This window comes from Oryx dammah, unplaced genomic scaffold, assembly GCF_014754425.2.
Source record: "Oryx dammah isolate SB20612 unplaced genomic scaffold, SCBI_Odam_1.1 HiC_scaffold_3, whole genome shotgun sequence".
NCBI classification, from domain to species: domain Eukaryota; kingdom Metazoa; phylum Chordata; class Mammalia; order Artiodactyla; family Bovidae; genus Oryx; species Oryx dammah.
In genome coordinates, this window is record NW_024070187.1 from 69538679 (window position 1) to 69682857 (window position 144179).

Below are 144179 nucleotides of genomic sequence, written 5' to 3' on the forward strand. Positions count from 1 at the left end.
CGTCCCTGGGATTCTCCAGGCAAGAACACTGGAGTGGGTTGCTATTTCCTTCTCCAATGCATGAGAGTGAAAAGTGAAAGTGAAGTCGCTCAGTCATATCGGACTGTTAGCGACCCCATGGACTGCAGCCTACCAGGCTCCTCCATCCATGGGATTTTCCAGGCAAGAGTACTGGAGTGGGGTACCATCGCCTTCTCCGAACACTTTTTATATAACATTGTAAATTAACTATCCTTCAATTAAAGAAAAAGCAAAGAATGAGGAAAAGTTCCCTAATCTGAGATCATTTAGTTGCAAATTTCAAGAATGGCAAGAAGATTAAATAATTCTATTCTCTCCCTCCCTCATCAATCAGGATACCTGATTTATATGTATTCTTTTTGTGTGTGTTTTAAATACTTTTTTCCTCCTGGTATTTACTTGATCATTTAATACTTTCAATCTTAAAGCAAGTTTTTCTTCCTTCCTTTTTCCTGCAACGTGACTTCTTTATCAGAGCCTAAGAAAAATGTCAAAGGTGAAAAGGTCATGGCATTTAGTGTGTGATTAAGACAAACTTGAATTACACAAATTTATGACAACAATAATAATTTCAGAAAAAGAAGCTAGATTTCTTGGAGCCCAAATAAAATTTGGTAAAATAAAAATTAAAGGAAAAAGCACCCTGTTAGATGTACATTTATTAGTAATTCCATCTTGACGACATTCAGTCCCTACTGTGTGTATCATGGTTTCGTCTTGTGCAAGGCCTTCAGTGAGACCCACAGCTGAATTACAGCACAGTTTCCTCAAAGAATGTATTATTTAGCGGAAAGGCTATGACAAGGTTACAAATAATTCTAATAAAAGGCAAGGAAAGATATATGACTTCAGAGATGCCTGAGCCATGTGCTGTGGAGATTTATGGAACACAAATGTGACTCTTAAGTTTAGAAATACTTCTGATTCTGGGAAGTAGCAAGGATTTAGATAACCGGCCCTATCGGGTTGATTTTTATTTATTTATTTTTTTTACAGAGACCCAGGAGGAGTACTTGCTGTTAAGTATAATAATCTTTTAGTGTCATTTTTTTAAGTATAAAAAGTATATATATAAGTATTAAGTATTAATTTCCAATATATATATTTAAATAGTAAAATTAAGCACTAAAATACATAAATATATATATATTTATATATACATATAAATGACTTCAGGATTTAAAAATTGACCCTCAACGCCCTAGAGGAAGAAATGGCAGTCCACTCCAGCGTTCTTGCTTGGGAAATCCCATGGACAGAGGAGACTGGCGGGCTATACTCTATGGGCCCATAAAGAGTCAGACTTGATTGAATGATTGAACATAGAGAGGCTCTCTCTGCCTACTCTGCCTGCTTGGCTTGTGGGATTTCAGTTCCTGCCCAGGGATTGAACCAACTGGCAGTGAAAGCATTGAGTCCTAATCAACTGGACCACAGGGAATTCCCTAGATTCTATTTTCATCTCCCCTTTTCAATTCCCTAGATTATATTTTAATCTCCCCTTTCCCACCAGCTGGATCTTTCAAATCTCCCTCTTCTGTTGTTCTCACCTCACCCTACAAACTGCTCAAGGCTTCCCAATCTCCCTGTGGTCCTTTGCCCCATCCCCTTCTTTTTCTATATCACTCAATTTCTTGAAAATGTATCTAGAAATAAATCTTTGGTTCCATCTCTTTACCCCTAATGTACCACTCAACCCACTGCAGCCTAAATTCTGGTGTCACAAACTCTGTGTGTATGTGTGTGTCTAGGTGTGTGTCTGAGTGCCAGAGTATGGATTTAGTTACCAATAACCTTGAGGTTAAGTAGGGAGGTGACTTATCACAGGAATTAAGTACCAGGGTTATGGAATCAGCCTGCCAAGGGTTCGAATCCTGGTGTAAATTTAATGTAAGTTACTTAACTTTCTTGAGCCTCAGTTTCCTCATCTATAAACTGGGGGGTACCAAGAGTACCTACCTGGTAGAGTTACTGTGAGGTTGAAATGGGTTAGTTTCTATCAACATAAAGAATTTGGAACTTGCTAGGTATTGCCATTTTCTATTATGATTACAAGGCAACCAATGCATTTCTATCTTATTTGAACTTCTTAAGAGATAGGCAACACCTGAACACGCCCATGCCCCTGAAATCTCCTTGAGCCATAGCTCTCTGTTTGCCTCTCTGACCCTTGCTTATCAGGATCCTTTGTGAGACCATTTTCCTGCTTATCCCTTAAATGTGGGCGTTTCCCTAGGTATGACATCAGCCCCGTTTTCCTCACGGGGGACACTCCATCGGGGTGACCTTATCCAAACCCTTGGCCGCCGCCACTTCCCTATGGCCAGGACCCTTGCTGAGCTCCAGGACTGCACGTCTACCTTACACAGCATCCATGAGCACCTCACACCCACCAGGCCCGACTCCACATCCTTCACGTTCCATTATAAGCCTGCTTTTGTGTCTTGCTGAAGGGAAGCACGTTGGAACTGACATCAGAAATCCGTCCCTCTTTCCACTCCCCTTTCACAGCACAGTTGGGGATCAAGGTCTAAGGTCAGCTCAGTATCTCTTTTTCACCCTTTCTCACCATTTTCACCTCCATTAACTTAATCCAGTTCACCACTCTTCTTATGGATCACCACATTAGGCTCCCAACTGTTTTATCAAGTTTTGGCTCCTTTTCATTTACCCTTCACTGAGTCTTCCCACTATCTTTCCAGAATGTAAATCTTAATCACATCTGGCCCCAGAGTCGTCCTGTAGTGACTCTTCATAGCTTCATTCTTCATCAGAGGATGAAGTTCATGGTTTTTGGCAGGAATGACTCTTATTTATCTCTGTGGTCTCCCATTCCTATGAGGCCCTGATTCCCTAGCTGTGCTGCACTACACACCCTTCCCTAGCTGTGCTGTGATGAACTGCATGCCTGCTTTCTCCCTCTCCCTCTTGGTCCTCCTCTCTTCTGCATGCCTCAGAATCTGCCAAGTCTTTGCGGAAGCTTCTTGAGGCCATTGTACAATATGATCAAGGGTCTCCTCTGCATTCAAACATCACCCTGTGCAGACTTCTGTTAGAGCACATATAATGATTTTATCTTTGACCCCCTGATGTGTCCCTCTTCTTTCTCTGCAAATCCCATGAGGACAGCATCTGTGTCTTGTCCAACACCATATTCCTAGCACCAAATAGAGCACACTTGGCACATAGTAGGTGTTCAACAAATACTGCATGAAAGCTTGTACTAAGAGCACACATCATCTTCTTTTGTCCTCACTAACTGTGAGCATTATCACTAAAACAGAGTCTACCAATAAAGGTCATATACTCATTTCTCCCACTGGATGGAATTTCAAATCATTACTGGAAAAATAGTGACTATCAAGGAGCAAACTTGAAAATGATTGTCCCCTCAATGTAGTAATTCCATCTATAGGAATCTATCCTAAATAAGTGATCAGAGGCAAGGACATTTTATTCACCAAGATCATCACCAAGTAATTTATGTTAGGAAAAACACTGGAAAAAAGAGAGGAATGATGAAACACCCAGAATTATGGTACATATATAGGGTAGACTGAACATTATGTTACCACTATATGGTATGTTTCCAAATAATTGATAATGATTTGGGACAATGCTTGTGTTATGATTAGTGAAAAAGCTAGATAGAAACCTACCAAATATTGTAAAATCTTAAATCATATAATCAAAAAAAAAAGTTAGAATAGACAGAGAAGAAAGATTCAAAAGAAACATAACAAAATGAACTCTTCAGTAATTATACCTTGGGTGATTGTTGTTTTGTTTTATTCATTATAATTTGGGGTATTTCCTAAATTTTCTACAATAAGCATCTTTACTTTTACAATCAGAAATATAAAAAATTTCAAATTACAGATTTGGGCTGTGTGAGGCTATAGTGAACCTTTCTGCTTCTCTTTGTGCAGCAACATTCCTCCTCAGTTTTGCTTTGAGAACACAGTCCTCCACATTCTGAAGCCTTGCGATGTGGATGAAGTGGGCCCCCAACCCTGGCTCCAGGGATAGGCATGTGACCCAGGCCTGGGCATGTGACCTAGGCCTGGCTGATTCTTATGTTCCATCTGTCTGGTTTCAGTGACTGGTTCTAGATGAGCATGTGACTCAAGCCAAGTCAGCACTTTTGTAGGAGATGTTCCTGAGGGCAGAAAAGCTCTGCTTGCATCCGCAATGAGCTGTAAGTCTAGACCTACATATGAAGTCAGGAAAGCCATACAGGGAAGCATTGCTAGACGATGGAGATGAAGAATGCATGTGTGTGTGCACATGCATGTACACACACACACATCTTCAAGTCCTGATGACTGAGCTCTTAGACCTAGGAAAGTCTGGAACATCATAATCCCTGGACTCTCCAGTTATCTGAGCTAATAGGTTTTATGTTTCTTTGTTTGCATAAGTCAGTTTGAGTTGAGTTTCTACAACTCGCAATCAAGAGCCCTCACTAATACAATTATGAAAACAATAAAAATATATAAAGTATAACTCATGAAAGGGTGCAAGGGCTATCACAAAATAGTACAGAACTGGTCCCACACATTATCACCTGAGATATAAAATATTTCCATTATTGTAAATGTTTCTACTGGACACAATCTAAAACACAGTGCATTCCACTGGCATTTCGCTCATAGCACCTTCTACATGCCTCCTTTTAGGCCAGAGCTAGCAGAGGATATTATGAAAAATAGTTAATAAACCTAAAGGCACCAGGACTGGTGGTTCTCTGCCATGCCTGGTATTAAACCTTTAATTGCTATATCTGGGGAGATTTGGGGTGTTCTTAAGGGGAATTGGGATGAGAAGGTGTTTAGGGAAGTAGTTTTTTGTTTTTCTCAATGAGTACAGAAAGATTTCAATATTCTCCCAACCAATATGGCCACCCTGGGTACATACAGGCTGAACATGGCCCCTGTTAACAGATATTATAGTTTCTTATTGGGGTATCTGTTTTCCCTCCTGGAATGAGAATCCTCTAGGCAGAGACTCCATCTTATTGGTTTTTGTAGCATATGTTTACCTAGATGCTCATAGGTGTTTTTGAATGGAGAACATGAATGATAGTCCAGCATTGTATAATTCTCTATTTTTTTTTTCTGGATAGAAGTTTCCTGCCTAGAATTAAATTGCAGTATGGTCTCTTTTCATCCAGTCTTCTGAAGACTTGTTATCCTCTCCAATATCAGTTGATTGTAGAAGAAAATTGTAAATTTTCTCTCTCAGGCATAATGCTGATATTTTAACACAGTGATTTTTCTCCCTACTATGAAATGATTTTAGAAATAAATCAAGATCCCAGAAACTTATTGCTCTGAGTGGTACCTTTTATCGCTGTCATTTTCAGAAAAAGATGTGGTCTGAGGGCCCTGGGTACAGTACCCTTTGAATTTCAGTCATCCCATAGCTGTGTGACTTGAACCTTTTGCTAGGACATTGGACTGTGGGTTCCCACACTTGACTCTAAGGATTGTGGCGGGGTGCCCACACCTAAAAACAATGGTCCTCCCAGTGCCTAGTTCCTCCTTGCTCTCCATAGACACTTAAGTGCTTACTGAATGAATATATTTAAAGAGAGGTGATCATATATCCATACTGATCGAGTAGTGATAATTTTTAAGTGATTAGCTAACTTTGAAAGTTACATTTCTTAAACCAGTTTAGGCCCTACCAATATGGAACGAGGGAGCTTTCAGTATGAAATAAGGGGAGGAGGAGAACTGGTTAATGATAAATTTTGGCTGCTACTTTAGAGAAGAGTCTAAATGCATCTAAATTATTCCACAGCTCTTTCTTATGGGTACTTCCCATTTATTTTCCATTCTGAAGAGAATGGAGAGGTGTCTTACTGATTTATTAGAATGCAGAGGGAAGACTCATCATACCTGGAGTCAATCTTATAATGGCTAGGTCTCCCCTCTTTTAACTGTGTGATCTTGGGCCACTTTTAGAACTGAAATAATAAATCTACCTACCTGACAAAGCTGTTATTGTGAGCATGAAATAACATTCAGCATAAGGAGGAACTATAAAACCCTACACAGATACTGTTGTTTCCTTGGGTAAAGCACTTCCTAGGCCGTGAAAAACTTGGCTTAAGAGGATCATTTTACTATTGTTCTGCTCTTGGTACAGGCTAGGGCAGCTAAGAGGAACACAAGAATCCCCACCCTTGTAACTACCTTCTGATAGAGAGGCACAGAAAGAGTACAAGGGGAAAAAAAATAGACGCTCAGAGGGCCTTTAGTACAAGAACTTTGGCGCAAATGGGTTTAAAAACTCGAGCTCGCAGAGTAAACTTCACAAGGCCCCTCCCTACCCCAAAGCCCCAGTATCCAGAAAGGTCTCGGCAGAGGCCAAGCCGACCAATAGAAACCAACTGTGCTCTTACAGGTTGAAGAGCAGGTGCAGAAACTGAGCATTAAAAATTACCTACGCCTGGGCTCAGCCTTCTACCGCAGCTCCTGGCGCCACGCTTGGTCCCCCTCGAACAACAGGAATACAGAAGAATGTCGGGGCCCAATTCCGCTCCCCCCAAATTCCTGTTCCCCGCACCCATCCACCACCAGCGGCGTCCAGCCTCCTCCCTCGGGAGCTTGCTCGAGGGGCGGTGGCGGACCTTTATTGTCTGGGGAGCATCTGCCAGGTGGCGGGCCGATCCCTTGATGTGCGCGTGGTGCCCAGCTTCACAAAGCGCCTGGCGGGCAACACCACTCTCGTCCGGGAACATCACCGGGGAGGAGAGGTGGAGAGATGTATGGGCTCTGGGGTCGTGAGCGCGGGGCGGGGGCCGACGTGCTCAACCACTCCCCGCGGGCTCAGTCCGCCGGGATCAGCACCTCGAAAGAACAGGGGTCAGACACCGCCGCCAGGGAGCCAGACCCAGACCCAGGCGAGGAGGGGCGCGCAGAAGGGGCGTGGCCGTCGCACAGGGGGAGGGCGCTGGGAGGAGCGGCCGCGGCTTGGCGCTCGCGGCTCTGGGGGCTCGGCTTTGCCGCGCTCCCAGCACTCGGGCTAGAGCCGGAACGTGGAACAGAGCTCCGGTCCCAGCGCAGCCACCGCGATGAGAGGCGCTCGCGGCGCCTGGGATTTCCTCTTCGTTCTGCTGCTCCTGCTCCTCGTCCAGACAGGTGGGAGGGCGCTGCGGGTACTCGGGCCGCGCCTCCCCCCTCCCCCCGGCGCAGCCCGTGCCCCGTTAGGGTCCGAATACGTTGGGGTGGCTGGGGAGAGGTGGCTGCCGGTGCGTTTCAGTTTCGGGAAGATTCGGGGCGGCCCCGGGACTCTACTGCGCCCTGCCCTGCTCACCTGCGTCGGGAGCCCTCCTCAGCCGGTGGGGGGGGGCGGTGGCGCTGAGCTGCGAGTCTTTCAGGAAGGCGGGCGGCGAGGGGCTTACGCTGAGGGCAGCGGGTTGTGTGTGAGTTTAGGGCTGCTTTTGTGAGGAGGGCGAGCTGAGCGGGGTCAGAGGCGGGCGGCGAGGGAGTTCTCACGGCTGAGGCGCGGCGGTTGCATCCTTTTGTTAAAAGTTGTGCGTGAGAACCGGCCCGCAGGTTCTCAGCCGCGCCGAGGGCGAAGTTGTAGGAGAGTCTTTTCTTTGCTCTGCAGCGGTTGCCTTCCAAACCGCGGCGCTCTTTGTGCCCCAGGGCCGGGGACGCACCCGCTGCCTCGTCTGTTCCAGGCGCCACGCTGGACCGGAGTCGAAGGCTGCGGCGTCCTCGGGTTCCCGGGTTATGCCTTTAGCAGAGGGGAGCGTGCGGCTCTGTGGCCGCGAACCTGGAGGTGCGGCTCCGGGGACAACTTGGGCAGGGGTGTGGAAAGCAGCCGCTAGGCTGCAGACTTTGCTTTTGTATATCCCGTGCCCGAGGCTCGCCGCGTGCCGTTTCTTTCCTGCAACGCGCCTCGGAGCGGCTGGTGGCTGCGTTTGCTGCCTGCTCCCGGGGGAGACAGGGATGGCGCGCCTAGACATTGCGGTCCCCGACCCCAACCGCCGCCCACGCCCGGCCTGAGCGCCCGGCCAGGTCGACGGGGCTCTGCCAGCCCCTTCGGTGTCTGTGACCTCTAATCGCAGGTCCCTGTTTTCTTTGGGAATATTGAGAATCGCAACACAGCCTCTCGCGTGATTTACTTAACGGCTGCCCGAGGTGGGGGGTGGGAGATGGAGTGGAACTTTCAGCAAATCTTACTTAAATCTTAAAGCTGTTGTGAAAATCGGTTATATCTGCGCGGGAACTTGGGTCTTCAGGTGGAGGAGGAGGATTTGTAGACTCCTGGAAGCCCTCAATCACATTCCTGCCCCCTCTTTTTTTCTGGGTGTCTCTGGTGCGCAAGCGAGTGCAAGTCGCCCAGCTAAGCCCCTGAAGCTCTACTATTTCCCACGTCATTTTTTTTTTTAAACCCATAAGGCTAACTTGATGATGTTAGGATAGAAAGTGAGTCTGAACTGGAATTCAAGGGCTCCAGAGGAAGCATCGCTATGAACTATTGTGGAACTGTCTCGTCAGTTTTCTGACTGCTGGTCAGTTTTCCCATAAAATCTTAAAGCATTGTGAGGGCTTTCCTGTGGGGGAAGAGAGGTAGGAAGGATCATGACGAGTGGCCGGGTTCCGGTGGCTTATTTGACTGCCTAAGCTTCAAATGAGATGTTTGGTCCCTTACATCTTGGTGTCTTGATATTTTAGTTTCATTTAAGATATGTGTACTGGACCTGAGGGGGAAACATTTTCCATTTTTTAGAAAATTAAATGAATAGCTTCCTTATTCCTCAGAATTAGCCTGCTCCATCCTAGAGAATTTTTTGGCAGAGGGGATTTTAAGGTCTGGCTCGCGGGGGGCAGTGTGGTATAGTGACAAAGACTCACGCTGCCTTTCTGGTTCTTTTCTCAGCTTTTATTGGCTGTCTGCCATTGTGCCAGTCCCTTAAACTCAGGGGAGCACAGGGTCCTCCACAGGGTAGTGAGGGGTCTGCACCGTGAAGGAGCCTTTGGGTCCCAAATTCTCCTTTCAGTGTCATGAGCATAGACTCTCTACTTCTGAGCTCTTTCCCTGAATCCTTCCTGCCTCCTTGAAATTCCACTGCCTCTCCTGGTCACAGAGACTCTTTGGTGGTACCCTACTCGCCTGCCTCTGGTTAAAGCAGCGAGGTGTGTGTTCTCTCACATGCTCGCCTAGTTTCCCTTTGAGGGCTAGGAGGTGCCCACTCTGCAGGATCCTCCATTTCCAGCACCATCCCCCCTCCCCCCCCCCCCCCCCCCCCCCCCCCGCAGTGTTGATAACTCCTGTACCCAGCAGGATGAACCTGCAAAGAATGGTGAATCATACCCTGCCCTCGTCCCTGCAGGTGTGAGGCTAGAGTCATTCTCAGCAGCTGGACACAGAACATTCTGGATTATTATCCTGCTGGAAATAACATGATGGTTTTATACAGGAAACCCAGATAATTCATTTAATGCCCTCTCTGGTCTCTCCCACCCATCCACACATTTTTTTTCCCTCAAGACTTTATAAATCACTCATGCTGTGTTATTGCAACACGTTTTTCTAGTGTGCCTTAAATTTCACATTAGTGCCAGGTCCTGTGTTGGGTTCCATTGCCTGAAATTTCCAGTCCCCTCCATAAGCCTTGGAGGTAGTCCTGTTACCATCCCTACCAAATCTGGAGAAACTGGCTGAGAATAAGCCAGGGTTCCCACAAAAATCAGTGGTCAAGCCTGAGATTGGCCCCATCTGCCCAGGTGTATATCCATTCACATGGTTTCTCAGTCAGTTATAAAGTGAGATTTATTTGAAACTATTATATATCATATGCTAGGCATTGTTGGAGGTTCTGGGAATATAGGCTGGTCAAGATTATTACCTTCCCAATGTTGGTGAAAAAAGACCTTGAATTGCCTGTCACAGGGTGTCTGAGTTAGAGTTCTCAACTTGAGGGAAGTTTCATCGAAGGGGGAGTCATTCAGTGATAGCTCCCCAGGGCTATGTATGATATGTATGTATGATAGCTCCCCTTTTGACGCTGGGTATGAGGGCACCCACTCCAGTATTCTTGCCTGGAGAGTCCCATGAACAGAGTAGCCTGGCGGGCTACAGTCCATGGGGTCGAGAAGAGTTGGACATGGCTGAAGGGACTTAGCACAGCATGAGGGTTTTAGGTGTGAACTGTCCTGTTCCAGTTAGAATCCCTCCAAAATGAAGATGCGCTGTCTCTAAAATGATGATGCAAGTTAGTTGAAATTTTTTTTCCATCCCCACTGTATTAAAAAAAAAAAAAAGTGGTCTTTGCGTTGTATACTTGTGGTGAACTTGTGAGAGAGAAAATCCCCAGTGGTGGATAACACCATTGGCCGTTTACCCTGGATGAGTACCATGAGTTATAATGCAGTTAGTTCACCACTCAAAACCTTTCTCTCTCCCAAACAAATGGTGTGCCAGATTATTCTGTGGGCTTCCCTTGGAGCACGTTTATGTACAGATGTTGTTGTGGTGATGGATTTTGCTGCTGTTGTTGACGGCCACTAAAAGTTGCCCTTAGGATTTTGACTCATTTCCTCAAGTCTCCCCAGCTGATTAAAGGATACCAGGAAATGAGCCATGGTGTCCTGAGCGGAGTTCTTGAAGCTGAACTGCAGTGCGGGAACCCCTCAAGGCAATGGTCAAGGCTGCAGCGGTATTTTCCAGAATGAATTTAGTTTAACAGCCAACAGGCTAGGGAAGTGCTAAATGTTGCTGTGTTCATGTTTGGTGTCTTTTTAAAAACAGGCACCAAAAGACATTTGAAGAAATCTTAAGCATGGAAAATTTCACACGTGGTCTCTGTAACTTGAATAGATATCTTCATGGCTGCAAATCCAGAGTGAAGAGGGCCTACAAGGGAGTTAAAGTTTGAATATAGAGCGAATTCAGTGTAAATCATTGTTGAAAGTAGAGAGGACTTATGAATAAGCCTGGCTTAGCAGCTCTGGTTTCTGACATTTTGGACCTGAGACAGCCCATCTTTTGACTTCAGACACTTAATTGTAAACTGATAGCCCTTACTTGGATGTGTTTTATTTGGCTCACATAATACTTTTTTAGAAAATACTGGGGAAGTATTTAAACTATGGAGAATTTGTATCAAAATCTAGATTTCTCAATTCTCTTGAAGAGTTGAAAATTGCCTCTTTACATGGGACCTAGACAATCCCTCTCTACTGCCAGTCAGGCTTTTAGGCGTTTAGCCTTGGGCACCAGTGAGCACAGGTGGGATATTGCAGGTACCTTGTGGAAGGAGCACAGGCCTAAGCAATGAAGACAGCCTTGTCTTAGTCTGCTGACTCCATGACTGACAGCTTTGTGACCTTGGAACGAATTGCTTACTCTTGCTGAGCTTCCTTCTTTCATCCTAGTTTTAGCTGTGTGACGTTGGGAAAATTACTTAATCTCTCTGTGTCAGTGAGTATGTAGCTACATATAAAGTTTTTAGCATGGTGCTGCCTGGCACACTCATGGTACAAACTCAATACATGTCAAGTTTAATACATAATTATCTATAAATTAGAAATTATTGATATCCCTAAAATGGGATTAATGCCTTCTCTAATATGATTACTTTAAAGATTAGAAACAAATTATTGTAAAAATACTTGGCGCAGGGTATGGGATGGGATAGCCACCTAACAAATGAAGAAACTTCATAAATGTGTAGAATTTGACTATTTCTCTTTATAATCCTTGCATGCAGATACCAACAGATGTTGACAACTTTTAAAATGAAATAAACTTTAATTTTTGTCTTGAATTTTATATAGCTTTTGACATAACAGTTGGGAATCACTAGTCTTAGAGATTGAACAGATCTTGGACTATTTTTTCCTCAGGAGGAAAAAAAAAACCCAGATTTCTCCAGTGAAAATATTTATCCCTCCTAATTTTTCCCATTCATCTTATGCTTTAGCCTTAGTGCTTACCTTTTAGTTATGAAATGATTTTGCTAGATATCTTTGGCTGTATACCTTTCTGACAGCTATGTTTTTAAGGCATTTGCGAACTTTAAAGTTTATGCGAAATTGCTATTCAGGGTGTATGGCATCCCAGTTAGAGCTTGGGCTCTGAAATTGACAAGCTGGATTTTTATTCAGTTCTACCTCTTGCCAGCTCTGTGGCCTGGGATGAGACCCTTCTCCTCGCTTAAGCTTCATTTCCTCACCTGTAAAATGGGAATGATGGCATAGGGCTACTAAAAGGAGAAAATTAGATTATGCAGAAAACACATTTTGCATAGCGTCCCTTACAGGGAAAGCATGGGAACTCCACCGTCAGGCTGATTTTAATGTTTCTTTTTCAGCTTTGTCTCTTAGGAAAGAAATTTAGAAATGGTTTAAACCCAAGTTATATAGAGGGGTTTGTCTTAGTATTAATCAAGACGAGATATTAATCAAGTCGGGTCCAACTCTTTGCGACCCCATGGTCTGTAGCCCACCAGGCTCCTCTGTCCATGGAATTCTCCAGAAATACTGGAATGGGGCAGGAATACTGGAGTGGGTTGCCATTCCTTTCTCCAAGGAATCTTCCGGACCCAGGGATCGAACCCGAGTCTCCTGCATTGCAGGCAAATTCTTTACCATCTGAGCCACCAGGGGAGCCTAGATCAAGATGAAGGTTATCCATTTATTGTTATTTTTTTACTTATATATATATATTTTTTTGACCTCATGGAGAGGTATGTGGGATCTTAATTCCCTGACCGGAGATGGAACCTGCACCCGCTACAGTGAAAGCATGGAGTCTTCACCACTGGACCACCAGGGAAGTCCTGAAGCTTATCCATTTAATGTCTGGTTTTTTTTTTTTTTTTTTTTTTTTAAGATTCAGTTAGTGTTGTGCATAGTTCCCTCCCTGGTTCTGTTTAACCTTATTCATAGCTGCTTTCTATAAAAGGGGGTGCAGCTTTCTGGATAAAAGTTTAGGAGGGGAAAGCTCTGTAGATGGCCATTTTCTCAATGTGAATAAGTATAACTCACAGAGGGTCCCTGAATCCTATGCCTTGTAAAGTGGCATTGAAAGAAAGCCTTGAGAGGGAGAGGCTCCTCCGTGACTGTAAGAGGTTCTTCTCTAGCCGTTGAAGGACCAAGCTGGGCTTGTCCGTTGCCCCCAGTACTGGACACACAGCAGTGCTGAGTCAGTACTAGTTTGAACTCTCGCCTGTTCTTCAGCACTTGTATAGAGCTTTGCTCAGTCAACGTTTCCGATTCAGTTTAGCAAAGGATGATCAATCCCTATGCTTTGGTCCTTGCAGGTACTGTACGTGTGGAATCCTGGACTGTGGAGGAATAAAGTGAGAGCAGAACCATCAATTCAAAGTAGAATTTGGTGTCTTGAGTGCAGAGAACCCAGGCAATATTTCAAAGGAGAGGAGTTTACATCTTGGTGGGCATGTGATAGGTCAGGGATCAGTAAAAGTGTCCACTTGGGAGATAATATTTGACATTAAGTTCTACACTTTAAAGGAGGGCAGAGTGTCTGTGGTTGAGGCTTGTATTGGAAAAAAAACTGCTGAAAGAGGGAGCAAGAGATTAAGATCTTATTTGAAGATACAATTCCTGTTAGGACTAGGGGGAAGGAATTGGAGGGAAGAGGCTGGAAAGGTGGACTTTGGTTAGCCTCAAGGATCGTTGGTGGGAGAGGGTCGTTTTAGTGTTCGGTTTGGTCCAGATTATGCAAATACCTTTGTAGTCAAGGCTACGGTAGACTTGACCCAGGAGTGGCCCTCCCAGCTTTGCTCACTAGTCCAGGGCTGTTTGCTCCACCATTTTGTCCTGATGCACACTCCCCAGCCAGCTCCAAAAACTTGGGCACCCCCTTGCTGTGGGCAGCTGAAACTAAGGAGTGTGAGTGTGTGTGTGTGTGTGTGTGTGTGTGTGTAAGTTTTAGTAAAATACACGTAAAGTTTACCATTGTAAACATTTTTTGGTGTACAGCTCAGTGGTATTATCTTCACATTGTTATTTAAGATAGAACACTGCCATCTTACAAAAACCTAGTGCTCTCAATCCATGAAACAGTCCGCCAGCCCCTGGCAACCATCATTCTACTTTCTGTCTGTACGATTGTGACACTTTATGGACCTCACATAGGAGAAATCATTCAGTATTTGTCTTTGTGACTGGCTTATTTCATTTAGCATACTGTCTTCAAGGTTCAGGGCTTCCTTCATAGCTCAGTCCAGTAAAGAATTTGCTTTGTTCGATTCCTGGGTTGGGAAGATCCCCTGCAGAAGGAAATGGCAACCCACTCCAGTGTTCTTGCCTGGAGAATCCCATGGACAGAGGGGCCTGGTGGGCTACAGTCCCTGGGGTTGCAGAGTCAGACACGACTTGGTGACTACACCACCACCTTGTGGTCGTGCATGTTGGAATTTCCTTCCTTTTAAAGGAAGACAGTACATGTACATGGACGTGTCTACCACAGTTTGTTTATCCATTCATCCATCAATGAACACTTGGCTTCCCCCTTTTGGCAATTGTGAAGAATGCTGTTATGAACATGGGTGTACAAATACCTAAGGGAGAGTTTCTGAGCCTCTGTTAGAGTGGAGTTAAGCCTTTGAGCGTTATATGTTAGTGGGGAGCTGGGCAGGGGTCCATCAGTCACACTCTTTAGATGATTAGATGGTCTTTGGATGAAGAACTGAGCGCTTGGGTGTTAGAGTGCATGCTCTGGAGAGAAAGAGAAACACTTTAGAAATAAGAGGAAGATAAAGGTGGCAGACTTGGTTCATTCACTTGGCCAATTTACAGGCATCTTGGATTTGCCAGTCACTGATGAGATAGGTGGGGGAACAGGAGTTGCTGTGGGTGTGGCAACAGAATTGGGGGTGCTATGGAATTAACAGAAATAAAGCTAAGAGGATGAGCCCTTTTGAAAGAGGGCATGTGATGCTATGTTTGTTCTTTGGTTTCTTACAGACTGCATTTTCTTGAAGGCCAATTTCACAGAAACTACGACAGATATAAATGAAATTCTTCTTAGGGTCAGGTCCAAGTGAAAAACAAAACTTAAGCTCCAAAGGTCAACAAAACATGGCTCTGTAATGTTACAGTAGGATTTGGGGATTAGAAAGAATTGTGTGTTGTGTACCAGTCATGTAATGAAAAGTAAATTTTCCTGAAAAGAAATTGATGACAGGAAGATAATTCTGCATTTATTCTCTGCATTAGACCATTTAAAAAGTATGTTTATTGGTTTTCTTAGAGAATAAAATGGATGTTTTAGGTATAGAAGAGGATATAGAGTTGATTAAAGCTTTGGGAAATAGGCCCTTTGAAAGCAACTTAAAGAAATTGGATTTATTAAGCCTGAAGAAGATAAGGTGAAGGGAGGTTTAGTGAATGACAGTCTTCAAATATTTGCAGAATATGAGTGAAGAATGGGACCAAATAAGACTAGTTTAAATTGCCCCAGAAGGGAAGTCAGGTGTGTGTGTGTGTGTGTGTGTGTGGGTGTGTGTGTGTGGAAAATCCGTTGATTGGAAAGGTTGGAAAGACTTTATTGTGTTACCAGAACTAGTTATAGGGTCTTGGCTGCAGGTATGACAAAAGCCAAGTAAGTAATTTTTGTCTTTAAATGGTTATGCCCTGCACCCCTCAGTTGGTATGATGACTTTTTAGGGGCCTACCTGAAATCTTTGCTAAATAAAATAACCAGCCCCTTCACTGCCGTGGCTGTGAAGGGTTTCTCATCAATTCTGAGTAGACTAACAGGATCTTCACAGTTTTTGCTTATGTTGAAGGTAGCTAATAAAGAACTTGGACCTAAAATTGGGTTATTGATTGATGTATTGGAGGTGGGGGTGGTGAAAATAACCACAGAATGAATTGTACAGCACTATAGCTTAAGCTGAGGGCCAGAATCAAAACAAGGAAGTTTGAGGTCTAAAGTAATCTATGATCAGCCGTAATTAGCCCTGACCTAAGAATGGCTGTGCTCTGTGATTGCCCCACCGACTGGTGATTCTGAGACACAGTCAGCCATGCTGCATACAGGCTGAGGTCTGCAAGGATGAAGGAGACCTTTCCCCTTGATTACTCAGGGATGGACTGTTTGCTCTGGGGCTGGCCCAGCATTCTCACTTCCCTTCGCATCTGCCCCTTCCCTTTGGTCATTTGGTGTTCATGGTTCAGTGGCAGTTGTTAAATCAGCCGACTGTCCAGCAGGGGAAGGTGGTATGGAACTGCAATTCAGCAGTCTCGTTGATTACATCATTACACCTGTCATGTCGTCATGCATGAAGATTTCTGAGATGTGATTTCCTGCCTTGAAGGAGCCGGGAATCTATGGAAACAGAAGTGCTAGGTAGATGCTAATGTAGTAAAATTTATAATAAGACTTTAACAGTTCGGGTCCAGAAGCTAAGACAGACACATATTTTATTGCATTGGGCTGAAGGAATAGGTTTCACTTTTCAGGTAGAATAGCTGATTGCAAGGAAGATTTGGAAGCCAAGTTAAACCTTGAAGAGTGGGGTGATTGGTCAGGGTGTGAACAACAGAAGCAGAGGGTGACAGCTGAAAGACTCCTGTAGAAAACAATCTCTGGAGACTAACAGAATACGAGATAGGATAAGTTGTAGGGCACCTGGGTTTTTCTTCAGTAATTGCAGTATTTCCTATAATGCCATATGTGATGAGATTTTTTATAAGTGTCATCTGGTCAAGTAGGTGCTTACTCAGAGAAGTAATTTTAGGAAGAGTGTAGATCTCACTTTTGCATGGTATTGCATATATTGTGGGCTTGCTAGGTGGCGCTAGTAGTAAAGAACCTGTCTGCCAATGCCGGAGAGTGAAGAGACTTGGGTTCAATCCTTGGGTTGGGAAGATTCCCTGCAGGAGGAAATGGCAACTCACTCCAGTATTCTTCTCTGGAGAATTCCATGGACAGAGGAGCCTGGAGTCGCAAAGAGTCAGACACGACTGAGCAACTAACACACACATATACACTATGCGCAGTGTACGCGCATGCGCGTGTGCACGTACACACGTGTACACACACACGTGTACACACACACACGTGTACACACACAGTATGCACAGTGCGCATCCAGAGTAGGTCCACGGATATGTACTTGGAGTTGCTTTTAAGTCCAGGGCTGATTACCCACCTCTACCTTCCTACCTACCCGCCCCCAGCCAAGATCACAGATTTTGTATGCTCAACATCTGATAGTAGCAAGAGATAATCTTTGAGTCTTAGCTTATTAACAAATTTTAAATATTTATTATAATGGTAACTCAAGTATGGAACATAAATTTGTGCATAAATATGCATAAATTCATTTGTTTAACAAACAAAAAAACCCAGCAGCAAGTAAAACCCTCAAGCCTTGAAAAGAATTCTGATCTGCTCTGGATTCCCTAGCCCTGCATTAGAAGGTAATTAAAAGGTAATGAGAGGTGCTGGTTACTGCCCTTTCCAAAGCACTGATCCTCGGGGAGGAGGTAGCTGTTTATGAGAGGTGGAAATCTATTATTTGAGATAAACATGTGAATGATGGTATTTTCCAGGGAATGCCTTGTACTTGACCTAATGGATTAAAAAATAATAGGGTAAATGAAAAGAGGAGAAATCCTTACTTTTTCCTTTGTATCTCTTAAACATTTGGTTTTACCCCAGGTGACTCAGATAATTTCAAAGGACGTTTTAAAATTCTTGAAAACAATCAGGGCTGCCAGTAAGTTAAATATAATGGCCTATGCAGATTTAGCAGAGGAATTGCTTTGCAGGGTTTGAACAAAGGAGGCGTTTACCAGGTTTGCTAATTGTTTGGTGTCTCTTTTTTATTGGAAGGGAAGTATTTATAGAAACAGATCAAATGTAGATTTGACTTCTGGGGAAAATATTAGTGATTTTGTGTGGCCTTTGGCTGTTTTTCTACTTGGCTAGGATATGTTTTAAAGAAAACAAGACTAAATAGTTTAAAAAATTGGGAATTATTCTACTTGGAAAGACTGGCTCCTTTTAAAGCGTGCTTTATAGTTTGTAAAATGTTAAAAATGTGTTTCCATCACGTTCTTCACAATGTAGATTTCTTTTTTAACGGCTGATGGAAGATTTTCATCTCAAGAAACAGCCTGGTAAAACCACACAGGCTTTAGGCTTTTCGTCATTAGTTAAATTAAACTAGGATCCTTTCTCTAAAAATACGTCATTAGAATCGCCACTTGAAAACAGTTAATTGGGAAGTTTAAGTGGTTTTGTTATTTTAGTATAGTATATATACTACAGGGAAATTGTAGGCAAGTTTCTAGCTCACTTTCATGAAAAAGAACCCTTCTTTCCAGTCTTTTAAAATAAACTAGCATATGTAGAAGATTTATGAATTTTTTAAGGAGATCTGAATGCGTAGCCTAATTTCCATTCCAGCATTTTCAAGGGATATTATTTTAAATGATCACTTTAGTTTCAGAATGAGTGCCTTCTAAGGAGATACAGGCCAGGATGCCGAAAGTGCTACAGTAGTGAGCAGCCTGCCGTTGGCAGGTGAGCACAATCCAGGCAGGTGAGCACAATCCAGGCAGGTGAGCACAATCCAGGCAGGTGCAGGTGGCTTCTCTCTCCATGTGGAAATCTTGGAGCAGCACCTCTGGGCATAAAGCTGTAGTGCTTAACGCTTACAGCTTCATTCTCTCCGTCCCTTCAGTGTCTTTTCAGTGGACCCTACATGTACCAGGAATTTGTAGATTTGTTTACAAATAATTATTGATATGCTGGAGGGGCACAGCCATGAACAGGCAAATATCCTTGTCCTTTTGGGGCTTATGTTCTAGTGAATTCTTTTCCTTTCATGAGCCCAGGTTTACAAAGAGCCCAGAAGAAAGAAAAGGTCTAGGGTCTCTCCTCGAGAAAGCAGCTTTATTTAGATTTATTTCAGTTTTGCATTAGGGTCAATTAAAGACGGAAGTAAAGAAAGGCAAGATTTCTCAGAGGGTTGGGGGTCACAGGGAAGGAGGGGCCAGAGGAGGCAAAATGGAGAGAGATGGGAGTGTGGGAAGGGAACCGGGTTGCGGCAGCTCAGGAGGAGCTTTGTGAGATGTTTGTCTCCTGAGCCCTGTCTGCCTCTGTGGTGCCCCACATACCAGTCTCCCAGCTTGTTATGGCTCTAGTCTCTGTAACTTCAGCCTCTAGCAGGTATGAGAGTGTATTGATGAAGGAGATACCAGAGTGGGTGACAGAAGTGTCCACAATGCCAGGGAATGTCTCACTTCTCAGGAGTCTGCAGAGCCTTGGATGTGCCAAAAGTCCGTCATCCGTCTGTAGGTTTGGAACCATTTTTTCCTCCGAATGGACCAGAATGGTTTTTCACAGCTGAGAGAGATGCTTCAGGGATGCAGGCTGAATGCTCTCCAGTCTGTCTCCAAGGACGGGAGGCTCTGTACCTCCTTTTCACCTTCTTTCATCTTTTTTTTTTTTTTTGTCAAAATTGACCATCTTCAGTTTCTAATGATACCTGTATTTAGCACTGTGAGTCTGACAAAGCGCCCAGGTCGTGGAGAAGCTAAAACACAATTCAGCCACTGTCTTGTCATGCTGGGCATGGTGTTTCCACTCCACTGTTAACTGCAGTAGCGTGGATGAGAGGACAGGATGACTTCTTTGCCTTTTAGCCTTAGGATGAACTTTCAGAGGTCCATGAAGTGATAAGCCCTCCAGTTTCAAATCAAGGACTCCCCCCAGTGAGAATGGATACTCTGGGTACACAGGACAGGAAAGCTCCTCCTCTGTCCGCTCTTGGGCACAGAGTAGGACTCGTGCTGCCTTTGGTGGCGGTAGTGTCCATGCTCAGGAAAGAATCCAAGATGAAGACTGGGGAACAGCGAGTGGTACCCCAGGAGTTGTGTGTGGCAGAGGCGGCCTCCCCGCTGACTACAGCTGTGGTTACTTAATGACGGCATTAAGGTGAGTACTCAGGTGCTTGGGACAGTGTCAGTTAACAATTCTGGTGAAACTAACCGCCTTAGGTATACAAGTGTGGGTGCTTAAGTAATTATGAAATCAGTTGCTTTAAAGCACTTCGTCTAGAGTTGACGGAAGACTAGTGTTTCTAAGCTGAGAATAGAAATAAAATAAAAATCCAGTGTCGTCATCATTCATTAGCACCTGTTGTTTTGGGTGAGAGCATCAGGGCCTAAATGTAATAGCCTTTAAGTCTGCTCTCAGTTGACTAGGGAAGGGTTGAAGAAAACAAGAGAGGGGCCTGTGACTTCTCAGTTATTTCCTGGGTTATTTGAAAACTTATTAGCAGCCATTTTATTTCAAGATGGACGAATTGGATCTCACAATAACTTTAAAAACTATATAAATATATACCTTTAAAATACACAGAAATGTAAGTGTGTATATATATGTGTGTGTGTGTTTGTATGTATGTGTTTGTGTGTGTATATATATATATATACTGGGGCTTCACAGGTAGTGCTAGTGGTAAAGAACCCACCTGCCAATATAGCAGATGTTAAGAGATGTGGGTTCTATCCCTGGGTCGGGAAAATCCCCTGGAGGGCATGGCAACCCACTGTAGAACTCTTGCCTGGAGAATTCTTCGGACAGAGGAGCCTGGTTGACTACATTCTGTAGGGTCACAAAGAGTCAGACTTGACTGAATTGACATAGCATGTACACAGGCATGTATATAATAATTATGGGACCATCTCACACATGGAGACAAATGGAACGAACCCTCATCTACCCATCATCCAGCTTCAGCAATTGGATCAGCACCAGTCTTTCTTCTTCATTTTGTCCTCCCATTTTGTTTTTCCTTTTTGGCCTTGCCATGTGTCTTGTGGGATCTTTAGTTCCCTGGCTAGGAATCGAACCCTGGTCCATGGTAGTGAAAGCCTGTGTCCTAACCACTGGACTGCCAGGGAGTCCATCCCACCTTGTCCTCCCATTATTTTAAAGCATATCTCAAGCATTGTAGAAATCCATTTGTGAATGTTTCCAGTATGTAGTTCTAAAATAGATTCCCTTCTCTGGCTGTGTCACAGCCTTCAAAGTCAGTAAAGTTCCACAATGTCATCGAGTATCCAGGATTTACATTTCCCTTATTGAAAATAAGTATGAAAACATAAGTGGTGAACATAGAAAGTTTTGCTAGAATCCCCACAAGAGCCACACGGCCTTTAAGTCATTTCTAATTTGTAGGCTGTATTCCCCAGTGTTTGTTGAAGAAACTGAGGGTTTGTCCCGTGCAATTTTCCACAGTCCAAATGCTGCTGCTGCTGCCTGCATTCCTGTGGTGCTGTTTAACATGTTCTGTTCCCTGAATTTCCTGTAAACTTGTCATATCGAGGTATGATCATACTCAAGTTTGATTTCTTTTTTAACAAGATAACATCAGTAGATGGTATGTTCCTCTATAATTTTATTTTCTTTCTCTGTTTTGGATATACTGTTGAGTACTTGCAAAGTTTTTGGCTTTTGTTCTAATGGTTGCCTTTACACTGACACCTTTATATAATAACTCTTGGTTCACTCTTTCTGGGCCCAGTTTCCTACTGGTTGCCTTCTGTGAGCAACGTTTAAATTAGTTATTGGTCTGTTCTTTCCCTTTTCTCTCCTAGCTTGGGATTTGAAGAGATACTTTTGTACTCCCAGTTACTATCTATAAGGCAATCAGCAAGCATATTCTGCTTTGCAGAGACTCCTCCATCCCCTAACTTTTCTGAAACTACACCAAAATTACTTTATCACAATGTATAGCAGTCACATATTCTGCTATCTCCTTTTTAAATCATCATTTAATCTTAGTTCTGCAAGTAAATGTATATTTAATGCTTGCCACTATGGCTTATGTCTTTTCTGACATTTTGGTTTTCCGTAGCTTGTTCTCTAAAGTACCTCAGAAAGCACTCATGGGAAGTAGTTCCTGAATTATGTTCACAGGAGCTTGTCTGTAGCCTTTGCTTTTTATACTTCAAAGCCAGGTTGTTTGATGTAAATCCTTGGCTCATCTTTTCTTTGCTCAAGGATCTTTAATATTTTACTGTATTGTCTTTTGCCATAAAGTGTTGTCAAAGTCTGCTGGCAATCTGATTTCCTTTCCCTCATATTTAGCTTGATATGTTTGTCTAGATACCCAAAGGACTGTTTTTTACCTTTATTCTTTGAAGTCTAGTAGTTCTGTAGTGTTAGATGCTCTGGGTTGACCCCCCCACCCCCTCACCCCCCGGGACATAATGTGCTATTTCCCTAGTAGCTCAGATGGTAAAGAATCCACTGACAATGCGGGGGACCTGGGCTCAGACTATAAATTTAAATTTGCTTACAGTGCGGCTTTTGCTCTTGGTTCTATTTTTCCTCTTGGCTTTTAGAGCTCCCATTGTGTGCATGTTAGATCTTCTTTGCCGATCTTTTATTTTGACCTTTTTCTCTCAAATCCTTTTAATATCTTCATAATTTGATAGAATTAAAACATTTTCCTCCTTCTCTTCTTCTTTTGAGGCATTATTCATTTTATTTGCTCTTGTGTTCTTTTTATTTACCCTTTATTTCTAAAATGATTTTTTTCTTTCATTTTCTTAGTTTTTTATCTCCATTTTTCAAATCTTTTCTCCAGTCAGCTCATTTTTTTTTTCTTTTTTATTTAATTGAAGTATAGTTGATTTACAATGTGTCAATTTCTGGTATACAACAAAGTGATTCAGGTACATATATATATATTCAATCAATCAGCTCATTTATGACTTTAAAATTCCGATTTAGTCTATTCTTTATAACTTTTTTATTTCTTTTAGCTCATTTTTGAAGTATTATAGTTTTCATATGTGTTTTTTTTGAAGTATTATAGTTTTCATATTTGTTTTTCTGGCATAATTTTATTGTCTATACTAGGGATGTGATTCTGTTCCTTACTCTTTCTTTAAATAAAACATTCTTTTCTGTGGTTCACTATGAGTTTTAGTTTTCCTATACTCTTAGTAGATAGAACCGTTATAGCTCTTCTTGCTTCACAGTTCTAAAGAACCCACTTACATTGTTTTTATGAAGTGGTTTAAAAAAATGGACTTGACTTTTCCACTTCTAAGAGCTTAACTTTTTGGTCTCTGTCCCCAGCTCTTACCTGACTGAATCTTTCCTTTGCCCCAATTTACTCACCTTGGATTCATCCTTAGCAGTTTCTCCACAGTGTGGAGCTTTCGCTTAGTTTGTTAGTTCATAGGGATTAGGCCTCCCCAACCCCCAGAGCATCCCCGCACATTAGAAATACATGGGACAGAATCCCTCTACACTTCCCAGGGAAGTTGGAACCTGCAGAGTACTCTGCCAGCTTCTGTGGGTGTTCCAGAATGGGGATTTGGAGCTTTCCAGTGAGCACCTAGTGGCTGTTCTTCAAGCTCCTGGTAGTCTGTCCCCACTTCCTTCATACACAGAGTTCCTGGGGATACCTTATCACCTGGGTTGTTGTAGATGCTGTCTATGGGTTTTTGGTTCTGCTCTATTTGTCCGTTTTTATGGTTAGGATGAATTGGGGAGATTCAATGAATTACGCTCCCACCACCATCTTGCCAGAATATCTATGGGCTTTTTAACATGAAATTGATAACCTTTGGGTCTGCTAGCAAAATAGCAAAGTCTTAAAACATTAAATCACTAATAATAGCTGCCTTATTTAAAAGTAATTTTCTTTCAAAATATAAGAATGTGTGATAGAAAAGTCAGTGCTTCTAACTATCTGCAAACTGGCCACTTTATGGGCTACTTAAGCCATATTCTAAACTTGGTGTTACAAAATGTAATGGTTGAAATTATCTGAGGACCAGGAAGTCATCTCTGGGCTGTTGTTTCTGAGGAAAAGGTGTAAAGAGCCACCCACTTTTGCCATTATTTGTTTGGGTTGATATTCCTTGAGTTCTAAAGGAGACAATTCTATTTTATAGTTTTAAAAGGGTTAAACCACATTTGCACTTTTAATGCCATCTAATAAAGATAAAATCATTACTTAATTAGGTGCATTTTTCTCTTTCAGCTTTTCTCCCCCCAGTGAAGAATTGGCATATCTCTAATTATAGTCATTTGAAAAAAATGCTGCCAAGATTTGACATAATATTAATTTAGATTTCCAAAAATACAAAATTTCCTTCCTCCAATTTGAGTTTCCTCCAGTTGGCCATTGATTTAAATTACATGCTAAAAGGTGACAATTTAGAATTGGCCCCCTTTTCCTCCTGTATTTAGGGACAACCATTATTCTAAAGCCATTGAAAGAAGTAAAACTTACTCAGTGGGCATAGTAGAAACTTTTTTTTTTAATTCTGGAAAATAGAACAAGATCATTTTCAGACATTTCCTTCTGGTTTTCTATGAAGAGATTGAGAAGAAATCATTTCAAAATGGAGCTGGTCTTTAAGAATCCTTTGCAAAGGGTAGCAGGCTTAATGTACTGCTCTAAGTGAATGTCACCCAAGAAAAATTAAGGGAAAAGTCAATACTCATTAAGCAGATTGACCAGCCAAGTGTTTTGGTACATGTTGCAACAAATTTGAATAAACTAATTTTGTCCATTAGTGTGCTTTTAGACCAATATGATTGTTTTGGTCTAATTATTTTTTATTTTGTGTATTCAAATGTAGAATGGCTGCAGAATTAATGATTGCAGCAATTATCTGATTAGCAATTTAGAAAATTGGTGAGTGGTATCTGACTACTCACCAAGCAGTGCCTGGCATTTCATAGGACTTTGTGCAGGAGCACATACAGTCTAAGGAGAGGCTTGGGCTGTTGTCTGTCTTTGACCCACTGCAGGTGGGAGCCCTGAGGTCGTCACTGGTTAGCCTGGGCTGTGGATGTGGGCTCTTGCATGCCATACACCAGATTGAGGTCTGGTGTGCTGCAGAAGTTGTATTTGCCACCCTGTGTCACTCTTCCGGAGTCCTGTAGCTGTGACTGGTGAATTCTGCAATATTTCCCACTTCTAAAGCTTGGGGATTCGAGAAATCTGTGCCCGAGTAGCTGCCAAAGCTTGTCAGGGGGACCCAGCACGAGGCCGATTTCTAGGTGTAAAAGCCAGGCAGATTTGCTCACTAAAGAAAATCTGTTTTTTTTGCAGGTTTGCTTTGAATTCCAAGATACAGATCCAGATTAATGCTGGTTAAAAAGGATTTTTTTTTGTTGCACTAATGCCATAGGTTTCTCCTGGTAACTGACTGCCTTGTCGGGGAGGGGATGGTTGGTTCTCCAAGTATGGTCCTAGACCCGCAGTAGCAGCAGCATTACCTGGGGCTTTTCAGGGGTGTGCAGACTCCCTTCCCACCCCAGACCCACCAAATTTGGAAACTCTGGGGATAGGGCCCAGTGATCCCTTTTACCATGCTCTCCAGCTGTATCTGGTGTAGGCTAAAGTTTTAAAACCACCAATCCTGAGTATAAAAATGACTGAGCTTTGTTACAGTGTTGGGCTGAGATAGTTTAAAAAAATTAAAGCTAATGTAGCCTCTTGAATATTAGAACAGTGTGCAATTCTCTGTTCTCTTTCCGTTGCACTGAAAAGATAGATAGGTGTTTCAGTTGCTCCAAATAGGAAAGCAGACAGTTGCAGTTCTGCGGGACAATGCCCCTGGTAGAGGCTGCAAAGAAGTCGTTCGTGGGAGTGGGGGAATGGTGATAGAAAGGCCCCTCTGGATTGTATTTTAAAGGAATAAATGTGATTGTGTTCCTCTCTGATTCAAACCTTTCAGAGACTTCTCAGTATTCTTGGAGTAAAGTCTGTCCATGTGGATCCCATCTGAGACTTCCAGTGGCTCCACTTGATCTCCACTTTGCACACAGTACCTGCCGTGTCTTCTGTTCTCAGGGCTTGCTTCACTCCTTGAAGCTGTCCTTGCTCCTTGGAGCTCCCTGCCCCTCTGCCCCTGCCAGGGGCACCAGTTCTCCTTGCTTCCTGGTGCCCTTCAGACCCCCGCTGTCATGTTTCTTTTCTGACCCCCCAGGGTAGGTCAGGTCAGGGCACCTTGGTGGTGCATGTCTCCCCACTCTGCACACTGTAATTGTGTGATTGGACAATTACTGGTTGACTGGTGCAGCTAAATATAAATTCTGTGAGGGAGAGAGAGAGAGACCCTGCCTTTTTCAGTGCTGCGCAAGGGTCCAGCCTATAGCAAATATTCAAGAAAAGTTTTTGGATGAATGAATGAAAGGTAGGGAGAAGTAGTCCCATTTTTATTCCTAGGACATGTGGGGTGATTAATGTATGCAATTTTGATGGTGTGTCACCTAGTAAGTTTTATTTATAAGACCAGTTGCCACCATCATCTAATCCTACTGCTAGAAGGGGGATTCCCTTGGACAGGGGAGCAGAATCTCATGATTTCTAGTTTGGAATCTGGCTTATGGGACGCCCAAGAGAGGTTCTTGAGTATTATGCATTCAGGAATGTGGGAAAAGGGGGAACTCCTCTGATCATGGAGATATTCATAATACACAGGCCAGTAGCCCGAGTGGTAAAGGTGGCGCCTGGGGGGGTTTCAGGGAAATGACTGTTGTCCTCTGTTCCCTCAGGGCTTCCGGGAAGACCTGCTCACTCTGCTCACAGAGTTGATATTGGGGCACCATCTTTCTCCCCGCCCACTTTCAGATCTGTTTGATAGAATTCACACACACTCCTTTGCCTCATTTTGGTCAATTTGTCTTGGCCTAGATAAAGCTAGGATTTTTCATTCCTATTATAGAAGGTGACAATATGCAAGTTACCTCCCAGAGGTGATAGCTTCAAAGTGGGAGCATTTTGCCTCAAATCAGAAACTAAGTAAGCCTTGGTAACAATCAGTGGAAGGGTTGGCAATAGCATCTATGGATATAATTTATTAAAAATACACATATTTAGAGGAGGGCTCATTTGTTTTTTGGGAGGTGCTGCACAGGGGATCTTAGTTCCCTGACCAGGGATTGAACTGGGGCACCCTATAGTGGAAGCAGAGAGTCTTAACCACTGTACAGCCAGGGAAGTAACTTAAATCCTCGTTAAAGATGGTGGTTTCAAGATCTAGAGTGGCTTGTTGGCACTCTTACTTTTGATATAGGAAGCTGATAATCTGCTCTCTGTATTTGCCAGGGCAATGGCACCCCTCTCCAGTACTCTTGCCTGGAAAATCCCATGGACGGAGAAGCCTGGTAGGCTGCAGTCCATGGGGTCGCTAAGAGTCAGACACCACTGAGCGACTTAACCCACTTCACTTTTGTGTTTATTTTACATCTGGGGCTCAGCATACTCTCATACCCAATGTAAACTCCTGATAGAAAGAGTGAAGTGGAATAAACACAGTAAGTTTTGGAACAAACACCATAAACACTATTTCTCATTTGCAACCATTTATTGACCATAAGGTAGGTATAGGATTTAGAGATAATGTCTAAATCCTGATGTAGCTCACTACTGATTTATAGATGTCGGAACTCTGAAGCTTGGAGAGGTCAGATACCTTCCACAAGTTTCACATCACTCAACTTGGAATCTCTAAAACCCATACCTTTTCCATTTTATTCCTGTGGCCTCCCCTGCTCATCTAAGCTCAGAAAAGCAGAGTCATCTCCAGTCTCTGAGTTGGATTCTGGACTTTAAAATACTGTTGAATAAAGTTACAGAAGTTGCAAGATGAATGCAGAGAATTTCAGGATACCCTTCACCTAGATTCACATATTAACATTTCGCCACATTTACTTTGTCCATGTATATACATATTAGTTTTTTTGACTCTTTTGAGAGTTAAGTTGCTAATACGCCTCCCTGAAAACTCATCTGAGTCTCAGCCTTGGGCTTATGAGAATATGGAGGCCACCCAGGCTGAGTTCCTTTTCTGGCCCCAATCCATATGGTTCTACCCCCTCCACCACCCCCCCACCCGCCCCAAGCAGGGAGCCTCAGCTCACTCTTGCCCTCAGCATCAGTCCCAGTCCTTTAACCTAAAACCCATGCAACTGCCTTTTTGAAAATGGGCTCTCTTCAGCAAATAACCAACAAACCCTCTTCTATGGCACCTAGTATAGGCAAATAAAAAGGGGTTCCTCATGTTTCCACTTACTTTGTGAAAAAGGGGGAGAATGGGGTTTCATTCTACCTTGTTCAGGGCTGCAGATAAACTATTTGACCCCTTCCCTTTGACTTCTGTTTTCAAGAGAGTTGGGGCTTCCCTTGTGGCTCAGCTAGTAAGGAATCTGCTGGAAGTGCGGGAGACCTGGGTTCGATCCCTGGGTTGGGAAGATCCCCTGGAGAAGGGAACAGCTCCCCACTCCAGTATTGTGGCCTGGAGAACTCCATGGACTCTATAGTCCATGGGGTCGCAAAGAACTGGACACAACCAATGCTGGTTACCTTTTCTCTGGCAAGTGCTTCAGATAAAATTCCTTTTTTTTTTAAAAAAATCAATAATCTTGTTTTTATTTCCTCTGTTTTAAACCAGCTATAAGATGACATTTTGAAAGTGGAAACAAAAGGAAAAAGTTCTGTCCTCCTAGTGTTTGGGATAGAGGGGAAGGTGCAATTTCCCTTGTCTGACAGGTCTGTTAAAAGCAGAATTCGGAGTATAATCACTAATTAAATGTATTGATTTACCCATTATGGTGAAAATTAGCTTAAACATCTATTTAAGCCATGTATTATTCCAAGCATTTTTCTGAGCTAGAAAAGCAGAGAGAGCGCTTTCAAAAATATAGATCACATTTGAAGACAGAGTTTAAAAAGCGCCTCAGGAAAACAACCCAAATGTCAGGATAAATGGAGAAACGAAAATGTAATGCAATACGCACAGTGAAATATTATTCAGCCTTAAAAAAGAAATTCTGACACACACTAACAACGTAGGTGAACCTTGGAGACCCTATGCTGAGTTACGTGAGACACAGAAGGACAAGTATTGTATGGGTCCACTTATGTGTGATCCCTAGAGACAGCAAGTAACACAGTGGTCACCAGGGGCTGGGGTGTGGGAGTGATGGTATAATGGAGAGTTATTCCTGAATGGGTGCAGACTTTGACTTTGGAATGATGGAGAAGCTCTGGAAATGGGTAATGGTGGTGGTCACATGATATTGTAGATATATTTACTGCCATTCCATTGTTTAATTAAAAATGGTTAAAGTGATAGATTTTATGTTCCATATATTTTGCCAACAAAAAAATGTTCTAAATACCCCCATTGGCATATATTTACGTTATATATAACAGTCCTTTGTTTATTGGTAACAGTTTGATGTCATTAGAATGAGATGCTGTAGAATTAAAACTAGAACTTCTAAGTGTCACATTTTTATTTTGTATAAGCTTTCATTTGCTTTTAATTCTGCCTCATTTCCCCATTTGATCCTGGGAATTGGCATTTTGAGGAATTGTCAGTTTCCTGGTTGGCGGACAAGGTGTGGTGATTAGATTAGAACTCTGCCCACACTCACTCTCAACCGCACATGTCCAGGACAGCGCTGGCGTGAAGTCAGTTTCTGACAGGTCCTTCTGCAGGTCCCTTCAAGGGTCTGGCTATTCTGCCCTCTGTGAAGCGTGCAGCCAGGGGGGTCTATTTAGAAGTGAGATGCCTGCATGTTAGTTTTCCGTGGCCCTGGGTAGGTCTGGGGTGAAGCTGGCCTTTGACTGGCATGGCTGACTTCCCATGCCTTTCTTGCCCTGTTCCTTTTCACTTTGCCATTAAAAGAAGCGACATCTGTCAAAGCTCTTCTCAGGTTGGAGATGATGAGCAAAGTTATTAATTGTGTCTGCTAAGATATTTAATATTTGTTCTTTAAGTCAAGGAAGTTAACATTGAAAGAAATTAAGAGCTTCCCCACCTCCACCCCCCAACCACAGACTTCACAGATGGTAAGGGTTTTGTTCTGGTGTTTATTGATTTGAGTCCTGCTGCTGCTTATCTGGTGCTTCTTTCTGTAATTGCTTTCCAGAACTCAAAACATGGAAATCTACATATTTACAACAAGAGCTGCACTAGGCTGTTGGGGAAAACCCGCTGGAAATGAGGAAGTTCCTCTTTTCTGCTGCACGGGTGGATCCTGATACATCGTGCTTGTCAAGTCCAGACCTTATCTGACTCCCCCAAGACACACTTCATAATGGCCTTGCAGATCTTTGTCTAAGATCAAAAGGGGAAGTTCTGCTTCCTCAAACATCAGGTTGTATTTTTCTTAGGATAAATGAGTAGGAAATATATTAAGTAGCCTTGTGAAAGCCTTTGCTGTGGAGGATGTGGGTGTATCTAGAAGAGATTTTGCAGGATAATAAGATGAGAAGGATCCTCCTTTCATTGTCCAATGAATGACACATGCTTACTGTTCATTTTGTAAAATGTAAGACCTAGGGACTGAATTCCATGTTTAGGCCCTTTTTCTGTGTTCAAACAGTAGTTTAAAAACAAAGTAGGCAATTAATTATATTACTTATATAATAAGAGAATCGTTGCTGTTCATTATTGCCACAAATAGTTGAGTACTTTTTATGTCTAGCTACTGGATTTTTTTAATACTTTTTTAATCATGACTCTTTTAAGGCCTAAGTATTTGATTAGGTACATTCGATGCCCTCTTTTTAGTTTTTCAGAAGAGGAAACAGAGGCCTGTGGACTTGCTCAAGATTTAGAACCTAGAATTTCTCTATGTCCCCCACCATTACATTTTTTCTTCACTTCCTTCACTAACTGCTTCAGAGGAAAAATATCCAATTACACATTTCATCTAAAACATACAGATAATAAATATCTTAGCAGATACCAGCCAATTAATAACTTTGCTTGTTGCCTCCAACCTGAGAAAAGCTTTGACAGGTGTTGTATCTTTAAAAGGCATTTATTGAAAGCTCGAATCCTTGATGCTGAGTCCTCTTAGTATATTTCCTTACAGGTGTGCAGAACATCTAACTAACATCTTGATCTTGGCTGTGCTTTTCAAACATCAAAAACAGCCCAAGGATGTCTTCTCTTGCCACCAGATGGCACACTTGTGAGTGGAGAGCCGATGGAAGGAAGGAGTTGAGGGTTCAAGCACAGGGAGGCTCCCAGTTGGGGACTTGGTGGATCTGAGTGGGGACATGCTTTATAGCAGAGCACCAGGCCTGCGTGATTTGGCCCAGGATCATAATAACAGCCAGAAAAGCAGAAAATGGCAGTACTGCAGGAAAGGTGTGATCAACACAGGTGATTTATTAGTTCTGGGTTAGTCCATGTGGTTAAGGCGGAAAATAGAGGGGCTGACTCTGGCCCCAGGAGGAAACCACTCTCGGGAGCAGAGGCAGGAAGAGCCCAAACCACAGGTGAATCCATCCAGGCTGAAAGCCTGCAGAAGGGTGAGCCAGTGAAGGGGGTGGTGGGGATACAATCCTGCCTCCTGGAGAAGGGCACCCCCGTTCACAACGGGACATCCCTTCCTAGCATGAATGAATCACTCTTGCTCAGACGTCCATCAGAATGTGGGACCCACGTGTGGTCCCATGGCTCCTTTGTGCATGAATATTTTTCTGAAAAGAACAGGTCCAAAGAAAGAGGGGCTTAAAAATAATAGTGTTTTTACTCTGCCTCATGCAGCTCGTGGCCACATTCATCAGCCCTTGCGGTCAGGCAGTAGCTCCCTTGGTGCTTCCATCAGGTCTGCCGAGGGACCTTCTCTGCTATCTCTCCTCTTTGTCTCTTCTTCCCATTCCCTCTTCCTTTGCTGTTCACCCTGGCTGCCTGCTCCTGTGGATATTCATCCTCCCACCTTTTCACATGGGCCTCCTCTACTCACTGACTTCAGGAGTCCTCCCCCCTCAACTCCCCCACTCATCCCTCCCCTCCTGACCCTCCTTCCCTTGCCGTGCTTTCAGGGCTCCTCTTCTCCCATATCCTATGACTGCAGTACCATCAGAGATTCTGCAGGAATTGGCGTGGTATAGGGCTGGGAGGTTGGGGTGCTGGTGTGCAGTCAGGGGTGCAAATGAGTGGTGTAAGTTCTATGACTCATCCCTCCTCCCTACTGTCAGTGATCAGCTCTGTATTGAAGACTGAGACTGGTTCTCTGACCATTCCTGCTCCCCTCCCCCCCACGCCCCCGCCGCTGCCATCAAAATCTAGCATCCTTCTAGGAGTCTCTCCTCACCATCTAGCTTGGAGTTTCCTGCTTCTTTCTTACCAATCAAGTCTTCGTCATCTCTACCCTACTCCAGCCACCTTGGGCCTTGTCACTTTCTTCTTGGCCCCTCTGTTCTTTGTAGTCTCCACTACCTTCGTGGATGACTTCGTGGACACCCCTCATACCACCCTCTGACCACCCACTGGGTGCTGATGAGTATGTCTCCGGCCCTGATCTCCCCCACCACCCGCTCTGGGTTTGCGGGACCTTCTAGCGACCGCCTGCTGGTCCACATATCTCTAAATCAATTTTATCCCCCTCTAGTCTTTTGGCACCCTTTCTTATAGGTGTAAGCCGCAAACTGGGGTGTCTTCTCTCCTTCCTCTTACTTCCTCACTGCTCAGATCCAGCGCATCCCAAGGCCCCATGTTCACCAGTAAGCCCATCTCTCCTGTCCATCCCCACACCTGGCTTATGCTCTCATTAGCTCCTGTCTGGATCTAGTCTCCTGACTGTTCTTGTCTCTAGTCCTGTTTTGTCAGTACTGTCCTCCCCTGCTGCCAGAGGGGTGCCCCCAAAACATGCACCAGTAGCTCCCCATCAGGGCAGGCTCACTTCCTTAACACGACAGAGACCCTCCTGGGTCTCTGGCCTTAACACAGCCTGATGCTGCAGGGATTCTGAGTAACACATGACTTCTAAGCATGCACCTTACTGGTTCTGTGACATTTGCTCTTGTGGTCCCTGACCTGATAGACCACCTTCTCTGTCTGCATGCAGCCTGGCCAGGTGACACACATTCTTTAATCTGAGCTCTAGGAATCCTTTCTGACCCCTCTTCTTACCATCCCCGCCCCCATCGCCCTTTTTGCCTATGCTTGCTTCATTGTACTGTTATTATCTGTGTGAGTCCAGCTTCCCCACTGGGCTGCTGTCCCCTGCTCTGTATTCCTGGTCCTTGGCCCCACCCAGGCAAAATAGTAGAAGCTCAATTACCACTGCATCCGTGAACACACGTTTCAGAAGTGCTGGCTTTGTTTCTGAGCCCTTTCTCTGTGCGATTAATGACTAACACTCCAGGTTTTCTTTCTCTGCCCTTTGGTTTCTTTCTTTCAATTAATTCATAATCTTTAGACCAACATTGAAAGACACTTGAGTTGCTTTAAAAAAAAAAAAAAAAGCTGTGCTGCAGGAAATCTTTGTTATTTTGTGATTTTTAAACTGACTTTCAAATGGCTGATCATTTTACAATGGTCTATTGCTATTACTTGAAACCGTAAACCGTCTCGAACATGGAAACAGATTTTGTGTAATCCCTAAATATCCTGGACCTAAAGTAGTGCCAAGACCTAGCATGCAGAGAGAAAATTTCTTTTATTTTCAAAAGCTAAGTACAAATTTGCATTGTACCAAGGAAATGTTTTTTCAGTCCCCAAACATGGGAATATTACAGTGAGAGACTTAAAGGATGGTGAGGAAGTTGTGTCAGTTACTTTTTATTCATCTCAAGTCTAAAACCAAGTAGATTTAGGCAGTGAGTTCTACTCAGTTGAGTCCTTTAAATCTCTATGTTACAAAATTAAAGATAACTCTGAACTTTTCTCCTACCCGTGCCCAACCCCTCCCCCACCCCCCACCCCCACCCCGCCACAATCCATCAGAAACAGGACAATTATAAATTGGAATTCACATGATCCATTTAGGACTGTTCTCAGATTTACCTGTGGAGGTGCTCTTCAAGGTTGGAGATACTCAGGATTTGGGTGATGTGTTTGGAAGTGTGTAGTTGGGATGTAGTTCAGTTTCTTTGAAAGCTCATGTTTTTTCCCCCCTGAAAAGATGCATTTGATTTTTTTGTTGTTGTTTTACGGTATGTATTGTAATATAAAACAAACGTTGACAGTAACTTGTCACTGAGTGAAATTGACCTTCAAGAAGACTGTTAAGCAATCTTCTAGCTGAGAAAAGCACTGCTCTGTAAGGTGACGTCCTAAATTACCTTCCCCAATCCTGCACCTGTATGTACTCATTCCTTCACTGTGTACTTACTGAGCACTTTGTGTATTCCTGGTACCCCGTGAGGCTTTGAGGCTAGAGATGGGTGCAAACCTTGCTTTGGATTCTGAGAGCTCGCAGTTTAGTGGGTGGCATGGGGTCCTCATAGGATGAACTTTTCCTCAAACACACATACAGACACATACAAACACACAAAGTCTTCCTGGCTCAGCTCTCACAGCGCCTCTCCGTGGAGCTTTTCATGTTCATTTTGGGCAGAATGACAGCTGCCTCCTTTTAGTCTTGGGACCTGTTTGTCATCTTTCAGTATTTTTGCTTCATTTGCATTGAATTTGTCTCCTTTGCAAGACTGAGTTCCCCACCAGCATCTAGTTCACTACCATGGTAATAATCCTGCGATAGATCCATGTTGACACCAGTGACTTCTTAATGGTTCTGGTGGCATGGCTTCACCATTGTGGGATGGGGACCATGCTGGGGTCCTCCATGGCAAGGCTTCCTTCAGTTTGCGTGAGGATCCAGAGTGGATTCACACTCTCCCTGCCACTGGGCAAGAGCATTTTTAATGACTTGTGTTCACTGAGCTCATACCTCCCTCCCCCAGCTCTATTCTATTTCCAGTATGATCCACTTGTTTTTAAAGCCTCATGGGTCTTGTGGGCAATTACTACAATCCTTCCATCTTGATTTTTATCCAGTTTGCTCCTGTGGGAATATAAAAGTATGTCAGAAACAGTAGGATATACAAATCATTAGCTCTTTTATTATGAATTGTGGTTGAATAGTATGTGAACCAAAGAGTAGCTGAATTGCAGTAGAGCTTTGCACTTAGCTTTTACTTCCCCAAAACTAGAATAGCCTCTCTACGTGGGTCTTCTTCAGTGCCATTATTTTGCCTGGTTCCTTTTATTTGTGTCCAAAGAGGAGAAGGTTTTGTAATGACTTCCTTACTTTGAACTTAAGCTGTAAATCTGGTTTTTGCAGCTTTAGATATTTGTGAAGGATATTTTAGATATTTGTGAAGGAGGACAGGTGAGACTTGTTTGAATAAACAGTTGACATGGTCCAGCCACTACTGTAGATGCCTGGGGAGCCTCCTGTGCTCAAGCAAGTCACCCCTACTTATGTGGGTCATTAAGAGCCTTCTCTAGAAGTCCAGTGTGGACTCTCAATGAGTCTTTGAATCCAGAGATTACAGAAAATAGCAGGTCTACCTCGAATGGGCTTATTTTGCTTAAGAAAAGAAAAATTGATAGCTTTGTTCTTTTTGATGGAGAAGCAAAACCTTTCCTGAGTTTGGGTTGACTGATGGGCATTCTCAGACCGTTCTGAGCTGCTGTCCTCCACACCCACAATATAGAGTCTGCAATTTTTAATTTTAGCTTGGAATGCAGAATCCCCCCGTGTTTGCAAATTGAAGGCCCTCTCTCACTCTTCTAGTGTTTCACCCACATTTAACTTGAAGTACTTGTGGGTGTTTTTTTTTTTTTTTCCAATTGAGCCACCCTTGTAAGAGTGTTGCTTAGTTATCAGAGAATCGACAGCTTTCCCCCCACAACATACTCATATTTCATCAACTTTCATAACATGTGCTTAGATATAAGAGACATGGGTTCGATCCCTGGGTTGGGAAGATTCCCTGGAGGAGGGCATGGCTACCCACTCTAGTATTAGGCAGAGGGACCTGGTGGGTTATAGTCCATAGGGTCACACAGAGTCGGATACTACTGAACGACTTATCACACACACAATTTATATATAATATACTGTCAAGTCCAAATTCTATAAACAGGTTTGAAAATAAAACCAAAGGACTCAGCTGGTGTGAGGAGAGAAGGAAAAATGGATGGAAGAAGAATCTGGTAGCCTTGAGTATTCAAGTCTCTTGGGCAGTAGTCAGTGTGATTTAAAACTCTGGGTTATTCAGCCCGGAGAGTTAAAAGAGCTTCTTCTATGAATGCCTACTTTGTATAAGGTAGTAGAAAGCTAGGAAGAAAAGGTAGTGTTCATGCCCTTAAGCACAGCTGTGTGGAACGAATAAAAATAATAACAGTGATTAATTTTTAGTGATGTGGATTTAAGATAAATTTGGGGGGCTCACAGAGGCTGCTACTGAAGGTCTGAGTGGTCAGATAAGAAAGAGCCAAGGAGGCTGAGAAAGTTTGAGGCTTCACCTGGACCTTGATTTTAAATTAGATCAATTTTAATTATTATTGATTTATTGATTTTAAATCTAAGAATTACTGATTTTAAGTTTCTAAAAAATTGTGGCAAAATATCCATAATATAAAAAGTACCATTTAGGAGTGTCTAATTCAGTGCTATTAAAGTGTGTTTACAATGATGTACCACTGCCGCCATGTCCTAAAGAAAATCATCCCAAACAGACACTCTGTAGCCATTAAAAGAGTAACTCTCCAATCCTTCTTCTCTTTAGCCCTTGGCAACCTCTCTCCTATTTTCTGTCTCTATGAATTTGCCTATTACTCGTACCTCATATATGAGGAATCATACAATATTTAACCATTTGTGTCTGGCTCATTTCACTTAGCATAATGTTTTCAAAGTTCATGTTACAGCATGTCAGAATTTCATTCCTTTTTAACTCCTGTTTTGTGTATACACCACTTGCCTGTTCATCTGTTGATGGACAATTGGGTTATTTCCACCTTCTGGCTATTGTAAATACTGCAGCTATGAATGTTGGTGTACAGGTATCTGCATTCCTGCTTTCAGTTCTTTTGGGTATGGTTGAATTGAGTCTTGCATTGTTGACTATTCGTAAGTGCCCTTTTCCTCTCTTATTTATGCTTTTTGAGATCAGGGACTGTCTCCTAGGTCCAGCACTTAAGCAGGATAGCTGGAATGAATATTTTCTGAATAGATCCTGGAGTTCCTAGCCCCCAGCTATCATTCACTGTACTAGTTGGTCCTCAGAATGGTGGGTTTTGCCATCTGTCATATTTGGAGGACTCATTAATTAACATATTCAGGAAACAGAAAATAACTTAGTGTTTTTATTAGTCAAACATCATTAGGGAAGTACATTTCAAACACAAATGGTCCTGACATAGATAAAACTTCATTCAGCAAATGTTTGTTGAGAACTTGCTATATACAGATACATTTCAAAATGTATGATTCCAGAGCAGTTTCAAAGCTCAGTTGGACTAATTTATTGATATTGACTTTTAAATATAAAGGTGTGTGTGTGTGTGTATATATATATATATGTCTGTGTTTGTATGTGTATATGTGTGGGTGTGTGTATATATATACATATATATATTTAACATGAATCGCTAATCTTTGTGTTTGTGTGTGTGTGTGTGAGAGAGAGAACATTATAACAGCACTCAAGATAGTTTGGAGAAAAGAGAATAAATAATATCCACAGCCACGCTCTAGTATATGCTCAAGTTTGTGGGTCGAACTTACATCAAAAACCCTGAATGCTTCTGGTGGTGACTATTTTAAAATTTTATTTTTTTTTTAACTCTAAAGTGTAAGCTGCTGCTGCTGCTAAGTCGCTTCAGTCGTGTCCGACTCTATGTGACCCCATAGACGGCAGCCCACCAGGCTCCCCCATCCCTGGGATTCTCCAAGCAAGAACACTAGAGTGGGTTGCCATTTCCTTCTCCAATGCGTGAAAGTGAAATTGCTTAGTCCTGTCCAACTCATCGTGACCCCATGTACCGCAGCCTACCAGGCTCCTCCGTCCATGGGATTTTCCAGGCAAGAGTACTGGAGTGGGTTGCCATTGCCTTCTCCAAAAGTATAAGCTAGTGATCTCAAATTTGAAAGCTTTTCTTTTGGTGGTATCTATAGTAATTTTAATGGATGAATCAAGCCATTACTTTTTCTTAGTAGAGCAGCAGAATAGACATTGTCCTCCTTTGGAGAAGAGGTCAGTATATTTGACATTTGTTACTGGGGCTAGGTGTTTCGGAACCTGTCCTTCCACCAATCTTTTATATGGTCAGTGATTGAAGGGAATTTTTGTGTAACTGTGCTGGGGTGGAGAGGGAGTACGATTTATGATCCTTGTTCTGAGGGCCCTAATACCCCAGAGTGGGCAGAGGTAAGATCTAGATGTAGACCACTATTGTACATGAGAAGCCAAATGGGTGATGTAGCTGAAGATTTTGGAGAGTTTAGTGGGAACAGGTGATCGTGACCTGGAATAGTTAGAGAGCAAACAATATCCATGAAGACTGGGCTTTCTTCCTGATAAGGAGGCAAAATAATGGAGTAGTTATGTCCTGGGTGCATGGACAGAGAGGTGGGCGTAGCATGGAATGAAGAGCGTTCACAGGATCCTTAGGCTAAAAGGATTGGAGAGGCAGGTTGGGTCCAGAGGAAACAGCTAGAAATTAACACCATGAGAGTGCTCTGTAAGCTGTGCGTGATGTCAGCGTTAGCTGCTGCTTGCCTCTGTTCGGGTTTTTGAGGCTGGTGTTGGGGCTGTTGAAAAAGTGTTTTAGGCTGATGGGTCTCAGGGTTATGAGGCAGGATGATTTGGGGGTGGGGTGAGTGGAGGCTGGAGGCATGGAGATCTTTCAGGAAAGGATGTTCTTTCTGGACATTGTAAATGATGTCTGGGATCAGGGCAGCAGGAGTGGAGAGACGTACAGGGATGTGTGACAGAGGCTCTGGCGAATGACTGGTATGATTTATTGCCAAGGAGAGAGAAGTCAGGCAGAAATCTGGGAAATGATGGGCCCAGTTACTTCCATAGGAAATGTCAGGACTGATTGGAGGGAAGATGAGACTGTTTCTAGAGTAATCGTGTCTTGTACTTACTATGTGTTTTCTGCATGCCTGAGGACAGTTCTGAGTGCTTTCCATAATAGCTTTATAAATTAGGTGCTGTTACTGTCCCCACTTTCCAGATGAGGAAACCAAGCTAGAGATGCTTGGTAACTTTCTTAAGGATCACATGCTTGCATCCTGGCAGATGCAAATCTGGACAGTCATATCTCTAGATGTGATCATACTGAGGGAAGTAAGTTAGATGGATAAACAACAAGGTCCTACTGTATAGTGCAGGGAACTATATTCAGTATTCTGTGATAAACGATAATGGAAAAGTGTAAGAAAAAGAATATATATATATATAAAACCAAATCACTTTGTTTATAGTAGAAATTAACACATAATTGTAAATCAACTATACTTCAATTTAAAAAAATTAGAAACCTCAAAAAAAAAAAAGAAAAAGAGTCAAGTTCTTCTCTAGGATGCCTTACTGCTTTCACTATAATAACTAACTGAAGAAAGACTACTGCAGCATACTCCAGTATTCTTGCCTGGGAAATCCCATGGACAGAGGACCCTGGTGGTCATTTCCTTCTCCAGGACATCTTCCCAACCCAAGGACTGAACTTGCATCTCCTGCGTTGGCAGCTGTGTTCTTTACCCCTGAGCCACCATGGAAGCCCAGAATGAAATACGTTTGCAGTATAAATTCTTAAAATTTTTGGATTAAATTGAAAGTACTTCATTTTTAAATGAGATAAATACTTGAAAAACCAGCATCTTCACTTACCACTGTGCCCATTTTCATTATTTAACAGTCTGTATGACTAAAACTCACCCCAACTACTTCATTTCCATAGTCTGGTTCCACCATTTAGAGCTTCAGTCTGGGGACACACACAGTCTGGACCATAGCACTTCTCTTACTCTTGGTGCTCGGTAACATGTGATGACTAATTCACTTTATTGTTGAATCTTCCATGACTCAAAGCTGCCCAGAATCTTCTGATCTGGGGTGTACTTTGCGTGACATCATGGGGCTATAATTGATGGCATGGTTGGAAGGCACCCAGATGAAATACTTGTCTGGATAACTAAACTGAGACTGGTGACTTATACACCCCTTCAGGGGACAACTTCAGCCCTTCTGTAGAGCACTTTTGGGCCATCCCTCTCTGTGGATTCTGTTCCTGCTATCCTCAGATGTCAGCATACCTCCTATTTTTTTTTTCTATAAACTTGTAACCTTTTAACTGCTACTAAAGTGTTAACTACAGATCTATTTCTGTGCTTTCTCCTGCCATAGTTCTCCAGGAAGAGGTCTACACTTGCAGGCTTAACCTTGAAGCCAACAGAAATTCCCACTCAACTGAAATTGGATTTCCTGTGGTGTCTTCCTAACCAGATCTGGGGACCTGTGTTCGCTCCCTTTGATCTTGCTCAGCATCTGCCCTGGGACCCATCCACCTTCTCTTGGAAACCTTTTGATGTGTTGCCTCCCTTGTCTTTTTTAGCCTCTCCCCTTCCTTTCTGATGGTCCCATTAAAAAAAAAAAAATCTGTCTTGGCTCTTTGCTACCCACTCTTAGCTGGAAGAACTCTGCGACCAGTACTCATTGTGTCCCTCTTTTTCTACATAACCGTTTCCTTGGATTATTTGATCCTGTCTTATAACTTCACAGGTACGGCTCTTACCCCACCATCTGACTTTCACATCATCAGGTGAGAAGTCCACCTGCTGGCCAGGTGCAGCACCTGGGAGCAGGTGTCCCGCTTCTCCCATCTCTGCCCCTTTCTCACCTTATCTCCATCCCTGCCCTGAACGTGTGCAGAGGCTCCTGCTGTGGCTTCCTCTGGCCGCCCCTGCCGCCCACCCGCTGCTTCCTCCACTGGCTTGGACGGCTTTTGCTGCTCCTTCAGAACCCACGTCAGTTCTTGTCTCTGATGTTGTATGTGTGGAGGGGGGCTTGTGCCTCCCCAAGGCACATGAACCATCCCCCCATGATCCTGCAGAAGTGGCTGAAAGCCCCCCAGGGAGCTCTGTTATCCTGGTGCCCTCGCCCCCCTCGCCCGGATTGTACATGAGTCAACCTTCCGTGTTTTTCATGGCGCCGTCACCACTAGTGTGCTCTTTCTCTGGCCGCCTCACATCGTCTTCTTTTGTCTTAAATCCTTAACTGAGTTCTGTGGCTTCTGCTGACCTGAGGGCCAGAACTTCTCACTGATCTCCTTGAATCTAGTTGACCTCGGGTATCTCACTGTGCACGAGTGTCTCTGGTGCCTGTCTGTGGTATCTGTCTGTCTGCTCTTCCTCCTCTTCTGATACTGTGGAAATCCAGTGCACTTCTTTCTCTGTAGCCTGAAGCTGTCTTGAATCTATGTTTCATTATTCTGACATTGAACACTGTGTACTTTAAGCTCTGGAGTGTAAGGACTGTGTGTCCCCTCCACGTGGATTTTCTCCCAGCATCTAACACAGTGCTTGCTTTTGCAGCTCGTAAGTAATGAGCAGATACTTACCTTCATGCAACGGATGCGTGTATGCGTTGTATGCACAAATGAATAAATGGCTGCTGTGATTTTCTAAGGTTCCAGTTTCATATTCAGAGTCTAGTTTTGTATCTTTAGTCTGACCCTCTCCCAGCTGAGCTATTCAGGCACTCCTTTTAGTTTTTGTATCTTTAGTTTGCTATGTAGCAAATTTCTGTAGGCATTAGGTTGATCAGGCTGCAACCCAACGTCTGCTATGAAATCTCATGATCTGATCATTAAAATAAGATTTTCATTTGCAACCCAACGTCTGCTATGAAATCTCATGATCTGATCATTAAAATAAGATTTTCATTTTCTGCCTTATCATTTGAAACACAAAGATCTTTTTTTTTTTAAATGACCATCACCGAATAAAGAGAATTGCATAGAAATAACTGAATTCACAAAGCTGTAAGAAAAGCCAGGCTAAAATGATCATGTATATTTTGCCTAAAGAGTGATGGGCCGGTAGTTTTTTTGTTGTGTTTAATCGTGTGAGGTTTTGTTTTTGTTGTTTCTAGACTGGGTGTCAGCATGTCAGTGTCATCACAGTGGCCCATACTCAGAGTGGAAACTTGACCCTGTTATGTTTAACCCAGAGAATACCATGGCATCCAGCAAGTCTTGGCTTGCATACCAAGGGTGACCCTCAGGGTTAATTGAGAGTTGCCGAAAATAACTTAATTTTCTAGATGAACTTTAGAAACTTTAAACAGAACTCTCTCACCATAAATAGCTGGGCAGCTTTGTCCTATTTTTATTGTCAAGTACACAGAAGATGGAAATCAATATTGGAAAAAATGCTTTATTTCGCCCAAGAAAAAGATCATGTTCAACACGATTTTCGTTTTTCTTGGCAGGCTCTTCTCAACCATCTGTGAGTCCAGGGGAACTGTCTCTACCATCTATCCATCCAGCAAAATCAGAGTTAATTGTCAGTGTTGGCGACGAGATTAGGCTGTTATGCACTGATCCAGGATTTGTCAAGTGGACTTTTGAGATCCTGGGTCAATTGAGTGAGAAGACAAACCCGGAATGGATCACCGAGAAAGCAGAGGCCACAAATACAGGCAATTACACATGCACCAATAAAGGCGGCTTGAGCAGTTCCATTTATGTGTTTGTTAGAGGTAAATGCTCAGCTTTCTTTGATGCTATGCTTAGAGAACTTTATATCCTGTCCTTAATTAAGGATGACATATAGATAGCTGAGTCATGGATAAAATATGGCTGGGTCTAGAAAGCATAAAACACAATTTTCTTGGTTAGTTTTCCCGCATCTTCTGATACACAGTGGCTTCGGGTCTGACTGCAGCTGAAGGTCTTGTAAGGCTGTGATGCTCTTCCTAATGAGGTTACAATATGGTTTAGCCCATTTGTCCTGGTGGTGTCAGTAAACTCTGAGAATAAATTAGGCCCTTTGGGAAGACGGCATTTTAATGCCTTGAGATCCCAGATATTCCCACTTAGTAAAAACACTTCGGGGAACTAAAGGCCTCTAAAGGCCCCAAACAGACCAAAGCTTCAAATGAATTGACCCACTTTTAGAGAGTAAATTCCAGAAACAATTCAGTTGGTTAAGCACCCTCTGTCCTTCCTGAATTCTTAATAGTAGTCAGTTCATTCATTTAAAAAATTGTGACCCTTGAGAAATAAAAGGAAAATGTGATGGTTGGATTTCTATACCTCATTTCCTGTAATGAATGCCGTGATTCATCTGTGTTTGTGCTTTTAATAACCTTGTCAGAAGGAGGTTTCCTGGTGGGGCCAGGGCAAGGGGTAGGGGAGGGGTCTTTTTGTTGGTGTAAAAACTAGAATACTTAAAGCTTAAGAGACATACCAAGGTTATAGGAGGAGAAATAGTTTCAGTTCTTGTCCTGGGTTTGCAACCTCATCTGTGATATTGTGGAAGAAGATCCAATAAATTTGTCCTAGATTGTGAATCTGAGTAACCTCTGGAGTCACGGTTCCTCACAGCAACACTTGGATAAGATCACCTGCTCTGTCTTCCTTATATAATTGTTTTCAGGGAGACAGAATTAATGCACATTCTAGCTCTATGGAAGGTTAGTAAAATTGACTCTCCTGTTCGCTATAAAGAAGGTTGCCATGAAACTGAAACTGCCTCTCCTTAGTTTATCTTTTAGTCTTTCCTGGGCGGATAGCTGAAAAGAAATACATGTTCACAAGCCACAGCTAGCCTCTGGGTATGTTTCCATAATTGTTGAGCCACCCGTGTTCTGTTCTTTGACATTCAAGAAGGTACTCCGTAATTTCCAGGTGGTAATGAAGTGTCATTCTGCTTATTAATAGGATGGGTAGACGTCTGAATAAATAGGGAAACTGCTGCATTAGCCAAATCAGTCTCACAGAGCGCTCAGGTTTTCTTTATAGGGGAAGTCATCCTCAATAACTTAGAGCTATATTTAATTATTACCAGTTTAAGATGTTTAGATGCCTATATAGTTTGTCTTATGGTAGTGAAGGAAATCGGGGCATTAGCTCAAGTGACTGAGGAAGAATAAGTGGGAAAATAACCAACTATAGCCTCAAACCATATTTTAGCCATTATGAGATAATTTATTTGCAGAATAAATTAGTTAGGCTGGGAGGTGCATAATTCATTTAAGAAAACTCTTTGAAAATTGGTCAAAATTATATGATAAGTGGATTTCAATTATGTCATTGGTTTATGTGGAGCACTCAATTTGCATGTGGAAAGGACATTTAAAAAACATTTTGGGGACTTCCCTGGTGATCCAGTGGTTAATATTCCACACTTCCACTGTAGGGGGCACGGGTTTGATCCCAGGTTGGAGAACTAAGATCCCGCATGCTGCACAGTCTGGCCAAAAGATGAAAAAACGTTTTAAGTGTAATCTGTTGGCTCAACCATGCGTCTGTATGATCATTACACAGTTTAGAGGTGGCAGCATATTGTGTGTACAGAATGAGGTTTGTATAGAGGTCCCAGTCGGCCTAAGGCTTTCCCAGTCCATGCCAGGTATCCCAGCTAATTACTAATTGTACCTCTTTCACGTCCAAGTGTCCTGGTTTGGACAGTCATGTATTTGCCACAGCATTGCTGAACCTCGTAAGCTTCCTTTGTGCGTATCAATTTATTTGATTGCCAGAAATTCTATTTATACGTATCTTTCAAGGAATATGAATAGAGCACGGACCACATGTTATTTGTACTCTGTGGCCCCCTGATAGTTTTCTAGATTCTTTTCAGAACCTGGAGGGTCCTGGAGACTGTGAACTCCGGAAAGAAGGTCACTCGGGTTAGTGGAGAACACTTTACCCCACACTACTAGATGTCATCAGGCCGACTATTCTTGGCCTATGTTCTTTGCAGTGTTATCCATTTTAGAAAAAAAGCAAATATTATATAAATATTACAAATATTTATATTCATAAATATAATAAAACATTTATATGTATAAATATTTATATTTATAATTTAAAAATAAAATTTAAAATAAAAATAAAAAATTTATAATATTTATATTTATAAATATTATAGTAAAATATTCCCAGAGTTTTAAGAGCTCAGATTGTGGTATCATTCAGACCTGGGTTTGAGTTCTTTCTAGTCATTTCTGGGCCGCATCACTTAAGGAGAGTTGCTAGTTTTGAGACTTCGGTTTATCTGTAAATGGTGATAATGATAGCGCCCATCACATTATAGGTGTTTTGAGGATTAAATGAGAAAGGTAAATGTGTAATGGTCCAATCTTAGTGACTGACATATGGTTTAAGTGTTACCTTTTCCTTATTAGTATAGTTCAGATAAATTCTACTTTCATTTGCAAAGAATAAAGTCAGCAGCCATTTGGGCTACTGGGGATTTTTGCTGTGTGAGAGCTTTGTTTTTGTTTTTGTTTTTGTTTTTAATTTTTTGGCTGAGCCACTCAGCATGCGGAATCTTAATTCCCTAAAATGGCACCCCACTCCAGTACTCTTGCCTGGAAAATCCCATGGACGGAGGAGCCTGGTAGGCTGCAGTACATGGGGTCACTAAGAGTCGGGCATGACTGAGCGACTTCCCTTTCACTTTTCACTTTCATGCATTGGAGAAGGAAATGGCAACCCACTCCAGTGTTCTTGCCTGGAGAATCCCAGGGACGGGGGAGCCTGGTGGGCTGCCGTCTATGGGGTCGCACAGAGTCGGACACGACTGAAGTGACTTAGCAGCAGCAGCAACCAGGGATCAAACCTGTGCCCCCTGCAGTGGAAGCATTTGACCACAGGATTACAAGGGAAGTCCCCGAAAGCAACATCTTAGATCTTTATAAAATGTTTTTATTGTCATTTTATATACGTGCTGTTTGAAATACTGATTATCGGTTATGCCGTAGACCCTGAGAAGCTTTTCCTGATTGACCTTCCCTTGTACGGGAAAGAAGAAAACGACACGCTGGTTCGCTGTCCCCTGACAGACCCGGAAGTGACCAATTACTCTCTCACGGGGTGTGAGGGGAAACCTCTCCCCAAGGATTTGACATTTGTGGCCGACCCCAAGGCAGGCATCACAATCAGAAATGTGAAGCGCGAGTACCATCGGCTCTGTCTGCACTGCTCAGCGAATCAGAAGGGCAAGTCCATGCTGTCGAAGAAATTCACCCTGAAAGTGCGGGCAGGTACAGGCCCCTGTTTGCTTTCTGCTAGGTGTCGGAACATCCATTGATTTAAAAGACTTCTCACTGGTCCATCTTAGTATGTTGGTCACTCAGGCGGCTGCTCTGATCGGTTCTCCCAGCCTCAAAGTAATGCCAGCTGCTTGTAAATTCTTTATTTCACATTTCTCATACTGTATGACTGGCCCAAGACCTGCCTCCAGCTGGGTGGGTCTACCAGGGAAGAGCAATTAGATGGTCCTGGGGACAGTCATTAAACCTACTGACATGAGGACATCCCAAAGTTTCGTAAATTCACAGTGTTCCTTTCAAGGAAAACTTATTGGGAAGCCTTACACTGTTTGAAAAGATTAGCATACAGATTATTCACTCCTTGATTTACTGTTGATCTGTGAATTGACTTCCTCCTTAAATATTTAATTTTAATGCCTTCTTAGACTGTTCACAATCTGAGAAGGAAAGTACCAGCTGACAATGGACCTTGTTATGAATTCGACATGAGGTAGAATATTTTGGTAGCTGGAGGATACCTAGAATTTTGTATTTCAGAGAACAACTAACTCAATACCAGAGGGCATTTAGCTATTGAGTAGTTATCGTTAAGGCTTTTGAAAAGGGTTCTCTTTGGAGTTAAGGAAAGTTTGATTGTTTAAGACCTGTCATTTTAAGAAATAATCAAAATATTAATTTTACAGTACATGGGAAAGTTGCCTGTTTGGTTAAAAGGATGTAATTAGTTGTTGGTCACCTCCTCATGAAACCATCACGTGAAGTAAAGATAAAGACAGCTTTACTATGCTAGGGTTTCTACCTAGCTTTGTTCAGGATTATTATCATCTCAAAGTAGACATTCTCTTTTTCACTCTATATTAATTTACTTGAGGGACACACAGTTTAATTCCTGATTTCTTCAAGTACACAAGTAAAACAGATAGGTTAGTGCCATACTTTATATTTTACTTAAAAGACCACAGAGTGAGCTGGGCATGGCTTAGGAAAAATGGTAAGTTAAAATGTTAAGTTACAGGCAACCAGTTGTTTGAGGGCCACTTTTCATTTTATTCTAGCCATCAAAGCTGTGCCAGTTGTGTCTGTATCCAAAACCAGCTATCTTCTCAGGGAGGGAGAGGAATTTGCAGTGACGTGCTTGATTAAAGACGTGTCTAGTTCCGTGGACTCTATGTGGATAAAGGAAAACAGCCAGGTGAGTGGATTATCTTCTCCGTTTTCCTCAGTGTATCATGCTGTGAGGGAGGTTTGAAGGCTTTTCTTTAAAGAAGTGTTATTTTTTTAAAAATGTATTTTATCGACGTCTAGTTGATTTACCATGTTGTGTTAATTTCTGCTGTACGGCACAGTGATTCAGTAGTACATATGTATGCATTCTTTTTCAAATTCTGAGAGAGTCTATTAATCATCCTGAGTATGGCTCAGCTGGTGTGTCTGTTAGAGGTGGACCTGTCGAGTGTGTGGAGATGCGTATTTCCCCATTTCATAGCACCATATGCAGACATGTACATTCATTATGAGTAACAAACAAATGTCATTTTATAAATTTATTTTGAGAAAATTGAAAATTGCAGACTTATTACTCTATACTGTTTCTCTGAATGACTTTAGTGGGGAAAATTTTTTAAAAAATTAACAGTTCAGTGAATAGCTACCTTGATTTTTATAAAGTTATTATGGAAACTACTCAGGCCAGATTATTTAAAATACTGTGAAAAGTTGCCATTTTCCCCTTCCATATTAAGAAACATGATCTTAGATATTAACCAGGAAGCCCTTCCCTCCCCCATGAAAAGGCCTGTCCATTTGAGAAATGGATTTCTTTGTATATGGGTCTGATTTCCTCCTTTGAGACTGCTTACCTGAGATCAGGTTGCTAATGGTTTTCTATTTGTTTTAGTTGCTATTAATAAAATGGTTATCTTCAATATGAAGCATTTGGACATGTTTAGGTTATCATTCATTTGACAAATGCATATTGAATGTCTACTATTTGTCAGATACTGTGTTAGGCATATCTTAATAAATTTTGGCTAGTTATATTTGAAGGGTTTTTTCCCTCTGAATTCACTCACATTAATAGCAAGGACTTTGAAATGTCCAGTTTCCCTAGTATTTTGCTTTTAAGATTCCCATTGGCTGATTTTTCAATAATATCTGTTTGTATAATCTTGGCCATCTAGTTAATTTGCTATCGTAGTTTTTCTTCAGTACACACGTATGTATTACATTGGAAGGAAGAAAATACTGTCTTTTTTTCTTCCTCTTCCTCTTCTTCCTCCTCATGCTCTGAATTGGCAATTTTATGCCTGTTTAGAGAATCCTATGCTAAATAAGTAACCGTGGCAATTAGCATAATGCAAAGCATTATGATGGTGTTCCTGCAGACCTGTGATGGATGATACCTTGCTAAGTGAAGTCTGCCATTGACTAGGAGAATGGAACCAATGTCTCCAAGAAAGAAGTCCTAGTTTTCATATCATATAACCTAATAAAAACAATAGCTTACATATGGATTTTTGACTAACCCTATAGAACACAATCCCATATTAATTGCCTTTCTATGATCCTTGATTTCAGATGAGAGAACAGTTTAGACTGTGTGTGTAGCTGAGCCTCTGTATAACTTGAAAATTAGCCTTTCTGAGATGAGAAATAAATTGCCCCAGGCAGTTTTGTTCTGAACCATTTTTTCCCAGGAGCCCTGCTTGCCATTCCCAATTAATCCACTGGTGCTGGTAGATAAGGCTGCAGTGTTGGGAGCTCTTTGGGGAAATCCCAGTGCGTACCTCCAAGGGTTAAGGAAAACCAAATCACGTGCAAACACTATGTAACGTGTGACTTGCAGATGGGGCTCATGGCTGAATGCCAGAGTTCATCCATGAATCTTTTGCTGACATCCTTTGGCTTAATTTGGAATACTTAGTGCTATTATAGCACTATCAAATTATTTTTAAAATCTATAGAATTTGATTTGAATCATTTGGGATATGTTTAACTCACAGTGAAATTTAGGGTGAACTGAGTGTTGGAGAGAGCTTTTGCAATTGTTTATTTTAAAATGTAAGAGGATCTTGGAGTTTATTCAATACTGTAAATCTTGGTTAGCTTTGCTAAGGCTTATAAACTCTCATATTTTTACTGCTTTTAATCATGATCTCTGATAGTATCCTAAATTATGGCCTCCAGGTTTGGATGTTGATATTGTATCAATTACTGACAAACTATTCCTTCCAGCACCAGTGTATTCATTGTCCTGTTTAGCTCCCTAACAATGGATTCCTGGGCTCTTGTAGAAACTAGAGTGAAGATTCGGTAAATGTAGAATATAGTATGTGACCTGTCCATCGTCTCTCTGCCTTTACAGAGGAGAAGTCTGTAACATGATGGACTAGGAGAGGCCAGAGAAAAATGTCATTTCCCCTTTGTCTCTTCTTAACAATTGCTGTTAGGCAGCAAAAATGTCAGATTTCTGCCAATTATTAGGAGACTCTTAGAAGGGAGTATCTTCAAATCAACACAGTGCTCCCAGACTAGAAAGGCCTTTAAAGACTTTTATTCTCTTATTCATTTTTGGAAATAAAATTTGAGACCATAGTGGCATCCTTGACTTGGCCAAGATCTCACAGTTAGTTAACCAAGCAGGTTTCTCTTCTTTTTATTTCAAAACATTTAGCTTTGGCAGTCAGCTTTTATGTGTGCTTATTTTAGTGTAAAAAAAATTTCTAAAAATATAATAACATGAGAAAAAAGAGAAATAGCTATAATTCTGCCACTGTACATTAGCAGCACTGTGCAATAAAAATAGAATGTGAGCCTCCAATGTAATTTAAAATTTTCTAGTAGGCACATGACACTAAAACAAAGTAAAATCAATTTTTAATGTATTTAGTCCAATGTATCCAAAATATTTTATCATGCAATCAACAAAAAAATTATTAATGGGCTATTTTATGCTACTTTCTTTCATATTAAGTCTTTAAAGTCTGGGACACATTTTATATTTACAACACCCTTCAGTTTGCATTTCAAGTGCTTGCAGTCTCATGTGGTTAGTCCTTATAAATGCTATATTGCCCACATTTTTTCCCATGTTTCTTTTCTCTCTGTCCCCATGCATATGTATGAACACATGGTTACTGTCTTAAGGTATACTCATTCTACACTTTTTACATAAAATAAGCATTTTTAATTTTCATGTATTCATAGTCTTTTTGATACCTGGTACACACTAGGTCATCTCTAGTTTTTCACTTCAGCAAATATCTTGAAACTTTTGTTTCCTGTTGAGTTGTTTCTTTGAGATAAATTTGCTGGAGTTGATCAGGGCTCTGAACATGCTTCCTAGTTGCTTTCCAGAAGGATTGTTCTGCTTTACAGTACTGTCAAAATGGTCTAATGCTAATAGGTCCACCATAGCCTGTACAGGGAGTCACCCTTGATCTTGTTCCATGTCAATATCCGCTGTTGTTTTGGGGTTTTTTAGTTGTTTCCCCTCTCCCTCCTACCCCTCCCCATTGTAATAGGAATGTGTAAAAAAAAAAAATTGGAAGATGCAGAAAACTCTGCTATTCCGTTTCATTTTTTCAGAGAATGGTTGTAGTTTATATTATGGTTTTTTTCCCCATGAGGTTTCCATACAAGAACTCTCTCCATGTCTTATGTGCAGACAGATACTAACAGTAGGATGGTGATATCACAAGAGTAAATGCACAACCTTTTTTCTTCAGCTCATGTGTAAATAACTTGGGGTTTGGTCTTACATGTCTTGTGTACTTCTGAATGCTCTTTAATAGTTGCCAAAATTCTGCTGGATAAGAACAATAGGATGAATTTTCAAGTTAATCTTAAGCATTGTAAATTTACTTTTATTAATGAAAATAATATAAACAATAAAATAGAACATGATTGTTAGTAGTGATGTGTTTTCTTTCAGTCACTGGGCTATAGAATAGAAAATACATAAATTCCAGGCAAGAGTACTGGAGTGGGGTGCCATTGCCTTTTCCAAATATGTATATAAAACAGGAAATATTGATAGGATGCAGGTATGCTGACTTGTAAAATATCAGTATCATGTAGTATTTCTTATATACTAGCTTTTAAATTTTGGCACTGTTTTTTAAAAAAATGTTTAGCACTGCAGAGAATTTGGAATTACGTATGCTGTGATTATTAAGAAATGAATTTTCATGTTTTTTCCCAATCATTAATAATGACTATCTTTCAATATAATCCTGTAATATGAAGTGTTCCAGTGACAGACTTGTCATGATGTTTTATTATTCTTACTTAAGTAGTGTATAATGAATGCTAATATGGAGAAGTTAATTGCTGCTATTTTTAATTTATCTAGGAAAGATCCTGAATATAAATTGTATGGTAATCTTTGATTTCTTTCTTCCCCTCCCCTTCTGAGAGCAGCAGAGTAAAGCACAGACGAAGAAGAATAGCTGGCATCAGGGTGACTTCAGTTATCTCCGTCAGGAAAGGCTGACTATCAGCTCAGCAAGAGTGAATGATTCCGGTGTGTTCATGTGTTATGCCAATAATACTTTTGGATCAGCAAATGTCACAACAACCTTAGAAGTAGTAGGTAAATATCTCTGGGAATGGGTAAATTACTTGGCACAGTGAATGAAGAAATTACCTAATAGTTTCCTTTTTACATTAATGGAATGTTAACAGATTCTTAGGGATTTTGGTATCACTGAATGAATGAATGAATGAATACATGAAAAAAAAAAGGTCTTCCAACCAGAGCACAAAAGCAAGTCCTAACCATTTAATAGAGGCAAATGAAAAGCTGTAACTGTGAAGGTGTTTGAACATGTCATTCTCTGCTTAACCCCCCTACCCCAACAAATGTAGGTTGAGCTTTTCCTAAAATTTTACTCCTTGCTGAATGACCTGAGTTTGGAAATGGATGGAGACTTTTTTCTTTGGAGAAAGATGTATGCTTAGACCTTAATATATTTCTCTGGATCTTTTGGTGAGGTTCTTCAGCCTTTTGGTTTATTGTTTTATAGTTCATGGGCTCTAGTCACTTGGCAGCAGAAAGGGCTGGACTGACTTTTCCTTCTCAGTATTCCCCTCACCTTACCCTGTCCTCTGACCCTACAGTCTATAACATAAACCTTCAGGAAGGCAGCCCACTGGGCATGGCTCCTTGTTTCTACAGAGCATAAACAAACATGTTAACCTGTGCCCTAACCTATATCATACGTGGTATACACAACTGGTTTAGTTTTCCCTGATCTAGCAATCTTATTAAATACTTATTTCCCAAGCATCTACTTAATGAGAGCAGACTGGTAAAGTACATGATGTTTTTCAGTTACTGGAAAGTATAGTAATTTTATAATTATTTCTTTTACACTTTTTGGGCTCTCAGTATTGTTTGCATTTAATCTATTTTCTTGGTGGTTTTTTTGGGGGATGCCACTGTATTTTCATTGCTTGATTTTGATTAAGTACTTATAGGGTGGTGAAATTCTTCCTCATAATTTTATCAATAATAAAATTATATATTTGTTTTCATTTCTCTCCTTACCCCATATTTCTTCAATAATTTATGTAACAGTGTTAGAGGTTTGCAGTTTATCCTACAATTATCTCATATGAGTTAGGTGTTTCTGCTCATGTTGTAATGGAAAGTGTCTCACCAAAATGAACGTGAAAAAGATGCTTTATTTGCAATTACAGAGCTAGCCCAGAGAAAGGGTACTATTCTGTCCCTAAACATGATTGTGAACCATTTATTAATTTGAATAAAAGGCTATGCTTTTAAAATATTAAACTCCATAAGTGCTAATTTGCTAAGTTGATTAGGGAGCATGCTGATATATCAGCTTCAGCTCCAGAAAGCAATTAGTAAGGATGTTTTGAGCATATTGTTGTATGTAATCAGATTTTTAAAATCCATTCATCAATTTCCAAGAATATAACTGTATAACTGGAAAGACTTGGGGCCATGTAATCTGAATCTGTACTGTTTCGGGAGAGGGTTGGAATGGGACAAGAGCAGGAAGAGACAAGAGAAAAGTGATCTTTAGGGGCTGGGAGTAGAATTTGGACACAGAGTGGAGTGATGTGCAGCACAAGACTTTAGGATGACCCCTACCTAGTTTTGAGTTGGGGCTCTACCACTTAAATTTCAAATGTACCCCACTTTAACTCTGCCTCTATTTTCTCTTACGAGACACACAACCTCTAACTCCCAAGGCTGTAGAAGGGAGAAAAGCAACAGATATTATAGATGTGCCTGGTGTAGTGTTTGAACTTGATTAACTGTTAGTGTCTCATCAGTTTCTTAAACCATTCTTTATAACAAGCCAGATAGGATTTTTTGATTCTAATAATTCTTACACTTCATGAATTTGAAACTCCATTCTATTATAGGACATAAAACCATATTGACCAAACTAGACTGTAGAAAACTCCGGAGGAACTAGTATTTTATTCATGATGATTGTGACAGAAATCAGTGCAAATAATAATGCCTGTGATATTTCTATATTTTGCGTTGTGTTTTATCTTTGAATTTATAACCTTGAGCACCTGAAAATTTAATGTAGCTTTCAGATAAAACATTTATTTCCTCAAAACTAACTTAAATTAGCTTAAAGAATGACAGAGGGGCACCATTTATGATTCAGGTATTAGAACAAGCTGTTGGTTTCCAACTTGATTTCATTTGGATGTTTTTTAAAATTTCACCTGAAAAATGTTTTTCCCTTGATACAAAGGACAGTCGGATTCCATTTTTTTTTTTTTTTATTCTGAATCTGTAGGAAACTAAACAGTAAATATTCTAATGGCAACCTCCTGTGGGGTACCAATTGCATGTTAGATGCTCTCCGGAGGATATCTACTCAGTAGGTGGTAGTGGTTTAGTCCCAAAGTTGTGTCCAAATTCTGCGACCTCATGGACTAACCCACCAAGTTCCTTTATCCATGGAGTTTTCCAGGCAAGAATACTGGAATGGGTTGTCATTTCCTTCTCCAGGAGATCTTCCCCACCCAGGGATTAAACCTGTGTGTCCTGCATTGCAGGTGGATACTTTACCGAAGGAGACACTAGGGAAGCCTGGGGTGTAAATATATTTGACTAAATAGTACCAGAGACAGTGAATGACAGTCTTAAATGTTACAATTCCATCTTAAATTTTGAAAAAGAAATAAAACAATAAGATTAAAACTCCTTCATGATTCCACTAACTTGCTATAACCATTTTTAGGGTTTGGTATATGGTTTATGGACTTCCTGGTGGCTCAGATGGTAAAGCGTCTGCCTACAATGTGAGAGACCTGGGTTCGATCTTTGGGTTGGGAAGCTACCCTGGAGAAGAAATGGCAATCCACTCCAGTACTATTGCCTGGAAAATCATCCTTCTTGCAGTCCAAGGCCAACTGCAACAGGATTTTAATTATACGTGTAATCTTAGGTTCTCTTTCTCACTTAAAGTATGTGGAGATTCTAGGGTATGCTACAGTAAGAAGCCAGCCTCGGCCTCTCACTGTGTATATTCACGTTTAGTCTCTGCCTTTGGGTAGCCAGCTATATGGCTTTCCAGGACTTGGTTTCTTTTCTCATCTATAAATTAAGGGTTACGAGGTTCTCTTTCAGTATTGCTGTAAGATTAAATATTTGTCATAATTATTAAATAAAATATGCTAAAGAACCTAATGCAGTTCTTGGAACATAGTAAACATTTCATAAAAGGAGGTTATAAATATAATATTGGCAATTATTTTATTATGGTCTTTTTCAAGCTCTTCATTGTATTATTATATAACCATTTCTAAGGGCTGCTTTATTTACTTAACCAGTTCTCCCTTTTCTCATTTTTAAGATTATTATGACTAGGGTAAATAGCACTTCTATTTTGCATGTAGCTATCTACCTCACTAAGAAGAGTTCTCTGTATTAAACTGAAAAATAGATAATTTTTTATCTAGAAATGCTTTCTAAAGGAGTTGTGCCAAATTACAATGTGTAATTCAGCATGCTATTTTAATTACACTTGCAAAATTATTAAGTTTATTTCAAATTAGCTTTGCTAGTTTTCCATAGAATGGATATACATTATTTTTAACAGCTCTATTGAAGTTTTGCTATTTTTAATATGTGAAACGGGATCCCCTATTTAAATTACTAGTTTATTTTTCCTTCTATATTTTCATGTCTTCTTTTTCCTATTACCTTAATTAATTTTTCTATATGTAGACATTTGAAAATGTGTATGTATTCAGATTTGTCTTTTATAAGTTTTATTTTTTTGATTGCTTCTAAAAAGCCTAGAAAACTGCCCCACCCCCACCCCCAGCTTGGTCAAAGTTTAATAGAAGTCAGTTTTGTTGTTTAGTTAAAAATATGGCTTAATTGTTAAAATGCTGTTCTTAATCATCTGTGATGTATGATATAAGAGATCTAAGTTTAGTTTTCTTTAAATACTAAATTACATTCTTCCAATATTTTTATTGAACATTGAGGCTCTCTTCCCCTCCTTGATTTATGACATCTTCTTATCACATACAATTATATTGGGTCTAGGAATAGGCTACTTAGTCCAAATAATTTTTAGCATAATATGCATCAGGACTAGTAGTTCTAAAAGACTTATCCCATGGTGATAGATCTTTAACAGAGTTGCTTAAGAGATAAAAATAAGAGAATAAACATTTCCAATGTGTGTTCTTTCTCATTTATGACTGTGATTCTCCAAGAGCAAAACAAAATGTAAAATGGCTAGTTAAAATTCTTACTTGGTATGCTAAGGGTGTGCTAGGTCACTTCAGTCTTGTCCAACTCTTTGTGATCCCATGGACTGTACCCTGCCAGGTTCCTCTCTCCATTGGATTCTCCAGGCAAGAATATTGGAGTGGGTTGCCATTTCTTTCTCCAGGGGATCTTCCCAACTCAGGGATCGAACCCAGGTCTCCCGCATTGCCAGCAGATTCTTTACCATCGGAGCCACCTGGGAAGCCCAAGAATACTGGAGTGGGTAGCCTATCCCTTCCCTAGGGGATCTTTCCAACCCAGGAATCGAACCAGGGTCTCCTGCATTGCAGGGGGATTCTTTACCAGCCTACTTGGCACTACCAGTTAATACTGGAAATCAGTCAGTTACCTTTATAATCCAAAAATGAAGCTGTGTTATTTGTTAAGATTTTTGCAGGTAACAGTTTCTTTCTGTTTCATTCTGCTGTGGTTAGATAAAGGATTCATTAATATCTTCCCTATGATGAACACAACAATATTTGTAAATGATGGAGAGAATGTGGATCTGGTTGTTGAGTATGAGGCATATCCCAAACCTGAACACCGACAGTGGATATATATGAACAGAACCTCCACTGATAAGTGGGACGATTATCCCAAGTCTGAGAATGAAAGTAACATCAGGTAAGAAAAGGGCCTTTTACTGGCAATTATGCAGTTCTACCTTTCCCCTTCACTTGTTGTTTCATCACTAACTCATGTCCGATTTTTTTTTTTTGACCCCATGGCCTTGTAGCCCCGCTAGGTTCCTCTGGCCGTGGGATTTCCCAGGCAAGGATAATGGAGTGGGTTGCCATTCCCTTCTCCAGGGGCTCTTCCTGACCCAGGGACTGAAATCCCATCTCCTGCAGTGTAGGTGGATTCTTAACCGCTACCTCATCCTATTTCTGTAACCGCCAATGTATGAGAAAATAGCTGATACAGAAGGAAGTTTGGGGCTGCTCCCTGAGTCTTCATCATTTCATTTTGCCATGCGTTTAGAGCACACAAAATTCCGTGCCTCAGCTGTCTCATTTGTAAATTAGAGGAGAGTCCTGTCCTAGAGTTCTGAGGATAATTCAGAGCAGTGACTAGCATATACTAGGGCCACAGTAAGTAATTCTTTTTGGAGAAAGAGGCACGTTAGTGCCTTTAGTTACATTTTTAAAGCTAGAAGGAAACTAAGAATTGTTAAGCACCTTTGGGCCAAGCAATGAACCCAAGTTTCTTTTACATCAGACTTCTCATTCGATTCTCAGATAAGTTGTATGTGCTTGTTTCTGGCCATACGCTGTTCTCATTCCCTTATGTACATTAACTCAATAATTTTAGTCCTCACAAATGCTATGAGGAGGCATGCTTACTTCCCTCCTTTCTTTAGAAGAGGAATTTGAGACTTCGATGAGTTAAGTAATCTCATCAAGAGCCAGTGGCTTATAAGAGGTTGGTGCCTAGTTACAATTGGTGTTTTTTTCCCCCTAGTTGGGAGCTCTTGGCTGTTGTGAAAATATGGGTGAGAGAGGATACTGTCCTGGACCAAAGTCTAAGGGCTGGAGGAAGGAGGATGGATTGGGTGCTGTCCAGGCTTCGTCCTTAAAGGACTCCGTGACTGAAGGGGCAGGGAAGAGGGAGGAGTCTGGCTGGGGCAGCCAGATTGGATGATAAGAGGTGATACCGTTCCAGTGGGAGGGAGAGGGGCAAATCCAGTGACCTGAGTTTGGGGTTTGTTGAATTTGAACTTGCCTGTGGGATCTTGAGTGGAGATACTCAGGTAGGATGTTTTGTAGGTCAGGTTCCCTGGATGCAGCTCCTGAGAGTGGGATTCACAGGCAAGGGCTTCATTAAGAAGAGAGAGATCTGGCAGAGAGTTGGGGAAGTAGGGTAGGGAGGGGGAAAGGAGGGAAAGAGGATGCGGGTGAGCTGCGGTCCCATCCTAGGGGTGCTTTGGACTGGGGAGGAAAGGACTGCTTAGGTCTGGAGAGGAAAGAGGCGTAGGACAGGGAGGTTGGACTAGAGGTCAGGATTTGAAAGTTGTAAGCAACAGTAAGTAGTTCAGAGGAGCGTGAATGCCCAGGGAATGTATGCAGTGTGACAGGAGCCTGAACAAGCCACCCCCCGTGCAGAGTTGATTGTGGCCCTTGGGGGTCTAGGGCCACCCAGAGTGCTCCGTCCACACTGGAGCCCATGTCAGTAACTCCCTGATGATGGTGCTGAACACAGCCACCTGTGATAACCTTGGTGTAAAACAGAAGCCCTGGTAGCACTTGCTCTGGGGGACACTTGGAAGAAGTGGCAGGGGTAGGAGGAGAACCAGGAGATGCTGGTGTTGTCAGAGTGAAGGTGAGGGCCATGGTATTGACCTTGCTGCATGGCCCTGAAGTGTCTGCTTTGAGACACCTTGGTGGAGATGCCTGCCAGTCTGGGGTTTTGCCAGGCAGGTGCTATTAAAGTAGGGCAGGTGAGTTCAGGACACTGGTGAGAGGGAGGCTGAAAAGAGACCAGGGCGGGGAAGGATGCTGGCCATAAGAACAGCACAGGATGAGGGTGAGGTTGCCTTATGGTGAGAAAGCCTTTCCCGACTCTGTTCTCATATACCAGGCATTTGTCTCAATGAAATATATGTGTGTGTTTGCATTTGTTAACGTGGATTTTGTTAACACTGAATTACATGGGATGTAGTTTTCCAAAACAGGCATGGATTTCCAGATGGAAACTGTGAAAAAACCACACGTTTCGAGGTAGGTGATCCCCAGGTGACTGATGGGTTGTTCTTTTTTTGTAGATACGTAAATGAACTTCATCTAACCAGATTAAAAGGGACTGAAGGAGGCACTTACACATTTCACGTGTCCAATTCTGATGTCAATTCTTCCGTGACATTTAATGTTTACGTGAACAGTGAGTAGAACAAATGCTTCCTTATCTTTTTATTTTTTATTCTTTTAAGTTGTGGCTGGTGTTTGCAACAGCTGCCGCCCCGAGTTCATTGTGTACTGGGTCAATAATGTTTCATGATAATTTTGACCTTAACAAAGACCTCGTGGTTTGGTGGTTGGAAGGATGTGTACAAAAACCAATTCCTTGTCCTACAATTCGCTGACCACATGACCTTGTAGCTGGCACTCAGATGCTGGGTGCTGCCCTTTGAAGTCAACAGAAGAGACATAGAAGTTAAAAATAACAGTTTGAGGGAGAATGTATTATTATTGATTGCCGAGATGGGGAGCTGGAGGTTGAATAGGAGCTGGATTATGGTATTAGGTGGGAAAGAGGTTCTATCAAGCCCCAACAAACGATTTCTTTGTTATAGCACCTTTCTTTCAGGGTTAGGGTATTATTTTGTGTGAAATGAACGCGGTATTGATCAGCTCAGAGTGTCCCTGCTGTGTACCATGGGGAACTGGGGAAGAAGGGAGCAAGCAGGTGGTTTAAGGTGGGAGGATGGCCGCGGACACCGGAACACCTGGGCCCTGTGTGGTCCACGTCCCACAATATCTCTGTACAAAGGTTGACCGCAGGGGCTGTCCTCACCAGCTGGGGCTTTTCTCAAGTTCACGACCTGCTCTTGGCTCTATTGTGGGGTCACCTGCATTTCCCAGAAAGCAGGGCAGGTGCCTGCCACACCACACCAGCAGGGGACCAAAGGCTGGAGGCCTCCAAAGACATGGGATTCCAAGGGACTGCCCACAAAATGACCAGCAGAATTAGCTATCTGGGGTGTATGGTCAGGGGGCGGTGGGTGAGATGACAACCTGGGACGTTCCCTGGAAAACAGCTCAGTAATGGCTGAGCCCTTCATATGTGTTGGGCTGCAGGAGGGGAGCCAGTTCCCCATCTTCCAGGAGCTTCCTACTTGCTCTGTGGAGTGATTCTCCATCGTTACCTTCCTGATGGAGCTGCTCACCAGCATGGTGGGGTAGGAAGCGTGATCCCCTTACAAATGGAAACATCTAGTGAGTGATACTCAAGACAGGTTTTTGGTTGCTAATCTGGAGTCTTTTGTCTGTTCCAGCATTTCCAAAATTGTATTTCCTGAAAAAAAGGTGTTAGCGTGTATTTAGATAAAGAGCATCATATCCACATACAGATTTTTCTGAGCTACAGACTTTCTCAGCATCCTTAATACGCTAATGTATATTTTGCCTGCTCAGAAGGAGGCGTGGGATTGAGCATATATCTCAGATTTGTATGACCACAAAACTGCTTTTCCAAGGGAAACATGTTAATTAACATCTCAGTTCTTCAGAACAGTTTTGATTACATGGTATTCTCATTGGCCTGCAATTCAGGTATCTCTAGATTAATTCAGATGTTAATCAGAGATTAGTGTATTACACATGGGCAAAATTGCCTGCTTCTGAGAAATCTTCATGTTCAAGTAATTGAAGAGATGATTGCAGGTGAATCAATATCCTTGCAAACATCATATGCATTACTGTCTATACAAAACCTTATTTTAGGCGTTCTAGTGCAGTGCTTCTCAACCTGTTCCCAAGGACCTTGTGTATTTGTAGTTTCCAATTTGTTCTGAATCAATACTCCTTAACAAAATATAGAAAGAACTGGTCACTAGAATAGAGAGATGGAAAAGAACAAAGGTATATAAAATCCCAGAATGGACCTTTTTTTTATTTATTTATTACTAGACTCAACAGATATAATTAAGTGAAATTGCTCCTTCTCATTGCTTAGTCTTGGCTTCTGTGCTTACATACTATGCACCAGAACTAGTAGATTGTGGCCGTGGTCTACTCGACAGGCCTCACTTTGAGAAGCTTAGTTGTTGGGAATTTTCTAACATTGTGTCATTTGTATCCATCTCTCTTTCCCTGGCTTCAAGGTCAAGGGCTCATTAAGATCTCTCTCCCCCTTTTTCCTGCTTCCATTTGCCAGTATGTGACCTGCCAGTCAGTCATGAGTCATTGACCTTAGAAAGACATCTCTGAAGTCACCCTTACTTTTCTCTGGGTGACAAAATTGCTACGTTTTTACTTACCAGCCTAACTTGCCATCTGACAGGATCCATATTGATCACCTCTGCTGGTGAACTCATGCCTATTTGAGACTAGAGAGGAAATGGCCTGAACCTTCCCAAATGATACTTTCTTGGATTCCCTATAATTCTGGGGCCTGGGTCACAAATACTTTCTAGCATACGCTGAGCTCCTGCTTCAAGCACTGGGCACAAGGATGATGGTGTGCAGTGTCTCTTCTCCTTGGCTAAGCTCTTCAGGGGTCTATTCATTGAAGTCGCTTCAGACACTAAGCTGACTAAAGGCATTTACTTCACTTCACCTAACACATTGGAGTTCTTGATCTCTAGATGCTTTGACAGAGGTAGCATTTTTGTGTGAATACTTCATCTGTTTCTTGGGAACTGTGTCCCAGTTGCCCTTCACAGATATAATTAGCTAATTTCTTTGCTGACTTTTTATTTTTTGGATTGGAAAAAAAACTAGTTGATGCTATCATGGGGCAAGATTTTTTTATGTTAAATTTAAAATCAAAAGTTAAAAATAATTTTAAAATTTAAAGTGGGACCAGTTGTGTCCATTTTGACATATTATTTTAGCGAGCCAAATGCCTATGTAGATCTGCTGCATGGTTTATTCTGTAAATAAGCTGAGCCCCAAGGGTGAAAGGAACTGTGCTCTGCAGAAACTAGAATGAATAAAAATCAGAATAATAAATGCATGCTGTTAGTGTAGGAATTCAGGCTACTTTTAGTGACAGGGATGCATAATTGCTTAATAGATTCAGCCATGAGAAATGCTCAAGGAAATCCTTGATTTTGAGTAGTTAAATATTTGGTAGTTGAAGACTTCATTTGCTTTGAAAATTTGAGAATATTGTACTTGTGTGTGTTTGTGTTTTAATCACTTATGTGGGAGGCTTTAAGAGAAAGCTATATACATTTAAACTTTAAAATGTTTTAGTACTATCTTTAGCTTCTCTAACAAGGCATGATTTGCATGGGTCTGTTGACTCAGTGACCTTAAAGGTGGTTTGTAATGGCCAAAAAATGAAACAAAAAAATCGGTGATTCTTTGCCTTCAACTTGCATTGCTATAATTATTCTTGAATTGCTTATTGAAGATGTATATAGAAGTCAGATTCTTAATTCTAAAAGGAAGTTTCATATCTTTGATGAAAACGGCCATTTGTTTCCATTTCAGATCAAAATTTGGTGAAAAATAGGGTTTTAGGAACTATAAAACTACCCAAAAGTGTTTTCTTAATACACGTTACCCTTTCCAAGATTGCTGCAGGTGTTAGAAAAAGTGATAACACCAAGATTCTGTAGGTTAGGTAGCCTGTGATGGTTGCTTAGAAATCTGTGGTCTCTTTGGTGACTCATAGACTTGGAGAATGAATTTAATGGTTGCTGGAGAGAAGGGATAGTTAGGGAGTTTGGGATGGACATATATACTCTGCTATACTTAAAATATATAGCCAACAAGGACTTACTGTATAGCACATGCAGCTCTGCTCAATGCTATGTCACAGCCCGGATGGGAGGAGAGTTTGGAGGAGAATGGATACATATATTGGAGAAGGGAATGGCAGTCCACTCCAATATTCTTGCCTGGAGAATCCCATGGACAGAGGAACCTGGTGGACAGTTCATAGGGTCGCATGGCATGGATACGTGTAAATATAAAGCTGAGTCCCTTCACTGTTCACCTGAAACTATCACAGTATTGTTAATTGAGTATACCCCAATAGAAAATAAAAAGGTTACATTTTTTTTAAATGCAAAAAAATATAATTATAGAAATCTTACAAATTAGCAAAAAAAAAAGCAGTGGGGGGGGAGAGAAATTTATCTCTTTGGTAAAAATAAATGTCATACAGTAAAGGTTTTTACCAGATCTAGGACAAATAAAAGGCCAAACATGTATTTTAACCCTAATTAATCCTGATTCTCGACTTTTCTGTCTCTCTCTCATACATACACACCACATTTTCTTTCTTCATTCATCCACTGACAGAGATTTGCATTGTTTTCATACTTTGATTGTTGTAAAAATTACTGTGGTGAACGTGGGAGTATAGATATCCTTCTAGACAAGAAAAAGTTCTGCGTTTTCCATAATGGGTATAGCAATTATATTCCCACCTTCCCGTTATGTTAAGGAACCAGAAGTTTTATTTTCTCCGCATTTTTGCCTATACTTGTTATCTTTTGTTTTTTTGATGATAACCAGGTTGACAGATTTGAGGTGATAGTTCATTGGTAGTTTTGATTTACCAGTAACCTAGAATGACACTGGTAGCATTACATCAATAAAATGTTATCTGGTAGCATTTCCAGATCCACATTATGAATTTAAAATTTGTAGCAAATGGTATTTGGAGATTTCTCTTCAATCTCAAAGATCTGTCCTTTAATGACAGACCTACTTCAGCTTCCCTGGTGGCTCAGACAGTAAAGAATCTGCCTGCAATGTAAGAGACCCGTGTTTGATCCCAGGGTCAGGAAGATCCCCTGGAGAAGGGAATGGCAACCCACTCCAGTATTCTTGCTGGAGAATCCCATGGACAGAGGAGCCTAGCGGGTTACAGTCCATGGGGTTGCAAAAAGTCGGACACAACTGAGTGACCTAACACTTTCACTAGCTGAGTAAAAGAATGGTGGTACTCAGGTGGTGGTGCAGAATGGCCAGCAGGACAAGAAAAGTCTGGAGAATGAAAGGGCTTGCCTTTCATCTTTGGGCTTACATGGAACACAAATGATGTTAAGCTCGATTGGATATCCACATGACTGCTGAACACCAAATTCTCAGAATCACCGGTTTCCCTTCATTTATGGCAAAGTGTTAACAGAGGGGTTGAAACAATTTAAGGAAATGCTAACTAATGTATTATTCCTAAACCACTGCATCACATAATTAACATCCTGTCTGGTGTAAGCGATTATTTATAGATCATACAGTATACCCAAATCAGTCAAAGTAATAAATCATTCAGAATGAGGCCTTCGATGGGAATGTTCCCTTTGACCACATCTGCAGTATCTGGGCTGCTTTTTATATATTTGTGGTCATTGTTATTATTTAGTCGCTAAGTCATATCTGACTCTTGCAACCCCATGGACTGTAGCCCAACAGGCTCCTCTGTCCATGGGATTTCTCAGGCAAGAATACTGGAGTGGGTTGCCGTTCCATTTTCCAGGGGATCTTCCCAACCCAGGGACTGAACCCATGTCTCCTGTGTTTCCTGCATTAGCAGGCAGATTATTTTACCACTGAGCCACCTGGGAAGCCACCTTCTCCCAGGGATCTTATCGAACCCACGTGTCTTGCAGATTCTTAACCACTGAGCCACCAGGGAAGCCCATTTGTGGTCATAGTTAAATCCAGTTATGGATGGCTAGACCATCCTTCCAGGGAGAAGCTCCCCAATGTGGAATACCCTGCAACAACTTGGGCAGCCCACCATTTGGCATAGGTGAGTGTAGGGCTTTCACGACAGCCTTGTAGCTAGATGGCTTTGGATAGCCTGCTTGCCAGCCATCTGAGTCACCCACCTGGCTGCAAATCTCAGTGATTATATTTAGGGTAAAAGTAATACTATCGGATTTGGGGCACCTTTCCAGATCTTCATGAGTCAAGAGAGCAGAGTCACTAGGACTTTGCCTTTTTGGAATATGGACATGTTTTCCAACCGCTTAACCATTTTAAAGTGATAGGATCTTCCAAACACTTGAGTGTCCAAACCTTACTTGTGTTAGAGGCTAGAATTTTGAGACTTAATGCTAACACACTTATCAAGTTTTGCTTGAGAGGCTTTGCTTTTTAGTATTTTTCTTTTCTTTTTTCTGGTTGTTGCTGCTGCTGCCAAGTTGCTTCAGTCGTGTCCGACTCTGTGCGACCCCATAGACGGCAGCCCACCAGGCTCCCCCGTCCCTGGGATTCTCCAGGCAGGAACACTGGAGTGGGTTGCCATTGCCTTCTCTGTTTTTTCTGGTTAGGTGGATTTTATTCGACCTACTTCTGTATTAAATTATTGGAGTTCTTCAACATTAAATAAAGCTAGTGCTACCAAGATAAGTGCTAAATAAATCAGAACTTTCTGATTTACCTACTTGCTTTTCAGAGTTTGCTGTAAGACTACCACAGTATACCCAGAATGAGGCCTGGTTTGTGCCTCATTATACACTTATACACATTTGTTTTTAGATTAAAACAATGTTTTCATATTAGAAAATTGTTATATGACAGGTATGATAACTTGAAATTATAAGTAGGCAAAAATAAGAATGAAATAAGTTTAATTCTTCCTTTTAAAGTTGATTTACATTTTATGGATTACCAGTGCTAATATATCTCTTTTAATATATATCTTCAGAGACCACTTAAAAAAACTTTTTTTGTGGGGGATGACAAAAATGAAGTTCTTTTGCATCACCTTGTGTTTTGGTGCTAAACAGTGAACTCATTGTGAGCTGTTTTCCATGCCGTAAGATTTCTTCTACAGTGCTGTGCTTAGTTGCTCAGTCATATCCGACTCTGTGATCCCAGGGCCATAGCCCACCAGGCTCCTCTGTCCATGAGGATTCTCCAGGCAAGGATACTGGAGTGGGTTGCCATGCCCTCCTCCAGGGGATCTTCCCAACCCAGGGATTGAACCCAGGTCTCCCGCATTGCAGGCTGATTCTTTACCATCTGAGCCACCCAGGAAGCCCAGTAATCACTTTGCTATCTCCTTGCATGGCTATTTCGTGATTTCCTTAACCAGTATCTGATACCATTTTGAGACATTGTGGTGTTATGAGGTGAAACTCTGAAATAATGTGATTGAATTTTAAAAGAAATCTATTAAATGATTATTTAAAGTTTATAATTATTTAATCTCAAATGAGCAACCTTACTCTAGTGGCAGGAAGTCAATGAGATTACCATCTGTCATTGTCTTTCATGCTCCTATATCTTGAACATATGTCTAGGAAGATAGGCTGTGCTGACTTGCAGGACAGTTCCAAATTAAGGAACAGTGTTAGTATGGGTAGCTAATCTATGTAAAAATAGTTTCTTGTCTTTCTACATTAATTTTTTTTATAGGTAATTTGAGATACTTGACAGTATGTGAAGTCTGTTTTTATTTTCTTTTCCTGAACTTGAAATGAGTTTTTGTTCTTAAATTGCTTGGGAGTTATGAGTGTTGTTTTTGATGTGACACTTTAATATTTCCTCCTTATGAAGAGGATCTTTGTCGATGCAAGAATTGCTATAGACATTTAAACTGGAAGAATAAAGGAATATCATGGCAACCTACTTTTAAAGCAGAGTTTGAGTCTCATATTTTAAAAAAATTTAGGTGTGTTGGCATGATTTTTCTTTCATGTCTCCTGAGAAAGTTGGTGGTCTGGCTGGGTGTGTAGCTAATTTGGGGGATCTATTCAATCACTGAACTGATGGGAGAACAGGGTAACCTATCTAGATCGTTAGGCCCTTTGTTGATATGATCTGGCCATGATTTCATGTTTATGGTGCGAAAGCAGAAGAGGTTCGTAACTGCCTACTTCAATATTCTGGGCCTTCCCTGGTGGCTCACACAGTAAAGAATCTACCTGCAGTGCAGGAGACCGGGTTCATTCCCTAGGTCTGGAAGGTCTCCTGGAGAAGGGAATGGCCACCCACTCCAGTATTCTTGCCTAGAGAATTCCATGAACCTGGTGGGCTACAGTCCATGGGGGCAGAGTCCAACCCCACTGAGACACTTTCACTTTTTCATTTTCGAACTTCAGCTAGAATTGACCCTGGCCCTGGGATATACTTCTCTAAAAATAGCCTGAGTAGTCGCTTTCATATGAGTGGAACTGCTGCTCTGTGGAAATTTCCTTTCCAATTGAGCCCCATGTGTTTTTACATCAAATTAGTCTCCTTCGGTTACAGATGTATACACGGTCACCTATAATGTATAGTGGAAATTTAAATTAATCCAAGAATAGGTATGTAATTTTTCCATGGGCATTGTGTTAACCCTTCTCTTCCACTTCTAAATTAATGTGGCAAAATGAATCCACTACTTATACAGAGTAGAAAAATAGCACTTTATCACATGTCTGCACTCCTAGGCAGCAATTGGACTGCATTGTAACCTGTGTACACACCCCCCCACCCCAACCCCTGGGTCACTGGTGATGGTGCTCTTGTAAATTGAGCTCAGTGGTTCTGGCTGAGGAAGGCTTTCTCCAAGTAGTTTCATCATTTTTTGTAAAGCTAACTTCCAGGATAGGGAGATCTTTTTGATGGCTGTTCAGAATAAGGATTGACAAACTATAGCCGCCTGGCCAGATTTGACAAGTATCCACTTTCTGAATGGCTCATAATCTAAGAATTTTTTTTATTTCTTTGGGATGGGTGTGAGGTAGGAATGATTTTAAAAAACAAGATTTGTGAGATGTGAAAAAGTCAAATTTCAGTATGTGTGAATAAAATTTTAGTGGAACACAGCCTTGCACATTTGCATACATGTCTGTGGCTACATTTGGGGCAGAATTGAGTGTATGTAAGAGAGTCTCATAACCCCTAAAGTAAAATATTTAGTTTCACCTTTCACATGAAAAGTTTGCATACTTTTTATTTAAGACATCACTTTATTAGGAGAATGATTTTTTTTTAAATGATAGACATTCTGCAAAACATAACTGGGTGCAGAAGACTGTAGTTGAAGTTTTGTTTAGTTGGTTAAATGAAATTCTGTTAAAGTACTCACACACCAGTTTCTAGGTGTCTTTGAGAATGTATAAAACAAAATTAATTTCTTTAATTTTTTTATTAAAATATGGTTGATATACAGTGTTATATTAGTTTCCGGTGTACAGCAAAGTGTTTCAGTTCTGTGTGTATGTGTGTATGTATTCTTTTTCATATTCTTTTCCATTATGATTTATTGCAGGATATTGAATATAATTCCCTATGTTATACAATAGGGTCTTGTAGTTTATATTGTATATATTAGTATCCAAAATGTACTTTCAAAATATCTGTTCTGAAGATTTTTTTTTAAGTATAATACTCCTTTTGTAGGTAAAAGTTAACCCGAGTTTTTAAATACTTTTTTAGTTGATTTAAATTCCTATATTATAATGATATTATGGTAGGAATGTGGATGTGACCCAGATCCAAATCAGGATAGTGACAAATTGCTACAAAGCATCACTGTGTTGCTGATAAATATCATCAGACCTACAGTTGTAAAAACAAATTCATTCTTGTGGTTCCTCTTCATTTAGTGTTTTGATATATGGACACTTGGGCTTCCCAGGTGGTTCAGTGGTAAAGAATCCACCTGCCAATGCAGGAGATGTGGGTTCGATCCCTGGGTCAGAAAGATCCCCTGGAGAGGGACATGGCAACCCACTGCAATATTCTTGCCTGGAAAATCCCATGCACAGAGGAGCCTGGTGGGCTACAGTCCCTGGTATTGCAGAGTTGGATGCACACATGTGTACACACACACACACACACACACATATGGACACTAAAGTCTGAGTTCTTTGCTGATTAGAGCATGTGGGCAGATGTGTGTTTGTAGCAAGAGTTGGTGGAGTCGGTTGCTGCTGCTGCTAAGTCACATCAGTCGTGTATGACTCTGTGCGACCCCATAGACAGCAGCCCAGCAGGCTCCCCCGTCCCTGGGATTCTCCAGGCAAGAATACTGGAGTGGGTTGCCATTTCCTTCTCCAATGCATGAAAGTGAAAAGTGAAAGTGAAGTCGCTCAGTCGTGTCCGAGCCGGTTAGGGTAAGCCAAAAACTATGCTCATCTCTTTCCCACCAATTACTTGTATACATCCTCCCACCCCCAGCCCCCCAGCTCCTATTATCTGTGCTGTGTTCTTTAAAATTCAACTTGTTCTTGCCTTCCTTATGGACCTGATGGTGGTGAAAAGGAATTTTTTTTTAAGATCGTATATCTGTGGGATAAATCAGCAAATGGTTGGGGTTTTTAATTGCATGAGCAGTAAATTCTCAGAAGAGTTACAAGCACTCTGAAATCTGCCTACGAGCTGATCAGTGTTGTCGGAGATGCCAGATGACTCAGGTCCACAGTGCTTTGAAAGGAGACAAGGCTATTTTTTTTTTTTATCTCTACAGGAAATACATAACTTATACACCTCTTAGGCTTATCTAAACCTCCAACTTGGGAGGATTTAGGGAATGTGTCATTTGGTATACTGCTGATTGCAGAATATCTAAGAAAACACAGCTCAGATTTAACCTGGCGAATTGCAGGGAGTTATGTATCTTTAAAAGCAAAATGTATATTTAATGACTTAGACGGTGCGTTGAGGCACTTACAAAATGCAGATGAGCCCAGATTTTCATTTTTAGGAATCAGAATTATACCTAGCTCATTCTTTATGCATTAAACATGTTCCTTGTGCAATGTGCCACGTATAGCCCCAGCTGTACTCGTGTAATTTAGCCCTTTCAGAATGAAGTCTCTTGTCATCAGCATTAGGGACAGGGCTGGAATTAGGATGAGGCAAGAGAGATGCCTAGGGTGCAGAATTTAAGAGGTGCTCACTCTTGGTGTCTACCTGAATCTGCAGGACCTGGAGGATGAGAGCCTTCTTAAATTCCTCACCTTAGGTGTTTTTCTTGCCACATCCTTGTCCTGGCCCTGATGGGGTCCCTTGAAGATTTTCTAAAATAACCCCATTCTGGGTCAGATTCTCAAATTACTTAATCTTGGGGGAGGTGAGGTGGGCCAGGAATGTGCTTTTTAACCTCATCTCTCTGTGCTTCAAATGCACCTTGAAGTTTGAGGGGCCCTCTGATCTTGTTTGGCCAGCCTAAGTGCCAGCAGGACAAAAGCTGCTTGGCTTGCCTCAGGTTATAGTTGGGATAGTAGCTTAAAAATGTGCCTGATTAACCAGCACACAGGAACAAGTAGGCCAGCCGGACCACACTGTTTGCCAGCCCTGGCCATTGTATAGCTGCTACCAGGTGTCACGCTGGAAGGCTTGGATCTTAGGGCACTTGAAACCAAAGCTAAATGTAATTGATTATGTAATTTTCAGCTGTTCCAATTTTTTAAATTAAAAATGTTTTGTAAGTTTATTATTAGCTGTGTTCATTGTAAAAAAAAAATTAGAAAATAAGTCAAAAGAATGAAACAGATATTGATGTATAACTCTACTACCCAGATTCAACAACTATAAATATAATACACCCTTTCAGCCCCCTCTTTTTTTTTTTCCTAGTGAGTAATAGTTAATTTCACTAAAAATCCAGGAACAATGAATGACAAGAGGAAGGTTGTTATGAGGAAATCTGTCTTATGAACTTGATTCCCATTTGAATTCTGTCCAGTTGGATTCTCTCCAGTAATCTTTGCTATCTGTGTGTGGACCTTCTCTCATCGTTAATCTCAGTATGGAAGAAAAAATCCACATGGCCAGGTTTATGTGCGGGTTTCTTTTCTCGTGGCCCACCATTGCAAAAATGGTGTAACAGAAAAGTCACCATAGGCTGATATTCCAGGTCCCTTCCTGTGACACTAACTGAATTCCTTTGGAATTTGAAGGACTTGTTTCTTTGGGAGGACTTAATACTTAACAGCTCTTACTGTGTGTCTGCCACAGGTCAGACTCTGCTAGGAGTCAGAAGCACGGTCCGTAAGACATGGTCCTTGCCCTTGAGAACAGTCGGATGGAGGCAGACCAGGATATTATAGAAGTGTGTCAGGTGCTCTAAAGTGCTTCGGGAGTAGGGAAGCGAGACCAACCAACTTGGCTTTGGAGAGTTGAGGATGGCTAGGAAAAGGAGATGACACTTGAATTCAGTCCAGAGAGACCTGCCGTATGGCGCCTGCCGTCTTCAGCAAATAGCATTCTCCTAAAGTTCCACTATTTTCTGTGTTATGTCCTACTTTTCAGCCTGGTCACACAGTTGCCCATGATAATTAAATGAAACTTGCCAGATGGACGCTTTCGCAAGACGATGGCTTGTCTTCTTGCTCTATTTGTGAAAGCTGGCGTTGGATCCAAACTCTCAAGGATGCCCCTACCTTGAGATTGCTTTTGGAGTGTTGCTCTTTTGTGTGTATTAGCCAAATGGCCTGCCCATCAGCAGGGCCAGGTTGAATGACAGGTGGGTGTGCCATGCATGCAGACACTTTGATCCCTGCCAAGCCATTTTGCCTGCAAGGAGATGAGGTGCTGAGAGGTTGTTCTACAAAGATGTCATTTATCAGCATTACCTTCCTTCGAAGAAATTAGTTTGTGACCTGTTGGCCTTTTCCTCTGACCAAATATATTTATTTTTCCTATCAGTTGCAATGTAATCAATGTCAAATTCCCAGTTCTTCAGGTTAAAACACATACATGTTATCATGCTGTCTTAAGCAGGTTTTCTTCAATATCTAATATCTTTATATATTGAAGAGAATATGTAGAGTGACCGATACAGTTAACTTAATTGGTACCAAACTTGATTAACCTAGGAGGGTGGGTACTCTAAGGAGAAAATATAATAAATGAGTAGTAATAAATTAGTAATTAATACTTAAATTTTTTTGAAAATTTATTTACTGTCTATTCTGGGTCTTAGTCAAGGCATGTGGGATCTAGTTCCCTGACCAAAGATCAAACCCAGGCCCCCTGCACTGGGACATAGGGTCTTAGTCACTGAAGCACCAGGGAAGTCCCATTAATTAATGCTTTTACTGTTTGATTTCTGTGAATCATTCTTGATTCTTTGTCAAGAATCATTTCATTTCATTGTCACAACATCACTATGAAGAATTCCCGTTGTTACTATTGTTATTCCCATTGGATACCCAGAGACTTGGTGGACAGCAGAGATCCACCAAAAGCCAGAGCTTGGGTACAGTTCTGTCTACCACACACATGGCCACCCGTAGCTCTGTGCACAGGCCTGGGGTCAGCACCTGCGATGCTGTACCAGGGATGCAGGATGAGCTCATCACCGTCCCTGCCATCAGATGCTTCCAGTGTAGTTTACTCATTCTCAGAGGGTTCAAATCCTTCAAGTGTATTACCAGTAGAACAGCTGAATGTAAGTTCTTTTCCCGTTCACTAATCTCAAGAATTTGCAGGGTACCTTTGATTGAATATCAGTTGATTATTATAGTTACACAGAAATGTCAAATTAGAGCATTCCTGCTGATACAGTTTACTTTTTCAGTGATTGTACTCAGGTTTAGACATATGTATGAGTAAAACTCTTGGGCTGGTTTCCTCTTCTAATTTTCTATTCCTATCCTATTTTGCATTTGAAATAAAAGTTTGGAGTTAAAAGCCCATATTGTGTTTTACTCTGATGTTTTGGCTTCTCTTTAAAGGGGTGATTTGGCTCCTTGTCTGCACCATCCCTTCCACACCCCCATCAAAAAAAGGAGGGGGGAAATTTCCGAGGGGAGGGTCTTATCTCTTCCCGTAACTCCTCCTAATTTCTTCTAGTTCTTGCAATAACTTGAAATTCCAGTGAGATTGTGATGGCAGGAATACTTTAATAAACAGTGTTGTTAAGTCACATCTGACTCTTTGCAACCTCACGCACACCAGGCTTCCCTGTCCATCACTATCTCCCGGGGTTTGCCCAAGTTCATGTTCATTGAATCGGTGATACCATCCATCCATCTCATTCTCTGCTACCCTTTTCTCCTCCTGCCCTCACTCTTTCCCAGCATCAGGGTATATTCGAATGAGTCAGCTTTTCACATCAGGTGGCCAAGAGTATTGGAGCTTCAGCATTTTCACCTGTTAGACAGTTGGGAACCCTAGAATCCTGATTAGAACGCATCTTTCAGGTTCCCCATCCCTGGGAACAGAAACCTTGCCAGGTGGTCCTGCAACCTCAGTCATCCCTGAGGCAGGGAGAGCTCAGAGACCCCCACATCCACAGGATGAACAGTCCACATGGGGGCTGGGTAGCTCTAACCAGGAAAGCCTTTTTCTTGGTCAAACCTTCACATCCGCCTACCTGTAGCTTCCATTCACTGGTTCATTCTCCCCTTTGAGCAACATGTTCCCTCAGGGTCCCCTTAATCCTTGAGAAAGTTTTTAAAAATTCAGAAATTGTGGAGGGAGCCTTGATGAGGTTTCCCAGCAGTCTGACATATGGCTGCTTCTCTCTTCCTCCAGCAAAACCAGAAATCCTGACGCATGACAGGCTGGTGAATGGCATGCTACAGTGCGTGGCCGCAGGGTTCCCGGAGCCAACCATCGATTGGTACTTTTGTCCAGGAACTGAGCAGAGGTGAGATGATTATTTTGGATACCACTTAACACTCATCAGGAAGACTGCAATTCAGTTGAATTTCAAATATGTTTTCAAAGTATTATTATTTTTTTTAAACTTTGTTTTGATTAATTTTTTTCTATCCACGTGGCTTTTTAGAGAGCATAATTGCTATATTTTTCTTGGTAGACATTAATTTTGTTTGCTGAAACATGATTACTGAACGACATCTTTATTTTGGTGGTTATCTTTTGGATTTATCATGCAATTTCCAGCCTGCAGGTAGATAAAGCAATTTCCCAGGACAGAGTAATTAGATTTCCAATATATACACAGGAGGTAATATGTGTGGGAAATGTGACTGTAGTTATCATGAAAAAAATTACCTCAGAAGTTAATTGCCAAGTTACCAAAAAAGTAACGATCGCACAATTACCATACATATGGCGCTGGGGAGCTACATGTTTTAAAAAGGTTTTCTCCTTGATGAGGTGCCCAGCCCCTGAGCAGAACGCATCTGGAATTGTACTTCCTCTCTTTCACAATCCACACTTAAGCCTTAAATTGTCCTTTCGCATTACCTGGAGATGAAAATGGGGTCAGCTTCACTGTTTTTATCCATCAAATGCTATTTTTCGTTCAGGCTTTAAAGCCCAGTGTAACATCACAATTGAGTAGTCACAATAATAATAGAAATATCATTTTTCACAGAACAGCTCTTTTTTAAAAAAATAGCAAGTTGGAGAGGTTATGTAAGCCTGTTGTTCTCAGCTGGGTTTTAGTTGAGTGTTTTCTTTGGGGGAGAAGTAGGGAGGTTCAAGACCCCTGGAAAGTTTGCCCACCGGGGACACAGCCCCAGTAGTTGTAGACATTCGCTGAGAAAATGTTTATGGAATACCAACTATATGCTGGACATGGGTCTAGTGAACAAAACACACCTGAGTCCCATTAGTGAGTTTATATTCTAGTGAGTAGAGATGGATAGAAGACTGACAGCTACCATATGCAGGTGTTACGAGCCAAGGGAGAAAGTAAAACCAGGTATGGGAACAAAATTGCTAGGCATGTGGAGGGGATAATTTAAAATAGAGTCATCTGAGTCCGGTTCCTGATGATCTTTGCCACCTGGAGTTCATTCAACCCAGCAGGCACTATCTCCATCTCCCTCCATGGCACTTTGAGCCAGAGCATCCTCACTTCCAGGGTGTGGGGGTGGCCCTGTCTTCATCCTTATAGACTTTATTGCTTTCCTCCTCCACCGCCTTCCTTTTCAACCCTGCATACATCTGTTCACAATTACTTTATTTATAAATGGCTGCTGTGTGCAGGGATGGGAGCCAACGGTCTTACTGAATTCATCTCTAATCCTTTCAGTAACCCTCCAAGATGGGTATTACTACCCCAGTTTTACAGCTGTAGGAACTGAGTCTTGGAGACTTAAGTACTACTCACAAGTCAACAGGGTAGGTGTTTGAGTCCGGATTTCAAACCCACATCTCACCTCAAAACCTCTTCCCTTTCTCCTCTTCCAAGTGCTTTTCTTTCTCTCGGTGGCACAGACATGTTCATTTGTCATCACACTTCCACTTGTAAAAGGGAATATCTGATTATGAATCTCTGACTTGGTTTTAAAAGTATGCCATATCCAATGTATTCAGTTGATTTTCTCTGAGAGTAAGTCTGGGCTGCTGTTTCTCCCACCTAGGTGTTCTGTTCCTGTTGGGCCAGTGGATGTACAGATCCAAAACTCATCTGTCTCACCATTTGGAAAACTAGTGGTTTATAGCACCATTGATGACAGCACATTCAAACACAATGGGACGGTGGAATGCAGGGCTTACAACGATGTGGGCAAGAGTTCTGCCTCTTTTAACTTTGCATTTAAAGGTAACAGCAAAGGTATATTTCTTTTTAATCCAATTTAAGGGGATGTTTAGACTCTGCCTGCCATGTCAATCATGACTTTTAAGTCCATTCCATCACTGGCATGTCATGTCCGGTAATATCTACATTACGCATGCGATTGTCATCAAAAGTACTAAGTTTCATTCTGTGCTAGTTTTTTAATAAAATGTGTGCAGTAACCATGCACTTTATGTGTTTTATGTATTTTATGCGTGTGTGCACATATGTATGTATGTGTGAATGCATGCATGTGTATATGTATAAAATTAATCATGTATTTCCAACTGTTTCCATTAGAAAAGGGTAGAGAAATAAAATAGGGGAAGTAGATTTACCTTATACCCAAACAGAAACAGAATTAGGACAATTAAATTTAAATTCAATTAAAAATTATTTACATTGTTACTTAAAATCAGTTATTTTAACGCATCGCCAGATACCTTGTTAGAAAGTTAACATTACCTTTTGTGAAATCATGTTAATGAGCTATTTTCTTTTAACATCTTTAAAATCTGACATGAATGACTAGCTCTCCCAACATAAGTTAAATGATCCTGTAGACAAATTGATGAATTGGTATGAAGTTGGAAGACAAAAGAACTGGGTGCATACATTGTAGGATTCGGTTTTTGTTTTCTTCAGTTGGCAAAGACGAGTGCCAAAAAGTGGTATTTGTTCGGTATTTGAGTGATGAGGAGAAGAGTCTTATATTGTTCTTCATCATGGCTGTTTTTTTTTTTCCAGGCAGGGCAATGAAAAGAACACTTTAAAAAATGTTTTTCTCAGTTGTGAAAGACACTCAATGCTCCATGTAGAAAATTTGGGAAATACAGGAAAGCATAAAGAATAAAGTAATAAAACATCCATTAAAGGAAACATCTTAAAGTTAAAGGCAGGAATTTGAAGTGCAAAGTTCACTCAGATGTCACTTTTTACTGAAAAACTGCCTAATGTTATTCTTGTGCTGTGGAAATCTCAACTTCTTTCCCACAGTTTTCTGGTTGAAAGTTCTTATGTTAAAAGATTCCTAGAGTAAGATAATAGCCAAGGCAGGGAGCTCAGATGCACCTGGTTTGACTCCTGCTGTGATGGGCGGTAGGTAGTGCGGGAGGTGGGTGAGTTGGAGGTAAGAGGTGTTGTGTGAAGATCCGACGCAGCTAATAGGTTGTGATTCCACATCCCTCTTTGATTTTAGAACAAATCCATGCTCACACCCTGTTCACGCCGTTGCTGATTGGTTTTGTGATCGCAGCTGGTTTAATGTGTATCTTCGTGATGATTCTTACATACAAATATTTGCAGGTAACCATTTATTTGTTCTCTCTCTCAAATGCTGTAATGGCAGAACCATTAACCATTAAAAGATGACTCCTCTTTCCCTTTCTCTCTCCACCAGAAACCAATGTATGAAGTACAGTGGAAAGTTGTCGAGGAGATAAATGGAAACAATTATGTTTACATAGACCCAACACAACTTCCTTATGATCACAAATGGGAGTTTCCCAGGAACAGGCTGAGTTTTGGTCAGTATGCTACAGGGGTTTTCCATGACACCTTTCTGTTTTCACATAGCAGTCCCTTTAGGGAATCCCAATAGCTTTCTTTATTTTATTTCACCTGAAACAGTAAGGTTTTTTTCTGCAGTTTCACTGCCTTTGGTAGGTTTAGCATCAAGTACACCTTAGGGAAGTGTATCTTGACACATTTGTCCCTAATTCCTTTATTGGTTTTGAAATGACACAAATGTTTCTTCAGTTCCACCACCACCACTTTACTCCCTTGTCTTCCTTCCTACAGGGAAAACCTTGGGTGCTGGCGCCTTTGGGAAAGTCGTTGAGGCCACCGCTTACGGCTTAATTAAATCGGATGCGGCCATGACTGTTGCCGTCAAGATGCTCAAACGTAAGTTCCTGCAGGCTGTTATGGGTGCTCACCGTCAGTGTCCCAGATTTGCTTTTTGCTAAAGTAAGATGTTTTTAATTTTAGCAAGCGCCCATTTAACAGAACGAGAAGCCCTAATGTCTGAACTCAAAGTCTTGAGTTACCTCGGTAATCATATGAATATTGTGAATCTTCTGGGAGCGTGCACCATTGGAGGTAAGGACATGGCCAACCTACCTCTTGTAATTGGTCAAAGTATCAAAAGGTGGGAGATTTTGATATGATTTTTGACAATGCTTGATTATAAACTCCTTGCAGGATTTTGACCCATATGGTTAACCTTTTGCTGGATTTCCCCCAACCCCACTGAATGTTAAGAATGTATATTTTAATGTATATCAGAATATATGGGGCTTCTCTGGTGGCTCAGACGATAAAGAATCTGCCTGCAATGCAGGAGACCCAGGTTCATGTGTCTTGTTCTTAAGAATTATATTTTGTGTTTATTGTCATGGGGTAGAACACCCAGGACATACCTAGTTACTGTCATGTATATCACACCAACATTGACCTCTTGAATATCTTGAGAATGTCTCATCTCCTCCAGAAAGCTTTTCTTTTATCTTGTGAGCTTTTATATAGGCTGGATGACTCTTTAGCCACTAAAGAGTTAATGTTCATGTGCATGCTATCATTAAAAATAGGCCTCCAAGCCTACGAGCCCTCAAATCTACACCAAATGAGCAAAGACTTCACTTTGATAAAAAAAGAAATTTCCAGTTTTGAAGCATTCATTAGTCCTCCCATCAAGGCTTTCTATGATGTTTCCAGAAAACATTTTGGTCTAAAGGAACAAAGATGTATTAAAATGAGCCATTCCTCAAGATCTGGAGAGATCCATGGTCAAGTTGACAGCTTTCTGTAATTTCTTAAAACAGCCCCCATAAATGTTGCTTCACTGACATCATGAATTGTTCATGAGAGATTTTTGCCCGAGTTAATTAGTTGTCTGTTAAATAACTTCAGAGCTATAGTTTTTTAGGCTTTTACAACAGGGAAAGAAAATAGAAGTTCAACTGATAGGGCCCCGAACAGATGTGATGGCCCTCCTTTTCAGGGTTTCTCCCCACCTTCCAGTCTCAGCTGGTGGTTCCAGTGGTTGGTTTTCCTATTATGCTGCCGTTTGTGCTTATGCTCATCATCATTTCCATAATGACATTACAAAAGGCGTGAAGCCCTCTCTGTAAATAGAAGTGAATCAGAGGACTCACTTAGGAAGCTTGATAACTAATGATGAAAGCTGTAACTCCTGTCTAAAACCAGCAGTCATGCCTGACCCCTAATCAGGCAGAAATTCAGGTTACAAAGGTTGTTTAGTTTTACTCCACACAATCCTGAGTTCTGCTAAGCAATGTTCATAGATAGGATTGTACTCGTACTTGGTAGGCTTAGCATTGATCCTGAATGTGAATGGCTGTTATCGCCCTTGAGTATTTTTATGGAAGACTGGATGGTCTGTATATCTCACCTCCCTCTAACTTTCTCTTAAATGCTCATAGGGCCCACCCTGGTCATTACAGAATATTGTTGCTATGGTGATCTTCTGAATTTTTTGAGAAGAAAACGTGATTCATTTATTTGCTCAAAGCAGGAAGATCATGCTGAAGTGGCACTTTATAAGAACCTTCTTCATTCAAAGGAGTCTTCCTGGTAAGACTGATTTACATAAATAGCTGTTGACAGGCAGTTCATAGGGTCATAAGGGTTTGCAATCAAGGCTGATTCTTTAAAAAAGTGAACTGAGGTACTTTGAGGTGCAAAATCAGAATTATTAAATCATTTAAATGTGATTAACGGTTTAGAAAGTTCAAACTGTTTTTAGAGATTCAAATAGTTTTGAACTTAAATTTTTGTTGATTTTTTAAAATGTATCTTTAGTGTATCTGAACTTTAGTTCTGTTTAGTTGAATGACTTCTGTACCTGTTTCTCTCAGAATGGTTCTTGGCTGTGTGTCATTCTCTTTATACTGTTGAGCCAGGGTCCTGTATAATTTCTGTACCTGTTTCTCTTACCGTGGCTCGTTCTTGTGTGTCATTCTCTTTATACTGTACAGTAGGGTCCTATATGTGTCTTTAGAGTGAGACACGCTGTTTATAGGGAACATGGGAAAGGCTGCCAAGTTGTCACAGTGAATTCCTTTAAAACCTTTAACAGAATGGCAGAGAGCTCCAAACAGCTCTCTGCACCAAGGTTTCTCACCATCTACCTCTGAATTATTTCTGTATTCCTTGCCCTTTTTTTCCTTAACTTAGGTTATCAAGAGGCACAACTACTGTAGCACATTTTAAAAAATTTCTGCACCTTATTTTCATCTCTTTTATCCTTGATACCATTCTGAATTTGAATATGTCAAGAGTTTCAAGTTGCTTTAAGAAGAATTGGTATAGTTTACAATCAGAATAGAATTCTCTGCCATCTTTTGCCTTTTCTTTCCAAGTGTTTAAGATCCACCATTTAAGATTTTCTAGATTTATGCAACCCTACAGAATCATAGTCATCATGTCTAATCCCTTATACATTTTATCTCTGCAGTTGTGTGATGGGTTTCCTCTTTGCTTTTTATTTACCATATCCCCTATATTTTGAGAAGGCAAGACTTTGTCTCCTGAACTTAACCCCAGGCCCTGAAGGAGACCTCGGTAAATATGGTTAATGGGCGATTACCTCATAAAGTGTTTTTCTGTACCTCTGGCTGAAGTTTTAAACCCTAGATGAAGCTTTTTACTTTTTTTTCAATCCTGTAAACTTTGAGTGGTGTCAAGTAGCAGTAAAATACAATATAAACCAAACCACCTTTGGTTGTTTCTCTAGCACATATGCTCTTTATATGAATAAATGAACCACTTTGCCTGATTTCTAAAACCTTGGCCCCACATATATTTTTTGATTTTCTGAAATAATGGCCTAAATAGTTCAATCCTATGTAGTGTTTTTTGTGCTTTGGGATCCCATATGGGATTGGAACCACCAGCACTCTCTGAAGGAGATTGTTGTCATGGTGTTTCTATGCTAATCAGAAGCAGGAAGTACTAGAAATCTTGAAGACTCTCCAGCCAAATGTTACAGATTCAAGAGGTCCAGATGGTTCAGAAAATCATCCAAATTATTGGTGTTTATCTGAACCAAACTTGGTTTTTTTAAACTGTCTTCCATCAGTCGCTATATGTTAACGATCCCTGTCTTCCCCCACTAATAACACATCTCAGGAGCGCTGGTTCTTTGTCTCTTTCTTGTCTCTTTCATTTTATCTCTCTTGAGGCTAATTTAGAGAGTTAGAAGTGATGTTGGATAATGGTTTTGGTTCTCTGTTTCTCATTAAATCCCTGGTGTCGAGAGATAGGACATTTCTAACCAGAGTGCCCTCTACAGTTGAATACAAAAAAAGGGCCATCTAATTCCTAGGGATTGGACCCAAATGTTGAATATTAAAAACTCATATCTTACTGAGCAAGATTTTCTTCATTCAAACTTGGCAGTACTTTCTTTAAATAAATCAGCCTCTTAAAAAACGGAGTGGAGAGAGAGCCTGCCTTTCACGTGCTCCCCCATCTCCCATTTTATTTACTCGTGATTTGATGGATGTTTCATTTCTCGCAGCAATGATAGTACTAATGAGTACATGGACATGAAACCTGGAGTTTCTTATGTTGTACCAACCAAGGCAGACAAGAGGAGATCTGCAAGAATAGGTGGGTACCTACCAAACAATAAGAACAACCTCATTGACTCAGAGTTTCTCATACCACCGTGGAATCTAACATCATTCCTGGTAATAACCGGTTCTTCTTTACAATAGGCTCAGGGTAAGCGGGTATTTGGAGTCAGAGCCTGTGTTATTGTATCTGAGCATCTTGTTGCATATATACTAACATGAATATCAAAGTACATCAGATACATATAAAAAATATGAGACTTTTGTGTTCATCCACCATTCTTCTTCCTTAAAGATTTTGTAACTTAGCCCAAGTTTGGGAATATTAGCTTTGTGATTCCGCACCTTCCTGTCCTTAACACTGGGGAGAGGATTTGCCTGCAAGTTCACATCAGTTCCCTGATTACCAGCCCTTGGTGCTGTTGTCACTGTCTTGTACTCCCCTGTCTTAAAGATTTTAATTGCTAAGAAAATCCTTCTTCTCCTAACAGGTTCATACATAGAAAGAGACGTGACTCCGGCTATCATGGAAGATGATGAGCTGGCCCTGGACCTGGAGGACTTGCTGAGCTTTTCTTACCAGGTGGCAAAGGGCATGGCGTTCCTTGCCTCAAAGAATGTAAGTGGGGGTGATTCTCAGAAGGGTCCTGTCCCTGCCCCCACCGCCCCCAAAGGGGTATTTAGAGCCATACTTAGAATGCAGAGTGTCGCTTGAAGTGTGGTAACCAAAAGCAGAAGAAATATAGTTTCTTCATGTTCCAACTGCTGTCTCTTTGAAATTCCTGTTCTCATAAGTTTTAAAGTGCAAGCCTGTCTAAATGAGCTTTCTATGAATATATTTTTTATATGCAATGAATTCATTTAGAATTTGGCTTTTAGGATGTAGGAGCTGCTCTTAGAAAATAAAGAGATCGTTATTTTATCAGCCAAAGGAAAGGGTATCTCTTGTAGTTGCAGTGCTTGATGAAGCATATACTTGAGTCTTTTTGAAGTTAGACTTCAAATATTGCATGTATGGTTTACCAAGTGCTGGGGAAGTAAGGAATCGAGAGAGTAATAAACATTTGATCAGAAGGTTGAGGGTAGGAAGAGAATGAAGGAACCAAAACAAGAAACACGAAGGGTGAGAGGAATTTCTTAGGAAACCAGGCTAACAGAATAGGATGAGGTTACAGATCCTACCCTTAAGTGTCATTGGTGACATTTCCAAACAATTACCAAACTAAAAGAGGATATAGGATGGCTGAAATAAAGAGCCTCTTCCCTTTGTCCTTTGGAGGGGTCAAATTCAAGTTGTAGACATTTTAGAAACTCTTTTTAAAAGGACATATTCAAAGAGAAACATGTAAAATTAAACAGTCCTAAGGGGGGGGGCATTTATTCAAGTTGGTTTTGAAAGCAATTATAGTAATTAAAGTCCTAACAATGTAAAACACAAATTTGAACATCATTCAAAGCATAATCTAGATATTTATTTTTGGTGCACCGGAATAGTTTAAAGTAAAGCAAAACTATTGGCTCTATATAACATAAGCAGCATTCTAGCATTAAATATAGCTTTCACTCTTTAAAAAGTTTAAAATAAATTTAAATGGTTTTCTTTGTCTCCTACTCTTCTAATAGTGTATTCATAGAGACTTGGCAGCCAGAAATATCCTCCTTACTCATGGTCGAATCACAAAGATTTGTGATTTTGGTCTAGCCAGAGACATCAAGAATGATTCTAATTATGTGGTCAAAGGAAACGTGAGTACCCACTCTCTCTTGACAGTCCAGCAAAAGATTTTTGTTTCAATTTTTTAAAAATATTGTCTTTTTATGATTTTTATAATGCAAATCCTGCCTTTGCGATATCATGCATTTTAGCAGTCAAATTAAATATACTTTAGCAAAATTCCAATAATAGGATTCCTAATTCTAATTGTGTAATTATGGGGCATGTGAAGGAAACAGAAATAGCTTTAATTTTCATTATAACTTGAGAATAGCAATGAACTCGATTTTGTTCAAGTGAAACAAATGTGGACCTGAAGGTCACAGCAGGAGAATTTTATTTTGAGATTGACAGGCTATGTGAAAAAGATTAAAATCTAAGATAATGTTCAGAATTAGGTATATAGAATCTTGGATCTTATAATCAAGAGAGCTTATTAAACACATTCTTAAGGAATAATTGGCTTATGGAACATAGTGATTTTATTTCAAAGTGCTTTATTTCATTGCCAATTTTCATTGTATCAACAGGGCAACCCCTCGGCATTAGAATGCAGCGTCTTCACATTTTAAAAGTTGGGGAAACTAAAAGCACAGTGTATTTTAGTGATATTTGTCTGAGATGACACGGATCAGTAGAGGCTGAAACCAGAGCCTATGATTCCCAGAGCAATATCCCATTAGTATGGGAAGCCAGTAGTCCTGAACATATATTTTTCTCCATCTATTTTCCCAGGCTCATATCTCCAGTCCAGAGCTATTCCTAGAGGTAGCTATTTGTGTGCCTACACATAATGTAATATTTCCTTCTCCATCACTAAGGCGTCTCTGTGTGTGGGCTGTACTAGACTTGGTTTTTGTAGAAATGTTGCTGGGTTTACTTTCTGATGACAGTATGTGTTTCTATAATAATAACTCGCTAAGGCTAGGAGTGTTAATAACACCAAGTCCCCACCATCCTGGTGCACTGCTGGAAGGAAGAATGAAAGGTGGTTCTCTATCCAGGCCTTTGAATATTGACAAAAGGCTAATGGATTCCGGGCCCAGTCTTGCTGAGTTCGAACCTGGTTCTGTCATTTAGTGAGTGTGTCGTATTTGGTAAAGATGACCCCAGCCCCTCTGATTTCTTTTATTAATAGATCTCAAGTTAAGAGCCCCTATAAGAACTTTAGCACAAAATCTGGGAGGGGATACTAGAAAGCATTTTTATTTTTTTCCTACTGACTAAAATAACTTTAAGACCAGAAAAAAATTGTCTTCCTAGTTTTGGGTCCTAAATGGATTATGGGAAGGGTTGATTTAGCTTTCTGTGGTAAATTAAGATCCAAGAATCCAGAAATGTCTCTAAGAGAAATAGTCACAGAAAGTTTGGCTCGATGTTAGCAGAAGGAGTTCAGGATGTGAAGTTCAACTGTTGAATTTAAACTCTGCATCTGCCACTCACCACCTTGGAATAGTCATAGTCAGCATAAGCCACTGCTGTCTTTATCAAGTGGTTGGTTGTACAGGGCAATTTTCCACATCCTCGTGAATCAGCCATACCGAACTAAGCACCGGCACCCACATTATCTCATTTAACCCACAAGACAACTCATGGAATTTGAGGTTTGATTTTTGCTTTACAGAAAAATATCCTGAGGCTTCTATTACAGATGTATGTGATGTTCCCAGTGTGTTAGTAAGGGATAATTGTGGTTGTATTTGACAGAACACCCAAAAGGAAAGTAAAATAAGTGTAGGAGTTGCAGGCCAGGCCTGGTATGGAGGTTCTGTACCAGGGAACAAATTCCTCAACCTTTCCATTTTATACCATCCCTGGTGTGGCCCTTAGCTTCATGGTCCAAGATGGCCTCAAGAAAGCCAGCCAACATATCCAGAAGGCAAGACAGTGGAGGAGGAGACAAGAAGGAAAAGGCCACAGGACACATGCCAGCTTCATATTAAGAAAGTTTTCCAAAAGCTGTCATACAATACTTAGTGGCCAAAACCAAGCCGCATGGCTGCACACAGCTATGAAGGAGCTGGGCAATGTAGTCCTTACCCTGGGAGGCCACATTTCTATTAAGGGATAAGGGTAACTAACCTTCTTTGGTAACTAACCTCTGTGTTACACAAGGCCCGTGGTGGAGCCCAGGTTAGAACCCACGTATCTGTCTCTGACAATTATGCTCCTAACCACCAGGCTGTACTCAGTGACCCCCATCTTGAAAATGAAGATAGTATTGGGCTTCCCTGGTGGCTCAGACAGTAAAGAATCTGCCTGCAGTACAAGAGACCAAGGTTCGATCCCTGGGTTGGGAGCATCCCCTGGAGAAGGAAATGGCACCCCGACTCCAGAAGATAGTATACACTTGACCATTGCACAAGGCAGAGGTGAATCTCAGTATAAATGAAAGCCAGAACTCCATATCCATGGTTCCTCCACGTCCTTGGATTCGACCAAGCATGGATCGTGTAGCATTTATTATTGAAAAATATTCTTGTATAAATGGACCCATGCAGTTCAGACCCTCATTGTTCAGGGGTCAGCTGTACTCGTGATCCACATATTTCAGAGGTAGTCAGGAAAAAAGTAAAAAATCATAATTCACAAGAGTTCCCTGCTGGTCCCCTGGTTAGGATTCTGGGCTTTTACTGACAAGGCCTGGGTTCAGTCCCTGGTCAGGGCACTGAGGTCCTGCCCACTGCTTGGCACGAATACCCCACTCCACCCCACAAAAGAAAAACCATCCCAAACTAAAAAAAAAAAAACCACACATAACATAATTCTCAGAGGCAATCAGGGTCCTCTGAGGTCATTTGGGTAGAAGGTCTTTGTGAGATGCCCATCAAGTTCTCACCCCACCTCTCTATAGGAATATTTTCTATTCAGTTTTTAATTTTTTTTTGATTTGTTAATCACAATGTGATTAACATCATTGGATCTTCCATGCTTCCATTGCAGGCTCGACTCCCTGTGAAGTGGATGGCACCGGAGAGTATTTTCAACTGTGTGTACACGTTTGAAAGTGATGTCTGGTCCTATGGGATTTTTCTGTGGGAGCTGTTCTCTTTAGGTAAAGTGAGCCTTGCCAAAGGCACCTTAATCACACTCAGAGCTACCAGTGGTCTCCTTGCTGATTGTCATGCTGATTTGCAAACTGTTTGTGCCTCAGGAAGCAGCCCCTACCCTGGAATGCCGGTGGATTCTAAGTTCTACAAGATGATCAAGGAAGGTTTCCGAATGCTCAGCCCCGAGCATGCACCTGCGGAAATGTAAGGGCCCAGATGTCCTTCCTTCACATAACGTTTCCTCTTTTGTTTTCCTTTTTTAAAGACAGAAACCCGGATGTTGAGGGTTTTCACTAAGCATAGCTTGAAATGTCATTTGGTTCCTTGTAATGTCATCCTGGGCAAATGTTATTTCTATCGCTGAGTTTCATAAAACTCACTACCAAATAAAGTTTTGGCAGAGTCTCAGTACACACAGTTTTATTTTATACCGATGTCATTCAGTATGTCCAGTTGTGTAACCCTGGAATTATGTTTGAAATTGTTGAATGGGATATACCTGCAGATCAGTTAAGGGCATTGAGGAATGATAATTGGCCCTGGTCTTGCAGGTATGACATCATGAAGACCTGCTGGGATGCTGATCCCTTGAAAAGGCCAACATTTAAGCAGATTGTGCAGCTGATTGAGAAGCAGATCTCAGAGAGCACCAATCATGTGAGTATACTCTAGCCAGGCATAGGACCTCCATTCTCTTGGTTCCAAAGCATGTCCTCCTTCTCAGGTTCTGGGGGTGAGGACTAAGCTACCCACCCTTTCTCTCCTTCGCTTACGCTATAAATTGAGTAGGAAAGTGAAGCAATGGAAACAAGTTCTTTTTGCCTAGCCCCCTACTCTGAGCCAAGGGATATGAGATGAAGAGGGGAAAGAGTAGAGGGCTTGACGCTCAGAAGTGTGGGCATAGAAGTTTCCATAAGGATTTGCCACTTTTCCTTCTTCACCCCAAGTGTTAGTCATGGGGGTTTGCATCTTCTCTGTCTCACGTGTCAGGCCATTCAGCCTTTGGAGGGTTGGGGTAAGGCACGTAGAAAAGACAGCTTATTCCCTGCAGTAAAATAAACCTTCTGCTCAAGTAAGTATAACCACAATATGGCAGATAGCTTTCATGGCCACAAACCGTAGAGAATGAAGAGTTGCTTGAAGCTGAGCGATCCCTCCCAGTGATTTGAGAAGCGGGGAGTTCAAAACTCAAATTCATGATTTCTTTTGCTTTTAAGGAGGAATGAGTGATCTTCGACTCAGATTTTTTTTAAGCTGCTTTTTCTTCTGGATTGCGCTTGGAGCTATCTTTTCTTAAGATTATATCATTGATACTTTCAGGTTGAAGCTCGCTTTTCTGGGTGTCAAAGCACATTTCAAATTAGACAGCATGTCACACCCAAGTGCCTGGTTCTCAATGGAAGAACCACCAATTTCTTAGTGAATGACATCAGCTATTAGATGGGAATTGGCTACAGAAATTTATGCACCTTTTAAAAAAAGTTAGGTCTTTCTCATTCCTAGATGCATCCCAGCAGAAAAGCACATTTTGGACTATCACTTCTTACGTAATCAGACCATGGGAAAATGAGGGATAAAACAAAGCTTATCCTTGGTCAGTGTGATTCGGTTCTTGGCTGTAAGGTCTTGTCAACCTCCTGGCTGTAAGAATCTTCCTAAGTTATTTGCAATTCCCAAGCTGCACATGTGCCCTATTGTTCTTTGTGGGGACTGGCATATTGACTGTGGATTTATTTTCCTCAGATTTATTCCAACTTAGCAAACTGCAGCCCCCACCGGGAGAACCCCGCGGTGGACCATTCTGTGCGCATCAACTCTGTGGGCAGCAGCGCCTCCTCCACGCAGCCTCTGCTTGTCCACGAAGATGTCTGAAGCAGAGTCTGCATCCGGGGGTCTCCTGACAACCCCAACCCCCCTCTCTTTTGGTTTTTACAATGGTTCCTTTGTTTTCCTTCCATTCGAATCCTACTCAAGGGTAGTGGACACCCTGTCTTTATGAGCACCCTTTAGTGGCCGATGATTTTTGTCATCAGCTACCATCGAGCTGCCTATGTTCCTAATAGCACACTAGCCCCTGCTAACGAGAAAACTTCAGACTTGGAGAAAGGGTGGGTGGGATGGACTAGACACACTGAGTCTTTCCCAAGGTTTCTCCAATTTCTATCTGAAAAATGTAGTTGATAGTTTTGAGTACATAGCAGTAGTCACCTTCATTCCTCATAATCACCCATGATGGTAGGATGATGCAGCAAGACTAGAAGCTGAAACCTTATCCTTTGATGTGGAAAATAGAATGTTATTCAAAGGCCAGAAGCCTATGAATATCTGGGCTCAAGAAATCTAGTATTTCATGCTGGGAGTAAGACATAGGCCATGGAAAATGCTCTCTGGTCCTGAATAAAGACTGCTGGGCATGAGCCTTCATGCTTCTGACCTGGTTTCTAAATCGAATTCACTAATAGTAGCTGAATTGGAGAGACGGCCTCCCAGCCCTCATTTTGTATATACTCATCTATAAATTGTACACATTCATATATTGAGTGGGGGAAAACCCACAAGGTGTAGTTTCTGAATACAATTCTGGCTTGAGTCTGCTGTGTATAGAAATAACTGATGAGCCAGAACAAGTTTGAAGGAAACAGTGCTTTAAAAAAAAAATTATTGCCAAGCACAGTCTTAACAAAAATCTCCTTTTGTAGCCGATGAACTTGCTCTAGAGATTGTCCAGAACAAGCCGACCAGCTTCAGAATGTCATCGTATTCAGTGGATTTGATGCCTTTTGAAAAAGTGATTTATTGCATGACTCTGGCAGGAGTGACAACCAGTGCTATCTTAGTTTGGATTCTTCTGTAGCCAAAAATAAACTTTAGATTCAGCCTCCATCACAGGCATGTCCTGGACACCTGGCCAGTATCTATGTAAGAGTGTATGTGTGCGCGTGTATGTATGCTTGTAGACAAAATATTTTGGGAGTAGTCTTGCCTTGAGCCCAGGAGGGTCCTTCAGCACCCAAGAAGTAGCCTGGCTTTCAGCAGCAGCCCAGCTTTTGTTTCACTTCACCTTGCTGTGTAGAGAGGCTTACCAAAAGCTTACATAGAGGAGTGCTTAAGTCCATATTTATTTGCAATCCACCTGCACTTAAGGCACTCTGTTACTTACACTCAACATACTGTACCTGTTCCTTAGACCTTATTAATGCTACTCTCCTACTGAAACATTTCAATTTTACCCTTTAGGCTGTAGCCTGGATATTATTCTTAGTGTTACCTGTTTTTTTGTTTTGTTTTGCCTCTACCCAATTATAAGAGTCCATGGGTACATGGCAGGGTTTGTGTGTTGTCTTGCAAGATTCAGGTATGCTGCCCTTGCGGTTTTCCACTCCTAGCTCTCTTTGCTTTCATTTAGAGAACTGTGGCCATTTATCTGAAAGTAACCATTTGCACTGGAGTTCTATGCTCTCGCACCTTTCCAAAGGTAACAGGTTGGGGCGTTTTGTTGCTAATGTAAGACGTTTTTGCTGTTTGCCACACTGTCTGAAAATTTCCTTTGCGATTCTATTGACTTTGGTTATAGTAAGAAAAGTGGTTGTTAATTGTAGATGTCTAGGTACTTCAGGGGCACTTCACTGAGAGTTTTGTCTTGGATATTCTTGAAAGTTTATATTTTTATAATTTTTTTTTTTTTTACATCTGATGTTTCTTTGCAGTAGCTTAATGTTTGAAATTATTTTGTGGCATTTTTTTTGTAAATATTGAAATGTAGCAATAATGTCTTTTGAATATTCCCAAGCCCATGAGTCCTTGAAAATATTTTTTATATATACAGTAACTTTATGTGTAAATATGTAAGCAGTGCAAGTTTAAAGGATGTTGATGTTCTATGTGTTTTTTTTTTCCTGATATGTTGTCCAGTTGTTCACAGTTCTAAAGAATTCTAATAAAAGTGTAAATATAAAGTCAAATGGAATTTTTATTTTATTATTTCAGAGTCAGTGAAATTAAACTTGAAAGTGTGAAAAGTGTTAAAGTGCATTCACCCCCTCATTAGAATGGTTTGTACCTAGTATGTGTAAGGTGAGGTTTCCCAGATGGCTCATAGGTAAAGAACCCGCCTGCCAATGCAGGAGACACGGGTTCGATCCCTGGGTTGGGAAGATCCCCTGGAGAAGGAAATGTCACCCACTCCAGTATTCTTGCCTGGAGAATCCCATGGACAGAGGAGCCTGGTGGTCTATAGTCCATGGGTCACAAAAAGTCAGACATGACCTTGCGATACATGCAAGGCTATCAGATCACTAGGATTTGTATACTTAAAGATTCGATAAACATTTATTAAGAATTTGTATGTGCTGTGTTTTCTCATTTTATTTTTACAACCCAAGATCTCCATTTAAATTGAAAAGTAATATAGAAAACATTGCTAAGATGATTATTAAGTTGATTCATTCTGAAATGACCCATTTTGGTTAGCAGCAATTTTATGTGGTTCAATCTGATATAACTAGCTTGTTTCCTCCTAAAAGAGATTGTCTAAAAATTAATATGAACAGTGAAGTAAGTCACAAGGCTGACATGAGGAATCCTGAGAAAATGGTGTGTAATCTTGTTGGCTTAGATTTTGAACATCCGTCCTGAGATGTTCGCGCTCCACCTTTTAGTCTTCATTCTCACTTGTTTCTGGGACAAAATTCTATCATTTGCTTGGAGGGGGGTGACTTGTATTACTTAATTCAGTATGTTTTGTGACTGACGCATCCTCTGTATTCAGGAGGGCTGTCTAGACCAGTGAACCCTGCATAGAGCCTAAGAGTTATTCCAGCTTAAAATAAAGACTCACCCTGAACCACAAAATCCTATTAAAAATGAGGTAAGCACACTAGACGCCATCAGTTTTTATTTTCTTTACTGTCACGGCATCTACTCCTGCAGAAGTAACTCCTGAAAGGAGAGGGAAGAGGGGTTAAAGGTGACCTGTAATGAAGAGGAATCCTTTTAAAGTCTTGAGGGGAAATGGTGTGACCAGAAACATCAATAATCAATGAAAAATAGACCCACATTTCAGTTAAGCATTTTCCATTATTTTATTACAGACAAGAATGAATGCTAATTGACCACAAAACAAGAAAAGCCTTTATACATATTTTCAGTGTCATTTAGACTTTTTCATGTATGTGCACTCTCGAGTTAGAAGCAGTCCAGAGCCCCTGTTCTATTAGTCTAGGTGTTTCCTTCACTGACCCAGCTTTAATCAAGTAGATGCTTGGTGTCAACATTATGGGTTCAGAGGTGCCAGCCTTGTCCCGACCTCTTCCTGCTCTGTGACACTGAACAGATGAGCTCTTGAAATCTCATCTCCCGTAACAGTGGTGACTGCCTCATTATACTCAACTGAAGTCTGTTCATGTGCCTATTACATAAATAGCACTCAAAAATGGTAACTTTTGTCATGACTGATTAGGCTCCTTAAGAAGGAAGAAGATGCTCCTGTACCAACTACCAACGTACCCCACATAGAACTCTGTGGTCAAAAATGTGCTTCTAGCTACTGTCTTCCTCTAAAATGCAAACAAAACTGCCGTGAAACTTGACTTTGCTAGAGAGATGTCTCTGTTTTATTAAAATTTTATTAAAAGCATCAGGAATTCAAGGCTCTTATTTTTGCTCCAGTCTTCCCTCCATTCTTCTCTCATGTTACCATAGACTCATAAACATGCCCCACACTTCTGTTTCCATTCATTCCGACTTCATGTTGTCTCCTCTCCCAGCAAGCCCCCAGCTTTCAAGACCAGGCAAATAATCGCATTGGAAGTTGCCTCTGAATCCCCATGACACTTGGTACCCATCCTTTTTTATTACTCTTACCATCTATTCTGCCTGGTACTATAATTATTTTGATTCTTGTGTTAGCTCCTCCCCACCTGTACTATATTCAGTGTTAGAATTAGCATACCTATATGGGCTAAGGTCTGTGATTTCACAGGTTATCATTCACTTGTTAAAATATTTAATTAGACACTCCAGAGGTTAAATTGCTTGAGAAGTTGCTAGGAGTGAAGACTAGCCCAAGTTCACTCAGTGGTCTGTGGAGTCTCTGTACCTCCATGGTGACAAGTACCTGGTCTTACCATGCTGGCATCTCCCCATCTGTGTTTGTGTAGTCATCCCTGTTCTATCACAGCACTCTGGCCCATGGAGATGCCTTAGTGTCAGCTTCTCTGGAAGCCTGTACTTGTCAGTGGGAGTTAGCCTAAGGAGAGATTTACCCGTCACCCTTAAATGATCACCACATTTCAAGATTTCTTGAGAAACAGGTGTTCTCAGATGCTCCTGAGGCTTCTAGCACAATGTTTCATGAGTGATTAATCTTTTTTGAATGAATAATTAAACATTCCATCAGCACAGAGTAACGGAGAGCCGTCTGGGAGGAAATGGGTCTTGGAAAGACCAGGAAATGTACAAAGTTTACCCAGAGCAGCACCTTGGAAAGGCAGCTTCATTTCATCCTAGGGCTGAGGCTTTGGGGAGAAGAGGGAAGGGGAACTAAGAAAGTTATTTCTGGCAGCCTCACCAAGGAACACCCGGCTGTCTTGTGGGAAAGAGGAGAAGTAGAGAAAAGGAGGGCTTGGGTAGCTGGGGCAGGGTTGGGGAGGAAGGGAAAGAGAAGTTCTCTCGTGCAGTGTGGAGGCTACAAAGAGCCTCTTGTGCAGCTGAGGAGGCTGGGCTGGAGGTACAGAAGTAAGACAGACCTACACCCTAGACTTGAACTTGGGAGGGCCCAGCAGGGCCAGCATCTCCATGAAGAAACATGCTGCACACTCACTCCCAGGAGGGGCCTTGGGACCACCCTGACTAGTACCAGCTGGGCAGCCTTCCAGTGGATGCCTGTAAAGGAAAGTGTATTAGTCTGTTAGACCTGCCGTAATGATGTATCACAAAGTAGGAGGCTGAAACAACAGACAGTCATTGTCTTCTGGAGGCTAGAAGTCCTAGATCAGGGTGTTGGCAGGGTCAGGTTGATTCCTTCTGAAGGTTGTCAGTCTGTTTCTTGCCTGTCACCTGGCTCGCTGTGGTTCGCTAGCCATTTTTGGCGTTCCTTGTCTTGTAAATCTCTCTTTTCTTCACGTGGTGGTCTCCCTGTGTGTGTGTGTGTGTGTGTCCAATTTCCTCTTTCTTTGAGAATGGCAGTCATGTTGGGTCAGCCAACTCTATTCTGGTATGACCTCAGCTTAACTAATTATGTCTGCAATGGTCTTATTTCCAGTAAGGTCAGTTTTGACATCCTGGAAGTCACTGTTATGACTTCAATATGAATTGGTGGGATCCCAATTCAGTCCATAGCAGAAGTGTCTCAAAAATCCTCTGTACTGTAGCAGGTGACCTGATCCTCACTAGCGTGCTGAAATTGGCTCTCTGAAAAACTAAGAAAATGATCTCCAAAATGCCAATTTCAGAGCACACTTTTCAATTATTTTATTATTTAGAACAGTGCCTGGTCTGTAGAAGACACTCAATAGTTCTTGAATGAAGGAAACTTTATGCTCCTCCTTGGGACTTGCTCCCCTTACCCTGCTTCGTCTTCCTCCTCTGTTTTCCTCCATCGCTCCTTCAACCATCAGAATTGTACAAGGTCTGGTCCTTAATGTCTTCTCTCATCTGATATGCTCCCATCAACCCCTGATCTATTTCATATCATCTCTGGGATGTGGCTGTCATGGTAAGATGATTCCCACTCTTGTCTCTGATATTTCTCTCCCTGTATAGACTAGGGTTGTGAGATAGAAAAGAAGACACCCAGTTAAATGTCCCATGCAATACTGGGGACATAGATACTAAAGAAGTATTTGTTTATCTGAAATCCAAATGTAACGGTGTCCCTATATTTTGTTTGCTAAATCTGATGACCCTTGTCTAGATTTGAGGAATCAAACTCCAGCACGTGGAAGAAATGAAGAGTTTTGATGACTGTAAAAAACCGGAGGAGGAGCTTTACTTTAGTGAAGATCTGTAGATGTCAGGTCTCCTTGTGTTTTGCTGTCTAAAGGTGATGTCTTCACCTTCATTCTTGAAAAAAATTTTCACTGGATATAAAACTCAAGAATGGCAGTTAAATTTTTCAGCATCCTTATTTCCATGCCCTCTTCTGATTTCTATTGTCATTGTTGAAAAGTCAGATCAATATATTGTTCTTTTGAAGAGAGTTATCTTTTTTCTTTATTGCTTCTAACCCTGTCTTTGATTTCACTATGAAATGTCTAAGCTCTGATTGATACAAATGATACAAAACAGAAACAGCCAGAGATCAAATTTCTTTCTATTTCTTATAGAGATTTCTTTGGACTCTGAATCTATGGATTGATGTTTTTCATGGATACGGGGTATTTCTTAGCTCTTTTAAAATTGCCTCTGCCCATCCTGTTTCTCTTCTCCATCTAGAATTCCAATTCGTTGCATCTTAGAGCATCTCACTCTACCCTCCATGTCACTAAATCTTTCATATCTCCCTTCTTTTTGTCTTTTTACACTATTTACAAGGTAATTTTTATTCTTCTTGTTATCTAAATCCCCCTTCAGCTACTGCCCAAGGAGAACTTTTTTTTAAACACCATTATTGAAGTATAATTAGCATACCATAAAATCTACTCATTGTAAGTATACAATTCAGTGATTTTATTAAATTTATAGTTATGCAACCATCCCCATGATATAGTTTTAGAACATTTTCTCCAAAATTTATCTCATGCTTGTTTGCACTTAATGAGTATTCAAATAATTTTAATGAATTAATTTTTGATTACTCTTGCCTTGTAAGGTGACACCACATATTTGACTTCCATAGAATGTACTCAGTTATTTAGATCGCTGGGATCTCTCTAAATGTTTTGATCAAATAACAGTGATAATTGATAGGTTGCCTTGTTTGGATATTATCAGTGATGATGCAGACAATGGTGATGATGATAATGATAGCTACCATTTGTTGAATGCCTACTATGTACCTGGGTCTATATTGGATGCTTATGGCTGGTTAACATAACTGACACCATGTTGGACCCACACAGTTCCTCCTGTCCTTCACTGTTCCTACCCAGGACTGTGTCTGTGGTAAATCCCTTCTTTGTTGCCAACAGCTTTGTAGTTAATAGATATTCCTTATAACCATTACAACCAGGTGGCCTCTATGCTCTGATAGTCTCCAAACAATGACAAAGGCCTTTGTTGACGTATTCCCAGTACCCACAAGACCAGCTGCTGCTGCTGCTGCTAAGTCACTTCAGTTGTGTCCAACTCTGTGCGACGCCATAGATGGCAGCCCACTAGGCTCCTCTGTCCCTGGGATTCTCCAGGCAAGAACACTGGAGTGGGCTGCCATTTCCTTCTCCAATGAAAGTGAAAAGTGAAAGTGAAGTCGCTCAGTCGTGCCTGACTCTTAGCAACCCATGGACTGGAGCCTACCAGGCTCCTCCGTCCATGGGATTTTCCAGGCAAGAGTACTGGAGTGGGGTGCCATTGCCTTCTCCACGAGACTAGTTACACTTTCATAAATCTTGACTTAGGAATGTGCTCCCTGATGCCAAGCAAGTATCCCCATACCCTAGGTTATGTATAAAATTGTCCCAGTGGCCCCTTAGCAGTGTGGGGTGCACTGCAAATGCTCCCAGATCTTTGTCTGGTCAATCCATCCTGTGGTGCTAAGTTGCTAGGTCGTTTCAGTTGTGTCCGACTCTGTGCGACCCCATAGATGGCAACCCACCAGGCTCCCCCATCCGTGGGATTCTCCAGGCAAGAACACTGGAGTGGGTTGCCATTTCCTCCTCCAACACGTGAAAGTGAAGTCGCTCAATTGTGTCCGACTCTTCGTGACCCCATGGACTGCAGCCTACCAGGCTCCTCCGTCCATGGGATTTTCCAGGCAAGAGTACTGGAGTGGGATGCCATTGCCTTCTCAAAAAAACTAGCTAGTATATGGCAAATATCCTTTTCACACATTATCTTTAAGCATATATTCACTTTGTACTGGTGGACGGTTTAGTCACTAAGTTGTGTCTGACTTGTGATCCAATGGACTGTAGCCTGCCAGGCTCCTCTGTCCATGGTGTTTTCCAGGCAAGATTACTGGAGTGGGTTGCCATTTCCTTCTCCAATCCATCCTGTAAATTACTCTATAATAAACTGGTTCATTGATTAAATGGAGCTGCCTGACTCATTTTTTGGTCTCAGGATAACTTCTTAGTTCATAGGTATTTTTTATTCTCCCTGTCCTTCAACAGATGTTTTACACAGATTACCTTATTTAAGCCTCAAAATAACACTAGGAGGTAGAGATGATTTATCTCCAGTTAAAGATCAGAAAACTGCCTCTGAGAGGCTTGCTGTCTTGCCTTAAACCCCACAGCTAGGAGCGGTCGAGTTGAGAGGCAAGCTCTAGTTCGTTTGATCTCTGAATTTTAAACAGCAATGTCACTATAAACTAGTTTGTTATATAGACAGGCAAGCTCTGTGTATCCTCTGAGCTTTGGATGAGGTTTTAGCCATTTCATTTCACCTTAAATTTTGCAAAGAAAGAGAAAGTGAATCAACCATTTTGCTCACCGTTGTTAATACCATCTCCTCTGAATGTTGGTGAGAATGGTGGTTGAAGTCAAACTTAATGTGAGGCTCCAGAATCAACCACTGACTTCCCAGGTTCACGGTCTGCGCTCTCACCTGCGTACCATGTGACCCTCCTTGAATCCTTCAAGGACATTTTCCCCTTTGTATTTAAAAGAACAGTCTTGTTCATTCCAGCCTTGTGAGAAAAACATAATAGTGTTTGCACCAGGGGCTGGAGTCTGAAATGCAGAGAAGCATTGGAGAAAGAGGGCAAATCAGGAATTGCAGATCAGTGAGAGTGGGGGTGAAAATACCACCTTTCCTTGCTCCAACAGTTGTTATTGTTGCTTATAAATTAACAAGCTGTCGCCCATATGTCTCCTCCACTGTCGATTCCACTTTTGTTGGTTAAATGCAGCTTTCATGATGTGGATTTGACGGGGTTGTAGGGGGAGGCGGTGTTAACCTCTCAAGGGCTGAGTCTTTAGGGTTAAAGGCTCTTAATTGAAAGGCATGTTCTCAAGTGGCTCTTCTAGGTGTCTCTGTCCACCGTTGGCTTTGAAGTGTGTGCGTGCTTTTTCAAGCACATCAGCAAGACCCTGGTGTATTGTATGAGGCTGACCTTTTTCTCTGTGGTCTGTGGCTTAGCAGCTGCTTTTGTTCTATAGCTAATGAAGAATGAGGACAGGCAAGCACTTTTGTAGTGGTTATTTGTCTCAGGATGTGAATAGATATTCTAGGGCAGCTGAAAACATTTATGTTGACATGACAAGTCACCAGACCTGAGTGCCAAACCTCCCTTATATGGCATCATTTGCTCTAATCAGGATGTGCTTTACTCTTGAGGGGAGTGGGTGGTTTAAAAAACTGGTACGGGTAAACTGACTTTCTTTACTGCTTACATCCAGTTGATATATATTAGTCTGTGAAAATGGTTTTCATTCGGTGACCTAATCTATCAATAACTTCTTCAAGTGGCTTTCTCGAGAAGGATACTAGAACCTCAAACAGGTTCAGTGAAAAAGAATGCTGCTGTCAATTAGTGATGTCTGCCTGGACATGGGTATGGGGAATGCTGTTTATTTGTTAACCCACGTAACACCTTTATATAGCTCTTATTATGTTCTAAGTGCTTTACATACATTAACTAATATGATCCTCTCAATGACCATGTTTAATATTTTATAGATGAGGAAACTGAGGCATAGAGAGGTCAAGTAACTTGACATAGAAAGTTGCTAAGGCAGAATTTGAATGCAGGGAGTCTGGCTTTGGAGTTTGGTTCTAAAGCACTGTGTCAAACTGCCTCTGTTGTCCTGTTTCAATCAAGAAAGACAACGTGGGTTAGCCTCATTCAGTAAAAGCCTCACATGTTTTCCCTTGGCCTCAGATACAAGAAGGTATCTATTCATGAGTCACAGCGGAGGTAGAAGTCCCCAGGATGAGAAGGAGGAATTCCCCAGGTGCTCAACATGTGTGGGTATAAACCACAAGTCCAGGCTAACTCAGGTCTCTGAAATGCATAGTGTTTAAAGCTGACAGGGAAAGTTGAAGCTAATGATGCTGTGAAAGGTATTCCAAGCCCATCACTTGCCCTACCTATGGTTCTGTTTACAGCTCAAGTGAACTTTTTTTTCTTTTAGACAACCATTTATTAAGTGCTAAGCTCTTTACTTGCATTATTTCATCTTTTTTTTCCCCCCTTTGGCTGTGCCAGGTCTTAATTGTGGTACTTGGGATCTAGTTCCCTGATCAGGGATCAAACCTGGGCCCCCTGCATTGGGAGCATAGGGTCTTAGCCACTGGACCACCAGGGAAGTCCTGCATTGTTTCATTGTATCCTCACAACAGTCCTAGGAGATAGGACTTTGTCTCCATTACACAAATGAGGAAACTAAGATGCAGGGAATTTAAGCAAATTTTGTTTGGCTCCAAAGTCTCTCTCAATGGAATCAGAAATTTTCTACTTCTTTTGCTGGGTTGCTGCTGAATCCCCAGTTAAAAGGAAATTCTGGGAAGCAAAACATTCCATGGTGATGGGGTCCCAGAGGTGTGCCTGGCAGACTCTTATTCCCCTTCTCTACAGACACCCCAGACTAGTCCATCACAGACCACATTTGGGAAACCACAGAAGTTCCCCACAGTTCAGTAGCTTAAAATTCTGTCTCATTTCCACGTGCTTGACTAGCTGATAGCTCCTCTTAATAGAAGGTTTCCTGTCTGGGGGCATTTGGGTAGCATTTCTCAGCCATTAAACAGACACTCTTTTGACTCAACAGGAAGATACAGGAGGAATTACAGCCTCCTTGTCTGCAAGTTTTCCAGTTCTCTCCAGCACCAAGGCTGTTGCTTTCAAATTAACTGTTAATCCCTATTAGGTCAACAATGTGGACTCTGATATGATTCCTTCCGTAGCTTTCTATTTTATACAAATATATATCTTTACCTCTATCATCTGTCTAGCTCTCTTTGCATATATATTTATATATGTATTTCTTGTTCTTTAAAGAAATGGGAAATTATATATTCTTCAACTTGTTTTTAACTTATACTGTATCATGATTATCACTCTAGATCACCACATGTAAATGAAGCTTAAAATTTTGCATTGCATGGACATACCAAAAACCTGACGTTTTCAGATAAGAAATATCACTTTAGCTACCGAAAGTTTATAGACCTTATATTTTGGGGCCTACCTCTAACAAATGTAGAAGCTGACATGCATTTGTTTGTTTGGGTTAAAAACAGAGTTGGGGAAGTATGTGATAATAGATTTTAGTCAATTTATTAGAAAAAGATGATCCATATGAGAAGGCCTAGAGCAATGCCAGGTAAGGTGTGTGTGTTCATTAAAGGTTAATTAAATCTGAAAGTATAATATCCTTTAGTAAGTAAAAAGAGGCCGAGAAAGTAGAAGGTACATTAGTGTGCCTGGATTGATTTTTATTCAGTGAATTTTAAAAGGAAGATTATCAGCTTTTCTTAGATGTCTAAAGGAAATTGAAAGAAAAGGAGGTATTTTCCAATCATACACATGCATCTACAGTTCAGCTGCCCATGATTAAAATAAAGCCAGATCACACCAGGGTTACATTAGATATTCACTGCTCAGATAGCAATGAGGTATCACTTCCTCCTTGAACTGTTCTCCAATGATTGCAGTTCCCCTACTCATAAGAATATCAATCCTTACCCCTGTTTGGGCTGATTAGTTAAGCATTAGCCTGCTTACAACCAGCAATCAAAATATAATAGCTGCACACCAATAGCTGTCAAGCCATATAGACTCCAACTCCCTGACATTCCGAATCCATCAGAAGACTAGTTGTTGGAAACAATGCTTATGCACAATCATCTAAAGGGTAATAAGTTCATCTCTTCTCTCCTACCAAAGGTAAGTTCTCTCCACGAACATAAGAAAGTTGTTTGCATGGACAGGCTATATTGAACCATAACCCCAGAAATGTTTTTGCCGAATTATACTTTGGAGTATTCCATCAGCTTCTACCTTAGATTAAGAAAATTGTAAAAAGAACATTATAGTGATGAATGTTTAGAGTCAAGAAGACCTGAATTTTAATCTCAGCTCTGCCATTTGTTAACTTTAAGACTTCAGGTGAGTCATGTAATTTCTCTGAGCCTTGGCTGCCTCATTTATTAAATAGAAATAAGAACAGCTTCTAGCTCTTTGGCTGTTTGTAAAATTAAATGAGATAACCCAGGCTAAGTGTTAGCAGGCCGGTACTCAATTCCTGATCTTGGCTAAGGGTCTAGATACCTAGGGGCCAGGCTTTCCATTTCCTACACCCTTTGAGTCTCCAGCAGTCTCCCCAGTTACATCTCCAGCCTCCCTGGGAGGTCCCCACTTGCCTCCTCATTCATTCTAGGAAAAGCTAGCATAATGACTTCTATGAACCTAGGCTTTAAAAAATGAAGGCTCCAAAAGGGAGGGAATATTGTCTTCTGGCAGCTCCTGCCTGTCACACAAATTAATCTTCCAACAAATTATACTGCCACATCTGAAAAAGAGTTTGTCGATCTGCCAACAAGTCGACAAGTGCACTGAGTATAACTCAGGGATTCGCTATTTGTTTGAAAAGTCTCTTGACATCCCAATGAGCAGCAGCATTTCAGCCATGGGCTCCGAAAGAGTGCCCTGCAAACCACATGCTGGACAGCACAGGGTACCATCTTCATCATTGTTTTTAGTGCACTTGTATTTAATACAAAAGAAGCAGAAGGACATAATGGAGGAAACTTCTTCAGATCTGTTGAACCCCACCCATAGGCTGTTCAGCACCAAGGTGACTTCAGATGGTGTCATTTAAGTTCTGTGGGGTTGGACTCAACCATTTTTGAAATGAGATGGTCATGATATATCAGTGGTTTTCAAAATACTCAGTAAACATGGGGATGGGAGTGGGTGGGACTTTGAGTCCCCACCCTTGATTTACCCAGAGCTATCTGATGTTTATCTGATCTATATATCTGGTTAGAAGAAAGGTCTGCTACCCAAAGCAAGAAAAAGGTTGTAAAAACCACTGGATTGGTTGATCTCTAGGGCCTGCAATTCAGATTCTCAGAATCAGCTGAGAACAGGTGATGACCTTTCTCTTGTGTGCCATTCCACCCAGGCCCTTTCCTAGATGTAAGCAAATAATAGGTGCAGTCCCAGCCCTGACTCAGAACCCAGACACACAACATCAGAACTGAACCCTTCTGAGATGTGCACAGTTCCTTAGGAATTGTGGCAAAATGCCTCCTACCCTGGTTTTCAAGATCACTCTTCCTTGCTTCCCCCTCCCCCACCCTAATCTTGCCTTGGGCTGCACCCCTTTGCTGCAGATGAATCAGGACTCAGACAGGCACATAAATGCTTTCTCTTTTGGCTGCCTTAACTGCTGTTTTGCCATTTTCCCTACCTGAAGCCTGCAATTCTAGAATTCGGGGGCAACTATTTCCAAAGTCACACCAAATAATATTGATCAATCAATCACTGAATCCCAATTATGCAACAACTATTTTCTCAGTACCTGCTCTGTAGAAAGCAGAGGACTGGGTGAAAAACAAGCCATGGATGGTGACTTCAGGAAATGTCTGGGTTCCTGGGGGTGGCAGGTCGCATATGTACAACTTATTACTGTGGGATCAGGGTACACACAATGTCTTGGGAGCAAAGAGATGGGAACAGTTAGCTTTGCCTGGAGGACTGGAAGAGACTTTACAGTGCTTGGAATATAGTATCTCCTCAATAAATATGTAGTGAATAAGTGGATATTTGAGAAGGTGGACTCTGGAGGTAGACTGCTTAGAATTGAACCCCAGCTCCTTCACTTCATTAGTTGTGTGAACTTTGGCAAGTTAGGTAACCCCTCTGTGTTTCAGTTTTCCCATCTGAAAAAATGGGGCTAACAGTACTGACCTTACCTCATTAGGGTTGCTTTGAGGGTTAAGAGTCAACAAAGGTTTTTAGCCAATGCCAACTATTATATATAGGATATTTTATTTTATTTTATTATTTTTTTAATTTTATTTTTACTTTATTTTACTTTACAATACTGTATTGGTTTTGCCATACATTGACATGAATCCACCATGGGTGTATATGAGCTCCCAATCCTAAATCCCCCTCCCACCTCCTACCCCATATCATCTCTGGATCATCCCCATGCACCAGCCCCTATATATAGGATAGATAAACAGCAAGGTCTTGCTGTATAGCAGAGGGCAATATATTCAGTATCTTGTGATAAATCATAATGGAAAGTAATATGAAAAAATGTATATATGTGTATAACAGAGTCACTTTGCTGTGCAGCAGAAAATGGCATAACATTGTCAATCAGTTATACTTCAATAAAGTTTTTTCAAAAATGAGTCAACACATGTAAATCAATGTTTGGCGCAAGGTCAGTGGGTCAGTGCAGTACATGGGCCTGTTGGTTACCATGGGTACTGAACAGGAGTGGTGGCTCAGATGATAAAGAACTTGCCTGCAATGCGGGAGACCCAGGTTTGATCTCTGGGTTGGGAAGATCCCTTGGAGAAGTGAATGCCAACCCACTCCAGTATTCTTGCCTGGAGAATTCCATGAACAGAGGAGCCTGGTGAGCTACAGTCCATGGGGTTGCAAAGAGTCAGACACGACTGAGCAATTTTCACTTCACTGGAAGGAGTAGAGAAAGGAGGGGAAGATGGGATCCAGATTAAAAGCACAGGCGTTCCTTTCAGTAACTCCCAGATGGAACTGGCTCTTATCAGCATTCAAGAAAAAACAAAAACAAAGTAAAAACCTAGCCTGGGATCCACAGTCCCCGGAATTTGTCTTCCCTTCCCCAGCATCACGCTCTTCCCCACCCCTCCTTTTCACTTCCTTTCCTCCCCTTTTCCCTTCTCCATCCTTTCCTACTTCCCTCTGTTTCCTTGTCCTTTCTTCTCCCTCCTCTCATTCCCTCCAGCTCCCTTCAGCCCTCTGAGGTCTGTTCTTTTCATCCACCCTTTCTCTCCCCTCCTCCTTTCCCTGTAACCTTCGTCTTCCTCCCTCTGCCCATATCAGCCAAGCTGGCCCTATAGACATTGCTCCAAAGCCTGGAAAACGAGATCCTCCTCTGCTCTTTGTCCCCCTATGCAAAAGGCATAGGAAGAGATGAAGACAGACCAGAGCAAAGAAATAAATCTTTTGTTGTTATTGTTGCTTCTCAGTGAAAAGTACCCCCGGGTGCCCTTTCTTGACAACACAGCCAGGGCTCTCTTGATGACATTTGTAGCTCGGGGTGATTGCGGCGTTTGGCCTGCTAACTTTTTACTGTCAAACACTCTAGCGGTTTTCAGGGTTAAAATGGCAGCAATCCACATGGACAGAACCACCCCTGCTGACACCCTGAGGGGGCAAAGCTTGGATCCTCAGAAAGACAAAATTCATGAGTTTACTGCACTTAGAAATCAATGCTCAAGCATGAAGAGCAATCCCTTCCCTCTGAGAAGTCTGGCCGCCACGGCTCTCCCTCAAGGGGCCTCCCTTTTCTCTCTTTTGCAAATGATTCCTGCAGGTTGGTTATGTGCCTGACACCACTCCATGTTCTGCAGAGGCAGCATTGACAGGACAGAAGGGGTCCCTGCTCCACTGGGATAAATTCTAATGGGCGAGATAGACCATAAACAGTAAAAGCATGACTAATAAACTTGCAGGTAGTTACTAGTGCAATAAAGAAAACAAAGTAATCAGTAAACGCACTTTGATGAAGAAGGATTTGCCTTAAGTCACACAGTCAGGAAAGTTCTCCCTGAAAGAGATACACTGAGCTGAATCTTTAATAACAAGAAGGAGCCTCTACGTATACCCGGGGAAGACCCAAGAATCAAGATGAGAAGAGTTTGGAGAAAAAGACTCCAAGGGATGGAGTGTAGGGACTGAGTGGGGAGGTGGTATGTGATGAAACTAGAGAAGGAGGCAGTGACCAGCTTTCATTAGCCACATTTATAAACCCTTCTGTAAGTAACAGTAAGTAAGAGAGAATGATTGGATAATTATATCAGAAAAGGAATTTACTGTAAGGAACTTAGCCCACAGGATTGTCAGGGACAGGTGTAGAAAAGTGGCAAGAACAAGGGACGGCAGCTGGACACTGACATGGTGCTCCTGCCATCATCCCTGTCACTGGATTCTCCGCTGGATGGCAGCCAATGCCCCTGCTGCTGCTCTCTGCACTGAGTCCCTGTAGTCACCAAAGCTTGCGTCAAATGGTGGGTTATGTGGGCATATTAGGGTTCTCCAGAGAAACAGAGCCAACAAGATGAGAGTTGTCTGTCTGTCTATCTACCAATCATCTGTTCTATCATAAAGAATTGAGTCACATGATTATAGAGCTGAGAAGTGCCAAGATCTGTAGCTGGCAAGCTGGAGAACCAGGAGGGCAGATGGAATAAATTTCAGTCTAAGCCTGAAGGCAGAAGAAGAGCAGTCTTCTGCAAGACAGTGTCTAAGCTCGAAGACAGGCAGAGAAAAGGAATTCTTCCTTTCTCAGCCAATTGGTCAAGTAAAGTTTTTGGTGATGGAATGAAGTCTAGGGGGCTTCCCAGGTGGTGCAGTGGTAAAGAATCTACCTACAAATGCAGGAGACGTAAGAGACCTGGGTTTGATTCCTGGATCGGGAAGATCCCCTGGAGGATCTTCCCCTAGAGGAAATGGCAACTCACTCCAGTATTCTTGCCTGGAAAAGTCCATGGACAGAGGACCCTGGCTGGCTACAGTCCATGAGGTCACAAAGAGTTGGACATGACTAAATGACTGAGCATGCACATTAGGAAGGGCAATCTGCTTTACTCCTACAGATTCAGATGCTAGTCTCATCCAGAAACACCTCACAGACACGCCCAGAATAATGGTTCACCAAATACCTGGGCATCCTATGGCCCAGTCAAATTGACAAATAAAGATAACCATCATGGCGGACAAGGAGAGCTGATTGGTTAAGTGGTCACTTACTCACTTCACAAAAGAGTCTGAAAGTGAGTATCTGCTGCATTCTTGAGTGGGATGTAAAATCTATCACCCATTAAAACCCAAAAGTCAGGGAATTTCTCTAATGTGCAAAGTAGGATAGGATTCTGGATAACCAGAGAAATGACCAATGCCTACCTGTGTCATGCAAGAGTTAGCTTTTTAAGTGCAACGGAAAGTCATTGAGGGACTTTCAGTAGGAAGTGACTTGATCTGCTTTACATAATTAAAAGGTCATCCTGGCTGCTAGGTGGGTGGTTGGGGGCAAGAGGGGAAAGCAGGAGGCTGCTGCAGGAGCAGTGCTGACTTGAGTGTGCTTACAGTGAAGGTGGTACATGAGGTCTAGATTCAGGATGTAGTTTGGAAACAAAGTGAACAGGACTTGCTGATGAATTAGCATTACGGGATTAGGGAATGAAAGTAATCAACAGTAACTGTAGTTATTCATTGAGAAAATCTGGTGTATGGTGATAAAGTTACTAACAGAGGACTCTGGGAGTAAAGAGGGAGGGGGAACATCAAGAATTCATTTTGGACATGCTCATTTTGACATGGAAGAGGTGCCTAGAGATGGCCATCATCATGCAGGTGACAATATAAAGCAGACATCTGTATATTCCAGGTATACTCAGGAGAGTAGTTAAGTAGTTAAGATACAAACTGGCAGGATGAGCTTTGGAACCAGACAGCTTTGCCTGGACTTTTGAGTCTGCTAATTACTAGTTGTATGATTCTGAGCAAATTTCATAAAATCTTTGAGCTCCAGTGTCCTCAATTATCAGTTCAGTTCAACCACTCAGTTGTGTCCAACTCTTTGCAATCCCATGGACTGCAGCACGCCAGGCTTCCCTGTCCATCATCAACTCCCTGAGTTTATTCAAACTCATGTCCATCGAGTTGGTGATGCCATCCAACCATCTCATCCTCTGTCATCCCCTTCTCCTCTTGCCTTCAGTCTTTCCCAGCAACAGGGTCTTTTCCAATGAGTCAGTTCTTTGCATCAGGTGGCCAAAGTGTTGGAGCTTCAGCATCAGTCCTTCCAATGAACATTCAGGACCAATTTCCTTTAGGATCGGTTGGATCTCCTTGCAGTCCAAGGGACTCTCAAGAGTCTTCTCCAATACCACAGTTCAAAAGCATCAATTCTTCAGTACTCAGCTTTCTTTATTGTCCAACTCTCACATCCATACATGACTACTGGAAAAACCATAGCTTTGACTATATGGCAAAGTAATGTCTCTTGCTTTTTAATATGCTGTCTAGGTTGGTCATAGCTTTTCTTCCAAGGAGCAAGCATCTTTTAATTTCATGGTTGCAGTCACCATCTGCAATTTTGGAGCCCAAGAAAATAAAGTCTATCACTGTTTCCATTGTTTCCCCATCTATTTGCCATGAAGTGATGGGACTGGATGTCATGATCTTTGTTTTTTGAACATTGAGTTTTAAGCCAGCTTTTTCACTCTATTCTTTCACTTTCATCAAGAAGCTGTTTAGTTTCTCTTCACTTTCTGCCATAAGGGTGGTGTTATCTGCATATCTGAAGTTATTGATATTTCTCCTGGCAATCCTTTTAAAACTATTTATTTTTTAAATGAAGGATAATTGCTTTACAGACTTTTGTTGTTTTCTGTCAAACCTCAACATGAATCAGCCATGTAAGTAAGTAAGTAAGTGAAGTCTCTCAGTCGTGTCCGACTCTGCGACCCCGTGGACTGTAGCCTACCAGGCTCCTCCATCCATGGGATTCTCCAGGCAAGAATACTGAGTGGGTTGCCATTTTGGTATACATATATCCCCTCCCTTTTGAACCTTCCTCCCATCTCCCTCCCCATCCCACCCCTCTAGGTTGATACAGAGCCCCTGTTTGAGTTTCCTGAGCCATACAGCAAATTCCTGTTGGCTCTCTATTTTACATATGGTAATGTAAGTTTCCATTTTACTCTTTTCATACATCTCATCCTCTCCTCCCCTCTCCCCATGTCCATAAGTCTATTCTCTACGTCTGTTTGTCCATTGCTGCCCTGTAATGCAGTGCCACTTTTCTAGATTCTGTATATATGCATTAGAATATGATATTTATCTTTTTCTTTCTGACTTACTTCACTGTATATAGTGGGTTCTGGATTCATCCAACTATTTAGAACTGACTCAAATGTGTTCCTTTCTATGGCTGAGTAATATTCCATTGTGTATATGTACCACACCTTCTTTATCCATTCATCTGTCAATGGACATCTACATTGCTTTCATGTTCTAGCTATTGTAAATAGTGCTACAATGAACAATGGGATACATATGTCTTTTTCAATTTTGGTTTCCTCAGGGTATATGCCTAGGAGTGGGATTGCTGGGTCATATGCTGGTTTTATTCCTAGTTTTTTAAGGAATTTCCATACTGTCATCAATAGGTGCTGTATCAATTTACACTCCCATCAACAGTGCAAGAGCATTCCCTTTTCTCCACAGCCTCTCCAGCATTTATTGTTTGTAGACTTTTTGATGAGGGCCATTCTGACTGGTGTGAGGTGATATCTCAGTGAGGTTTTGATTTGCATTTTTCTAATAATGAGCAATGCTGAGCATTTTCCATGTGTTTGTTAGCCATCTCTATGTCTTCTTCAGAGAAATGTCTATTTAGGTCTTTCCCCCCCTTTTGGATTAGGTTGTTTGTTTTTCTAGCATTGAGTTGTATGAGCTGCTTGTATATTTTGGAAATTAATCCTTTGTCAGAAGCTTCATTTGCTATTATTTTCTCCAGTTCTGAGGGTTGTCTTTTCACCTTGCTTACAGTTTCCTTTGCCGTGCAAAAGCTTTTAAGTTTAATCAGGTCCCACTTGTTTACTTTTGTTTTTATTTCCATTACTCTAGGAGGTGGGTCATAGAGGATCTTTGAGGATCTTTGATTTCTTTCTTTAGTGTCTTATAACTTTCTGTGTACAGTTTTTTTTGTCTCCTTAGGATCTTGCTTTTATGTCATCAAGTGTACTGCCTATGTTTTCCTCTAAGAGTTTTGTAGTTTCTGGTCTTACATTTAGGTCTTTAATCCATTTTGAGTTCACCTTTGTATATGGTGTTAGGCAGTGTTCTAATTTCATTCTTTTACATGTAGCTGTTCAGTTTTCCCAGCACCATTTATTGAAGAGACTGTCTTTTCCGTATTGTGTATTCTTGCCTCCTTTGTCAAAAATAAGGTACCCATAGGTGCATGGGTTTATTTCTGGGTCTTCTATCTTGTTCCATTGGTCTATATTTCTGATTTTGTGCCAGTACCATGCTGTCTTGGTAACTGTAGCTTTGTAGTATAATCTGAAGTCAGGAAGGTTGATTCCTCCAGCTCCATTCTTTCCCAAGACTGCTTTGGCTATTCAGGGTCTTTTGTGTTTCCATATAAATTGTGAGATTTTTTGTTCTGGCTCTGTGAAAAATGCCATTGGTAATTTGATAGGGATCACATTGAATTTGTAGATTGTGTTGGTAGTATAGTCATTTTCACAATATTGATTCTTTCTACCCAGGAGCATGGAATATCACTCCATCTGTTTTGTCATCTTTGATTCCTTTCTTTAGTGTCTTATAACTTTCTGTGTACAGTTCTTTTGTCTCCTTAGGTAAGTTTATCCCTGGATATTTTATTCTTTATATTGCAATAAAAAGAATAAGAATGGTGAATGGGATTGATACCTTAATTTATCTTTCTGATTTTTCATTGTTAGTATATAGAGGTGCAAGTGATTTCTGTGTATTGATTTTGTATCCTGCAACTTTGCTAAATTCACTGATTAGCTCTAGTAATTTTTTGATACTATCTTTAGGGTTTTATATGTTCAGTATCATGTCATCTGCCAATAGTGAGAGTTTTACTTCTTTCTGATTTGGATTCCTTTTATTTCTTTTTCTTCTCTGATTGCTGTAGCTAGGACTTCCAGAACTATGTTGAATAATAGCAGTGAAAGTGGACACCCTTGGCTTGTTCCTGAACTTAGTGGGGAATGATTTCAGTTTTCACTATTGAGAATAATGTTTGCTGTATGCTTATCATATATGGCCTTTACTATGTTGAGGTAGGTTTCTTCTATGACTATTTCCTGAATCAGTTCAGTCGCTCAGTTGTGTCCAAATCTCTGTGACCCCATGAATCACAGCATGCCAAGCTTCCCTGTCCATCACCAACTCCCAGAGTTTACTCAAACTCATGTCCATCGAGTAAGTGATGCCATCCAGCCATCTCATCCTCTGTCATCCCCTTCTCCTCCTGCCTCCAATCCATCCCAGCATCAGAGTCTTTTCCAGTGAGTCAACTCTTCGCATGAGGTGGCCAAAGTATTGGAGTTTCAGCTTTAGCATCAGTCCTTCCAATGAACACCCAGGACTGATCTCCTTTAGAATGGACTGGTTGGATCTCCTTGCAGACCAAGGGACTCTCAAGAGTCTTCTCTAACACCACAGTTCAAAAGCATCAATTCTTTGGTGCTCAGCTTTCTTCACAATCCAATTCTCACCTCCATACATGACCACTGGAAAAACCATAGCCTTGACTAGATGAACCTTTGTTGGCAAAGTAAATGTCTCTGCTTTTGAATGTGCTATCTAGGTTGGTCATGACTTTCCTTCCAAGGAGTAAGCGTCTTTTAATTTCATGGCTGCAATCACCATCTGCAGTGATTTTGGATCCCCCTCCCAAAAAAGTCTGACACTGCTTCCACTGTTTTGCCATCTATTTCCCATAAAGTGATGGGACTAGATGCCATGATTTTACTTTTCTGAATGTTGAGCTTTAAGCCAACCTTTTTACTCTTCTCTTTCACTTTCATCAAGAGGCTCTTTAGCTCCTCTTCACTTTCTGCCATAAGAGTGGTGTCATCTGCATATCTGAGGTTATTGATATTTCTTCTGGCAATCTTGATTCCAGCTTGTGCCTCTTCCAGCCCAGCATATAAGTTAAATAAGCAGGGTGACAATATACAGCCTTGATGTTCTCCTTTTCCTATTTGGAACCAGTCTATTGTTCCATGTCCAGTTCTAACTGTTGCTTCCTGACCTGCATATAGAAGAGGCAGGTCAGGTGGTCTTGTATTCCCATCTCTTTCAGAATGTACCACAGTTTATTGTAATACACACAGTCAAAGGCTTAGTTTTAATCATAAATGGGTGCTTTTGTGGGTGAATAAATGGGTGCATAAATGGGTGAATTTTGTCAAAGGCTTTTCCTGCTTCTATTGAGATTATCATATGGTTTTTATCTTTCAATTTGTTAATATGGTGTATCACATTGATTGATTTGCATATATTGAAGAATCTTTGCATCCCTGGAATAAACCCAACTTGATCATGGTGTATGAGCTTTTTGATGTGTTGCTGAATTCTATTTGCTAAAATTTTGTTGAGGATTTTTGCATCTATGTTCATCAGTGGTATTGGCCTGTATTCTTCTTTCTTTGTGTTGTCTTTGGTTTTGGTATTAGGGTGATGGTGGCCTCATAGAATGAGTTGGGAAGTATTCCTTTCTCTGCAGTTTTTTGAAAGAGTTTTAGAAGGATAGGCATTCGCTCTTCTCTAAATGTTTGATAGAATTCTCCTGTGAAGCCATCTGGTCCTGGGCTTTTGTTTTTTGGGAGATTTTTATCAGAGCTTCAATTTCAGTCCTTGTAACTGGGTTGTTCATAATTTCTATTTCTTCCTGGTTCAGTCTTGGAAAATTGAGCTTTTCTAAGACTCTATCCATTTCTTCCAGGTTATCCATTTTGTTGCTATATAGTTGTTCATAATAGTCTCTTATAATCCTTTATATTTTTACATTGTCTGTTGTAAACTTTCCTTTTTCATTTCAAATTTTGTTGACTTGATTATTCTCATTTTTTCTTGATGAATCTGGCTAAAGGTGTGACAATTTTGTTTATCTTCTTAACGAACCAACTTTTAGTTTTATTATCTTTACTATTGTTTCTTTCATTTCCTGTTTGTTTATTTTTATGATTTCTTTCCTTCTACTAAGTTTGGGTGTTTTTGTTCTTCTTTTCCCAGTTGTTTTAGGTATAAAGTTAGATTGTTTATTCAATTTTTTTTTATTTCTTGAGGTAGGATTGTATTGCTATAAACTTGCCTCTTAGAACTGCTTTTGCTGCATCCCATAGGCTTTGAGTTGTCATGTTTTCATTGTCATTTGTTTATAGAAATTTTCTGATTTCCCTTTTGATTTCTTCAGTAACCTGTTGGTTATTTAGAAATGCATTGTTTAATCTCCATGTGTTTGTATTTTTTCACTTTTTTTTTCTTGTAATTGATATCTAGTCTCATAGCATTGTGGTCAGAGAAGATGCCTGATACGATTTCAATTTTCTTAAATTTACTGAGGCTTGATTTGTGACCCAGGATGTGGTCTATCCTGGAGAATGTTCCATGTGCATTGAGAAGGTGTAGTCTTCTGCATAAGGTGCACTGAGAAGAAGGTGTAGTCTTCTGTAGTCTTCTGTAGTCCTGAAGATATCAATGAGATCCATCTCATCTAACGTATCATTTAAGACTTGTGTTTCCCTATTAATTTTCTGTTTTGATGATCTGTCTATTGGTGTGAGTGGGGTGTTAAAGTCTGCTATTATTGTGTTGCTCTCAATTTCTCCTTTAATGTCTGTTAGTGTTTGTCTTATGTATTAAGGTGTTCCTATATTGGGTGCATAGATACTTACAATTGTTATGTCTTCCTCTTGGTTTGATACCTTAATCATTATGTGTCCTTCCTTATCTCTTATAATCTTCTTTATTTTAAGGTCTATTTTGTCTGATATGAGGATTGCTACTCCAGCTTTCTTTTGCTTCCTATTTGCATGGAATATATTTTTCCATCCTCTCACTTTCAGTCTCTATGTGTCTTAAGGTCTGAAGTGGGTTTCTTGTAGACAGCATATATATAGGTCTTGTTTTTGAATCCATTCAGCCAGTCTATGTCTTTTGGTTGGAGCATTTAATACATTTACATTTAAAATAATTATTGATATATATGTTCCTATTGCCATTTTCTTAATTGTTTGGGGTTGATTTTGTAGATTTTTTTTTCTTCTCTTATATTTCTTAACTATATAAATCCCTTCAACATTTGTTGTAAAACTGGTTTGGTGGTACTGAATTATCTTAACTTTTGCTTGTCAGAAAAGCCTTTTATTTCTCTGTCAATTTTGAATGAGATCCTTTGAATTTGAATGAGTAATTTTGGTTGTAAATTTTTCCCTTTCAGTAGTTTTAATGTATCCTGTCATTCCATTCTGGCCTGCAAAATTTCTGCTGAAATATCAGCTGCTAAATGCTTGGGGTTTCCCTTGTATGTTACTTGTTGCTTTTTCCTTGCTGCTTTTAATATTTTTTCTTTGTGTTTAGTCTTTGTTAGTTTGAGTAGTATGTGTCTTGGCATGTTTCTCCTTGGGTTTATCCTGTATGGGACTCTTTGTCCCTCTTGGACTTGATTGACTATTTCCTTTTTCATGTTGGGGAAATTTCAACTATAATCTCTTCAAAAAATTTCTCATACCCTTTCTTTTTCTCTTCTTCTTCTGAGACCCCTATAATTCAAATGTTGGTGTGTTTGATATTGTCCCAGAGGTCTCCGAGACTATCCTCAGTTTTTTTCATTCTTTTTACTTTATTCTGCTCTTCAGAAGTTATTTCCACCATTTTATCTTCCAGCTCACTGATTTGTTCTTCTGCTTCAGATATTCGGCTGATTCCTTCCAGAGCAATACAATTTCAGTAATTGTATCGTTTGTCTTTGTATGTTTATTCTTTAATTCTTCTAGGTCTTTGTTAATTGATTCTTGCATTTTCTCCATTTGTTTTCAAGGTTTTTGATCATCTTCATTATCATTATTCTGAATTCTTTTTCAGGTAGTTCGCCTATTTCCTCTTTGTTTATTTGGACTTCTGTGTTTCTAATTTGTTCCTTCATTTGTGTAGTATTTCTCTGCCTTCTCATTATTTTTTTAGTTTATTGTGTTTGAGGTCTGTTTTTCCCAGGCTTCAGGGTTGAATTCTTTCTTCCTTTTGGTTTCTGCCCTCCTAAGGTTGGTCCAGTGGTTTGTGTAAGCTTCATATAGGGTGAGATTTGCGCTGAGTTTTTTTGTTTGTTTGATTTTCCTCATGAGCAAGGCTGAGTGAGGTGGTAATCCTGTCTGCTGATGATTGGGTTTGTATTTTTGTTTTGTTTATTGTTTAGGAGAGGCATCCTGCATAGAGTGCTACTGGTGGTTAGGTGATGCTGGGTCTTGTATTCAAGTGGTTTCCTTTGGGTGAATTCTCACTATTTGATACTCCCTAGGGTTAGTTCTCTGGTAGTCTGGGGTCTCAGAGTCAGTGCCCCCACTCCAGAGGCTCAGGTCTTGATCTCTGGTCAGGAATGATGATTCCACAAGTGATCTGTTATGGCATTAACTGAGATTAAAAAAAATACCCAAAAACGAGAAACCAAAGATGAACCCCAGACAAATGGCAGTAACAAAATCAGGCAAATAATAATTCAAATAATGGAATACACACATATACATCCATAAGCAAAGTCAAAACAGTCCAACTAAAAGCACAGTAGACTGACCTGGCAAACAAAGAAAATCAAAAATTATATTTACCAGTTAAGAACAAAACTAACTAAAGCACAAACTAGAAAACAAAACTAAAGCAAGGTGCCAATTGGGGAATAAAGCAATGAAAACAAAAGTAACAAATATGTTGAGAGGAAAGGAAAGAAAGAAAGAAGAGATGTACAAAGTTAAATAGAGGTAGATAAAGAATATTTATATACATTAAAGAATATATATACATTATATACATTAAAATGTATTTATATACATTTATATATAAGGGGAGAACAGTAGGAAAAGCAAGCAAAGGAATAAAGGTAGAAAAAATAATAACAGGTTTAAAAAATTAAAATTAAAAAAAGAGTAAAGAAAAAAAAAAAAAGAAAACTCCACCAAACTGCAAAACCCAACACAGAGGCAGAGGTTTATAACAACAATAAAAAGTGTGACTGAATATACACATATACACCCATAAGCAAAATCAAAACAGTCCAACAAACATAAAGTACAATAGATTGACCCAACAAACAAAGCCAAAATTTTTATCTACCAGTTAAGAACAAAACTAACTAAAGCACAAACTGGAAAACAAAACTAACACAAGGTGCCAAATGGGGAATTTTAGCAATGAAAATAAAACTAACAAATATGTTGAGAGGAAAGGAAAGAAAGAAGAGATATGCAAAGTTACATAGAGGTAGATAAAGAAGATTTATATACATTAAAGATTAACTGAAAGGAGAAAAGAATAGTAGGAAAATCAAACAAAGGAGTAAATGTAGAAAAAATAATAATAGGTTTAAAAAATTAAAAATTAAAATTAAAAAAAGAAAAAAAAAGGAGAACTCCACAGAACTGCTAAAGTCCAATTCAGAAGCAGAGGTTTCTAACAACAATAAAAAATGTGACTGAGGAAAAAAAAAAAAGAAAAAAAAAGTATAAAAGAATCCGTGGACCAAGTCAAAACATAAGAATAATAAATGTTTTTCTGCTGTCACTGCTGTCAAAGTCCTTTCCCTCGTGGAGAGTCACAGTCTACCTTACCTGCCTAGGATGCCCTCCAACTCTGTGCTGATCTCTGGACCTGTTGTGCAGGCAGCTAGATTCTAATCTGGTCCTACTCCTGTGTGTTCTTGCCTTCAATGTCCACAGCTATCATAACTAGTGCCTTTTCTTTTGTGGGAGCTCTCAATGTCCTTTTATATATTCCATAGATACAGAGTCTGCCTAATTGATGGTGTGGATTTAATCTGCAGTTTGTACAACTGGTGGGAAGGTTTTGAGTCTTCTTCCTTAGCCACACTGCCCCTGGGTTTCAGTTGTGGTTTTATTTCCTCCTCTGTATTTGGGCCGTCCACTGGGGTTTGCTCCTGAGGCTGCCCTGGAGGACTTGGGTTTGCCCCTGTGAGGGCCAGGTGTGGAGGCGGTACAGCTGCTTGGGTAGCAGGGGTTCTGGAAGCACCAGGTATTGGGCAATACACTCCAGGATTCTTGCTTGGAGAACCCCCCTCCCTGACAGAGAAGCCTGGCAGGCCACAGTCTTCAGGGTTACAAAGAGCTGGACATGACCGAAGTGACCGTGCATGAACAGACACAAGACTTTTTTTTGCCTGTGGCAGCTGTGCCCCAGTGAGAGTTGGGCGTGAAGGTGGCACAGATGCTTGGCTTGCAGGGACCCTGGCTGTGCCAAGTGTGCCAAGGACAGGGACTTCCTCTACCACAGGAGTTAAGGCCCTTTCAGAGTCTTTTTTCACGCCTCTTGGAGCTGGCAATCAGAAGGCCTCTTTGGCCAGTTTTTCTCCATACCTCTGCTGGCTCAGGCACTTAGAGGGCTCCTTTGCCTGGGGTCCTTCTCTGTTGTTTGGCATGCTAGGCACATGGAGGCCCCCCCTCCCCCGGCTGGGGTCCTACCCTGTAGTTCGGCAGATCAGAAACTTAAAGGAGCACCCTGTGTGGGGCCCTGTTCTGTGATTCAGTGTGTCCGGTGTTTGATGGGCCAGCCTCTCTATTGTTCAGCTGCTGATGCTGGTGTGTGGGGTGAAAGAGGCTATGGTGATGTCTCCACCTACTACGTGCTACTCAACAGTATCACCTTGCTTCCATGGCTGCCTGGCTTTCCTCCACCAGCATTTCCCACCACAATCTCCTCCCTCATATCCCCTTGATCCGTCTCTCCACAGTCAACAGCAGCCCTCGCCCTGGGATTGCTCCACAATCCCTAAACTCCAGTTCCCAGCTGCTGCGCCTTCCAGGGGACCTGTGCGTGTCCAGGGTATGTATGGCTGTGGCAAGGACTGTCATTCTCATTCCATTTAGGCCACCACAGATCAGCTGTTTTACTCTCAGCCTTAAATGTTCCTCCTCTGACTCAGACAATCCCCCTGATGTGGGGATCAGACCCCTGCTTCAGTTCCCGCAGCCACCGAGGGCAGGTCCAGTCCTACTAACACTCCTGTTTGCCCCCCTAGTTCCTCCGTCCTGCCAAGTTTTACATGTTTTATATATTCCTGTCCACTGGTCAGGTACTCCTATCTGCTGTCAGTTGGCGTTCTACATGCACTTCTGTGTCTGAAGGTATATTCCTGATGTATCTGTGGAGAGAGATGTACTCTACATCCACCTAACTCCTCCACCATCTTGTTCTCCCTGTTACATTCTTACGTTCCCTTTTTGAGTTCAGGAAGCATATATATTCTCTATTTTTCGGCACTAGCCTTGGTGCCTAATACCAGGCTCAGCTCATGCATAGGACTTTCTCAGTGATTGAATTGATAAATGGTGTTGAAAATTTCTCAAGTGTCCCAGACATTACATTTTTTCCAGACTTAAGGGATATTAAAAGGGACTTGCAAGTTGTTGCTAATTCTCTTGGCAGGAGTCTAACAGGGTCACTGTGGATATATATATATATATATATATATATATATTTTTTTTAAAGAAATCTGGTTGTACCATTAGAATTGGTACATGTCTCAGTAACACAGAATGGAATAGAATGGGCTGTGCAGGTTGCTCAGTTGTTGATTTATTCATAACACTTGTAACTTCAGTATTCATGCCAACTAGTGTCAGTGCAATGAAGTTGTCCAATAAGTCACTGTATTTTGAAAATTTTTATTTCAAAACAAATTTAGAGAAAATATGCAAGAATAAGAATAGTATGTAAAACACAATTAACAATCCTGACCTGGATTCACCTGTTGTTAATATTGGCCCCATTCGCCTTCTATGGCCTCTTTCTCTCTCTCCATATATATATATACACACACTATACATATATAAAATTTTTATTGAACTAGTTAAGTAATTTGTGTTCATTATGACTCTTTATACCTAAACACTTTCATACAGCTTTCATGAGAATACTACCATCTGTTTTTCAATTATGAGTTCCTTTGACCTCATGCCTTTCACAGTTGTACTCCTCTTGTATAGAATTAGGAATTGCATTTAGACAGGGAAGCCTGGAAGGCTGCAGTCTATGGGGTTGCAGAGTTGGACACGACTGAGCAACTGAACTGAACTGAACTTATTGTGACTCGTTGGTCTCCTTTGATCTGGAACGTTTCCTCAAAGCCCTTCTTTGTCTTGCCTGACTCTGATGTTGATGAATACTATTATCTCCCCTCCTGTTTTTTAGTAGGTTATTCCTCATTTGGGATTTGAGTGATGTTTCCCAAAGGTTGGGTTTATGATTGCATTCCAGACTGGACTGCTACTGAGTGATGATATGCTCATCTCAGGACCCACATCTGAAGGCACAGGAAGGCCATCTGTCCCACGCTGGCAAAGTGAAAGTCACTCAGTCGTGTCCAACTCTTTGCAACCTCATGAACTACAGCCCACCAGGCTCTTCTGTCCACAGAATTCTCCAGACAGGAATACTGTAGTGGGTAGCCACTCTCTTCTCTAAGGGATCTTCCCGAACCCAGAGATAGAACCCAGGTCTCTTGCATTGCAGGCGAATTCTTAACCACCTTAGCTCAATTTTAAGTTTCATCAGCATTACTGATGTAGTGCCTTCATTCTTACTGCTGTAAAATATTCCATATACAAATGCAACCACAATATATCCATTTTATAATTGATTGACATTTGAGTTGGTAGTTTGGGTAGCTTAACAATAAGCACAGCCATGAACAGGTTTGAACAAAAGTATGCACCTCTGTTGGGCATACTCCCAGGAGTGAAATTTCTGTATCAGAGTCTTTGAGTATGTTCAACTTAAGTAAATTTTGCCAAATATTTTTGCAAAGTGGTTATATTAATTTCACTAACACCAGGAGTATGTGAGAGCTCCCACTGTTCCACATATCACCTAAAACTTATAATTTACTGACTATAATTTAAAGATTTGACCAATCTGGTGCATTAATAATACAGTCTCATTATGGATTCAATATACATCTTTACTATTGAGGACATTTCCTTAGTCCTATTGGCTATTTGGCCTTCCACTTTTGTAACATTTCTGTTTAAGTCTTTTGGTATTGTTCTATTGTTTTTTCTGAGATTTTCTTATTGATAGGTAGGAGGACTATGCTTATTTTGGACTAAGTTATTTGTCAGTTTTCTATATTGTAAATATCTTCTATTCTGTTGCTTGCCTCTTCATTCCCTTAATGGTATCTTTTGATGAATCAGAGATTCAATACAATCTATACAGTAATTGTTTTCTTTATGTTTATTACTCTTTGTGTTCTGTTTAAAGCATTTTTTCTCTTTCAAGGCCATGAAAAATTTTCATATTTTATCTTCTAAAAATTTTACCTTTCATGTTAAAACTAGAATTCACCTGGAAATGATACTTATGTGAGGTAAGAGTCAAGTATTAATAGCATTTTTTTCTGAATGGATATTTCATTGACTAGGGTCCATTTACAGAAAGGAACTTGCCTTTCCCCTCTGCTCTACTTTGCCAATTTTATTATCAGTAAAGTATTCATATATGTGTAGATTTACTTCTGTGCTCTCAATTATGTTCCTTTGGTTTATTTGTATATCCTTGTGCAAATATTACATAGTCTTTACTACCAGAGCTTATAGTAAGTCTAGATGCCTGATAATCCATGTTTTCTAAATTTGATCATCTTTACAATTTTTCAAGGGACTGTTCATGATCTTTAGTATTTTCATATAAAATTTAGAATTGGCTTGTCAATTTTAATGAGATGACCTATTGGAATTTAGATTGACATTGCGTTAAATTTGTAGATCAACTTGTGGAGATTTACATCATTACAATTTTGATCTTCGGTTAATGAAAATTGGCATATGTTTCAAATTTTTAGAATGTCTTTAATTTCTCTCAGGAACTTTTTATAATTTTCAGGATGTATTTCTTGAGCAGTTTTTATTATATTTATACCTAGGTATTTGTTCTGATCCTTTTGTAAATGATCTTTGAAAAAAATTCATTTGCTAACTGTGACTGGTATATAAAAATACAAATAATTGTTTATGTTGACCTTTTATTTTTTAATCTTACTCAATTTTTAACTTATTATTTATAATAATTTATATGGAGATTTCTTGGGTAAGAATACAAATCACATCATCTATAAATACTGACAGTTCTATTTCTTGACTTTCAATCCTTTTACCTTTTATTTTGTTTTATTACATTATTGCATTCATTATATGATATCAGCTAGAATCTTCAATATAATGTTGAATCAAAATAATAAAGTGGGCATTTTTTCTTTCCCTTGATTTCAAGGTATAATTTCTGTAGGATTTTTATAGATAACTTCACTAAATTATGGAAGTGTACTTTTGTTTGTAGTTTGCAAAGGTTTTTATTATGCATGACTGTTAAATTTTGTGAAATGCCTTTTCTGCTTCTATTCAGATAATTTATACTATTTCTTTCTTTGTTCTATTAATGTGGTAAATTGTATCTATTGATTTTCATATATTAAATCAATTTTGCATTCTTGGAATGTACCCAGCTTGGTCCTGATGTATTTTCTTTCTTATATTCAATTTGCTAATAACCTTCTTTGGATTTTGTGTCTATATTTATGAAACACTCTGGCCTGCACTATAATGTGCTTATTAGGATTTACTATCAAAGCTTTGTTGGTCTAATGAGACAAGTTGGGAAGTGCTTCCTTTTTCCCCCCTCTTCTCAGGAAGAGTTTAAATTTGATGTTGTTTCTTCCTTAAATATCTTAAATATTTGTAAGCATTTACTGAAGACACCATCTAGAAGGTTTTTACTACAGAATCAGTGATTTTAACAGATACAGGATTGTTTACATGTTCTCTTTATTCCAGGATCAGTTTTGGTAGGTTTTGTTTTTCTAGTTACTTGTCTAATTTATCTGAATTTTTGAACTCATTGGCAAAAAATTGATCATAATATCCTTTTATTATATTTTCAGTGTCTGTCAAATGTAAGGGACATCACGTTTTCATTCTTGATATTATTTGTTTGAACATCATCTCTTGTTTCTTAATCAGTCATCAAGAAGTTTATAAAATTTTTTAGTCTTTTCAAAGATTCAACTTTTAATCTCTTGTATATTATATTATTTCTCTTTCATTGATTTCTGCTCTTATCTTTATCATTTTCTTTCTTCTACTTTCTTGAGGGGCATGGCAACCCACTCCAGTATTGTTGCCTGGAGAATCCCCATGGATAGAAGAGCCTGGCAGCCTACAGTCCATGGGATCATAAAGAGTTGGATACGACTGAGCAACTAAGCACAATACAGCACATATTTATAAATTAGGTCAGTTTTATTAGTGGCATTGTTAATTTTTTTATATCTTTATTTATATTTGCCTACTCATTTTGTCAATAACTAGGAAGATGTGTTAAAATCTTTTCCTGTGTTTGTGAATCTTTCTGTTTCCTCTTTCAGTTGTATCAGATTTTGCATTATATATTTTGAAGGTTTGCCTTTGCTTCTGCAAGCAGTTAGATTAGGGTTGAATCACCTTAATCCAATGCACTGATTTGAAGCTAGGTCTTTGTGCTGCTGCTGCTGCTAAGTCGCTTCAGTTGTGTCCGACTCTGTGCGACCCCATAGACGGCAGCCTACCAGGCTCCCCCATCCCTGGGATTCTCTAGGCAAGAATACTGGAGTGGGTTGCCATTTGTGAGCATTAGTCTATTCCCATTTTTGAATCATTCATACGCTCATTTGGCAAAAACTCTTGCATGTCTACTGTGTATTAGACACTACAGTAGGTGCTGAATCTTCTGTATTCTTCTAGAGTTAAGAACAGAATATTTTTCAGAAGGAATCTCCAACACCTAGGTGGTTATTTCTTATTTGGTCTCTTCATTTCTCAGTGTTTTTCATCCTGCTCTCTACTTCCAAATGAGTTTCTATGAAGCATCTCTTTCTTCTCACCATTTACACACACAAAAAATTTTCCTTTGTTTCCCAGTGCTCAAAAAATAAAAGTCTTTTTGGTTTTTTTTCCAGCTGGGAGGATCTATGAGGACTACCTTATATCTTCCTGAGAGTCATAACAAAAAGTCTTACCCCATGTTTGATCTGAATTTACCCTGAGGCCATTTTTAACTGGCAGTAACTTGGATGTGATCTTTGCTTGAGAACATTTTTTAATTTCTCGGAACCTTTTTCAGATTGAAAAAAACTGTTTTGGGATCTCTGTATTTCCTCTAAATTCCGCATGAAAACTGCACGATTCCTTCTTCAGTTAAACTCTCTCTTCTTATGTTATCATAGGCGGCTAGATAAAACAAGCTGACACTTTTTAACATTCTGCCTGGAAATTTCCTTGACCACCTACTAATTAATTACATACCCTTCCTGTCTTCCCTGTGACAGTGGGTAACAGTTTCACCAACATTTCTACAACTAATTAACACAGTTCACCTTTTCTTTAGGCTCTAATAAAAAATGCTGTTAGTGTCCACACAGCCTTTACTAAAACTATTCTCAAAGTGCTTCTAGTATCAACCTGCCATTTGGTTTCAAAGCCATGTATTTCAGGCTTTTGTTATGGAGCATCCCATTCCCAGTAGCAATTTCTATTTCTGTTATCTATTGATGTTTAACAGATACCTTCACAAATTGAAGGTTAACAGCAACAACAATTTTTTATTTCTCATGATTGTGGGGCCTGACTTGGCAGTTTTTTTGCTTCACATACGGTGTCAGCTGTGCCTATAGTCCTGAGGGGTTGGTAGACTGACATCTCCAGCCTCGGTCTCACATTTTTAGTAACTTAGTAGGGATGGCAGGAAGACTGGGCTCAGCTGAAATGCTTGGATGGCTGGGCCATTGTCTCACTCTTCATGTAGTTTCAGGATCTCTCCCTCTGCACATGATCTTTGCAGCAGAGTAGCTGGACTAGTTACAACTGGCTCAGTTACAAATGCCACTTTATTTCTCATGGCCCACAGATGCCCTATGAAGGCTTTATTGGGTCCCAGGTCATTTGGTCATCAACAAAAAAAGTAACAGGAGAGAAAAATGCAGTTAGCTGTTCTAACCTCTGGTTGGAGATTAATTTTACAGTTATTAGAGGATTACTTGGGACATTCCTGGCTGCTCTTAGCTGAGACATTTTCTAAAAGTTTTTCTCTCTCCTAAAAGTGAATGAACAAAGAAATAGAGGGAAGGGAAATGGGAATCCGCTGAAATGGATTTGCTTGCAACTCTAAGCAAAGGTTTGGTAAATAGAGTGGCTATTAACTAATTGATGTTTTGGTATTTGCTCTGGATTTTAAAATACCCTGTATTTATATGTCTTATTTTCAAGCTAGTAAAGCACTTTATCTGTAGCCTTTTAACATCTCCAAAAGCATAAAGAATATGTGTCGATTTTAATTTCTTTTACAATGTTTGTTAGTCTCAGGTGTATAGCAACGTGATTCAGTTGTGTGTGTGTGTATATATATATATATATATATATCCTTTTTCAGATTCTTTTCTGTTATAGGTTATTACAAGATATTGAGCATAGTTCCCTGTGCTATAAGTAGATCTTTGCTGTTTTTTCATTTAAATTTTACACATCTGGTAGAAGATGGAGATAAGCTAAATAATTTCCCAACATTATCCAGATAATAAAATCATCCATCTATCTATCTAATAATTAATTTTCTAAAAAATAATTTATTCTTTCTACATATACTTATCGATTACCACTATTTATCAATAATCAATTTCGTTATATTTCTTGATTACCCAGCTCCTGGGTAAACACTAGTAGGAGACCTTTCATGAAGCTTCTTATTATAGTACATAAGCAGAAGTTAATCAAATAATCATGCATATTCAAATGATATGTAACACATAAAAGGAACCATAAATGCATATTTTTAGGGGTATATTATCTATCTCAGGGGGTCAGAAAAAGATTTCCCAAGAGGGGACATTGTGGTAGATGTAGATGGAAGACTACATGCAGAAGATAGATTGTGCATAAATTTCCAAGCAGGAGACAACTGTATCCCATTGAGAACTGAAATGAAAGTCTCTGTGGCTGGAGGTTTGACAGCACAGGCCTGGGGGCTATGGATGTGGCAGATGGGACATCAGGAGACCACATCCTGGGGCCCGTAATTTACATGGTCCTAGGGAAGTCCCTTGACCTTCCGAAGTCTCAGTTTCCTTAAAATGAGGATGATTTTCAATATACTAAAGCTCCAGCCTTGACCTCTCCTCTGGGCTCTAAGTCATTCAGCGTAATTTGACATGTTCATTTAGAAGTCCAACAGGCACTGCAACTCATTTTCAAAACAGAACGGTTGATTGCTGCATCTCTATTCCTGACACTGCCTCTTCATCTATCTTCCCATATTTTAGGGACTACCTTCATCATCCACCCAGTTGCTCAGATCAAAATCTCAGAAGTGAGTCTTCATTTGTCTCCTTCCCTCATTTTCCATATAAACTGAGTCTTCTTGAGTCGATGCCAAAATAGATTCCAAATCCAGCCACTTCTCACCATCTCCCCGTTCTCATTATAACTGAAGCACGTTTTTCTTTTTGTCTTATCTGGATGATTGCAATAGCCTCCTAGCTGTCTCCCTGTTTACTCTTGCTCTTACATAATCTATTATCCACTCAGCAGCCAGAATGTTCTTTTAAAATGTATATTTCCATGTCATCACTCTACTTGAATGCTCATGTAGTTTCTCACTGCATGAAAAACAAAATACAAACTCCTTCTATGACAAATTTGCAGATGAGCTAGTCCCTGCCGGTCCCTCCACTGCTATCCTAGACCATTTTGCTCTCTATGTTTCAGGCACATTGGCCTCTGTTTCTCTTACATGGCAAGCTTGCTGCCAATCTGGATGTCTCTGGATGCTTCCCATCATTTTGTCTCTAGCTAAAAAAAAAAAGTCACTTTCTCAAAATCAGCCTTCTATTCCATTTAAATCAGGCCCTCTCCAGCCTCCTACTGGGTAATAACTGTCCCATTACGTTTTTTAGTTTCTCAGTAGCTACCATTCTCTGAAATTATCATATCTGTTTACTTATCTCTTGTTACTTCCAAATATAACCTCCATGGGCGCAGGACCTTGTCCATCTAATCCTCACCAATACACAATACAGTGGGAGAAATTTGTTGGCCAAATGAATGAATATATGAATGAAACCACCTCACAGGGCTGTCACTCAGCCCAAGATCCAGAGTCATTTTGTCTGGACTGCATGGTCTGGTTTCATGGCTGGGACACACATGGTTGGGTCACAACCAGCATTTTATTATCATAGACTCAATTTCAATTTTCAAGGCCTCAAATCTATTGCCTTTAGTATGATTCAGGGACTGTTGTCAACGTCAGAGTTTATTTCGGTAAACTCATCAGAGATCAGATATTTCATCTTGATGTGTGAGTTCCATAAAAATGGTTCCATACCCATGATCAACTTTTTATGTGTATTTCAGTTTAAAAACAACATAAAAGGCCTCAGGAAAACCGTTTCCCATGGAAGGGCATAAACTTTCAAATGGTGGCTTAAAATGTCCATTGATTGCCCCATGGATGATTTGTAATTACAGATTACACATTTGGTTAATAGGTCTTCGTGGGCCCTTTGAAACTTGTTTCATTGGGTTAACAGATAATTAGGGGTTTTTATACAGACACACCATAACCCCTGCTTTGGAGCAATTAAAGTTCGTGGAATGGAGGTCTGGCCCTGCTCTTTCATTGATGCAACCCTCCAGCTCCTATTACAGCAGGTCAGAGTAGCAGGGAGAGGCCCAGCTGGTACTTAAGGAGGGAACTGTTTTGCAGTCAGGTAGATCCTAGTAGCAGCAGCTGCCTGGGTAAAGGGAAGGAGGGAGGAGAGAGTTGGCTCTGCATTCCTGGAGGCCACCCCAGCCCGGCACAGCTAGCCTTGGGCCCAATATGAACTGCTGCTGCTTGCCCTGCATGTGCACTGTGTACCTGAGCTGATCAGCCTCAGCGCATTCTTCTCTAGGCAGGATGCACTGTTTTGCAGATTTCAGATCCAAGTAACTCTTCCCAAGCTGGTGCTGTGTCAACACCATCTTTTTTTTTTATATTTAAAAAAATTTTTAATTGGTGGAAAATTGCTTCACAATATTGGGTTGATTTCTTCCATACAACAACCTTTTCCTTTTTCCATGATTCCTAGTTTGGGAAGGACTTTCAAATACTCATCCCCAAATTCCTCTCATTATAGAGGCTCACATCCTGGATTAGAGCCTGCACTCTGGACTCAGACAATTCTGGGTTTGTAACCTGACTCTGGCGTTTACTAGCTGTGTGACCTTGGGAGAGCTACTTAAACTCTGTAGACCAAGAAAAAGAATATTAGTAGTAGCCAACTTTCAATGGACCCTTTCTTAGTTAGTGCCAGGCACCTTGCTATTTACATGTAGTCTTCTCTCTTAATATACATGGTCAACATTGACTTATTTTACACTTATCATCTTCTGTATAAAGATGATGGCAATGCCTTGGGCATTAAATAACTCGCCCAAAGCCCTAAACATTACACATGAAAGAGGCAGTTTGAACCAAGGTCTGGCTTATGTGTTTAAACCATTATGTTCCCCTGCCTCCTTCTCATTGGCTTGTTATGTAAATTTGGTAATATTCCTAAAGCACTTCAGTTCAGTTCAGTTCAGTCGCTCAGTCGTGTCTGACTCTTTGCGACCCCATGGACTGTAGCATGCCAAGCTGCCCTGTCCATTGCCAACTCCCTGAGCTTACTCAAACTCGTGGCCATTGAGTTGGTGATGACATCCAACCATCTCATCCTCTGTTGTCCCCTTTTCCTCCTGCCTTCAATCTTTCCCAGCATCAGGGTTTTTTCAAATGAGTCAATTCTTTGCAACAGGTGGCGAAAATATTGGAGTTTCAGCTTCAACATCAGTCCTTCCAATGAATATTCAGGACTGATTTCCTTTAGGATGGACTGGTTGGATCTCCTTGTAGTCCAAGGGACTCTCAACAGTCTTTTCCAACACCACAGTTCAAAGGCATCAAAGCACTTAGCACAGAGCTAAGGAAATGTTCAATAAAAACAAACTATTATCATTTGTATTCTTCGGCTTATAGTTTCCTTCTGATGGAAACTTTCCTTGACTCTTCTTTGACCAATCGTGGCCCCTTCCTCTGGGTTCCTGTCATTTTGTACCTATTTCCCTCAGTCACATTTGGACTCTTAATTAACTTGTTTACTCACCTATCTGCCCTACTGGACTGCGATCTCCTCAGGCAGGAATTTTGCTTTATTCATTATCATTATCAAAGAGTCAGGGCTCAGGGAAAATATTGGGAATAAACAACAGTGAGAAGATGGACTTTGTAATTCATGGACAATAGCATGTGTGAAAACCCAGAGTCCTGAGAGATAACCTGGCCAGTTTGGGACCTACTGGCAGAGAAAAATGGCTGGCAATTGAGGTGGGCAGACGTGGTGGGGGTGGGGGCTGGTGATTGAAGAGAAGAATTACAAGAGCTGATGCTGGTGGGGTAGTCAGGCCTCGAAGGCCAAGTGATGCCATGGATTCTACCTCAAAGGCAATGGGCCACTGCAGAGGTACTTGAAGCAGAAGAGCCACCTGCAGGATTGGGTCATGTCAGCAAGGTCACTCTGGGTGAAAAGTGGAGAATGGATGGGGGAGGGTGGAGCAGGGCCACACCAGAGGCAGGGAGCCCTCTTTGGAGTCTGTTACAGTGGCCCAGGCAAGAGACAATGGGGTCCTGGGTCAGGAACAGTCCTGGGATGGGATTGCAGGGTGATAGAAAGGAAAGAGTGCGTTCCCAGTGGCCAGTAGACACTGGGGTTCCTCATAAGGTTGAAAAAATACCTTTCCCCCTTTAATACCAGTTAAGTTCAGTTCAGTCACTCAGTTGTGTCCAACTCTTTGCGACTCCATGGACTGCAGCACGCCAGGCTTCCCTGTCCATCGCCAACTCCCGGAGCTTACTCAAACTCATGGCCATTGAGTGAGTGATGACATCTAACCATCTCATCCTCTGTCATCCCCTTCTCCTCCCACTCTCAATCTTTCCTATCGTTAGGGTCTTTACAAATGAGTCAATTCTTCATATCAGGTGGCCAAAGTATTGGAGTTTCAGCTTCAGCATCAGTCTTTCCAATGAACATTCAGGACTGATTTCCTTTAGGATGGACTGGTTAGATCTCCTTCCAGTCCAAGGGACTCTCAAGAGTCTTTTCCAACACCACAGTTCAAAAGCATCAATTCTTTGGCACTCAGCTTTCTTTATAATCCAACTCTCACATCCATACATGACTACTGGAAAAACCATAGCCTTGACTAGACGGAACTTTGTTGGCAAAGTAATCTCTCTGCTTTTTAATATGCTGTCTAGGTTGGTCATAACTTTTCTTCCAAGGAGTAAGCATCTTTTCATTCCATGGCTTCAGTCACCATCTGCAGTGATTTTGGAACCCAAAAAATAAAGTCTGTCACTGTTTCCACTTTTTCCCCATCTATTTACCATGAAGTGATGGGACCAGATGCCATGATCTTAGTTTTCTGAATGTTGAGCTTTAGGCCAACTTTTTCACTCTCCTCTTTCACTTTCATCAAGAGACTTTCTAGTTCCTCTTCACTTTCTGCCATAACGGTGGTATCATCTGCATATCTGAGATTATTGATATTTCTCCTGGCAATCTTTATTCCAGTTTGGGCTTCATCCAGTCCAGCATGTCTCATGATGTACCCTGCATATAAGTTAAATAAGCAGGGTGACAATGTACAGCCTTGACATACTTCTTTCTCAATTTGGAAGTCTGTTGTTCCTTGTCCAGTTCTAACTTTGCTTCTTGACCTGCATACAGATTTCTTAAGAGGCAGGTCAGGTGGTCTGGTATTCCCATCTCTTTCAGAATTTTTCACAGTTTGTTGTGATCCACACAGTCAAAGGCTTTGGCATAGTCAATAAAGCAGTAGATGGTTTTTTTTAACTCTCTTGCTTTTTTGATGATCCAACAGATGTTGGCAATTTGATCTCTGATTCCTCTGCCTTTTCAAAATCCAGCTTGACATCTGTAAGTTCACAGTTCACGTACTATTGAAGCCTGGCTTGCAGAATTTTGAGCATTACTTTACTAGCTTGTGAGATGAGTGCAATTGTGTGGTAGACTGAGCATTCTTTGGCACTGCCTTTCTTTGGGATTGGAATGAAAACTGATCTTTTCCAATTCTGTGGCCACTGCTGAGTTTTCCAAATTTGCTGGCATATTGAGTGCAGCACTTTCACAGCATCATCTCTCAGGATTTCAAATAGCTCAACTGGAATTCCATCACCTCCACTAGCATTGTTCAGAGTGATGCTTTCTAAGGCCCACTTGACTTCACATTCCAGGATGTCTGGCTCTAGGTGAGTGATCACACCATCGTGGTTATCTGGGTCATGAAGATCTTTTTTGTAGAGTTCTTCTGTGTATTCTTGCCATCTCTTCTTAATATCTTCTGCTTCTGGTAGGTCCATACCATTTCTATCCTTTATTGACTCCATCTTTGCATGAAATGTTCCCTTGGTATCTCTAATTTTCTTGAAGAGATCTCTAGTCTTTCCCATTCTATTGTTTTCCTCTATTTCTTTGCATTGATCACTGAGGGAGGCTTTCTTATCTCGCCTTGCTAGTCTTTGGAACTCTACATTCAAATGGGTATATCTTTCCTTTTCTCCTTTGCCTTTCTCTTCTCTTCTTTTCTCAGCTATTTGTAAGGCCTCCTCAGACAACCCTTTTGCCTTTTTGCATTTTTTTTTCTTAGAGATGGTCTTGATCACTGCGTCCTGTACAATGTCATGAACCTCTGTCCATAGTTCTTCAGGCACTTTATCAGATCAAATCCCTTGAATCTATTTGTCACTACCACTGTATAATTGGAAGGGATTTGATTTAGGTCATACCTGAATCGTCTACTGGTTTTCCCAACTTTCTTCAATATAAGTCTGAATTTGGCAATAAAGAGTCATGATTTGCGCCATAGTCAGCTCCCAGTCTTGTTTTTGCTGACTGTATAGAGCTTCCCCATTTGGCTGCAAAGAATATAGTCAATCTGATTTTTGTATTGACCATCTGATGATGTCCATGTGCAGAGTCTTCTCTTGTGTTGTTGGAAGAGGGTGTTTACTATGACCAGTGTGTTCTCCTGGCAAAACTCTGTTAGCCTTTGCCCTGCTTCATTCTGTACTCAAAGGCCAAATTTGCCTGTTACTCCAGATATTTCTTGACTTCTTACTTTTGCATTCCAGTCCCCTATAATGAAAAAGACATCTTTTTTGGGTGTTAGTTCTAGAAGGTCTTGTAGGTCTTCATAGAACTGTTCAACTTCAGCTTCTTCAGCATTATTGGTTGGGGCATAGACTTGGATTACTGTGATATTGAATGGTTTGCCTTGGAAACAAACAGAGATCATTCTGTCATTTTTGAGATTGCATCCAAGTACTGCATTTTGGACTCTTTTGTTGACTATGATGACTACTCCATTTCTTTTAAGATATTCTTGCCCACAGTAGTAGATATAATGGTCATCTGAGTTAAATTCACCCATTCCAGTCCATTTTAGTTCGCTGTTTCCTAAAATGTCGATGTTCACTCTTGCCATTTCCTGTTTGACCACTTCCAATTTGCCTTGATTCATGGACCTAACATTCCAGGTTCCTAAGCAATATTGCTCTTTGTAGCATCAGACTTTATTTCCATCACCAGTCACATAATACCAGTTAAGAATCCCAAATAGCTATTTGGAATACCACTTGTATGGTATTATTTTATGAGGCTTATTTTCTCACCTGTTTCAGAAGACAAACCATGGAAAATGAAAGACCTCTGAATGTAGTCTGCTCTGAAACACTCTGTCTCAAAATACTAGAATAGATTAGAGAACTTCTCAAAGGTTCCAAGGATGCTTATGATCTGCTCACTGCTGAGAAGAAAGAAGCCAAAGGAAAACAAATATGCTATACCTTGTGACCTCTCCCTACTCTGATCCTTCCCATATAAGATGGACTCTAGCTATCCTGACCTTTCCCCTAACATAGTTACTGATGCTACTGCTTTTATCAAATCTAGATCAACAAAAAAAGAAGAAGAGTTTCATAAAATCCCTGGGAAAAGTTTTATCCTACACTGAACACAGGCTTTCCTTCCCTAAGCATTTAAGAGAGTGATGTCTATCTTAAGCACAGGTGAGAACCATATGCATTATGTGCCCACAGAGCTTCTCCATTTTTCTGTCCCTTAAAATAATCACCAGGCACTCTGATCCTGCAAGGGTATGTGCTCTGTCCATACACATGCCCCTGTGAGTTTCCATTTGGCTGTGTGCTTTGGAGGAGAAGTCAGTTAGGAAAGAGGACAAAAGGCCAGACAGGAGGTGGCTGAGTTTATGAAGCCCAAGTCAGCAACATGAACACACAGGCTCAGTCAAGGGACCAGTTTATTCCTTGGAGGAAGAGCTGCGTTAATTTCATTCTTCACTGAGCCTCTGAGTGCCCTGGAGCCCAGTTACAAGCCTTGTGAAAAATGCCCACGTGTTGTCCACAGCTTTCCTCCTTCTGCAAGTTTAGCGGAGTAGACTAGAGGGAATGCCCTTTGTTCCACAGAGATGGTGCTGGATCTAAAGCTTGAAAATTTATAATAAAAGTTGTAATGGTCTACAAAGCATTTTGTATATATTATCATGTACCTACTCCCTATAGATCCTGTGACAAGGTTATTATGAAATCCATCTAGCAGATGAAAAGATTGATACTTCGAAAAGAGGTTGAATATATTTCCAAAGGTCACATAGCAATTAGGTGATTGATAAGGAATCAAACTGAGAATTACTCAATATCAAATATTTCATCAGTACCTAGCATGATTTACACAAGTTCTCAGGCACTGGTGATCAAATACAATTCCATTGTATTTGAGATAAGGAATTTTCCTTCATGAAGCTTATAGCCCAATTGTGGAGACACTCATTCGATACAGAAGTACTAAAAAAATGATAAATATGAATAAGAGGTATGAAGGAAAAACACAGGGTATTAGGAGAAAATGTAGCAAGGATGAAATTTCAATGTGGTGTGTGTCTGTGGATGGTGGTGGGGAGGGGTGTATGTATCACTGAAGACTTACTATAACATTTGAGTCTTGAGAAACAGGAGGGAGGAATTGGGAAAAGAGCAGGGATGAGTGGTTTCAGTAGGAGGTGGCAGCCTGTATAAAGACCCTTAGGCAGGACAAACTCGGTATTTCTGAAGATCTGAAAAAGGCTGAGTGTGTCAAGCTGAAATGGAGTGTGCCAGGAAGATAGGGATGTTAAGATGAGATCAGATTATTGCTTGGCTTGGATGGATCATGGAGAGCATTTAACTATGCGTTTTATTCTAAATATGATGAGAAACCATTTGGGGAATTTGAAGCAGGGAACTTGACTTGCTTTTGCATGTTAAGGAGATTATTCTGGATACTCAATCAGTATTAGGTTGTAGGGGACAAGCGTAGAAGCAGAGAGACCAATCAGGAGGAGAACATCGCAACAATCCAGGGGAAAGGTAAAGGCCCTATATCTTGAAATCCTGGAATTTTTGGCTACAGTACATTTTGTAGTTGTAATTCTAGAGACTTGGCTGACAGTTGAGAAGGGGTGTCGTTTACAATATTTTTAATCACCCTTGAGTTTTCTCTACTTACTAGGTGTCAGGGGACAACAGAACTCTTGACATATTCAAGGATCAGCAAAGATTGCAGCCACACAGTCCTAGGATTAAGAAAAACATCTCTTCATGATCTGAGAGGCTGCATAAAATGCCATCCAGATGACAACTGGAAAGGAAACCGACCACCAGAACTTTTGCTAACTAATCCTCACCCACTAACGACATACTGTCATTTTTACTAGCTTCATGACAATGAACAAGTGACTTAACCTCCTGAACCTAAATTACATTATCTGTGACAGAAGGATAAAAGTAGTACTTTTCTCAAAGAATCATACTGAAATGACATTAGATTTAGATCTATATGAAGATTAAATGAGATAATGCATGTAAAATATTTAACACAAGCATTCTCCTTTCAATAAATAATAGCTATCATAATTATTAATAATGATACTTTTATAGTATAAATGGAATAAAATTAGGTACCAACGTTACTTCCATGGAATAATTAATTTCTGTCCCCAGGCAAAGTATTGACATATGTAGCTTAAGTTATGAAGCATTACATTTCCCATCACCCCACACTATTTTAAAATGCTTTGAAATTCTTGGATGAAAGAAATCATAAAACATAAAATATTATTATTCCAAAGAGAAAGTTTATTCTACAGAGCGAGACTTTCCCTAATGACTATAAGCCATCTTTAGAGTAGCTTGTTTTATTATCAAACTGAACAGTCGGCAGTTTTGAACACAGTTACTGATTCTGCTTTAAAAACCAAACATTAATTGGATTTCCAAATGCCATTTGAACTTCAGAGAGAGACACAATTCTCCTTTTGCCTCTAAAACCTACTTCCTTTCAGCATAGCATGGGAGTTTGACATCTCTGATGTCTCCTGATGACTTCAGGTAAGTTAGAACTAAAGCATTAACTTCTCAGTGGAAGAAGAATTATCAAATATCAAATGCACAGGCTGCCATTTATCTCTTTCTTATTCTGCTGAAATGACTGCCCTTTGAAAAATCTGATGAGAGAGTACAGTAGGGGAAATTCCTGCAAATATCATTCTTTCTAAACCTCAATGGTCTAAACTTAATTCAGAGACAACTCAGAAGTTTCTATATTTCCATGAACTCTGGTATGCAACCTGTATGGCTCTTTGACCCACCTGTCTCAGCTTCTAGGGAGACTTTTATTCAAGGATTTATAGATCAAACAGCTGAAAGTAATCAAGAAGGAACCCAGTTTCTAAACTGCATCTCTTTTTTAAAAAAGGTTATGAGGATCCAACTTATAACTTAGCGACACTGCTCATCTCCCCTTTTTTCTCCACCTGAGTCTCTTGCACCCCCGTATTACTCTGATTGCCCAGTCACCAACAGCCTCTCTGCCCATAAAATGCTTCTTCAACTCATTTAGCTTTTTGTCTTCCCTCACTTTTTTTTAGAGTAACTTGGTTTCTCTCTGCCTTCTTTCCTATATCCTCCAATTTGTGATTTTCTTTCTCTTTGCCCATTATCAAGTTCTGTATTATGGATATCAAAGGATTCCATTGACAGAGGTCAGTTCTCCATGGGGAACAACAATGCTCCATCCTAATAAGGGCATGCTGTTTGATCCTGTGATCTGCTAATATTGTACTAGAATATAGTGCATTGTGGCTGTGGGGCTTAGATTGTTAAGTTCTTTGCAGATTGTATTCAGTCCTAGTTTGTACACAGTCCTCTTGTCCTCCATGATGAGGAACTGGAATGGGACAGGGAAGGAAGAGGAGGAGGGAGACATGAAACAGACTGTGTCAATCCCAGTGGAAGATTTGAAGTATAGAAAATGGAGATGTGCTGAGGAAGGGGAAAATGGAGAAGAAAGAGAGAAGTAGGCGAGAAAAGGAATGATAAAGATTGTAGAGGGTTCTGGGAGTAAGGCAAGGAGGGGAGAAGAGAAGAAGTCATATGCAAAGAGAGGTGAGGGACCCTTCCAGAAAACACACAGTGAGCAACTTCATTGCTTTTGACAGTAGTCACTTGATTGATGATCCAGGGAGTTGAAAGCATTACAGCAGTGTAGGTGACATGCCAGGAGCAGGTTTCTGATGGGAGACTTGAGATTGTGATAAAAGAGGTTTCTTGGCTGTGAATAGTTGAATCAGCCTCCTAGGAATATGGCCCCAGATAATGAGCAGGATGACAGACTTCTCTGTTATCCACACCCATTTGATTATGCTTCAGAAACATGCCAAGATCTCTGCCCCAACTCCTGAGACACCCAACACCAGAATACCTGCTTCTATATACTCTATTAGTATACCAGGCTGAGTTTACTTAGACATTGTTTCTCATTCCAAAGGCGGTCAAGACTCTGCAGCCAATATTTTTGAATGAACTGCCTGCCCTTTTTTCTTTGAGGTTGGAAGAAACTTTGGAGAGCTTACTAAAAAATTTTCTCCTCAGGAATTCCCTGGCAGTTCAGCAGTTATGACTCCATGCTTTCACTACCAGGTCTCAGGTTTGATCCCTGGTCGGAGAACTAAGATCCCACAAGTTGCACAGCACGGTCAAAAAATATTTTTTTCCCTCCTTTCACAAATGAGAAAATGAGGTACAGAATGATAACATTTTAAAAAATTGACTTCAACTTCTACGGCTACATCCATAGTTTCACATCTCTGGAAGAGGCTGAAATGAATCCTCAGGGTGGATTAAAAGGAAAGGATTAAGGGTAAGTAACAGAGGGCAGAGTACTTCCATTTCAACCTCCAGAACAATGCATTGATAAGAACCAATGGGGCAGACCCATTTTACAGATGAGAAAACTGAGTTCAGACTGTTGGATATGCACAGATAATAGGGAGAGAGACTTCTTCTTTAGATACTATATACTAGGTGAAATGTGTATGTCACCCTAACAGGCTGCTTCCTTCTTGTGTGAATGGTTTTCTTCACCCAAGTTCCAATCTCTGCAGTGCTGCTAATGTTGAATAGTTCAAAGTGGAGCTGTTTGACTCTTCAGTGCTTAGTTTTAATATTGACCACACAGAGGCCTTCACAGTGTGCACCATCAAGTGAAAGTCACTCAGTCACGTCCGACTCTTTGTGACCCCATGGACTATACAGTCCATGGGATTCTCCAGGCCAGAATACTAAGGTAGCCTTTCCCTTCTCCAGGGGATCTTCCCAACTCAAGGATCAAACCCAGGTCTCCTGCATTGCAGGCGGATTCTTTACCAGCTGAGTCACAAAGGAAGCCCAAAGTGAAAGTCACTCAGTCATGTCTGACTCTTTGTGACCCCGTGGACTATACAGTCCATGGAATTCTCCAGGCCAGAATACTGGAGTGGACACCATAAGTCCACTCAATGGCAAATTGAGTCACGAGTCACTCAAAGGCAAATTGCACAGTAGAGGGGCCCTTCAAGAGCCAGGGAGAGGGTGTGGGTAGAATGCTGAGAAGGAAAAGAATCTTCTTCCCACTGACTGCTGCTTCATACCTTTGGTTGCTCCTTCCCAGGGTGACCCTTTGAGGCCCACTTTAGTAAGGACATCAGAAGAAAGGTGGTACAGTGTGGTGGTACCATACATTGCCCTGCTGCTGGCTGATTGATAACCAAACAGGATATGGCAAATAGCATCTTTCTCCCACCTAAACTCCTACCAAAGATCCCTCTTTAGCGTGTACAGCCTAAATACCCCAGACATTATGTATGAACGCCAGGAAACCTCAACAGGGGTCTGGTTTGCCTTTCCTCTGATACCATTTTCTGCACACGTGATAGGGGAAAGCCTTAACAGTACAGACACATTCCCAGTATCTCTCTTAGCATCGCCCTTCACCACGGAAAAGAATGCAGTGTCCCACCACTCAGTTTTTTCTCTCTCCCTCTCTCTGGAGAGGACCCTTAACTTTACCATCAGTTGTTCCAAAGATACCCAGTGTGGCCTTTCAATAGTCACCTTTCCTGACTCCCTGATTGGCCTGTTTCTTCCCAAGCTCCCTACTTTCTGCTTCAAGTTACCATCCCTTCTTCCTTTCTAAAATCATTAGGTCAAAATTCAGTTTCTTTAGTGGACATGCACAAATGAGGAAAACTTGTCAATGTTTTCTTGTGCCCTAGCTAAACACAGTTTCATGACAGCTCAGCACTGGCAGCAGGAAGAGCCTCCGAGAAGGACCCTCATCCAATAAACCTGGGCTGCTTGTTTTTGGGTCACATGCTGTGAAGTGATTTATTGTTTGAAGTGATGAAAAACGGTGTTCAGAGACTCAGGGGAGAAATTCAGTCTGCGGGGATGCCCCCGCAGTCAGCGAACAATCTTTGGAGCCGTTCGGAGCTAGGAAATGTGGGGTTATTTTGGTAGCTGTCAGCAGGAATTGGCTAGAGTCTGTATGTTAAATAAATACAAACTGCCTATTTAATTATTGAACAACGAGAACAAACGTCCCACTGTTGGCAAGTGAAAAAGAGCCAACACTCAAACTATGTAAAATCCCATCTCGTTAGTTCCCATGATGTGATGTGACCTTGCTCACACCCACGGGGCTGCCTTCAAGCCTCCAGGGCATCTTATCTCCATTTTATTGGAGTTTGCTGGAATTGGAGCACAAGTCTCCTTAAGCGAGGAAGGGTTGGGGAGACAATCTCAAGTTAACCCCCAAATGGGCTCCAAGGCAACTACTGTGTTGAAATTTCATGTGGGTTCTACTGCCTTTTTTTTCCTTCTTTTTCTTTCTGCTTTTGCCAAATTGTTGACATCCTTGCCTCCTGGAAACTGCTGAATCTGAGCAACCAGGAGCAAGAAGTCTCTTCTTAATTTAGGAATGACTACAGCAAGAATTCAAACTCGTTATTTTTGAGAAAATAGCTGTGATATTATGATGATTTTACTATTTGCTTAAGAAGACCCTCAAGGTTAATTAGATAACCAGGCTAAGCTAACTAGAATTTGTGGGACCTGAAGTGGTAAACACTAGGAATTGATTCTAATCTTACCTATGCACCCTTTTATTTTACTCTCTGTGTGTGCATGTGCAAATATAAATAAAACTTGCTTTGTGTTGTATATCCTTTAAAAATGTTGAAATCTAGAAGACAACTGATGAGCATTTAATATGAAAAAATGGCTATTTATAGTCAAGATGAATAGGCTAGTTGACATGAATCTGTTAATTTAAAGTGAAGAAAGAGAGAAGAGAACAGACCATATCAAAACTAGGTGAGTTCTGGGTGCCAGAACTTGTGCTTCTTGCTAGAACTTGTTCTTCTTGCAACTTTAAAGGGCAGCAAACAAGGGCCTGCTCGCAAATTTCCCTTTCTATGTTACATTCCATTCTTAGTGTTTAGTGAATTGACAGGACTTCAACCTCATTTTCCATGAAGCCCTACCTTTTGATTTGGGGTGTTGGAGAAGACTCTTGAGAGTCCCTCTGACTGCAAGGAGATCCAACCAGTCCATCCTAAAGGAGATCAGTCCTGGGTGTTCACTGGAAGGACTGATGTTGAAGCTGAAACTCCAATACTTTGACCACCTGATGTGAAGAGCTGACTCATTTGAAAAGACCCTGATGCTGGGAAAGATTGAGGACAGGAGAAGAAGGGGATGACAGACGATGAGATGGCTGGATGGCATCACTGACTCAATGGACATGAGTTTGGGTGAACTCCGGGAGTTGGTGATGGACACGGAGGCCTGGCATGTTGCGGTTCATGGGATTGCAAAGAGTTGGACACAACTGAGTGACTGAACTGAACTGAACTGAAGACTTAGGATTGAGCTTTGTGAAACTGGAACTTTGTGGAGAACCTTCTGCTTTGTCTATGGTGAAACCACAGTTGTGTTTTTTCTGTCCATATCCTCAGTGGACATAGTGTAGAGACTGTAGTTAGTGACTGCTCATCCCAACATCTCAGCTCAAAGTCCTCTCCCAGAGGCTGGGCCAGACCCCTCTTCTTACATATTTTCAGGACCCCTGTGCTTTTCATTTGTAGTATTTGTGCTGTGCTGTGCTTAGTTGCTCAGTCGTGTCCGACTCTTTTCGACCCCATGGACTGTAGGCTCGTCTGTAGGCTCTGCCAGGCTCGTCTGTCCATGGGGATTCTCCAGGTAAGAATACTGGAGTAGGTTGCCATGCCCTTCTCTTGTAGTATTTACTCCAGACTCTAATTACGTATTTAGATTACAATTATTTATGGAATGCCTTCTTCCCAGTTAAATTGCAAGTTCTATAATAGCTGCAGCCATCCCTGTATCTCTTGACCTCGTCGAGACAGCAGCTACTCAGGTCCTAGGACCTAGTAATTGTTCAGTAAATGTTTGTTGAATAAATGCTATGTTTCTTTATATAGACATATATGCATATATCACTATACTACAGGAGACATAAAATACAGTTGCACTTCAAACAACATGAAGTTTAGGGGCCCCAACCACTCAAAAACCTGTGTATAACTTTTGACTCCCCCAAAACTTAATTATTAATAGTCTACTGTTGACAGGAAGCCTCACCAAAAATATGAAGAGTCAACTAACACATTTTGTATATGTATTATAATCTGTATTCTTAAACTAGAGAAAATAAAATATTAATAGAATCATAGGAAGAGAAAATACATCTGCAGTGCTTACTGTCTTTTTGATAGCATTTACAAGATTAATCATCTGTCACTACCCACATCAATATTGTCTTATATAATTCAAAACAACGTAGATGTCATATGTATTATTAACACCAGACATCAAAATGAAAAGATAATATGAATAAGAAATTCATGTCTATTTACAGGTAGAATGATTCACGCATTGATAACAAAGAAGTAGTATGGTTGCTCCATGGCAGCCTGGCCTATATGCTGACAACTGAATCATTATAAAATTTGTATGACATACAGTATTATAGTCATATTCATATAGTCATATTTCAGTGAATTAAAAACATTGTTACACTAATCCATGCTGATAGGCTAATGTTCACCTTTCTCCAGAGAGAGAGGCATATATACAGTAGTTTAATTATTTGAAAGCAAAGTTAAAAAACCATAAGAAAACTAGAACATTATCAATTTTATTTTAACTATCACTCATCTGGTGCCTATATAAGGACAGACTAGTATCTCGATACCTGTTACGCATTCATGACATAGTTTTTTCTTTTCTTTGATCCTTCTAGGCTATGCAGTTTGTCTGTGAATTTGTTCAAATTCTTGCAAATCTCCAAAAAATGTTCCAATATATTTATTGAAAGAAAACACATGTAAGTGGGCTTGCATAGTTCAAAATCCATGTTGTTTACAGGTCAGCTGTGTATATAATACAGTGTGTATATTCCTGGGGTGTATATATAACTGTGTGCATACCCACACACACATTCAGTGTTTACTTGATCTCTCTGAGCCTTGTTTCCTCATTTGTGAAGTGAAAGTTAATGTGAGGCTCTTTGCAAACCCCAGGTGCTGGACCAATAGAAGGACTCAGAAACGCCTTTCATTTCAGAACCTCTGATAAATACTCCACAAATGCCTTCGACGCTTACGGAATACATTTAAGCATCTCTCAGACTTTCCCTGCTCAAGCCAGTCCATCATTCAAATTATTCTAAATTTAGGGTCATTTCCAAATATAGTGCATTTCCTGGACAGTTCCTTCCTTGAAAGACAGCCCTGGCCAGCCTGAAGTGGGGGCTAATGCTTCTTGTCAGCCCTGTTGCATTTCTGCCTCCCTCTTGGCTGCAGCGTGTGAGCTGATTGGGGGCCCATGTGACTGTGTTCACGTCCAAGCTCAGGAGAATGAATTTTTCAAGCATGATTTGCAAGTCACGCTATCACATGCCTCCCGAGTCCAGCTGTGTAGCAGCTGCTGCCTCCCCTGCATCCGTTCATCCAGGACTTGGATCAAAAAGCACAAGTACATTTGCTTGAACTGATTTGGTCTCAGCCCAGCTGTGTGTTCCCCATTGTCATCAGGATGTTTACGGACCTGCTGTTCTGGCTGTTCTTGTTTCATTAACACACTTGGGTCTGAAGAGCGTTTTCCCACATGACCCCGGCCGAAGAGGCAATTTAGCTAGGTCGTCTCTGTTACTGAAACCTCTCCAAGGCATTTGTTTCAACCCTTCTGATCTAAGTATACACCTGCGTATTTCTACACTGAAAAATAGAACCCAGGCTAGGACTATCGATTTTGTGAAAGGTAGGCCAGGAGTTTCATTCTTGGCCCACCTGTCTTATCACGTGATTTTTTTTATTACTATTTGACAAGAGGGCAATTTCAACCTAGAACACAACCAGATTAGAGGAAGAAAGTCATTCTTTCTCATCTTTCTTGGGTTAATGGGATAAACACAGTTTACCTTCCCAGAAAGTTATTTTGAGTATTCCAAAAACACTGATGCCTGTCACACACCAGCAGGTATTTTATTGGCAGAATCTGTGCTGACAGAAGAATGGGCCTGGGGCTGGGGGGCGGGGGGAGGGGCGGGGTTTGGTGGTAGCATGGAAAGGAGCATGGGTCAGATCGAGGTTCAAGAGCTGGCTGGTCCCCAACTATGAGAACATGTGTGAGTCATTCAGCCTCTCTGGGACTCCATTTCCTCCTATTAATAACAGGCACCATGTATTATCATATTAAAACCTATAATTAAAAATCTGCCTTAGAAATACAGATTTCCAGACTCCCCCCAAAAATCTTGTTTCAGTGTTTAAAGTGGGACCTGCATCTATACATTTGGCAGTACACAGCCCACGGCCAGTATTTCCCAGGGTCTCCCCTGCAACCACTGTGAGCCATCTGACCCAGGACAGTTTATATTGTTAATGAAGTGCTCTTTCCTGATAAAGAGCGTGGTTTTGACTTCCCAGAGCTCAAAATATTAAAAGGTACAGCCCACGCCCCCATGAGGAGCTGACACTCAGAGATGCACTCAAGCCAGGATCACGTGCAATAGTGAGGACTGGACACATGGCTGGTTGGAACTGGAATGTGCTGTAAGTATACAGATTTCAAAGATATAGTGTGAAAAAAGGAATGTAGAATATCCAATTAATGATTGTATTGACTACATGTTGACATGCTGGTATTTTGGATATGATGGGTTAAAGAAAATATATTACTCAGGTTAATTTCACCTGTTTCTTTTATTTTTTTTTAATGTGGCTACTATGAAATTAAAAATTCCACCAGTGACCTGCAGGTTTCTATTGGACAGCATTGTTATCAAGCATAAGGCAATTTTTTGAGAACCACATGCCCGTGAGGATAGACCATTAACATGTTGCTATTATTGTTCAGATGCTAAGTCATCTCTCTTTGTGACCCTATGGATTGTAGCCTGCCAGGCTCCTCTGTCCATGGGATTTCCCAGGTGAGAATTCTAGAATGGGTTGCCATTTCCTCTCCAGGAAATCTTCCTGGACTAGGAATTAAACCCATATCTCTTGCATTAGCAGGCAGATTCTTTACCACTGAGCTACCAGGGAAGCCCTTGGTAGGTGCCTTATAAAACAATCCAGGGTAACTCTGTTGGTCCTGACCAAAGCTCAGCTCCCAGTTTCCATTCTGACTCGAGGAATTTACAAGTGAAGGCTTAAGAAGGGATTGAACAGGCAGGAAATGGGGATACACTGTTTCTTAAGTCAGTAGATGTTCTTCTTAATGCACATCTCCTGCCTGGATCCAGCTCTTTCTAAAAATAGAGAAGCTTTATCCATTCCCATTATAGAGTCAGACTTTCCCACTCTCTCAACCCATTCCTCTCATTCTCTGCTTCACCCCTTGGTAACCTAATATCAGGCTGTGCCTTGGATGGTATGACAAATATTAAATTAGAATAAAAATTTCCCCCAACAGTATCCATTATAGGAAAAGGTGTAGTGAAACTGGGACACTTCTATGTTATTGGCTGTAGCAAAAATTATAACCCCTTGGGAAACCAATGTGACATCATATTTCAAGAGCTGTATAGATGCTCTTAATCTTAGATTCAGTAAAGCCACGCCAAGGAATGTCTTGGAAAGAAGCATTCAACAGAAGCAAAATAAATATATAAAGATATTCAATGCAGCATTATCTATACTACAAAATTAGAAGCCATTTAAACACCTAATCGTTGAGGAAGAGTTAAGAAAATTATGCTGCAACAATTCAATATAATAGTATGCATTCATTCAAATTTATAATTATGAAGACTATGTAGAAACACAGAAAAATGTTTACAAGATAATGTTAGATTTTGTAAAGTAGAAGATGTAAATTTTATGTAGATTATGATTGTGTGTTAACAATTTTGTATGCATATGGAAGAAGACTTAAAAGAAATGTGCAAAATGAAATCTCAGTTAGAGTTATTAAAACATAAATCAGAGCAGTTTGACCAGGAGGCTATACTTCTTATGGAATCCAGAGATGGGCTCCCTCAGTGTCCATAAATCAAGTAAAAATATATAATATTTTGTGTGGCTGTGCATAAAATGATTTTTTGAGAAGTTGAAGCATAATTTTCATTAGATCTCAGAGGAATTTAATGATCACTTCCATCCCAAATTAAGAACCAATGCTTAGTGATTGTGCTATTATTTTATTGTTTTAATAATTAAAAGAAAGTGAGGCATATCCTCTCCAGGGACTACCCCGAGGTGAATTTATAAGTGGGCTTCAGGGAGAATAAGAGCCTTAGATGAGAATGTGTCTAACTCTGGCAGAACTTGGGAGGAGAAATAGGAACCTTCAGGAGCCCCCACAGTTTCCCATTTATAACTCTGATCCCACTCTCATCCAGTCTCTCCCATCTCAAAGGTCCCAATGCTTCTCCCTTTAAGGACCCCTCCCCTACCCCTCCTTTTCCCCTACTCCCTGATAATGTTCCAGACAGGTCTGCTTATCCAACTTCAAGCGTTTGTAGCCCTCTAACCTAAGAAACTAGGCTTCCCTGGGGGCTCAGTGGTAAAGAATCCACCTGTCAATGCAGGAGACATGAGTTTGATCCCTGGGTCAGGAAGATCCCCTCGAGAAGTACATGGCAACCCACTCCAGTATTCTTGCCTAGAAAATCCCATGGACAGAGGATGATGGTGGGCTATAGTCCATGGGGTCACAAAGGAGTCAGATACAACTTAGCAACTAAACAGCAACAACAATCTAAAAAACACTTGCCTGCTAAATGTACTGCAGGGCTAATGGGTTGTCCTTTTGGGAAATTTTGCCTCTCAACAGGCTCTTTGGATGAGCAACACTTTAGCCCAGTGGAGGATTATCACAGGAAGGTATGAGATACTAGGACAGGACCAGAGGCAGATCCATGTAAGGATCCTGGCTGCTCTCCATCCTTCAGACCACATCAGACTGCCTATTTCACCTCCCCACCTCCCACAGCCAAATTCCTTCAGGAATTTGAAGAATTCCTGGCCTGTGAGGAATATCATTCCATAATGAATATCATTCCCAGTGTCTATTTCTCTCCTCCAATGAAAGCACACACTAGTCAGGCCCTTTTTAAAGAACCCCTTAGAGAAAGACAAATACCATACAATGTCACTTAGATGTGGAATCTAAGGTAAAGTGTTAGTCGCTCAGTCAGGTCCAACTCTTTGCAACCCCATGGATAGTAGCCCACTAGGCTCCTCTGCCCATGAAATTCTCCAGGCAAGAATACTGTAGTAGGTTGCTGTTCCCTTCTCCAGGGCATCTTCCTGACCCAGGAATTGAACCTAGGTCTCCTGCATTGCAAGTCTACCATTTGAGCCCATGACACAAACGAATTTATCTATGAAACATAAACAGACTCACAGACATAGAGAACAGAATTGTGGTTGCCAGGGAGAAGGGAGGGGGAGAAGGGAAGGACTGACAGTTTGGGATTAATATATGCAAACTACTGAAACCTATATGGTGGTCAAGAAGCAACAGTTAGAACTGGACATGGAACAACAGACTGGTTCCAAATAGGAAAAGGAGTCCATCAAGGCTGTATATTGTCACCCTGCTTATTTAACTTCTATGCAGAGTACATCATGAGAAATGCTGGGCTGGAAGAAGCACACGCTGGAATCAAGATTGCCGGAAGAAATATCAATCACCTCAGATATGCAGATGACACCACCCTTATGGCAGAAAGTGAAGAGGAACTAAAGAGCCTCTTGATGAAAGTGAAAATGGAGAGTGAAAAAGTTGGCTTAAAGCTCAACATTCAGAAAGCTAAGATCATGGCAACTAGTCCCATCACCTCATGGGAAATAGATGGGGAAACAGTGGAAACAGTGTCAGACTTTATTTTTGGGGGCTCCAAAATCACTGCAGATGGTGACTGCAGCCATGAAATTAAAAGATGCTTACTCCTTGGAAGAAAAGTTATGACCAACCTAGACAGCATATTCAAAAGCAGAGACATTACTTTGCCAACAAAGGTCTGTCTAGTCAAGGCTATGGTTTTTCCAGTGGTCATATATGGATGTGAGAGTTGGACTGTGAAGAAAGCTGGGCACTGAAGAATTGATGCTTTTGAACTGTGGTGTTGGAGAAGACTCTTGAGAGTCCCTTGGACTGCAAGGAGATCCAACCTGTCCATCCTGAAGGAGATCAGCCCTGGGATTTCTTTGGAGGGAATGATGCTGAAGCTGAAACTCCAGTACTTTGGCCACCTCATGCGAAGAGTTGACTCATTGGAAAAGACTCTGATGCTTGGAGGGATTGGGGGCAGGAGGAAAAGGGGACGACAGAGGATGAGATGGCTGGATGGCATCACTGACTCGATGGACGTGAGACTGAGTGAACTCCGGGTGTTGGTGATTGACAGAGAGGCCTGGCATGCTGCGATTCATGGGGTCACAAAGAGTCGGACACGACTGAGCGACTGAAGTGAACTGAACTGATATTATATATAGAGTGGATAAACAATAAGGTCTACTATATAGCACAGGGGACTATATTTGATATCCTGTGATAAACCATAATGGAAAAGAATATGTATGTTGTATAACTTTGCTGTATAGCAGAAATTAACACAACATTGTAAATCAACTATACTTCAACAATTAAAAAAAAAACTTTAAAAATAAAAATCCAACAAAGATCTCAGCTTTCAGGCAAGATTCTGATTGTTCTGTCTTGCCCATCTGTCTTGATAGTTTCAGG

At 41.0% G+C, this 144179-nt stretch overlaps 1 protein-coding gene across 2 annotated transcripts; it reads left to right on the plus strand.

The window, feature by feature from the left end:
• The first annotated feature begins 7047 nt into the window (after nt 1-7047).
• KIT (KIT proto-oncogene, receptor tyrosine kinase) lies at nt 7048-89259 on the plus strand. Of its 2 annotated transcripts, none has more exons than XM_040238228.1 (21): nt 7048-7169; nt 42266-42535; nt 45767-46048; nt 47113-47249; nt 51479-51650; nt 56273-56462; nt 58600-58715; nt 72938-73052; nt 74740-74933; nt 76135-76241; nt 76336-76462; nt 76737-76841; nt 76926-77036; nt 78380-78530; nt 80479-80570; nt 81025-81152; nt 82157-82279; nt 85191-85302; nt 85402-85501; nt 85849-85954; nt 87041-89259. In XM_040238228.1, exons 1-21 carry the CDS (start codon nt 7103-7105, stop codon nt 87167-87169), a joined length of 2934 nt encoding a protein of 977 aa, XP_040094162.1. In that variant the 5' UTR covers nt 7048-7102; the 3' UTR covers nt 87170-89259. The 2 variants fall into 2 exon arrangements, with proteins under 2 accessions (XP_040094162.1, XP_040094163.1); XM_040238229.1 differs by having other exon boundaries at nt 74740-74921.
• The last annotated feature ends 54920 nt before the right edge of the window (nt 89260-144179 follow it).

Excerpts from the sequence above, each read along its gene's own strand:
- KIT (XM_040238228.1), top strand. The coding sequence starts at position 7,103 with ATGAGAGGCGCTCGCGGCGCCTGGGATTTCCTCTTCGTTCTGCTGCTC. Across the intron at positions 76,242-76,335 it reads TTACATACAAATATTTGCAG|AAACCAATGTATGAAGTACA; the intron begins GTAACCATTTAT and ends TCTCTCCACCAG. Across the intron at positions 85,955-87,040 it reads TCTCAGAGAGCACCAATCAT|ATTTATTCCAACTTAGCAAA; the intron begins GTGAGTATACTC and ends TATTTTCCTCAG.